The 144,179-nt window shown below is 47.7% G+C and overlaps 2 protein-coding genes across 2 annotated transcripts; one reads left to right on the forward strand and one right to left on the reverse strand.

The window, feature by feature from the left end:
- IL9 (interleukin 9) lies at window positions 15,214-18,104 on the forward strand. Its single transcript, XM_005682959.2, has 5 exons — window positions 15,214-15,382; window positions 15,498-15,533; window positions 15,618-15,650; window positions 16,633-16,764; window positions 17,994-18,104. The coding sequence occupies exons 1-5, from the start codon at window positions 15,269-15,271 to the stop codon at window positions 18,102-18,104; spliced, it is 426 nt and encodes a 141-aa protein (XP_005683016.1). The 5' UTR covers window positions 15,214-15,268.
- On the reverse strand, window positions 33,390-79,150 carry SLC25A48 (solute carrier family 25 member 48). Its single transcript, XM_018050349.1, has 8 exons — window positions 78,965-79,150; window positions 76,012-76,055; window positions 70,816-70,887; window positions 68,335-68,593; window positions 53,040-53,297; window positions 49,186-49,319; window positions 36,725-36,854; window positions 33,390-34,175 (listed from the first exon to the last, which is right to left on the reverse strand). The coding sequence occupies exons 1-7, from the start codon at window positions 79,056-79,058 to the stop codon at window positions 36,732-36,734; spliced, it is 984 nt and encodes a 327-aa protein (XP_017905838.1). The 5' UTR covers window positions 79,059-79,150; the 3' UTR covers window positions 33,390-34,175; window positions 36,725-36,731.

Consider the following 144,179-nt stretch of genomic DNA (forward strand, 5'->3'; position numbering starts at 1 on the left):
AAGAAAAAAAAAAGAATGATACCAAAAAACTGTCAAAGTCATCAAAAACAAGGAAAGTCTGAGAAACTGTCACAGCCAAAGAGAGCCTAAAGAGACATTAACGACCAAATGTAATGTGATGTCCTGGGTAGGATCAGAACAAGGACATAAAGGAAAAACTAAGAAAATGTGAATAAGGTGAGGACTTCAGTTAATAATAATGTATCAGTATTGGTTCCTCAATCATAACAAATGTACCATATCCATATGTAAGGTGTTAATAGCCAGGGAAACCTGTTACAGGGTATATGAAAACTTTCTGTACTGTATTCACAATTGTGTTGTAAATGTTACACTGTCTAAGATTAAAACCTTTACTAAAGATTAAAAAAGAAGATGGAAAGATGCTGAAGTAAGGTATGGGGGAGCCTGAACCAAAAATCTGGTTTAGGGTTTGGCAATGTGTGTCAGATTTTGGAGGAAGAGAAGTTGGGTGGCTGTATCCAGGGCAGAAGAACTTTAAAGGAAGTGAACATTTGGCTGGAATTTTTAATTAAGCATTTTTATAAAAATGGTGCCTAAGGAGCTTCATGAGCTTATTATATACTTTTTGAAATGCACACTGAAATTTTTAAATTAAGATACTCACTGGTAAGGAAAAAAGCCCTCAATAAAGGCAGCTAAACAACAGATTGGATTCTGCAGATAACTGAATTGAGAATTAAAGTACCAATCCAAAAGTTCCCCCCAGAAACCAGGAGTAAAAGCAATGATGAGAAAGTTAAGGGGAAAACAAAGGCATGAAAAGCAAGTTTAAGACATTTCAAAATATGTACAATAGGAATTATAGGAGGAGAAAAAGATTGGGGATCAAAAAAAATAGAAAAGATATTAAAAATAGAAAAGATATCCTTTCTTCTATGGAAGAAAGATTATGATCTAAGGGTCAAATGGAGTATGTACTGGTCAGGAATAAAAAATAGCCAGAACTAGACAAATTCTGGTGAAATTTATGAGTTCCAAGGATGAAGATCACATAGATAAGAAGAAACAAAAAGGTTTCATACAGAGGAAAAACCAGTAGAAACTTCATCAAGGAAGAAACCAAAACTGCAATTGTAAACTCTTAAGAAATTAATGAGAATGAGCAACCTATACCCCCAAGTCTACAAAGGCTGCTCAGACTGTGTTCAAAAGAGTGGCTTCTTATCTAGTGACAGTTATGGGATCCTGGCAAGTTAACTTCCTAAAGCTTCAATTCCTTATTATTTGAAGATAATAAGATCAGCTACTTCCACAATGAAAATGACGTGTCAGGCATTGTCCTAGGGGCTTTATGTGTACACATTTATTTCTCTCCCATAACAGGCCTATAATATAGACTATGTAATTTTCCCATTTCACAGATGAAGAAATAGGAGCATAGAGAAGTCACGTCACAAGTTACACACGGCAGCAACTGTAGCTCAAGTCCACACTCATAACCACTATGCTAAAGACTTAGGAGGCCTTGTGAAGACTTGGGAGGCCTTACAGGTGTTATGAGGATTCAGTGAGATAATGAAGTAAAACATGGGGCCTGTGTCTTCCATACGGGTGTGCTCAATAATCAGAGCTATTCATTGTTTAAGAAATGAAGCAAACGTGTGACTCAAGGAGCTTGAAGAGGAATGATAAAATAAATCTAAATCATGTGAGGAGAAGGAATTAGTAAAGGCAGTAATAACTTACAAAGAAGCAAAAAAGCGAAATTAGAACCATAAGAAAAATCATACACAGTATTGATAAATAAAAGCATAACTTGATTCTCTGAAAATAAGCAACTATACAAATTTCTTACACGTTTCCTCAGAGAGAAAATGTGGGCAACATGCACAGTATCACTACTTTGTTAGCGCAAACTTTGGATCATCTTCTAGGAAAATGCACAATTAAAAAAAAAATAAAGCTGTGAAAAGCCTAGTAGAGCACTAAGAAGCTAAAAAACAGAAAATGCCAAAGTGTAAACCTCCAAAAGTCATCAGAACCAGATTTTATGGACAAGTTCTTGGGACAATTTAATTCATTCAGCAATTTTTTAAAAAAGAAATGGTTTGTTTTCCATCAAACTTACTTGCATTTTCTGTTTGAGAATCTATGGAAGAAGAGCTTAAGATGTCCCTGCCAACTGGCTGCAGTGTGGTCCTGGGAGGTGGGCTGGCTCCTCCTCAGCAGGGAATCGCGAAATACAGCAGAGGACGCCTGAGGCTGCAGCGCAGCTTGCTGCTTCTGGTTCAGGGGCCATAAATTCAGGAGCTGAAACAGTCGGCTCACCCTGAAGTTTCTCCTTGGTCACAGCTTTTGCAACTGTAGCTTACTCCTCCTGTGCCATCTCTTCAAGGTCTCCGTAGAAGTAGAGCAGGTGTGACCTTTGGCGGGTGCTGACCAGAGATGAGGCCACGCAGGCGCAGACCTTCCTAAGCTGGCATCCACTATAGCAGAGCCATGGAGTGAATGCCCTTGCCCACGTGCTGCACGGCCACATCCACAGGGCACAGAGTCTGCTCTGTCCACAGCAACGTTGGGCAGGTTAAATCAGACGGCCCTGGGATCAGTAACCACCAGGATCTGCAATTTGCAGAAGGCTGTCTGGATCTGGTTAGTGAAGATCCAGGAGAGAAGCAGCCAGCAATAGGAGTGGTTCCCCGTGGCTGCAACAAACTTCAGCACAGCCTGCTGGCCAGTCATCCTGGAGGATATGGCACGACCTCAGCAGGACTTTCAAAGGCAGCAATTGGTGCCACCTAAGTGGGCTCCTCCTGCAAGAAATTTGAAGACATTCTCCTTCTTCATTTGTAGGACATGAAGGGCTCTGGACACTGTGAAAGTTTCCGATTAAGTTAGGACAGCAACCTAGAAAAATGCTGTGGACCCCTCTCTGAGTAGTATGGAAAGGACAGCAAATAGTCTAATTGCTGTGTCCTACGCAATGTTGTTGGGCTTCCCAGGTAGAGTTAGTGGTAAAGAACCTGCCTGCCAAGGCAGGAAATGCAGGAGAATCAGGTTTGATTCCTGGGTCTGGAGGATCCCCTGGAGAAGGACATAGCAACCCACTCCAGTATTCTTACCTGGAGAATTTCATGGACAGAGGAGCCTGGTAGGCTACAGTCCATAGGGTCTCAAAGAGTCAGACAGGGCTGAAGCGACTTAGCATGCATGCAGGCAGGCACTGTTGTCACTAGGTTTTTGGAAATGAACAAGAAAAATCCCTTGCTTTCCACGAGGCATGATGGAACACTCAAAATTCTTATACTAGTTAAACTCTTTGAAAGTATAGAGAAAGATGGAAAGCTTCCCAATGCACTTTATGAGGATAGTACGTGTGTGTTAGTCGCTTGGCCGTGACCGACTCTTTGCGACCCACATGGACTGTAGCCCACCAGGCTCCTCTGGCTGTGGAATTTCCCAGGCAAGAATACTGGAGTGGGTTGCCATTTCCTTCTCCCGGGGACCCTTCCAGCCCAGGGACTGAACCCGCACTTCTCGGACCTGCTGCACTGGCAGGTGGATTCTTTGCCACTGTGCCCCCCGGGAAGCTGAGGATAGCATGAAAGTGAAAGTGAAGTCACTCAGTCGTGTCCCACTCTTTGCGACCCCATGAACTGTAACCTGTCAGGCTCCTCTGTCCATGGGATTTTCCAGGCAATAGTACTGGAGTGGATTGCCATTTCCTTCTCCAGCGGATCTTCCCGACCCAGGGATCGATCCCAGGTCTCCTGCATTGTAGACAGATGCTTATCCTCTGAGCCACCAGAGGATAGCATAACCCTGACCAAAACCTGAAAAAGAAAGCACAAAAAAAGGAAACATTAAGAATTTGCTGATGGATGTGGTAATGTAGGTAATGTATTAACACCACCATTTTCCCCTATGGAAAGAGAATTTGGCCTTTCCATTCACTTTGTAGTTCTATTTCCCTGAACCCTAGATGAAGGTAAAATATCAACTGGGTGTATGGATGGGGAGGACTACCAACGAACTATAAATTCCTCCTGGGGACATCACAGCCTTGGGGTCCCCTGAATGCAGGGGGCTTGGAAACTCCCCCAGGGATCTCTCCCAAGAGATATTGGCTTCTATGGGGGTACAAAGCCTTTAAGCCACTCTTATCCTATCCCCTCCCCTTGGGAATCTTGCTTCTTCACATCTGAACTATCTCATATGGAAGGCCAAAGGAACAACTCCCGGATGACAGCTCCCACTGAGAGCAGTGACTAACGCTGCCCTCCTGCAAATTATGTCCACCTGCTACCCTTCAGAGAAGTTAGGTACTAAGTGTGAGCTAGGATAGGCTTGTGAGTCTGAATGTTTAGTTGAGCCTACATTTAGCTGGCTGTTTGAGCCTAGGAAAACCTCCCAGTGTGCATTACAAATTAAAAATTCAAAAAAAGGAATAGCCAATTGGCCAGCAATGTATTAAAAGGTAATGTAGTATGACCAAATAGAATTCACTCAAGGACTGTAAGAATGATTCAACATTTGGTAATCTATTAAGATAATTTAGCACATGAATAAAAGATAAGAAATAAAATTTGTGATCTAGATAGGAACTTAAAAAACACACTGGATAAAACTGAGTGACCATTTTTTTTCTTTTTCTATGATTTCATTTTTAAAAATTTATTTATTTTTAATTGAAAAAATAATTGCTTTACAATATTGTGTTGGTTTCTGCCAGATATCAACATGAATCAGCCACAGGTATACATATATCCCTTCCTTCTTGAACCTCCCTCCCACCTTCCACCTTATCCCGCCCCTCTAGGTTTTCACAGAGCCCTGGTCTGAGTTACCTGAGTCATACAGCAAATCCCGCTGGCTCTCTATTTTACATATGGTAGTGTATATGCTTCCATGCTCCTCTCTCCATTCGTCCCACCCTCTCCTTTCCACCCTATGTCCACAAGTTTTTTCTCTATGTTTGTATCTCCATTGCTACCTTACAAATAGGTTCATCAGTACCATCTATCTAGATTCCATATTTCTGTGTTAAAATATGATATTTGCTTTTCTCTTTCTGACTTAAAATGGGCTCTAGGTTCATCCGTCTCATTAGCACTGACTCTAATGCATTCCTGAGTGATCATTTCTAATAAAAACTTGTAAACTAGAAATTCAAATTCTTTATGAAGAAATCAATAGCTAACATGATATTTAAATAAGAAACACTGAAAGCATTACCAGTAAAGGGAACGCCCGCAAGACTTGCTATGATCACAATGGCATTTCCTTAATCCTAGCTATAAAATAACAACAAAAAGAAATCAGACATAGTATTCTAAAGAAATTGATTAGAGCAGCAGGGGTCAGCAAATGAGCTCATCACTTGTTTATTTTTAAATAAATTTTTATTAGGACAAAGCCGCAACTGTTGATATGAATATGTAATGTCTCTATTTTCCTGCTATAGGCAACAGAGTTGAAGAGCTGGGATAGAGACCAGATGGCTTGCAAAGTTTGAAATATTTACTAACTGGATATTTAAGAAAAATTTGCTATCCCTGGGCAGAAGGATTATTATTTTCAAATGAAAACATCGATTAAGGGAAAAAAAAAAAACAAGAGAATACATTGAAAATCATTCAAACTAACAAGAGGATTTGGTAGTTGGTGGGTGCAAGATAAACATACAAACGTTGATTGCTTTTCTCTTGTGTTGGATTGCATCATTTGGCCTAGGTCCTCCCTGCTCCCCATATCCACCCTCTTTGCCAGTAACTGCAACATGTCCTCTCACTATGGACAAGGTGTCCTGCTTTGCTCATTGATCAGCCATATGACTTGCTCTGGCACACTGGCATGTAGGCAGGAGTGATGCAAACAGAGGCTTAGAAGGAAGTAAGCATTGGGCTTATTCCTGCACATCTTCCACTGCTATGAGAAGACCATTCCCAGGGGGCTATCCCAATCGTCTCAGGTATGTGGAAGCTGGGCCCCATCTAGATTAGCCTACTACTGCAAACCTGCAGATGTATAAGTGAGCCCAAAGATCAGCAGAGCTGTTCAGGCAAGCTCTCATGAACCCCGTAAATGTAGATGAAATTAATGATTATTTTTGCATGCCACTAAGGTGGTATGCTGGGAGGGATTGGGGGCAGGAGGAGAAGGGGACGACAGAGGATGAGATGGCTGGATGGCATCACTGACTCGATGGATGTGAGCCTGAGCGAACTCCGGGAGTTGGTGATGGACAGGGAGGCCTGGCGTGCTGTGATTCACAGGGTCACAAAGAGTCAGCCACGACTGAGCGACTGAACTGCACTGAACTGAGTGACTTTTCTCCTTCTCTCTCATCATTTAGCCAGTGACCAGCACAATCTACTCCCTCTTTTTAAAAAATACATCCAAATTCTGATATATCTACCACTATTAATATCACTTTGGTCAATAGCAGCCTTGCAGACCTAACTCTAAAGGGCAATCAAGTCTTCACTCTTGGTCCCAGCTATTCTCCAGGCAGCAGTTATTCTTCACGGTCTAAAATATAGGTAAAATCACGTTATTCCTCTGCTCAAAGCTCTCCAATAGTGCCAACTTTATTTCTAGTAAACTCTTAAGTCCTCCTTGCTGCCAATCAAGCTGTTTGTGATTTGCCTTCTGGCCCTCTCTCTGACCCCATTTCCGTTTTTTCGTCAATCGTTCTGCTATAGAAACACTAGCCTCTATGCTGTTCCTCCTGCATGGCAGAGACACGCTATCCTCAGGACCTGCGAACTTTCTATTCTCACTCACCCACTTTCTTTGGGCCTCTACTCTAATCACTGTATCAGAGATTTGATACGAAATCATTCACCTTAAAGAACATAGCTCCCTACGCAGACATAGAGAATGGACTTGTGGGCACGGGGCAGGAAGGAGAGGATGGGGTGAATTGAGAGCGCAGCGCTGATGTATGTATGTACACTACCATGTGTAAAACTCATAGCCAGCGGGGTGCAGCTGCAGAGTACAGAGGGCTCAGCTCGCTGCCCCGGGATGACCGAGAGGGCTGCGATGGGAGGCGGCGGGAGCGAGGCTCAAGAGGGAGGTGATGTGTGCATACATACTGATTCGTGCTGTTGTATAGCAGAAACTAACACAACATAGTAAATCAATTATATTCCAATTTTAAATTTTAAAACGTAGCTCCCACTCCCTACCACTCATTGTTTCCTCACCTGCTTTTGATGTTCAAGGTAGTCAAGACCACCTGACTATTACCAAGCTATTCCTTTGTTTGTTGTCTTTCTCTGCTTTCTAGAATGTAGGCTTCCCAAAATCATGCACTTCGTTTTGCTCACTGCTTTATCCCTAAGGCCTACAACAATGTCCAGGATATAATATGTTTTCAATAAATGATCTTTACCACTAAGCCACGTGAGAAGCCCATAAATAGGTAAACCTAGGAATAAACTTCACAAAACTCTGCAAGAAAGACCTGTATGAAAAAAAGAACTTTAAAATTTAATTGAGGGAAATAAAAAAGGTTTGACCATATAGAGAGACATATCATCATCCTGGGTGGAGAAAGTCAATAGTTTAAAGATAGCAGTTTTTCCCAAATTCAATTTATATTGAACACAATCTCAAAATTAAAATTAAAATTCTAATACGATTTTTTGGAGGAAACTTACCAAAAGGATTATAAAACCTTCTAGAGCTATAAATGTCTGAATAAAGCCTTTGACTGTGTGGATCACAAAAACTGTAGAAAATTCTTAAAGAGATGGGGATACCAGACTAACTTACCTGCCTCCTGAGAAACCTGTACACAGGTCAAGAAGCAAAAGTTAGAACAGGACATGGAACAACAGACTGGTTCAAAATTGGGAAAAGAGTACATCAAGCCTGCATATTGTCACCCTGCTTATTTAACTTATAATAAGAGTCTATCATGCGAAATGCCAGGCTGGATGAATCACAAGCTGGAATCAGGACTGCCGGGAGAAATATCAAAAACTTCAGATATGCAGATGACACCACCCTTATGGCAGAAAGCGAAGAGGAACTAAAGAGCCTCTTGATGAGGATGAAAGAAGAGAGCGAAAAAGCTGGTTTAAAACTCAACATTCATAAAGCTAAGATCATGGCATCTGGTCCCATCACTTCATGGTAAATCAATGGGGAAAAAATGCAAACAGTGACAGACTTTATTTTCTCAGGTTCTAAAATTACTTTGGATGGTGACATCAGCCGTGAAATTAAAAGACGCTTGCTCCTTGGAAGAAAAGCTATGACAAACCTAGACAGTGTATTAAAAAGCAGAGATCACTTTTCTCTTAAAGGTCCATATAGTCAAAACTATGGTTTTTCCAGTAGTCATGTACCGATGTGAGAGTTGGACCATAAAGAAGACTGAGTACCGAAGAACTGATGCTCTCAAGTTGTGGTGCTGGAGAAGACTCTTGAGAGTACCATGGATAGCAAGGATATCAAACCAGCCAATCTTAAAGGAAATTAGTCCCGAATATTCACTGGAAGGACTGATGCTGAAGCTCCAATACTTTGGCTACCTGATGTGAATAGCTGACTCATGGGAAAAGACCCTGATGCTGGCGATGATTGAGGGCAGGAGAAGAAGGAGATGAGACAGTGGATGAGATGGCTGGATGGCATCATCAGCTCAATGGACATGAGTCTGAGCAAACTCTGGGAGACAGTGAAGGACGGGGAAGCCTGGGGTGCTGAAGTCCATGGGGTCGCAAAGAGTTGGACATGACTAAGCGACTGAACAACAACAAAGGCACTTTTGAAAATGGCAAGTAATAAGAAGCAGGCAGGTACACTCAACCATATATTTAGATATATAGAAGAGCCACAGAAACTAAAGATCATGGTACAACAGCACCAGTATAAGTGGACCAGTCACTAGGGCAAACCAGAGAGTGCAGAAATACAGCTAAGCAGATCAGTGCAGTTCAAGCTGACAGCTGCGTGACTAAAGTGACCCTCAGCCTCTCTGAACTTCACATTCCACATCTATAAACTGGGGCTAATAAGCATTGTCGCGAGGCCTGTCAGATAACATACATGAAGTGCTTAGCATGCCACTTGTACACAGTAAGCAAATTCAACAAATTCTAGTGCCTTCCGCAGTAGGATCCAGAACAGGAGCTCTTATCCTTTCTTAATTAGATGGACACTAATAAACTGCCAGAGCAAAGGGGTCCCACAGTCTCTAATTAATGTAGGGGCAGGTTTCAGGTAATGATGGGCTAGGTGGATGGGCGGATGTAAAAACTTCATTGATAAAGATAGCTTGGGAGATTTCCCTGATGGTTCAGTGGCTAAGACTCCATGCCCCTAATGCAGGGGGCCTGAATTCAACCCCTGCATGCCACAACTAAGAGACCCCACATACTGCAACCAAAGATCCTGCGTGCCGCAACTAAGACCTGGTGCAGCCAAATAAGTAAATAAATAAAAACAGAAGGCAGCCTGCACTGTTATTCACCATCAGTGAGGCGGAGGAGAAGCAGGGAGGGGAAGGAGGCGAGGATGCTGGTCTTGGAGCCCTGGAAGCCGCATGGGAGCCAGCCTGGGAGCAGCAGCTTCTATGCCCAGGGGACCCAGAATCTCCTTAGGAGGGATGGGTAGGAAGAAAGGAGTGCTGGGCACCCAGCCTGAAACCACCTCCTTGGGGGAGAAGCCTCTAGAGGGGTGACAGCACGTCCAGCGGGATTTGCCCCATCACACTCGACTGGGAAATACCAACCTAGAAATAACTATTTGATTAAGAAATTAGTGCTTGCGGAGTCTCATACCTAGTTATCTCTTGGTTGTTTAGAGAAAAAGGTAGAATGGGTTTTACTTAGAAACTGAGTGCCTTTTGGGAGGGGTGTATCAGTTTGCACTGTGGCTTCCTAGAACAAATAACCATTTTGTTTTATTCCCAGAGAAATAATCCATGACACATGGGTTTTTAATCACAGAATAAAAATGTCAAACTTTATCTTTAGAACAAAATAAATGTTTGAGTATAGTCTTTTGTCATTTATTGTAAAATATGTTATCTATGCTACATCTTGGTAAGCATCTTACTCTCCAACCTTCTTGATAAAATAGGTGAGTAATGAATTTCTGAGCTTGGTGCATTTCCTCTGTAAGAGATCATTTGCATATTTACATTTTCATACTGAAAGAAATCCTAGAAGCTAAACTACAAAAGTTGTAGACTGCGTAGATAAACATCTGCTGTTTAATGGTGTTTTGAATCGCAAAGCTACCACTTAAATATTATTAATTCTTTTCTTCTTTATAACTGAGTGGGTGGGGATATGGGAAAGAATTGTAAAGAACAGTCACCTCTCTCTCTCTCTGTCTGTTTCATCCTCTACAGAGCTGAAGTTTCCACACCTGACATGCCTTCCTTGTGTAGTTCAATGAGAATTGAAAGGGAGAAGATTTAAAAGTACTTCAAATTTCTCAAGAGACTACCTAACAGGAGGGTTTGTTTTGTTCATTGATGAAAACACTCTTCAAAGTCTTTCCTGGCTCAGGTTTTTAAAATGTTATATTCACTCTTTCTTGTTACTGATCCATGGAGAATATGCATTGGTCATTTCATAAATAATATAAATGTTAAGTTTTAACAAGATGGAATATATTCATCATTCATTCATTTAACCAGTAATTCCTGAGTACTTAACATAGACTGCACCCTGGAGATACAAAGATGAACAAAACTCAGTCATCATATCGGCTCTCATGGAACTTACAGTCCACCAGGAGGAACAGACCCTAAGACAGAATCGTACAGATTCTGCAGGGTTACTGCAGTCAGGGAGGGCTTCTGGGAGGAGGTGGCTTTTGAGCTGAAACCTGAAGAATGAGAATGGGCCATACATGGAAGAGCTTAAGAAGAATATTCTGGGCAGAGGTCAGCAAGAGCAACAGCCTGGAGACTGGATATGGAAAGAAGCCAGCGTGACTGGAGGGTGGTAGGTGGGAGTAGCAGAGCATGAGCAGAGTCTGTATCAGATCAGACCAAACCTCCAAATGTAAACACGGCTCGTTCCTGAAGAAGCATTCCAGATGGAACACTCCTATCCTTCCACAAGGTGGGCCTAGGTGACCTACCCAGACTCCTATGCAGGTGAGCGTGGGCGGTACTGATGCTTGGAAAGACTAGCTGACCTGCCCAAGAAGCACCAGTGTCCACGGATCCCCTTTCCCTGGCACCAGCTCTTAGAGGGCAGGGGGAGGGTGGGTGACCCAAGGCTCACTCGCTGGTCAGGCCAGGATTAGGCCCAGGGGGAGAAAAGAAGGTAAGTTCACCCACTTCTTTTGACTTCATTATGTAAAGCTCTTTCCAGTAAACCAGGCCCTACCTGAGACTCCTTGGTGGGTCACGGCTACACCAAGAGAAGACGCTTTGCTCGTGGGACCACCAAGCTCACGCCGTAGACAGCCGCAGGAAGTACTACACTTGGGCCTTCTGCATTTCAGAGAATGTGGCCGCCAAAGATTCCAAGGCCCCCAGTCCCTTTCCATCTGTGTGGAGGGCTGACCTGAATAAGCAAAGGACAATGGGAGAAGAGACGCAGGGCCACCAGCTTCTAGCTGCGCCCTTCTCGGGAGAGGGAGACAGCCGGCCGTATCTTCTGAAAATAAGGAATGCCGTATGTCAACTAGGCCAGGGGTAGGCAACTTTTTTCTGTAAAGGGTCAGAGGCTCAATATTTTAGACATCACAGGCTACATACGTTCTCTGCCATGAATTCTTCTTTTCTTTTATCTATTAACTATAATTTTTACTGGGGTATAGTTGCTTTACAATTTTGTGTTAGTTTCTGCTGTACCACGAAGTGAGTCAGCTATATGTATATATATAAATATATCCCTTCCCTTTGGCCCTCCCTCCCAGCCTCCCATCCTGCAACCACCACCCTACCCCTCTAGGTCATGACAGCTCTGAGTTGAGTTCCCTGCTCTACACAGCAGCTTCCCACAGCCATCTATTCTACACACGGCAGTGGACATACCTCATTCCCAATCTTCCAACTTATTCCCTGCCCAACCTGTGGCCACACGTCCATTCCCTACATCTGCATCTCTATTCCTGCCCTGCCAATAGTTTCATCTGTACATTTTAACAAACCTTTGAGAGGATTAAAAACTATTGTTAGCTTGCAGAGCTTACACTGAATCTGGCAAAAAAAGTTATAGCTTGTTGACTCCTAACCTAGACTGCGTTGTCCTGTCAAATTCAACCTAAGGCTACCTAATCTACATTACCTGCTGTATAAATATTTCTCTTAATTTTTATAAGAATCCTCTGAGATAGGCTTTATATATGACAACCCCATCCCCAGTTCATCCTGTTTTATGGTCAAGAGACGGTAGCTTGGAGAGGTCAAGACACCTACCCAAGGCCATGTGTTTAACAAATGGTAGCACTAAGATCTGAATCCAGGCAGCCTGTTCTCAGGGTTCCTGGTCTTAATCATGACACCGTACAATCCCCTCAGTAGCTGACTTTGGACGAGTCCATATTTCTTTCTGGGCACACCCCCATCTGCAGTGAGTGGAGACTTCCTCGCGTGAGAGGTATACCTGATGTCATGGCAAGTGGTTCCCGTGGTTCATACACACAGCATTAAATAATGTTGATTCAAACAGTGAGATGACTGGCCTTTCAAGTCTCTTAAAACTTCCAGTGATGTCAGGGAAAAAGGCTCAGTCTGACCCTCACATGTCTTTAACATCTCTCCAGCATGTGCTGGTTTCCGTTTATATTAAGAGCTTCCCATTTTTACTGAGTTTCAAGGTTCGGGGTCTTCAGTAGGCAGTGAAACCTAGCTAGAATTTAGGACCACTCTTCTGTTCTTATCATTACTTTCTCTTGTTGCTTCACAGTTTCATTGTTATTGTTTTTATGATTATTTTCTGTTTATGTAAAGTGTTAGTGTTGCTATTGTTGCAATTCTCTTCTTCTTTCCTTCATGGTTACAAGATTGCTGCTGAAGCTCCTGCCATCACATCCATGCCCAAACTGGTAAGGGCAGGTTTCAGCTACTCTTTTCTCCTTCTACCAAGAAAGCAAAAGAATTATACAGACATCACATTGAACAGAACATGTCACATGGTGGCCTGCAGCAGCAAGAGAGCCTTAACAAGTGAATGTTTGGCTGGGCACTTGCTACCCAGAACTAATCAGGGTCCTACCTTCAGGGAAAGGGAATAGACACCAGGCTTGGTAATAAGTGTTTACCATAGGCTAGGGGGCCTTTGAACCTTCTTCTTCATGCCTGCAGAGCATAGGCTTGGAAGTCAGAGGGGTGGGAGGATTTGAGGAATTAAGCAGAAAGCCAATTTCTTTTTATCTTGTTTGCCACCAAGATACTCCTTTTCTTGAGTGCAGCCACACACCAATGATCCATCGTCACTCCTAAGAAACAACAGGCACTGAGAAAAGCAAAAACGTCCCAGAGTCTTACAGAAGGAGGAGGAGTGGTGAGAAATCTTATGGACTTGCTCCTGTGGCCACTATGGCACAGCGCCCAGCAGAGCGCCTTTTCAGTCTCTGTTGCATAGAAGATGCACTTCCGCCATGTCCGGCTCTGTGCGGCCCCATAGACGGCAGCCCACCAGGCTCCCCCATCCCTGGGATTCTCCAGCAAGAACACTGGAGTGGGTCGCCATTGCCTTCTCCAATACATGAAAGTGAAAAGGGAAAGTGAAGTCGCTCAGTCGTGCCCGACTCTTAGTGACCCCATGGACTGCAGCCCACCAGGCTCCTCCGTCCATGGGATTTTCCAGGCAAGAGTACTGGAGTGGGGTGCCATTGCCTTCTCCTTCTTAAGTGCACACACCTCCAAATATGTACCCTAGATCTAAAAATCTTATAAAATCTCAGTTTATGTTCACCTTCCTTACTATTTCGAAAAATTTTCATATTAGTGATTTGACCCAGAAACATCTAGTAATGGCCCATTGTTCCCCAGGCACTTTCCCGAGTGCTGAGGATACAGGGGTGAGCTATATCCTTAAGCGGCACATATCCTGATGGAAAAGGCAGACAAATACACACATACACACACACACATACACACACACACACACACACACACATACAGACACACACACAGGGAAGCAGGAGAGTCAAAATATGAAGGTCTGGACCTGGAGGTCAGACGTCTGGGTTTGAAGACAAAATTTGTTGCTTTCTGGCTGTGTGCTTTTGGGCAAATTTGGTTTTGGGCAAATTGCCTCTCTGTGACTAGTTTCCCCATCTATAAAATAAAATAATGAGGATAATTATACTGCGTACTACTTAAGGACACAGTAAGACTGCTTTTTGGCTCATGGCGATAAGAACAGCTTCGCCAAAAAATCTAGAAGGTAAGCTGCAGTCAGTGTATTAAAAGATTTCAAAAGGAGATGACACGTTAGTACGAACCTCATTTGATGGCTGTATGCATTACATGGCTTAATTTCCATAAAGCGCTTAGAATTGTGGCTAGTATGTACTGAGTACTCGATAACTGTTAACTATTGTCTTATTTCGAGCACAGAGTTTCTAGCTGGATGTTGCACAGTGCTATGGACGTTCCTTAAAGACGCCAAGGGATCCTCCAGGCCGGTTTTAACAGGCGTTGTTGCCACATTCCTGTGCCTTAGTTGAAGACTTCCTCCTTCAGTCACTTGTTCAAAGATGCATTTCATCTGTGTGAGGCAGAGACTCTGGCCCCAGGCATGGAAGCCAAGGTTAAGATTGGGGAGCAGAATATAGTTAGACTGAAGTAGTAATGATGCAATGATGTGTCTGAGCTTGCAAAACCCTGATGACAGGACAACTCTCCTGCGCTATTTCTCATCTTCCCCGCCCCGCCCTCCTTCGTTAGAATACCAATGACTGGCTATTATATCAGCATTTCCAATAAAGTAAAAAGGGGGAAATACAGACAGGCTTCATGGAAAGTATTTTCACTCTCACAACCAGAACCTTAAAAAAATTATCGTTTTAAGATCTTTAGCTTTTCCTACAGCATTGTGGCACCTAACTTTTTGAAAAGCATCATTTCTGAGGAATGATACTTTCTGGGACAACGTAACATAGTCTTCGCCAAGTGACTCAGTTTGAGATATATGTATACATACACAATTTTTTTCCAATGTCAGGTGGCCCAAACTTACAGAGAAAAAGTGGGCATTGGTATCAGTTTGATGTCAGGGTTTTCCCATGTTAGTGGCTTTAAATACAACGTGATCTGAAGGCATCTGAAGGCATTTGAAATCATTTGAAGACTAAGCTCCAGCTCTGTGTCAAGATGCTCCTGGCTGTGGTCCTTGCCTCTGCCCTGTTCCTCTGCTCTTCAGCCAGCCAGGGGTGTTTCACCTATGTGGGAGTCAAGAACATTGTGTACCTCATCGACAACCTGCAGGTAAGATGCAAAGGCGGGGCGCCAGTGGGAAAGGCAGCTATTGAAAATTGAACTGAAATATAAGAGGATGAACGACATACCACTCTTCATGGGTTCTTGTTTCTCTACTTTTTAGAAAGACACATCTTCAAACTGCAGCTGCAGCACCGATGTAAGTAGATGCTCTTAAGAACTTTCGAAACTGATTTTAATATTCTCATCTGGGATCTTCACATCTGAAATTCCTCTTTTGCAGGCGGCTGATTGTTTGTGTCTGCCCATTTCCTCTGTAAGTACAGTAAAAGTGAATTATCTTGATCTTGTTTTATCTTAAGCTTTTAAGTCAAAATTGTTCGATTTGATGTATTTTAAGTAAGAAAGTGTGACTTCATTACAATCATTACAGATTAGTAACAATTTTGAAAACCTTTCAAAATCTTGAAATTCTATACTGTACACATTTCTTTGCATTTAGTCTCCTTGAGAAGTCTGAACACCTTTCAATAAAAAGAATCTTGAATGTGTTTCGAGATTAGTGGCCATGTGCACAATTAAATCAGTCTGGGACTGAGAATAGAATAAGTGATGTCATTCGTAGCTCATTGTTTTCTAATCCACTTACTGGTAACTCCAGGGTTGCAAAACAATGTAGATAAAATGACAGCCCTTTGTCCTTCCTCTGGCCTCAACTGTTCATATGCTCTGTCTTCTCCCTCTGTCTGTCCCTCCCTGCTTCTCTCCTTCCCTCCCTGTACTTCTCTTCAGCTGATTTATAGTGGTTATTGCAAGGTTTGAAGGCTGACCTCCGGGAGGATAGGGTGTCTGAGATTGCGGGTGGAGGGGAAGTAAAAAGGGTTTCCGGGGAGGAAAGCTTCTGAGGAGGAACCACACATTTATGGCCTAGCCCATCCCCTGGGTTTATAATCCACATTTTCAGCTGCTGCTGAAACAATGGTGGTGGTGGTTTAGTTGCTATGTCACGTCCAACACTTGCGATCCCGTGGATGCAAGGCTCCTCTGTCCATGGGATTCTCCAGGCAAGAATACTAGAGTGGGTTGCCATTGCCCTCTCCAGGGGATCTTCCCAACCCAGGGATCGAACTCGCATCTCTTGGATGGGCAGGCGGATTCTTTACCACTGAGCCACCTGGGAAGCCCAAGTTTAGATTACACTGGTTAAATTAAAATCGCCTCTAAAAGCATTCTCTTTGTGATTCCTACTCAAAACTGCCTCTAGGTGTTTCTTTTCCTAACTCCCTGTTATTCACCAGGGCAACTGCTCCACAGCATGCTTCCAAGAGGGCCTGTCACAGCTGAGCAACTCCACAGTGAGCACGAGATTCCCCCTGATTCTCAACCAGGTGAAGAGAATAGTCGTAGCCCTCAAGAGCAACAAGTGTGGAGTAAGTGTGTTTTTATCTGCGATGTGCTCTGGTTAGTTATTTCTGTGTGAATGTCGATGCCAACTCCACCTGAATGAGAAAGGGTGATAAGGTTGGCACTGGTAGTTCAGGGTTGATTAGAGACATCTAAGAAACCTATTCAGAACAAGAGAATTAATGTGAGCTCTGCCTGGAGGCCATGGGATCCCAGAATCAGACACAGCTGAGCAACTGAACTGAACTAAACTGCCCGGATGGCTCATCGTTCCATCTCATTTTAAAAAAACACTCACCTCCCTGTTGGCTTTTACTTCTCTCCACCTCTTGAATAATGAAAGAATCTAGCCACATTGTAATTAGAAGCTAAATCTTGAGAATCAGGGCTATAGCCCCATACCATTCTAAATTATCCTAGAGATTCATTTAGCTGTGTAGATGATGTGACCTGTAAGTTACAGGTTTTCTTTCCACTGAACAGGGAGGTGTTTAAAGGAAGACACATCCACATCCAGGTGGAAGCTTGTCACGTGCCCTAAATGCCTGTATGTATATATATATATATATATACATATATACACCCTAGACCCTGGAGGAAAGGGCAGGGGGTAAACTATTTCATCACTGTTGCTACAAGGGCCTCTCCTCACTCAGTTACTGGCTTGCAGAGGATTCTGCCATCAATAGCATGCCGTTCTAGATGCCTCATTTATACCATTTCCCTGAATACCTGCCTTAATGACAACTGTCAGACTTACACCCTGTGCTGTGAAGGAGGAAACTGACGCTCAGTGAGGTTAACTGATTTGCCCAAGGCCACATGTTCAACAAACGGCAGTGTTGAGATTTGAACTCTGGTCTATAAAACGACCAAATCCTGTTCTTAGTCATTGTGCTATAAAACAACCTTGGAAGGACAACCAAACAGGACAACAACAAAATTTTAAGCCTCAAAGTATCTCAAGAAGACATCCTCTAATAAGATTTAGGACCCCTTGATAAGGGTGTGCGTGTGTGGCAAGCAGGCACCTGAAATCCTACCACAAAGTCAAGCATCTGTGCCACCTACACTAATGTTAGCCCTGGAGCCTCACTCATTTGCTCCTTACCTCAAGCCCCTTACTGCCTGCACACCCTCCGTCCCAAAGACCACCCCTCTCCTGCTCACCAGGTTCTAGGCAGGGCAGTTTCTGGGGTTGCTGGGCTCCATACTGTCCTAGTCACTCTGCCTTTTTCAACTTTTATCCCCACAGTCTTTTGCCTGTGAACAGCCATGCAACCAAACCACAACAGGCAACACGCTGACATTTCTGAAGACTCTGCTGGAAAGTTTCCAGAATGAAAATATGAGAGGCAAAGTGTGAAGCTGAAATGTTATTTATTCTATTTATTGAATTTAGAAAGCCTCCTCTTTAAGTTGTTATAATTTAAAAAATCAAATAAGCCATGTTAAATCAAAATCAGCTATAATAATTTGTTTAAAATTTTATGTGTTTATTTTGGAATAAATAGATATGGGAAAAAAGCTCAACCTGGTCTGCAAGTGCTTATTTGTTCCCTGATGCTCAGAACAAAGAAAGCTACGAGCTCTGTCAATGAGCTGATGGGTCAAGTGAAAGTGAAAAGTGTTGATCGCTCAGTTGTGTCTGACTGTGACCCCATGGACTGTAGCCCATCAGGCTCCTCTGTCCATGGAACTCTTCTGGCAAGAACATTGGAGTGGGTAGCCATTCCCTTCTCCAAGGGATCTTCCTGACTCAGGGATCGAACCCAGGTCTCCTGCATTGCAGGCATATTGTTTACTGTTTGAGCCACCAGGGAAGCTCCTGATGGATCAAATACTCCTGTAATAACTGTAAGGCTTATTCCCTGGACAAAAACTTGAAGCCTCACGAACTGTGTCTGGGGTTGTTAGAAAGGGTACATGGGAGTGGGCAGACAGTATGAGGGTGTTGTAGGGGAGGCCAGAGGCAGAACTGAGGTACCCTATCTATGGGTTCTGTTGGAGGGATGTTCAGGGCACTGCCAAGGCATTTGGGGTCCTGAAAAGCCAACTATGTATCTGAAATGGGAGAAGGCAGCAGTTTGGTCAGGCCAGGAGATGAAGGACACCCAAGAACGTGGGCATGTGTGTTTGTAAGAGAGGAAAGCCCTTGACCAAGCTGAAGAAGCAGATGATCTGGGCCAGAGCAGAAAGCAGAGAAACCCTGGGGTCAACATAGTCACCCACTCCCCTGAAGGAGCCTCAGTTAGCACCCACCTTCTGCCAGATGCAGTGCCAAGCTGGGGTGCAGAGCTTCATGGGGGTGTACTGCAGCAATGGTTGAACTAGGTTGTCTGGCTGCCATGGTGTGACTGTAGCTATCTGTCAATTTTATGTGTCAACTTGACCAGGCCTGGCATGCCCCGATATTTGACTAAACGCTATTCTGAGTTTATGAGGGTGTTTCCGGAAGAGGTGAGCACCTGAATTGGTAGATCGGATTAAGCGGATGCTCTCCTAGTGTGGGTGGGCCCCATCCAATCCACTGAGGGCCTGAAGAGAACACAAAGGAAAGGTAAGGAGAACTCACACTCCGCCCGACAGCTTGAGCTGGGACACTGGTCTCCTAACACTCGGACCAGGACTCACACCACCAGCTGCCCGGCTTCTCAGGCCTTTGACTTGGATTAGAACTACACCACCAGCTTCCTGGTCCTCCAGCCTGGAGACGGCAGAGAGGGGAACTCCTCAGCCTCCATAATTGCATTAGCCAATCCCTTATAATAAAGCTATCTGTCTATCTGCCTGTCTATCCATCCATCCACCTATCCATCAATCTTACTGGTTCTGTTTCTCTAGAGAACTCTGACTATTAAACCATCCATCTCCTGCCTGCCAATGCAGGAGATGTTAAAAAAGTGAGGGTTCCATCCCTGGGTCAGGAAGATCCCTTGGAGTTGGGCCTGGCAACCCACTCCAGTATTCTTGCCTGGAGAATCCCATGGACAGAGGAGCCTGGTGGGCTATGGTCCATAGGGTTGCAAAGAGTCAGGCACGACTGAAGTGACTTAGCACGCACACACCTTAATACTCAACCTACCACCCCCCCAAATCAGTACTTCTGATTCTGTTTCTATGCCACAGTGCTCACCACCTTCTAGGATGCTCTCTCGTGTACTAATTCATCATGGTCACTGTTTACTGTCCTGAGGACAGAGAACTTGGTGTTGCTCACGTTTGTGTCCTGAATGCCTATCTTGGGCCTGTCCTGCTCGTGCCCTGGAGGAGGTGCTCTATAAATATTGACTGAATGGATGAAACGCCTTTAAGGTGAAAAGCAAAGGACAAAGTTGTATGTGGACAGGGAATGTGCCCACCTGTAGAAGAATGGTACCCAGAGCATACTATACAAGCTCAGAAAGGTGAATTCCATTCAAACACCCCCAGGAGGGCCCACAGCATGGGATTCACATGGCCTGGCCCCTTGCGGGTGGTGGTGGAGGGGGCAGCCTGCCAGCATCCCTCCTGCTTGGCCTCCCTGGCTCTGTGTGATAGGCAGGAAGGAGGCAGGGTGAAGGGTCTTGGGGTTGGGGTGGTGTGGCAATCAGAATGGCTTTTTCCGCACTGCCTGAAGGCTCAGAGGCTTGGGAAGATCTTAGAGGAATCTAATCAGGGCAGTATTTTTCTAGGTACTGGCAAAATTAAAATGGTTTCTTTTTCCTACGAGTCTAGACCATCCTTCAGTACTTCTGATGTCAATAATACGTAAAGCTCAGAGCAGCAAGAGCCAGGATTCCTCAAAGGGATTTCCTCAAAGGAATTTCCATCAGTTACAATGTCAAGCAATATCCAACATGACCTGCACAACAAATAGGCCTTGGCCAGAGATGAGGTTCCCTAATGATGTGGGCAGCATGGTCCCTGTAGCCATCCAGCATGGTTAGCAACGGGGTTGGCATGAATTTCACCCTCCACCTGCATCCAAGCCCCTCCTGCACAGGGAAAGTGGAGGAGTTTTGGCAAGGGAGCTTTTTATTATTAGTGAGTCCATGGGAACATCCAATCACGACTATGTTAGTCTTGGTTTTGACACAGACAAGCTTCTCAGTGATGAATTCACAGTGCTGTGTTTGTCAAAGGGCAACAAGTTGTATCTTTAAGTCCAGAGGCTTTCAGTTCAGTGCTTTAAACCTGGTCCTCCCTCAGCACCAAATGCCATCAGGCGTGTTGCAGGGGACACGTACCTCCATACAGATGACAGTCACAATCTGTCGACCCTGAGAAAACGGAAAACTTCATGCGGCAGGGGTGGGGCACAGGCTTCCTCGGGATCTTCCACAACCTTAGAACTCGGGCTCCAGCTATGACTGTTTTTACGCGCGTCTCCCAGAAGCTCCTATATGATTTCCTCCGGGAGATTCAAAGGCTGACCCCTACATGTCCCCAGGGCTCTGCCTCTTGGCGCCCAGCTCCCAGAACTGGAGGCTGCCCTGCCGGCTGTGCTGAGGGCACAGTTCAGCTTTGGCTGCTGTGTGGGCTCCCCAGCTGGCCCGTGGAATCCCACAGAAAAGGCACCGTGAAAAAGGCCTATCAAATAATATACTTACTATTATGTTTTAATATTACTCATGTAATATTAAGCCCTTACTCTCTATGGTCCTTATTGCAAAATTCAGACTTAAATTGAAGAAAGTAGGGAAAACCATTAGACCACTCATGTATGACCTAAATCAAATCCCTTACAATTATACAGTGGAAGTGACAAATAGATTCAAGGGATTAGATCTGATAGAGTGCCTGAAGAACTATGGATGAAGATTCGTAACACTGTACAGAAGGCGGTGAACAAAACCATCCCCAAGAAGAAGAAATGCAAAAAGGCAAAATGGTTGTCTGAGGAGGCCTTATAAATAGCTGAGAAAAGAAGAGAAGCAAAAGGCAAAGGAGAAAAAGGAAGATATATCCATCTGAATGGGAGAAGGAAATGGCAACCCACTCCAGTATTCCTGCCTGGAAAATTCCATGAATGGAGGAGCCTGGTAGGCTATAGTTCATGGGGTCGCAAAGAGTTGGACACTCCTGAGCGACTTCACTTTCTTTCTTTCTATAGTTCCTTTTGAAGAAGGAGACGGCAACCCACTCCAGTGTTCTTGCCTGGAGAATCCCATGGGCAGAGGGGCCTGGTGGGCTACAGTCTATGGGGCTGCAAAGAGTCCAACACAACTAAGCAACTAACACACACACACACACCCATCTGGATGCAGAGCTCCAAAGAATTGCAAGGAGAGACAAGAAAGCCTTCCTGAGTGATCAATGCAAAGTAACAGAGGAAAACAGAATGGGAAAGACTAGAGATCTCTTCAGGAAAACTAGAGATACCAAGGGAACATTTCATGCAAAGATGGGCACAATAAAGGACAGAAATGGTATGGACCTAACAGAAGCAGAAGATATTAAGAAGAGGTGGCAAGAATACACAGAAGAACTGTACAAAAAAGATCTTCATGACCCAGATAACCACAATGGTGTAATCACTCACATAGAGCCAGACATCCTGGAATGTGAAGTCAAGTGGGCCTTAGGAAGCATCACTATGAACAAACCTAGTAGAGGCGATGGAATTCTAGTTGAGCTGTTTCAAATCCTGAAAGATGATGCTGTGAAAGTGCTGCACTCAATATGCCAGCAAATTTGGAAAACTCAGCAGTGGCCACAGGACTGGAAAAGGTCAGTTTTCATTCCAATCCTAAAAAAAGGCAATGTCACAGAATGTTCAAACTACCTCACAATTGCACTCATCTCATACGCTAGCAAAGCAATGCTCAAAATTCTCCAAGCCAGGCTTTAACAGTATGTGAACCAAGAACTTCCAGATGTTCAAGTTGGATTTAGAAAAGCAGAGGAACCAGAGATCAAATTTCCAACATCCGCTGGATCACAGAAAAAAGCAAGAGAGTTCCAGAAAAACATCTACTTTTGTTTTATTGACTATGTCAAAGCCTTTGACTGTGTGGATCACAACAAACTGTGGAAAATTCTTAGAGATGGGAATACCAGACCAGCTTACCTCCCTCCTGAGAAATCTGTACACAGGTCAAGAAGCAACAGTTAGAACTGGACATGGAACAATGGACTGGTTCAAAATTGGGAAAGGGAGTACTTCAAGGCTGTATGTTGTCATCCTGCTTATTTAATTTATATGCAGAGTGAAATGCCAGGCTGGATGAATCACAAGCTGGAATCAAGATTGCTAGGAGAGATATCAATAACTTTAGATATGCAGATGATACCACCCTTATGGCAGAAAGCAAAGAGAAACTCAAGAGCCTCATGATAAGGGTGAAAGAGGAGAGCGAAAAAGCTGGCTTAAAACTCAGTATTCAAAGAACTGAGATCATGGCATTTGATCCCATGACTTCATGGCAAATAGATGGGGGGGAAATGGAAACAGTGATGGACTTTGTTTTCTTATGCTCCAAAATCATTGTGGATGATGACTGAAGCCATGAAATTAAAAGATGCTTGCTTCTTTGAAGAAAATCTATGACAAACCTAGACAGCATATTAAAAAGCAAAGACATTACTTTGCTCTAAAAGGTCCATAGAGTCAAAGCTATGGTTTTTCCAGTAGTCGTGTATGGATGTAAGAGTTGGACCATAAAGAAAGCTGAGAATTGATGCTTTTGAATTGCGGTGTTGGAGGAGACTCTTGAGCGTCACTTGGACTGCAAGGAGATCCAACCAGTCCATCCTAAAGAAATCAGTCCTGAATATTCATTGGAAGGACTGATGCTGAAGCTGAAGCTTCAGTTCTTTGGCCACCTGATGTGAAGAACTGATTTATTGGAAAAGACCTTGATGCTGGGAGAGATTGAAGGCAGGAGGAGAAGGGAACAACAGATGATGAGATGGTTGGATGATATCATTAACTTGAGGGACGTGTGTTTGAGCAAGCTCCGGGACTTAGTGATGGACAGGGAAGTCTAGCATGCTGCAGTCCATGGACTTGCAACGAGTCTGACATGACTGAGCAACTGAACTGAACTGAACTGAACTGTATGGACTGGACTCCTCGTGGCTCAGATGAAAGAGAAGCCCAAGGAATATGGGAGACCTGGATTTGATCCCTGGGTTGATAAGATCCTCTGGAGAAGGGAATGGCAATCCACTCCAGTATTCTTGCCTTAGAGAATCCCCATGGACAGAGGCACCTGGAGGGTGACAGCCGAGTCGGACACGATGGAGCGACTAACACTTTCTTCCTTCTTTCTGTATGTACTAAGCATGCATTATCTCATTTGTGTTACTCGCTCCTTCACATCTGACTCTGTGGGACCTCATGGACTGTATAGATCGCCAGGTTTCTCTATCCATTAGGATTCTCTAGGCAAGAATAACGGAGTGGGTTGCCATTCCCTTCTCCAGGGGATGTTCCCAACCCAGGGATCGAATCTGGGTCTCCCACACTGCAGGCAGATTCTTTTCATCTGAGCATTTAACCTCCTAGTAAACAGCAGGAGACAGGTATTATTTCTGTTTTACAGATAAGGAAATCAAGGCTCAAAAAGGTTAAATGACCTTCCCAAGGTCCCTGGGTTCTGAGACTCAGCGTAGTGATCCAGCCCCAGTTGTCTCTGATTCCAAACGCTTTGCTCTCTGCATTCTGCTCATCTCTTACACTGTGTAGATCAAGTGTCTATGTTGTGCTTCCTCTGATGACAGCCCAACAGAAAACAGATTCGTGATAATATGGGTCCACATTCTATTATCCCAAAACCCGGGGGCCAGAGGGTTTTCAGAATTCAAACTGTTTAGCCTTTTAGAAAGAGAATATGCTGTTCACACGCCATATATTACACAACATCCAAAGAGAGCCTGGGGTAGGATGCTGTAATTAAACACATTAATATTCTGCAAAGCACACAGAGCCATCACCAAGGCAGTCGGGCTTGGCAGCCAAATGAGTCTCAACGAATCTTGGACTGTTTGGATTTCAGAAATGTGATAAGGGATTTGTGGGTGTTTCTTCAGCTCTGAGCCCACTTACAGAAACTGGGGGACACTCTCTCAGCTCCTCTCTGGGCTTTGCTGGGGCACCTCCAGGAGGGTCAGAGACCTCGGTAGCTCCCCGGACGGCCCACCACGAGGCATCCAGGTCACGGCAGCAGGGCCTCCCCCTCTGCTCGCCTCTCCATCCATCTGGGTTTTCTGAATGACTGGTCCCAAACACAGAGCTGTGTCGTGTTACACAATGAGGTTTACAGCCTGCAGCTTCGCAAGTGCCTCCTCAGCAACACTCACCTCACATGGGGATCACAGCAAGGACACATGCTGGCAGCTGGGGATGATTTCAAAACACAACCTAAGGACACGACCAGATGCCAGAGAAGATGGCAGAGAGATAAGCTGCAGCCCACTGTCACAGCTTAGTCACCAGCAGAGCTTTGTGGTTTCCCTCGGCTTTTCTGCAAAAGTGGTATTACCCACAGCTTGCACCCCTGCAGACAGCTCAGAGCAGGGTTCTCAGGGCTGTCTGCAGTGAGGTGCCCTGTTATAACTCTCCTTCCTGTGCCAGGGCAGTTGAGATTGATCTACAAGTCACCTTGCAGACAGGAGAAGAAGGACTAGTATTTACTGTTTACTATATTATCAGGCACTTGGTGAAGGATGTTTTGTTCACTCTCTAGTTGAAACTTCATGAAGCCCATGAGGTCGGTGTGAAAAGTGAAAGTGAAAGTCGCTCAGTCATGCCTGACTCTTTGTGACCCCATGGACTATATAGCCCATGGAATTCTCTAGGCCAGAACACTGGAGTAGGCAGCCTTTCCCTTCTCCACGGTAGGTGTAGGTAGGTTATTATGATCAGCTCACAAAAGAGGAAACCGAGGCCCAGAATGGTAATATAGCTTGCCTGGGCACACTGCTCACAAGTGGAGAAGCCAAGATTCCAACTCAGGTAACTGACTCTACAGCTACATTCTTAAATCTGACCCACAGGAGGGTGGGCCAGCTGCTTTGTTCATGTTGCCCGGTCCCTGGCGGGGTTGATTTTCAGGAGATTCCAGACCAGGGCACGCTGCAGAGGGCCAAAGCCAAGCTCAGACACTGCTGGCCTGAGAGTTACCAGCCTACATGCACCTGTCGGTCTGTCCCTCTCTGCCCATCCATCCGATGTGAGGCAGGAAGATACTGTACAGTCTCAGCCCTGCAATTCCTTTCCTACCTTGCTCCCCTCCTTATTCATCCCAGACCAACACCTTTCATCCTCTGGGAAGGGAGTGCTCGGCAGAACTGCAAAGACCATTCACCTATTGACAGTGTACTAACTCAGTGGTTTTGAGTATATTGACAGGGCTGGGCAGCCATCAGCACAGTCTAATTTCAGAACATTTTCATCACCCACAAAAGAAACACATTAGCAGCCGTTTCCTCTTCTCCCTTCCCCCAACCTAACCAACTAATAATCTTTCTGTCTCTATAAATTTGCCCCTTCTGAATTCCCCCATAAATGAAATATGACATGTGTTTTTCTGGGACTGGCTTCTTTGACTTATAATGATGCTTTCAAGGTTCATTATGTTGTAGTATGCATCAGTAGCTCATTTCTTTTTATCCCTTTATTATTATTTTTTTAATTTGGCCATGCTACACAGCATGTGGGATCTTAGTGCCTTGACCAGGGATTGAACCCGCGCTCCCTGCAATGGAAGCCTGGAGTCTTAACCACTGGACCACCAGGGAAGTCCCGTTTCATTTCTTTTCATAGCCAAATAATATTCCATTGCATGGATAGACTCTGTTTTGTTTATCCAATCAGTTGATAGACATTGCATTGATTCTGTTCTTTGGCTGTTATGAATAATGCTGCTGTGAATATTCATAGGGCTGCCCAGGTGGCTCAGTGGTTAAAACTCTGCCTGCCAAAGCAGGGGCCACAGGAGACATGGGTTTGATCCTTAGGCTGGGAAGATTCCCCTGGAGGAGGAAATGGAACCTGCCCTGGTATTCTTGTCTGGGAAATCCCATGGACAGAACAGCCTGGTGGGCAACAGTCCGTGGAGTCACAAAGAGTTGGACGTGACTGAACCGTTGAGCACGCATGCATGCAAACATTCACATAAAGGTTTTTTGTGTGGATACGTCTTCATTTCTCTCAGGTATATACCTACAAGTGGAACTGCTGAGTCATAAGGTAATGCTGTGTTTAACTTTTGAGGAAATGTCAACCTGTTTACCAAGGTGGTTGCACCATTTTCCATTTCCACCCAGCAATGTATGAGGGTTCCAATTTCTCCACTTAATTGTCACCACTTGTAACTATCTTTCTGACGGCAGCCATCCTGGTGGACAGAAGCGGTACCTCGTGGTAGCTTTGATTTGCATTTCCCTGATAACTAGTGATACACCTTTCCATGTGCTCACTGGCCACCTGTAGAGAAATACCTATTCAAATCTTTTGTTTGTTTATTTTTAAGCTGAGTTGTCTTTTTATAGTTGAGTTGTAAGAGTTCTTTGTATCTTCTGGATAAAAGTACCTTATCTGACACAGGTTTTTGCAAATATTTTCTCCCATTTTGTGAGTTGTCTCTTTTCTTCAAGGTACTGACAGTACAAAAGTTTGAAAGTTATCATCCAATGTGTCTGTTTTGTTACCTGTACTTTCATTGTTCTAAGAACTCTTTGCCTAACCCAAGGTCACAAAGATATAGTTCTGTGTCGTCTTCTACTAGCTTCACAGTTTTACCTCTTACATCTAGGTCTATGATCTGTCTTGGGTTCATGTTTGTGTATGGTATGAGATAAAGTTCCAGCTTCTGGTATGTGGATGGATACCCAGGTGTCCCAACACCATTTGTTGAAAAGACTATTCTTTCTCCATTGACTTGTCTTGACACCCACATCAAAAACCAATTGGCCATGAATGTAAGGGTTTATTTCTGGACTCTCAGTTTTATCCTGTTGCTTTACAAGTCTATCCTGTGCCAGCATCACACTGCATGGATCACTATAGCCTCAAAGTAGGGAAGTGTGAGTCCTCCAACTTTACTCTTCTTTATCAAAATCGTTTTGGTGGCTCTGGGTCCTTGGTGTTTCCATATGAATTTTAAGATTAGCTTTTCAGTTTTTGAAAGAAGAAAAAGTAGCTTGGAGTTTTAGAGAGACTGAATTAAATCTGTAAGTCAATTTGGGAAGTACTGCTATTGTAACAATATTTAGTTTTCTGATCCCTGACTTAGACTATCTTTCTGTTTACTGAGAGCTTTGAAATTTCTTCCAATAAGGTTTATAGTTTCCAGTGTAGAAGTTCTATACTTCTTTTTATTAAAGTGTGCCTAAGTCTTTCATTTTTCAAATGCTATTTTAAATAGAATTGTTTGCTGAATTTCTGGATTCATTTCTGGAATTTTCATTGCTAAGTTATAAAAATAGAGCTGATTTTTGTAGGTTGATCTTACATCTGAAAACTTTGCTGAATTTGCTTATTGGGTCTATTGAATAGCAGGTTTTAGTGAATTCTTTAGGATTTTCTATGGACAAGATCATATCATCTGCAAGTAGAAATAACTTAGTTTTCCTTTCCTGTGTGGATGCTTTATATTCCATTTTCTTACCTAATTACCCTGTCTATAACATCCAGGGCAATGTTGGATAGAAATGGCCAGAGTCTTGTTCCAGATCTTAGCAGGAAAGAATCTAGCCTTTCACCGTAAGTTTGATGTTGGCTGTGGACTATTTGAAGATGCACTTTATCAGGTTGAGGAAACCCTCTCTGTTTTCTTTCACTGAGCGTTTTTTATCATGAACAAGTATTGGAGTTTGTCCAACGTGTTTTTTGCATCAGTTGAGGTGACTGTTCTTTACTGATTAATATAGATGTTAATTCGTGGCTTTTGAATTTCCAAAGGTAGAGATTCTAGTTCTAGGGGAGGAAGTAACAACAATATGACCCGTGGAAGAGAAATTGGAGAAGAGAGGCTGATAGCAGACACTGGGGAGTGCCCGGCCCCCAGATGACCCTGCAGTGATGGTGGCAGAAATCCAGAGAGGCTTGAGGACCTGAGAAGGAAGGGCTCCTGAGCTGCCCGTCTTGTGCACCCTGGGAGATTACAATCCAAATTGCCTTCTGCTACCCACCAAGTGGTGTGGCATAGGGAGCCCAGGAAGGTGGAGCTGATGCCGGCCCTTGAGTAGCTTCACCGTTGACAGCAAGGCTTTTCCCACAGAACCACGAAGGGCGTAGATGTGACATGGAGCACAGTAACGCCAGAGGGGCCTCGGGGTATGCAGAGGCCATGAGGCCAGGACCAGACGGGAATGAAGATGTCTGCACAGAAGCCACCATGCGGGGGAGGCCATGCCCCAGGACTGGACAGAGAGAGTGCTAGCACAGGGTGGAGCATCTCCCAAGAGCCAGAAGCCTCTCCCTCATACCCCAAACCCCAAGAACTGAAAGTCACCCCGGGAGAGGGAGGAGGAGGAGGAGGAGGAGGAAGTACTGAACTGCCTGAATTTTACTTGGAATTTCTGCATTTTACATCTGAAATGGCAAAATCACTCTTTCTGCCACCAGGTAGAATGAAAACTAAACTTCACTAAATTTTTTTTTAAAAAAAAGCAAGTTTCTTTTTAAAAAATCTTTTGTACACCTGAGGACGCGGCTAAATCAGTCAGTGAACACCAGTAGAGCATGGAACGGGCACCAGTGCTGGGCTCAGCACAAAGGAGACAAAGACGCAGGGATATCTTCCCAAACTACAGGAAGCAGGAGCACAAGGCACTTAGGGGTGGGTCCTGGGATGGGTAAGGGTGACTGAGCCCTCAGCAAGCTGGCCCCTCCCCACGCCCAGCCAAGGGTGGGAAGCAGACAGCCTCTGCGTGGGTCTTCTGTTCCCAGGTGCTCACAGGCTGGACTCCGCTGCCTGGCCAAATGCTTGCTGGAAACTTCTTTGATTATCAGCCCATCAGAGAGAGCACTGGGAGTCAGAACACCAGAGGACGTGAATCAGTGACCCCACAGATATCCTGGGCATCAGAAAGGCCACACTGGCGCTGGCATCCACCCACTCGAGCACACACACCAGATGTCTCCCTGGGGGTCCCAAAGGCCTAGGAGCCAAGCACTGCAAAAGTCAGAGCTTTACAGGCAGAGACAAGGCCCAGGGATCACTGCTGCAGCCACTCCATATCACCCCCTGGAAAATGCTAACAACCCAGACTCAGAGAGAGGAAGGCAGGCTGAAACCAGCAACGAGAAATATCATAGAGTGCTCAACGTCCACCACCACCTCCCTATGTTTCGCACTTCACAAAACCACTTTGTCGCTAGAGTCTTACTGAAGCCCTGGAAGGTAAGTAAGGGAGAGCCACCCAGTGCGGCCATTTTACAGATGAGGAAACTGAGGTCCAAGAGGGCCAAATCTTGCCAAGATGTATGAAGAAGGTAGCTGATTACAGACCTGGAGCTAGAACCTAAGACAAGGTCTCCCTGGCCTGAAGTTAGTTCCACCACAGAGAAGTAAAAGAACAGTGACAATAATGGAGATGATGAGACCCCGAAAATAGGAAGAGAAGTGTCAGGGGGCCCAGTTGCTCTCACCAGTGACACCAATGCCACAAGGTACCAGAAGCGCCGACCTGTGGTGCATTTAGTTGATCTCTGCTGCCACCTAGTGGCGGTTTCACAATTTTCAGCCAAGAGCACTTTCAGGTGACGTATGGGGTGGGATGGGGGGGGGGGACGTGTGAGTGTGTGTATGCATATCAGGTGTTCTCAGACTCGTACTCAAAACCATTTTCATATGACACCAAGATGTCGTCTGCCTTTTTATTCTCATCGCAAGTGTACAGTGGAGTTTTCAGAAAACTTCACGCCAAGAGTTTATCACAACTGAGTGAAAGCAGAAGCAAATATGGAATCCAACTGTCTTCTGTTTAAGCCAGACATTAGAAGATTTGCAAAAGTGTAAAACAGTGCAACTCTTTTCATTATCTGTTTTTGTTTGGAAAAAGTAACTGTTTCATTTAAATATGTGATGCTAACATTCTCACGATACTTTAAGCAAATACTTAAAAAAATCTGTTTTTACTGATGGCCAAAAAGCACATGAAAAGATGCTCAAAATCACTCATTATTAAAGAGAGGCAAATCAAAACTACTGTGAGGTATCACCTCACACCAGTCAGGATGCTGATCACCAAAAAATCTACAAACAGTAAGTGCTGGAGAGGGTGTGGAGAAAAAGGAACCTTCCTACACTGCTGGTGGGCATATAAATTGGTACAATCACTATGAAGAACAGTACAGAGGTTCCTTTAAAAACTAAATATAGAACTACAAGATCCAGCAATTCCAATCCTGGGCACATATCTGGAGAAAAACATAATTCTAAAAGACACATGCACCCCGATGTTCCCTGCAGCACTATCAACACGAGCGAAGACACGGGAGCGACCTGAATGCCCATCAACCGCGGAGTAGGTAAGGAAGATGTTGTGTATATATATATATACGTGTATACATGCACAACAGACTGTTACTCAGCCATAAACACTAAACTAAGGACGCTTGCAGCAGCGTGAATGAATCTGGAGACTAGCGCACCAAACGCAGAAAGTCAGACAAACATCATACGCCAGCGCTTACATGTAGACTCTGATAAAAACGGCACAAATGAACTTATTTACATAACAGAAACAGACTCAGAGATCTTGAAATCAAACTTCTGATTACCAGGGGGAGAGGAGAGACGGATAAATTGGGAGACTGAAACTGACCTACACACAATACTCCATATAGCTACAAATAGAATAGACAACTAATAAGGACCTATTGCATCTCACAGGGACCTCTACTTAATACTCTGTAATGACCTATATGGGAAAATAATCTTAAAAAAAAAAGAGTGGATAACGTATACATAGAACTGATTCATTTTGCTATATACCTCTAACAACACTCTAAATCAACTATACTCCAATAGAAGTTTCTTTCTAAATTATCAGCTTTAGTTTCTGTAAATGTTATAATCTACCTAAATAAAAATCCCTTGCAGCCCTCTGTAGTTTTGCAGGGTGGAAGGACCATGGTGGAGAACCTCTGTTGTAGAGTAACAGTCCCTGGTATTATTTTCGCTGTCCCCAGGAAGGTAAAAGGGCAAGTTTGAAGTTCTTCAAGCCCAGGATGCAGACACCAGACCTGGTACTCGACATGAAATTCTGTCTTCAGCCTCCCTTAAAACTGGAATTTCATAGGTAAACATATTGCTGATGATGACACAGGATCAGCCTGTACTAAGTTTCCTGAGGGCAGGGTCCCTGCCTGGGTCACTCACCACATAGCACAAGCAATAAGAAGAGTCAGATTCAACACATGCTTTTGGGGGTTGAGTGAAAGAAAGGCTACTATGTGTGGACTAAGGAAAACCCCCAAACTGTTGGCCCCAATTATTCCCCAATATTATCTCCTCCAGGAGAATCTAAGAGGAAGCGAAGGCTATTGTCTGGTGACTCCTCCCAGGACTGGCTACATACCAGATTTTTCTGGGTTGGGGTCAAATGCCTTCATTAAGGTAGAGTTGCATCCTTTCCCAGCCCAGGGGTTCCTCTGTGTGTGTGTGTGTGTATGTGTATGTACACAGAAAGTGTGCTGCAGGCTGTCTACAACTGGCACGGGTGGACAGGACAAGGTGGGCAGAGGAAGAGCTGTTGCTCAGAGCCTGGGTGAGCTTGGCCAGTGCAGCCGAGCCAGCAGGAGCCTGAGAAGTAAGTGCCTAGTACAGAACATGACTCTGAAAATAAACGTACCTTTATATTTTTAAAGTACAAAATCAATATACATTCATAAAAAAATGTAAATACTATAATGGTGCACAGAGAAATCACCATTATCATCAAAGTAGAAATTGAAAGTCTTCCCCCAGTTCCATATTTCCAAAACAGCCACTATTAGGTTTGATGCATCTCCTTCTGGATTCTTTTCAATATCTATGTAATTATCCATATGTGAATATTATATAACATATTTCAAAAAATGAATAATATCACATATTTTATCCTGCTACTTTATTTTTGCACTTAATATACTGCCAACATCATATTTCCATTTTAACTTACCTCCTTCAATCATGGAGAAGAGCCAAGATGATCAAGAGACCCTGGGACAGGTTCTACCTGAAGAAGGGTATCATGGATCTCAGCTCATCAGGAGCACCCAAGAGAACACCCCAGCTGGCCCAGTGAATACAACACTACTTCCAAACAAACTGGCAACCAGCAGCAGCACTAGGCAATGATCCACCTGAGGAGGACTTAGTTAGCATGCTCTGGGCTGTGTGGCAGAAAGCACCTCAGGTTCCCCTGGTAATGGACCAGATGCCAGTCCTCTTTACCAGCATCCACAGTGCCTGCCCAGCCCAGGGATGCATGCAAACCCAGCTCTCGTGTAAACAGAACTGCCTCTCATGCTCCAGAGTGGAAGAACCACGGGGAACCTTCAAGGCTGCCCCCAACATCAAGGACAGTGTCAAAATAGAGTAAACGCTCAAAGATGTTTGATGACTGAAGGAATGAGCAACACCCTGGTGTTGGCAGGATGGAGAGTTTAGACCACAGCCCGTAGAGCTGCCTTGGGATGCTGCAAGGCCAGGGCTAGTAAAGGAGAAAAATCAAGGAGACCATACTAAGGGTTTTATTTCAAGCAGGGAACCCTTTGCTACAGTAGCAGGATAAACTGACTAGACTGAACGTTTCGACTTTGCACCAGAGCCATGCTTTGTCCTGGCACTGGGTCTGTTAGGAGAGGGGATTTTCAGAGACATGCTCTTAATCACTCAAGGGGGATGGGGGGCTGTGGAGAAATCAAGGAAGACCCTTTCAAGGGGGGGAAAAGGGTGGGGGGTTTGGAATCTAAAGATACCTTCCCCACTGGGCTTTAGCTGGGAACAGATGCATCAGGCTGGCTGATGGTAGCTCCCCAGGGCACCGTGTTGAGAAGGATTCAGAAAATGCATTCATCTCAGGAGGAAGGGGCTGCAGGATGGATGAGGGAAGTCTCTGGTGGGCACAGAAGCGGGAGTGACGTCATGGACACATAATAATAAAAGAGCAGCGGTCTCCCCACGTGGTTCCAGTGAGAAGTCAAATTTAGATTAATGTCATCATAATGGAAATCAGACTGTGGATCAGGAGCTCACTTTGTTCTGTTTTGCTCTCCATGTGTAAAGAAGGCCCAGAGAATGCCCACCCCACCTGCACTCAATGCTGGGCAAGAAGGGATTTCGAGGTGAGCCTGGCTGGCTTAGGGTCAGCACGGAGGCCTTTTCTCTCTTCGGTCAATTCACTGCCGCAGGCTCTGGAGACGCCGCAGGCTCTGGAGACGCCGCAGGCTCTGGAGACACCGCCACCATCAGCATCAGCTATCGCGGAATGAGGTCCTGGTCAGGTGATGCTGGACCTGGGGAAAAAGGAGGAAACGTTAAGACTGTCATCTCACTGGGGTTATCAGTCAGCAAGATCTAGGAGTCAAACTGCTTTTGTGAAGCAACACTGGGCAAAGTATTACCGTGAGAACAGACTGGGGAGGGGCTATGAGGTTGCCCAGGGTTGTTTTGTGAAAGTTCAATGAAAGATGTTGCTGGGGGGAAAAATGTATCTTTTTGCCTTGAAAATGAAATTTTCTTGAGATTGAGAGAGGGCCAGTGAAGTTTGAATGTCATGGAAGAGGGTGGGCCAGCACCATTCCAGAAATCGAGATATACAGCATCCCACCATTTGTTAGGAACTGCAGTGCTCCCTAATTCTCTGATTGCCTCACCCCACTCTGTCCTCAGTCTAGGCTACAAGGAGGGAATTGACCGCCTTGTCTTCAAAGCATGGCTGCTACCACTGCCAGAGATCTCAGCGCTACTTGGTAAATTCAGATCCAGGACTTGCTGAAGGGCCTTGGTGTTCTTGGGTTAGATCAGGAAGCTGAACTCTCTGGGTGAGGCCTGTTCAAGATGAGGCTCCAGAAGAGTTCCTGGGAACCCGTTCTCCACCTGAGAGGCACTAGCCCCACCCACCCCTGAGCAGGAAAGACACACAAACATTTGTGCCCTTTGTCCTATCAGAGCATTTTCAGAAGGAAAAACTTCCAGTCACTGCTTTGAAAGGCCAAATCCAAGACAATCAGAATTGGGCTTGCTGGAAACGTCTTCCTTCCTCCTGAAGTAGCCAAATCAGGGTGGCCGCAAGTGGCAGGGGGCCATGGCTCAGGCAAGTGTCCAGCAACTCTGGGATCTGTGAAGCCTTGGCATTAAAACCCTTTGCAGCTGAAGTTTAATGACATGGAAAAATGTCCTGAACTATTAAATGGGAGGAGTGAGCTATACAACATTGCATAACATTGGATCCCATTTGGGAGATAAAAAAAAAGTTGGAAGAATATTAACAAGGCCATGGGATTAAAGGTATTTTTATTTTATTCTTTTTATTTGCATTTTCTATGTTTTCCTACATTAAAATGCATTGATTTTATGATAGGATTTTTTTTTAAATCACTTTCATCTGTTAAAAGGAGGATGTGGCCAGTAGCTGAACACAGTTTTAAGAACCAGATTTATCCTCCTTGTCCTGAACATGACCCAAGTACAGTGACTCTTTACCCAGGGTATTTAATTATGCAAACTGTGTTGCTACCCTTTCCCTTTTGTAAGGGAGGGCAAAAAGCCAGGAAGGCTGTGGATGTAGGTGCTTTAATAAAAAGCTACAGCATGTGACTAAAGCAAGCGTCTGGGGCAGGGCCTTGGCTCACTCTCATCAGCCTCATCCATCCTGCCCTTCCGCTGGCTCTAGGATCTGGCCCCATCCATACATCCTAGCTGTGCTCTTGTACAGGACAGGCAGCAGTCAGGTTGGCTAGACCTTCCTAGTGAGAACCAACCACCCTTTCTAAGAGACTCTGCAGTCGCCATGACTGAAGCAAAATGGTCTCGTTTTCCAGAAAATTCAGTGACTCATCCCACTTTGTCTTCTGAGCTCTGAAACAAGAGAAAGGGAAACAAGGGAGAAGAAGAGGAGGAGGAATTGAGGGGATATTGGAAGCTGATCGTCCATCTACTCGATGATGTTTCTGTGCAACCACTTGTGTGCCAGATTTTGTGGGAAGCACTAGTGATACAAGGGTGAAAAAATAGTTATAGCTCCCCTGGAACTTTCAGCTGACTGGGGAGCAGAGCCTACAGTAGGTGCACCTCCTCCTGGCCGAGGCATCAGGGCAGGCTTCCTGCAGGAGGAGGCTTCTACACCAGGCCCTGGGTCACAAAGAGGAGTTGGTGAGCCCAAGGACAAGAGGAAGGTCTGAGGAGAGGATGTCAGGCTGGAAGAGCATGCACAAAGGCCCAGAGGCAAGAGTGAGGATGGTATGTTCAGGATGCTGCTGAGGACAAGGGCTTTAAGGACTGACACTTAACCTAGAGGGCAATCGGGAGCCATCGAGGGCAGTGGGGCGAGGGAGTCACTTACTCAGACTTCAGTTTTCAGATCCCTTTGGTTGCAGCGACTTTTCTACGATGAGAACAGGAAAAGGAGAGGGTGTGGGAGGCAGGGGTGGTGGCAAAGGCTGTTCTTTAGGAGCCTCTTCAGTAGTGAGGTGGAGGGACAGTGTACCATAGGGTGGGCACCCTGGTTCGAGACCTCTATCTTGGGTTACTGAATTTGTACGGTGAAGCTAATGGACTTCTCCCCAGGGGCTGAATGGGAAACAGACAGGTGAGCTCGCTATAGACAGGTAAGTTCTGGGCCAGCCTCAGTTACTGACCGCCTAGCTCACGATCAGCCACAGGTGGGCATTTCAGAAGAGCTTTTTGATGACAAGAAGGGTGGCAATTCTAGTCCTGAACGAACACAGATTCAACAGGAAACAAACAACAGAGGGAAATTTCCGAAGGCCACACCACTTTCACCGCAAAGAAGGGGTTTTAAGCTCCGGGAGGGCACGAGAGGCAGGGAAGGAGGTGCACTGACCTGGCGCTCAGGGGCTGGTCACCACGCGGTCCCCACGGATCGCCTGCAGCGAGAGCTCGTACCCAAGGAACATGGCTGCGCTCATGGGGAAGCCCCGCACGGCGTTGACCGTGATGCCTCTGAAAAACACCTTTGGAGGGAGGCGGGGTTATCACAGGACACGGACCGGCACCCTCCTCAGGCATCCACACCTCCTCCCTCACCCACATCACTTCTGAAGGCACATTTCTTCACAGGCCCAGTATGCACGCGCTAGATACTACCAGCTCACAGGTGAGTCCTGTGAACACCTCGAACGCTTGCTTAAAACTGCGCTCTCTCTCATGAGCACGCGAACACATGCTTGGTTCTGGGACTGCAAGTTACAGCTCCATACGCTCTGCAGTGGTAGACAGCGCCAGGCCCTGACCAAGTGACAGGTGCTTCACAGGGCGTCCCAGAAGGGGTAGGCTGGGGGGACAAACTCAGACCGTGCTCCAGATGGCAGATGCAGAGTCCAGGCACAGCGTGGCCAGTTAGCAGCTATGTTACCTGGGAAACTGGCCAAGGCTCTAGAACTTGATTTTCCCACCTGTCTAATGGGGGTAATAATACTGCTGACCTCCTACAGTTGTTGAGGGAATAAATGACATGTTGCTTTTAAAGGCATTTTCACAGTGTGTGTCCTGCATTAACACTCCTTAACTGTTGACAAATCACACCATCCTTATTAACAATAGTGTATGAAATCACTACTTCATACAGAGTGGCACTCCACTTCCATCATAAATACGAATGCTGAGGAGTGCCTGTACTGAGCTGCTAAACTCCGCCTTTAACACAAGAAGACTGGGCTCATCTGTCACCCCTAGGGAACATGGTACGGTGCTTCCCCTCCGCTGTGAATCTTCCCGCCTGGTGCTGGGTAGACACTGGTCTATGTGATGTGGTCCCAGCCCCTGGGAAGTGTATGACCTACTAGGGGACATAAGCCCCATTCAGGAATAACTGCAGTGTAACCTATAACACGATGAAACCAAATAAAGGCCTTGGTGAGGGGTGGGGTGGGGAGGTGTGCTGAGCTGCTTCAGCCATGAGCAACTCTTTGTGACCCCATAGGTTGTGGCCCTCCAGGCTCCTCTGTCCCTGGAATTTTCCAGGCAAGAATACTGGAATGGGTTGACATTCCCTCCGCCAGGGGATCTTCCCAACCCAGGGATTGAACCTGCATCTCCTGTATCTCCTGCATTGGCAGGAGGGTGCTTTACCACTAGCGCCACCTGGGAGGCCCCAGGGCGGGGAGGAGCTGTCATTAAATGTCTTCTTTGGGGAGAGACGAGCAAATCGCTGCCCACACATGAATGACCTGAGAACTGTCGGGTGTAAGAGGTAAGCCTGTATGATTTACTAGTCACAGACTATAATTCGGTCCTTGTAATTTCCAGAAGATAGAAGTCCAGCCCTTTGCATGCCCCCAGTTTCCTTAGTTGTTGAACTCTAGTGTCAGGGTGGGTGCAGACCATTGTCACGGGCCAGGACACCAGGTGGCATCCCTTCAGGAGAGGTGTCTGCAGCGTGACACTCGTGGAAACCTAGGACATGCAGCTTTGCCAGGAAGGAGAGAGAAGGGCCTCAGTACACCCGGGGTTGGGGGGAAGCCTTGGCCCCAGGGAAGGGAGCTGATGGGCCAAGAGCCACAGAGATGAGCAAGTGGCCAAGACAAACAGTGAAGCGTTCAGGCAGGGGGCAAGCAGGCTCCTTGTAACATTAGCACTCCTCTCTAATGCCTAACCTTTCTGGAATTCCACAGAGATGGAATTCACCCAGGGTGGCTGAATAACAACAAGGAATTGGGTCAGGCTCCAAGAGGAAAATTCCATGCTGGGTGTACACAGAGGCTCCCGTGTGCACCTCCACAAGGCAAGGCAGGCCAGGCAGGACCCAGCTTGGAGTGTGATCCTCCTCCCCCACAGCACTGGGCCATGTACGAGCTGTGGGCCACTTCAGACAGCCGGAGAGGACCTCCCCCAGCTCTGGCCTGCTCTGCTGTGAGGCCCAAAGATGGCAAGCAGAGTGCAGACCTGCTGGCTTTTACCCTGGCTTCTGGAACACAAAATCACTAGACAATCTTTCCTCACGAATCCTCTATGGCTCCCCACTTACCAAGATCAAGTCCATCCCCTTCCCTGACCTTCCAGGACCCACATGCCCCTTGCATTTCTCTGAGCTGCCTCTTACACTTGACACTGTGGGCAGTATATTGGCCTGCCATTCCTCCTACTGGGCCAGCTGTCTCCCACCACTGACCCTCTTTTGGTCCCTGGCGCTGGAATGCCCTCCAGACTCGGTTCTACCCTCTGGTAGCCCTGCCACGGCCACACCAAGTAGGATTATGACCCATTGCTTCTGTGCCCTTGGTATCTCTGCCATCACAGGCCTTCTCACACCATCCTCCAATCACCTATGACTTGTCTATCCACTCATTAATAGTCCTAATCGGAGTAGTGAGAGCTGAGCTATGCGTATGGCTCCCATTTGAATCCCCAGCACCTGCCCTGTGCTTGGTCTAGAAGATCCTCTATAAATCTGATTAAATGAATCAATGGCTAGTTGGATGCGCAGATGAGTGAAGGAATGAGTGAATAGACAAATGAACAAACTCCTCAGTGAGAAAAAACAACAATCTCTGCTGGTGGTTGTGGTAGTGGCGAAGGGGGATTCCTGGAGCAGAAGAAAGGTTCCAGATCTCCCAAGTGGCAGAACCAAAGAGCAACCAACCCTGACGCCTCAGGAAGCCTGTCTACTTACAAACAGTCCTCTCCATCTCTCCTTAGAGTCATCCAGTTTCACCTCACTGTCCTGACTCCACTCAAAGCAGTCACCTCTGTGGAGCCAGAGGACATCAAGTCGCTCCTCCAGCCTCCTTATTGCAGATGACAACTCTCCAAGTGTGAGCTATGGCCCGTGTGGTTCAGGATGGTCCTCAAAGCAGGCAGAGAATGGATCCCAAACTACCCCACCTTTCTACCATTCTGACTTGGGGCTGCCCCCCAAGTCCATGGACTTCCAGTTCCCCCATCATCAAGACTGCTTTCCTGGTAATCACTGAGTTATAAGGGGCAACTAAAACTGGGCATCATCATCTTTATTTCACTCCTTTCCAGTTCTTTACTACATCGAGTTCTTCTTCCATAGGGAAGTGAGAACAGGCTGCAGCCTCAGTGAGCTGCAGCAGAACTCTTTGGGAACGGGGACTCCATAAAGCCAGCACTAAGCCCACTGGGACTGGAGCCAGCTCCAGGCTTAGGAAAAGGTGCTCTTCCTGCTGCTGCTGGGGATCTGATGGTGAGACTACCCAACTTTCCAGGATGTATAGGATTTTTTTCATGGTACTAGGTATGTTTATATGTAAACACTTATACACATAAATGTATATACATGCATATATGCGTGCACAGTTTGTGAATATTTGAAAATATATCACGAGAAACTCATAACTGATTGCCTTTGAGAAAAGACTGGAGGTCACAAGAGGGTCACTCTTGTGTCCCTCTTATACCTTTTCAAGCTTTTTTATTTTTATATTATAAATACTATAACATTTTTAACCAACTAATAAAAATAATTAATCTCCATCAATAATGTAATCAACTTTAATATTGCTATTATGACTTAAAACCTGTCTGAATATACACTGTGGGTCAGATGCTTTCGAGATTAAGAAATCAATCATCCGACCTCAGTCGTTTTCTAGGACTTTGCATTTAACAACACAGTAACATTTCATAGGAAATGATATCAGCAACATATTTTGCTTCTGCAGACTTTTTGGAAATATGACACATTAATACTTGGGAAAACAGAATATCTCAAAAATTGAGCATCTCTTTTGAATCTCTCTTATGTTTCCCTCTGTACTTGTTGGTTGAATCACAAACTGTGCTTCTGCTAAAAAAAAAAAAATACAAAAGACAATTGATTCAGCATCCAATTGTGATAACAATTCTCAGTAAAGTGGGTATAGAGGGAATATACCTCAACATAATAAAGTCACATATAAAAGCCCACAGCTAACTTCATTTTCAACGGTGAAAGCTGAAAGCATTTCCTCTAAGACTAGGAACAAGACAAGGAAATCCACTCTTACCACTTTTATCCGGCATAGTATTGGGAGTCCTAGCCACAGCAGTCAGAGAAGAAAAGGAAATAAAAGGAATTTAAATTTGAAAAGCAGTAAAACTGTCACTGTTTGCAGATGACATAATACTACACACAAAGGGAATCCTAAAGATGCCACCAGTAGTGATGTATGAGATTTTCCAGTGGTCATGTATGGATGTGAGAGTTGGACTGTGAAGAAGGCTGAGTGCCAAAGAATTGATGCTTTTGAACTGTGGTGTTGGAGAAGACTCTTGAGAGTCCCTTGGACTGCAAGGAGATCCAACCAGTCCATTCTGAAGGAGATCAGCCCTGGGATTTCTTTGGAGGGAATGATGCTAAAGCTGAAACTCCAGTACTTTGGCCACCTCATGTGAAGAGTTGACTCGTTGGAAAAGACTGTGATGCTGGGAGGGATTGGGGGCAGGAGGAGAAGGGGACGACAGAGGATGAGATGGCTGGATGGCATCACTGACTCGATGGATGTGAATCTGAGTGAACTCCGGGAGTTGGTGATGGACAGGGAGGCCTGGCATGCTGCGATTCATGGGGTCACGAAGAGTTGGACACGACTGAGCGACTGAACTGAACTGAAAGATACCACCAAAAAACTATTAGAATTCTTCAATGAATTTAGTAAAGTTGTAGGATACAAATTAATATACAGAAATTTGTTGCTTACAATGAACTAACAGAAAGAGAAACTAATAAAACAGTCTTTTTTACAGTTGCATAAAAAATACACAGAAATAAGTTTAACTAAGGAGGTAAAGGACTTGTACTTGGAAAACTATAAGACTTCAGTGATGACACAAAGAGATAGAAAGATACACTATGCTCATGCTCGTTAAAATAATTAATATTATTTAAAAGACCATACTCCTTCAGATAATCTACAAATTAAGTATGATTCCTATCAAAATATCAATGACATTTTTTCACAGAACTAGAACAAATCATTCTAAAATTTGGATGGAAATACAAAAGACCCAGAATAGCCAAAACAATCTTCAGTTCAGTTCAGTTCAGTCGCTCAGTCGTGTCTGACTCTGCGACCCCATGAGTCGCAGCATGCCAGGCCTCCCTGTCCATCACCATCTCCCGGAGTTCACTCAGATTCACGTCCATAGAGTCCGTGATGCCATCCAGCCATCTCATCCTCTGTCGTCCCCTTCTCCTCCTGCCCCCAATCCCTCCCAGCATCAGTGTGTCTTTTCCAATGAGTCAACTCTTTGCATGAGTTGTCCAAAGTACTGGAGTTTCAGATTTAGCATCATTCCCTCCAAAGAAATCCCAGGGCTGATCTCCTTCAGAATGGACTGGTTGGATCTCCTTGCAGTCCAAGGGACTCTCAAGAGTCTTCTCCAACACCACATTTCAAAAGCATCAATTCTTCGGCGCTCAGCCTTCTTCACAGTCCAACTCTCACATCCATACATGACCACTGGAAAAACCATAGCCTTGACTATACGGACCTTAGTCAACAAAGTAATGTCTCTGCTTTTGAATATACTATCTAGGTTGGTCATAACTTTTCTTCCAAGGAGTAAGCGTCTTTTAATTTCATGGCTACGGTCACCATCTGCAGTGATTTTGGAGCCCCCAAAAATAAAGTCTGACACTGTTTCCACTGTTTCCCCACCTATTTCCCATGAAGTGATGGGACCAGATGCCATGATCTTCGTTTTCTGAACGCTGAGCTTTAAGCCAACTTTTTCTCTCTCCTCTTTCACCTTCATAAGAAAGAACAAAGCTGGAAGTATCATGTGCCCTGCTTTCAAACTATACTACAAATCTACAATAATCAAAATAGTATGGTACTGGTACAAAAACAAACAAATAGATTAATGGAACAGAATAGAGGGCCCAGAGATGACCCCACACTTACATGGGCAATTGATCTACAACAAAAGAGCTAAAAATGTAAAATAGGGAGAAGACAGCCTCTCCATTAATGGTTTTGGAAAAACTGGACTACTTTCTCACACTCTATATAAATGCAAAATACATTAAAGACTTAAATGTAAGACCTGAAACTATAAAACTTCTAGAAGAGATCAAAGGCAGTACATTCTTTGGCATCAGTCTTAGCAATATTTTATGAGCTGTCTCCTCAGGTAAGGAAAACAAAAACAAAAATTAACAAATGGAACTACATCAAACTAAAAAGCTTTTGCACAGTGAAGGAAACTACCAGCAAAAGGAAAAGTCTGCTTAATGAGTGAGAGAAGATATTTGCAAATGATAGATCCAATGAGGTTAATATTCAAAATATACAAAGAATGTATACAACTCAATATCATAAAACCAAACAACCTGATTTAAAAATGAATGGAGGACCTGCATAGACAGTTATCTAAAGAAGACATATAGATGGCCAACATACACATGGAAAGTACTCAACATCACTAATCATCAGGGAAATGCAAATTAAAACCATAATGGGATAGCACCTCACACCAGGCAGAATGACTATCATCAAAAAGACAAGAAATAACAAATGTTGTCAAGGATGTGGAAAAAAGTGTTCATAATGGTAAGCTGGTGCAGCCATTATGGAAAATGGTACGGAAGTTCCTCAGATAAATTAAAAAATAGAACAACCACACAATCTACTAATTCCACTCCTGGGTATTTACATAAAGAGAATGAAAACACTAATTAGAAAAGATATATGCACTCCTATGTTCATTGCAGCATTATTTACAGTAGCCAAGATATGGAAGAAATCTAAGTGTGTATCAACTGATGCATGGATAAAGAAGATACATATATATGCAATGGAATATTACCAAGCCATAAAAAGAATTAAATCTTGACACTTGTGAAAACATGGATGAACCTAGAAGGTATTATACTAAGTGAAATAAGACAAAGATAAAAACGTATGATTTCACTTATATGTGGAGTCTAAAAAACACAACAAATGAGCAAACACAACTGACCAGAAACACAGCCACAGACACAGAGAGAAAACAGGTGGTTGCCAGAGGGGAAGAGTGTTGAGGGGGAGAGAAATAGGTGAGGGAGATTGACAAGCACAAACTTTCAGTTACAAAATAAATGAGTCATGGGTATAAAATGTACTGCATGAGGAATATAGTCAATAACTATGTGATATCTTTGTATGGTGACAGATGGTAACTAGACTTTTCATGGTGATCATTTTGAAATGTGCAGGAAAATCAAATCACTATGCTGTGTACCAGGAACTAACAATGTGTTGTAGGTTAATTATACTTCTAAAACAAACAAACAGAAAAAAAACATTAGGTTTGCGGTTACCAGAAGTGAAGGGTGGTGGGAGGGGAAATTAGATGAAGGTGGTCAAAAGGCAGAAACTTTGAGTTATAAGATAAATATGTACTAGGGATGTAATATACAATAAGATAAATATAATTAACACTGCTTTACAGCATATGTGAAAGTGATTGAGAGGAAACCCTGAGTTCTTATTATAAGGAAAAAAAATGTTTTTCTATGTTTTAGTTTTATATCTGTATGAGATGATGGATGTTCACTAAACTTATTGTGTTAATCATTTCATGATATATGTAAGTCAAATCATTATGTTGTATACCTTAAACATCCACAATGCTGTACATCAATTATATCTCAGTAAAACTGGAGGGAAAAAACTGAAGTGAGAATTCTAAGAAGATGTCAGAGTAGAAGATGTCAGGACTCTGTCTCCTCACCTAGACAACTATTACACTGACAGAATTTGTCTGATGTAACTAGTGTAGAACTCTGGAGTTTACTGAAGGCTTCCAAGTTCCAGGGGAGCATTTGGGAAGTGGTTAATTTTGGTCAATGTTAGCTTTTAGCACAGTAGCAGCTACCTATCCCCACTTCAAGCCCTTTGGCAGGCAGCTGTGCACATGCTCCTGGAGCAACCTTCACACAGCTTGCAGGAACCAGGGTGGGCAACGAAAACCTCGTCCTCCGAATATATTGGACATCTGCTCCTGGCCACTGATTGCTGTTTCTGATCATGAGGTGCAAAGAGGAAGACAGTCATTCTTGTTTAACGTCCCCCTCCCTTTTGAAAGCCCCTCCTCCTCTGGCTGAAGTGATTTCCAGGGAATTTAAAGGAATGGTGACCCCTTTCCCTTCATTTTTCTCTTTTTCCTCTTTTGAGAGCCAGACATTAAAGGCTAGGAAATTCAAAAGCAACTGCATGTATGGGGAAAATTAAAAGTGACTGTTCATGCCCAGGGAAAGGCACAGGCTCAGAAAAAAACTGAGAAAACCTCAAGTTTACACCTCAGGTTGATCTTTGGCACAGAGATAGCCTACAACAATCAAAAACGAAACCTACCACACCCTGGGGAAGAGACAGAATCTGATTTCTAGAGTTACTACATTATTAGACTCAAATGTCTAGTTTTCAATTAAAAAAAAATACAAGGCATATAAGAAATAGGAAAGTATGGTCCACTCAAAGAAAAAAAAAATCAACAAAAAATGTCCCCCAGAGAGACCTGATAGTATATCTGCTTGACAAAGACTTTAAAACACCCTTCTTAAAGGTGCTTGAAAAACTAAAGATGTGGAGAGCGTCAAGAAAATCATATGTGAACAAAACAGAAATATCAATTAAAAAAATAGAAAACCCGGAAAGAAGCCAGACAAATTCTGGAGCTGAAATGTACTGAATGAATAACTGAAATGAAAAAAATTTACCAGAAGGATTCAAAGGTTTATTTGAGCAGGTAGAGGAAAGAATGAGCAAACTTAAAGACAGGACAAGAGAAATCATTTGAGTCTTAGACACAGAAAGAAAAAACAATGAAGGAAAATGAACAGCACCTAAGGGACTTGTGGGAAACTCTCAAGCAGAGCAGTATATTGTGGGAGTTCAAGAAGAATGGGGGCAGGCAGAGAGTATTTGAAGTAGTATGGCCCAAAACTTCCCAAACTTGATGAAAAACATGAATGTAAATATCGAAGAAGCTCAATGAACTCCAAGTAATATGGACTCAAAGAGATCCACACTAAGACCCGTTATAATAAATTTTTGAAAGACAAAGAGAGAATCTCGCAAGCAGCAAGAGAGAAGTGACTCATTATATACAAAGAATCCTCTATAAGACTTTCAGCAGATTAGTCAGCAGAGACTTCCACGATCAGACAGCAACGGGCCAATATAAGCCAAGATCTAAAATAAAATAAAACCCGTTGAAAAAGGATTCTGTATCCAGAAAAACTATCCTTCAAGAGTGAGAGATAAATAAAAGCTGAAGAAGTACATTACCACTAGACCTACCCTCTAAGAGCTTTGCTGTGGCTCAGACGGTAAAGAGTCTGCCTGCAGTGCGAGAGACCTGGGTTCAGTCCCTGGGTCGGGAAGATCCCCTAGAGAAGGGAATGGCAACCCACTCCAGTATTCTTGCCTGGAAAATCCCATGGATGGAGGAGTCTGGCAGGCTACTGTCCATGGGATCACAAAGAGTCAGACATGACTGAGTGACTAACACTACCCTGTAAATGAAGCTCAAGAGAGTCCTGCAGGCTGAAATAAAATATCACTAGACAGTGATTTGAAGGTGTATGAAGAAATAAAAATCTCACAGTAGGTAGACACACAGGGAGAGAAACACCAGCATCGTGGCAGCACAGGGCATCCTTCGTTTTGCCCTTACTTCAACAACAAAGATTAAACAACCATCCATGAACAAAGGTGCCTCTGTGGGAGCTGTGGGATCCAGCACCTTACACCAAGGGACCCAACAGGATGCTGCCCACCTGTGCATCAGCTAATAGGCAGATAGACCTCAGTCCTGGCAGGGAAGTCTGCAGTGGCCTGTGAAAAGGTTCCAGCCGCTCTTGGCTATAGGACCTGGAGAACACTGACTTGGGCAGTCTCACACAGAACCTTTGTGGAAGTCCAGGTTTCTGGAGGAGAAGTTCTGGCCCTTCACTGGAGCAAAAAAATAGAAGTTTGAACACACTTGGATGGCAGTTAGTAAAAAATGGAGGGTTTGGGATGAGGCAGCCATATGAGAGAAGGCCTAGAGGTCAGTAGTAAATTAGTACTAATACATACAAATACCAATGCTAATACTAATAAGTTAACTCTTTCTAAATGTTCTTTATGTATTATGCATTAAGCTGAGCACTTTTTACATGCCTCATTTAATGTAACCTTCAAATGTCTCTTCTGTTTATGGTAGGGATGGTTATCATAGGAGAAATTGAGGACTAGACAGATAAAGCTTACCTGGATTCCCCTAGCTTACAAGTAGCCAGACCTGGTTTGGAACTCAAGTCTGCTGATTAAAGTTTTGCTGTTGTTTAGTCAAGTTGTTGTTTAGTCGCTAAGTCATATCTGACTCTTCGCAACTCCATGGACTGTAGCCTGCCAGGCTTCTCTGTCTGTGGGATTTCCCAGGCAAGAGTACTGGAGTGGGTTGCCATTTCCTCCTCCAAGGGATCCAAGGATCGAATCCATGTCTCCTGCGTTGGCAGGCGGGGTTTTTTTCTTTCTTTCTTTTTTTTTTTTTAACCACAGAGCCACCAGAAGAGCCTCTAAGAAGCACTACAAGAAAGCCAGGGGCCCATTTGAGGAAGAGCAAGTATGAGGGGTCTAGGAGGTATCATGGGAGGGAAGATAGATAGGGATGAATTAGTTTATAACCTGAGACACTAGATGTGGAAACCTGATCTTCATTCTGAGATATTTTAGAGGCAAGAAGAGGCTAGGGTTTAGGACAAGCCCTCTGGGTTCAGGAGAAGGGAGACAAGGCCAGGCTGGAGGCTACTTCAATAGCCGAGACCAGAGGTGATGGAGTCTGGCTGGCGTTGGGTGGAAAGCAGCAGACAGATCAGGGAACTGGACCTTGTGAGATGTGATGACTGTGGCGGGTCTGGGAGTTCTTACTTGGCAAAGGGGTGAGGGCGAGGTGCTGAGCAGGGAGTAAGGAAGGAGTTCCCAGCCTATTTGGCTGAGGAGGCAGGGGATTAGCTCAAGTTGGTGGAGTAGAAGGATGCGTGCTTATCTTCTCCTGTGAGAACACCAGCATCACAGCTAGCTGTTGAACAACTATCAACAGGAGGACTCTGGAACCCACCAAAAAAAGATACCCCACATCTAAGGACAAGGGAGAAGCTGCGACCAGACGGCAGGAGGGGTGCAATCACAATAAAACCAAATCCCATACCCACCGGGTGCCACTGCTGCTGCTGCTGCTGCTAAGTCGCTTCAGACGTGTCCGACTCTGTGCAACCCCATAGATGGCAGCCCACCAGGCTCTCCTGTCCCTGGGATTCTCCAGGCAAGAACATTGGAGTGGGTTGCCATTGCCTTCTCCAATGCAAGAAAGCGAAAAGTGAAAGTGAAGTCGCTCAGTCGTGTCTGACTCTTAGCGACCCCATGGCCTGCTGCCCACCAGGCTACTCTGTCCATGCGATTTTCCAGGCAAGAGTACTGCGTGGGCGACCCACAAACCAGAGAACAGTAATACCAAAGATTTTCTCCCACGGTTGTGAAGGCTCTAGGCCCCACATCAGGCTTCCCAGCCTGGGGATCTGGCAAAAGAACTGAGAATCTCCAGGGAATCTGCCTTTGAAGGCCAGTGGGATTTGACTATAGAGCTTCCACAGGACTGGATAAGGAGGCAAGCTTGGCGCTTGGAGGTGGGTCCAGGCCCCGGCTCTATCACGTGCCAGCTGTGTGACCTCAGATTGGTTACCAGTCCTCTCTGAACCTCTCAGCCCAGTATTTTTTGAGCATGCCCAGGGGAGGGAGTCCAGGGTGAGGCCACTGCAGAAGGCTGGCAGCTCCCCAGAGGCACTGCTCGCAGTGCTCAGTAATGGCAACCTCCAGCACTTTGGTTTCCCTATTAAAGCCTGACATCCCTGCATTTGTCTGACCCTGCCTCGGACATGACTGAAGCGACTTAGCAGCAGCAGCAGCAGCAGCCCTTGAAGCAGTTTGATCAAATGTATAGTTCGATATATGATCAATGATTGTAATAGTGTAACTCTAGAAGGCAATGGCAACCCACTCCAGTACTCTTGCCTGGAAAATCCCATGGGTAGAAGAGCCTGGTAGGCTGCAGTCCATGGGGTTGCTAAGAGTCAGGCACGACTGAGTGACTTCACTTTCACTTTTCACTTTCATGCATTGGAGAAGGAAATGGCAACCCACTCCAGTATTCTTGCCTGGAGAATCCCAGGGATGGGGGAGCCTCGTGGGCTTCCATCTATGGGGTCGCACAGAGCTGGACACGACTGAAGCGACTTAGCAGTGGCAGCAGCAGCCCTCCGGGGATTGACACTGACCCCAGACGTCACTGACATGTGACTGCTGCAGGGCTTACTTTAAGACCTTCTTTCTGATAACTCTGGGAGATGCAGTCCAGGACACCTCTGTATTTGTTTACATAAACCCCATCAGCTTGCAGTCGGCTCTTCATGACGTCCATAGGAGTTGCCGTTCCCCAAGAAATTGCTCCTGTAAAGAGAGAGACAAATAGCTATGAGGGGCTAGCTGGTCAGGGTCTGGAGGGGCGCTGGCTCCCTGCAGATTTCTGGAAGGAGCTCAGGGTCAGGACCTAGGAAACGGGTCCCTGATCCTCCCTCACCACATGCTGTGGGACTCTGCAGAAATTTTCTGTCTCCTCTAGGCCTTGGGTTTGTCTTCTGTAAAATGTGCCAGCAGCACCTCTCTTCATGGGACTGCTGTGAGGACAAATGAACTAACGCGTATGAAGCATTTAGCACAGAGACAGGTGAGTAGTTAGTGCTTCCTAAGCAGAAGCCTGTATTGACAGCTTTTATTGCAAGAAAAGGCCCAGTACCTTCCAAGCACACACAGGGGAGGGAGTTCAGGGTGAGGCCTGAGGCTGAAGGCTGGTAGCTCCCCAGAGGTACAATTTATTCTGAACACAGTTCAGTTCAGTCACTCAGTTGTGTCCGACTCTTTGCGACCCCATGAATCGCAGCACACCAGGCCTCCCTGTCCATCACCAACTCCCGGAGTTCTCCTAGACTCACATCCATTGAGTCAGTGATGTCATCCAGCCATCTCATCCTCTGTCATCCCCTTCTCCTTCTGCCCCCAATCCTTCCCAGCATCAGAGTCTTTTCCAATGAGTCAGTTCTCCACAGGAGGTGGCCAAAGTACTGGAGTTTCAGATTTAGCATCATTCCTTCCAAAGAAATCCCATGGCTGATCCTCTTCAGAATGGACTGGTTGGATCTCCTTGCAGTCCAAGGGACTCTCAAGAGTCTTCTCCAACACCACAGTTCAAAAGCATCAATTCTTCAGCGCTCAGCCTTCTTCACAGTCCAACTCTCACATCCATACATAACCACTGGAAAAACCATAGCCTTGACTAGACGGACCTTAGTTGGCAAAGTAACGTCTCTGCTTTTGAATATACTATCTAGGTTGGTCATAACTTCTTCCAAGGAGTAAGCGTCTTTTAATTTCATGGCTGCAATCACCATTTGCAGTGATTTTGGAGCCCAAAAAAGAAAGTCTGACACTGTTTTCACTGTTTCCCCATCTATTTCCCATGAAGTAATGGGACCAGATGCCATGATCTTCGTTTTCTGAATGTTGAGCTTTAAGTCAACTTTTTCACTCTCCACTTTCACTTTCATCAAGAGGCTTTTTAGTTCCTCTTCACTTTCTGCCATAAGGGTGGTGTCATCTGCATATCTGAGGTTATTGATATTTCTCCCAGCAATCTTGATTCCAGCTTGTGTTTCTTCCAGTCCAGCATTTCTCATGATGTACTCTGCATATACATTAAATAAGCAGGGTGACAATATACAGCCTTGGTGTACTCCTTTTCCTATTTGGAACCAGTCTGTTGTTCCATGTCCAGTTCTAACTGTTGCTTCCTGACCTGCACACAGATTTCTCAGGAGGCAGGTCAGGTGGTCCACAGAGACACTAAACAAACACTTGCAGATGGGCTGCTGGCCAGCTGAGGGATTGTAGAGAAGAGGGGAGGGGCAGGTCTTTAAAGAGCGCTTATCTTTTGCAGTGATGTGGAATCGAAGAAGCCTTAGGACCATGTGCCACTGAGTCTTCTTCATCGGATAAAGCTCAGGTGTCCTGGTTTGAGCACTTTTGTGACTTTAAAGGACTCCAAGAAAACAGCCCCAGGTTATTGTGTAAACACAGACATTGGAACATTCTTTGATGGGGAGACAAAAACAAACTGATGCCAAAGTCCAAGGCAGCTGGTTTGCAAAGTTTTGTAACTGGTGCCCAGCAGCTCCCAAATGAGGCCTTAGCCTGTCCCCAGCTCCCTGTCCGTCCTGGCCTCCTAGCCTTGGTCCTCTGGGAACCCTCTGGGCATCTCCCACCTCCTGCCAGGAAAAATAGGGCTGGTTTCCCTGGAGTCAGTCCAGGTGCTGCCCTGGCATACCCCTCTGTTCTCAGCCCGTGGGCTTGGGTATTACAAAAACAGGTTTGCCTGCCAGGCTACATGCACCTGTTCTCACCAGAAATGAGAGCAGTAGGGGCCTGCCTGCCCTCTCAGCCAACAGGCACTTACTGAGCACTTACTGGGAGCTGGCACAGGCCAGGCCTCAGACATGCAGGGGGATGGGGAACACTGGGGTCTGATGGCTAAGATGTAGGCTCTTTTATGTATTTCCTGTTTCAAGCACAGCTGGTTATGATGAGGAGGAGAAAGAATGACAATTTTCTTTCTTTCTTTTTTTAAAAAAATATTTATTTCACTGCACTGGATCTTAGTTGCAGCACACAGGATCTTTAGTTGCAGCGTCTGGTTCCCTGACTAGGGCTTGAACCCTGGGTCCCCTGCACTGGGAGTTCAGAGTCTTAGCCACTGGACCACCAGGGACGTCATGACAACTTTCTTCTCTCCAGTGGATCTTTCCTGTCAACATCAAACATACCAGGCTATCAGCCTTCTTAAGAAGCAATCCTCTCTTGACTTCCATTCCCCTCTCTGACTATAGCTGTGCTTCTCTCTTCCCCAGTACAGTGCAGTCAAATCCCTCAGAAGTGTTGTGAGTACTTGGGTTCTCCAATTTCTTTCGTCCCATTCTCTCTTGATCCCACTTCAATCAGGTTCTTACACCCTTCTCTTCATCCAAGTCTTGTCAAAGTCACTGGTGGCCTATGTGTTGCTAAATCCAAGCCCTGGGAATAGCAAGTGCAAAGATTTTGTGGTGGAGAGGGAGCCAGGCACGGTCAAGTTGCAGGAAATGGACCAGTGTGACTGACACTGAACTAAGCAAGGGGACGTGAGCAGAAAAGGAGTGCAGAAAGGTAACAAGCAGATTGCTGATGGCCTTGAAACCACTGCAAGGTCACTGACTTCCAGCTGAAGTGACACGGAGATGCAGCATGGGTTCTGAGGAGGGAGGTTAAATAACCAGTCCATGGTCACAAAGTGACTAAGTGTGGATTTGAACTTGGCTCTTTCTGACGGCAGTGTCCCCGCTATACTGTCTGCATTAGCTGTGTGTCTTTGGGTTGGTCACTCTGAACTTGAGTTTTCTCATCTGAAAAATGGGGAGAGTGATTCCTACCTTCTGGGGAGAATGAAATCCTCATGTTAGAAAGACTTGCAGGGTGCCAATATTTTTAAAAGGTGGACCATGATAACAGAATTTCTTTCCAAAGCTCAGCGCTACCTGACACAGAGTGAGTGCTCAAAATACACCTTCCAACTGAAAGCAGAAAGAGCACAAGTAGGGACTCAGAGAGAAGGTGCGGGGAGAAAGAGAGGGGCCATTCCCCATCCCTAGCCCTTCCTCCACCTGGCTAGGTTTGACCATGTGTATGTGCATGTAAGTGTGTGAGTGTGTGTGTGTGTGTGTGTGTGTGTGTGAGTACATGTGTGTGTTAAGTCGCTGTGGTCATGTCCGACTCTTTGCAACCCCATGGACTGTAGCCTGCCAGGCTCCTCTGTCCATGAGGATTCTCCAGGCAAGAATAGTGGAGTGGGTTGCCATGCTCTGCTCCGGGGGATCTTCCCAAGCCAGGGACTGAACCCAAGTCCCCTACATCCCCTACACTGCAGGTAGGTTCTTTATCACTGCGCCACCAAGGAGGCCCCAGGTCTGACCATTGCAGGTGCTTAACGAAGACCTGTTGGAAGAGTGGCTGGATAGCCCCACCCTTGCCCCACAGTCCCGCCGTGGTGGTCAGCACAGGTTCAGGGGTCACCCATGCTGCCCTTACCCGCCACTCCGCCTGCCAGCCACACAGCACAGGGGCTGGGGCCTGTGCAGGCCTCGGGCGTGATCCAGTCACTCAGGAACACGTAGGGGATGAAGTAGAGGCAGTAGCCTGGAACGTCCCTCAGCAGCATGGCGCTGGCTCCCCGGTACAGCCCCGCCAGGCCTTCTGTCCGCACGATGGTTGCAAAGCAGTGCACAGGCCCCTGGTAGGCTGGCTGTTCCCCAAGAGCTGCCACTCTGGGCTTCAAACCGAGGTTGGCTGCAAAGACAGAGCAAAAAGGTGGCAAGTGGCCCAAGGCAGGAGACTGGCCATCTCTGGCACTGAGGCAGCCCAGCCCAGCCCATTGAGAGTTCCCACTCACGTCACCAATTGATTTTTACCAAACCTTCTGCCTGTCTTGGCAGCTCACGTGGGGCTTCTGAAGTCCCAGTGTGGAGCCCTTGCCAGCATGTGCAGCCAGACTGGAGGCAGTCCCACCAGGTGATAAAACACCTGTTGCCTTAGAATGCCCAGGGGCTCTCTGTCAACCGTCACTATGGCATTCTGAGCAGATGTGACTGCACGATGTCTCAGAACAAATGTGCTGAGCCAGACCAAGCTCTGTCTTGAAGCACAGGCTGTAAAATCCAACACACTGTGTGGGTATGTGTGTGTGTGTGTCTACTTGTGCACAGCATGCTAAAAATCATATGAGATTTAAAACTAAACTGTCCTGGCTCCAAATCCTGGCCCTGCTTACCAACTTTCTGACCTTGGTAGGCACCTTCCAAGTCTTTGTTTCTTTACCTTTGAAAAGAGGACAAGCTCATACTGAAAGTTGCTAAGACAGTAGATCGTAAACACTCTCGCCACATACCCACACAAAATGCTAACTATGTGAAGTGGTGGATGTGCAGACTGACCTTATCTTGATATCATTTCACGACGCATATGTGCATCAAATCATCACACTGTGAATCCTAAACTTGTACAAGGCTATATGTCAACCATATCTCAATAAAGTTGGGAACCTATATTTTTTTTTAATAAAAATGAGAATAGGCTGTTGAGAGTATAAACAAGGTAATACCTACAAAGAACTCAGCATGGTGCTAGGAACATTGTAGGGGTGCAGTGGTCTCACCAGAGCATTACTGAGACCAGAAGACAGGCTGGAAGCCTGGACATGGTCTCACTGACTGACTCCAGCCCTGGCCAGGCAGTGCCCTGAAACAACTGTGGGCAGAACTATGCCATTGGCCCCTCAGAGTCCAGGACACAGAGTGCTGTCTCCTTCTCTGACCACTGGGGTCTCGGCTGGCAGATCACTGGTCTTGGTCTGGTTGTTACGTCAGTAGCGTCTTCTTAGGACATATGTAGACAGCAAGTAGTGGCTCTAATCCTTCCACCTGGCTCCTTTCATCTCCCTGTCTGATGCTCATCTACTCTGCTACAGACCCTTTGGCATAGCTTTGACTCATGGCCGGAGAGACCTCCCAGTCCCAGGGCAGATAAAGCAGATCATGTTCTCAACTTTCCCTTCTTGGAGAACTAAGGTGACATGACCAGGACAGAAACAGAATGGAGCTTGCTTGTGACCACAGGCCCATTTTGTCACCTGAGTTCAATTCCCCAGAAGCACCAGCTCATTTGGGTTTTTACAGTATGCTGGCTAAGAGACAGATCATTTTCATTACACAGGTGAACTTCCAAGCCCCCTAAATAGCCCCATCTTTATCAGATGAAGGTCAGGAAAGAATATTCAGCTTCATGATGCCACAGTCCAAAGGGGAAATTTAGGAGTTAAGTACAACTTGTCCTTTTCACTTATCCTGGATGTAGACAAGGTCAAGGGGGAGGTTTCTATTTGCCTGGAAATTTTCCTTTAACAAACTAGTCCTGTATTTTCTTTCCGTATTGGGGGAAGAGAGGGATAATGGCCATGTGCGTTAGGCCAACTGCAGGAGGCTGAGTCCCATTCTCTTTTACAAGGGAGCCCTCAGGGAGTGAGCAGGTGTAGCGGCCACATTTAGGGGCACAGGGCACTCTGAGCTCAGGGCAAGGTCAGACACTGCAGTCTTTGAGAGCACTCTGAGAGATCACTGAACACTCCTTTCTTTCCCAAAGCCACTAGGATACCACCAGGGTCATCCTGGAAAAATTTGGCATTAAACCACATAGATGTAATTGTCCCAACATATAAACTTTGCCTGGGCCATGCTCACATGGAAGTACCAGTGATTTGTCCCTAAAGTCAAAGTTTCCATGAATCAACTATGAGTACGATGTAGAGCTCAAAAGCTACTTACTGAAGGAGAGCTCCTGTTAACATTCTGCTTGTTTGGAGGTATAGATGTTGGGGAAAAAAAAAAAAAAAAAACACCTGTCCAACCACCAACTGGCTTTGTCAACAAAAAATCTGCCCTTTTTCTCCTTTTCTTTTCAGGATAAGCAATAAGGAAATTCTCTCACATTCTTCTAGGATTATAACATAAGCAATCTAGCTTTAATTGCTTGAAAATGATCCATTTACAACTATTACATCAATATAATTATAATGCTGACCTGGAACATCAACACGAGTCTAAGCTGGTTGTCAGGGCCTTCTGGACACAAGGTGATACTGTGAAGCCCTCAACTCCTTGCAGCTCATCCCTGACATTTGTAAATAAATTTTTTACTTGGAAATAATTTCAAATTCGAAAAAAAAAGCACACACAAAAAAAGAGAAAATTTTACCCAGAACACATTTACCCCTGCACCTATTTTTAACATTTTGCCTTATTTGTTTTATGGTTTGTGTGTCCTCTCCTCCCCTCCCTGTCCATACCCCCCTCCACTCCTCACTCAAACATGGGTGTGCAATTAAACTGAACAGATGCCTTTGTCCCAATTCCTAAACCTTGCCTGGTTCAGCTCCAGGTAACAGTGACCCGACCTGGAGTCAAGGTTTTCATCAGTCAGTTGTGGGTACGATGTGACTTTCAGGAGTTACTGATAGAATGAGAGAGTCTGATAAAATTGGAAAAACATTTGGCCAAAGAGAGCCAACCTTGTCATCAAGACCCAACCCAGCACCAAATCTGCACTTTCTTTCTTTTTCTCCCAAAATAAGCAATAAGGAAATTTTTTGGCCCATACATACAATACACAATTTTATTCTCTGAGCCATTTCAGGGTGAGTTACATACAAAATAGCCCTTTACCCTTAAATTCTTCAGTCTGTGATTCCTAAGAATCAGGACGCCATCCTACACGCGGTAGGAAAGGAGCCAGGTTCATAATCCACACGGACAAGCCTTGTCTAACGTACTGCCCGTGCTCACGCTCTCGGAGGTCTCACGTTGGCCTTTAGCGTGTTTCTCCCCCACCCTCATGACAGAATCCAGTCCATCAGGTATTATATTTCGTTATCATGTCTGCGTAGCTTCCTTTCATCTGGAGCATCTCCACAGCCTTGCTTTGTTTTTTCTTTATGATGACAATGACATTTTTAAGAGTACACCACCCCCCCTTCTTGTTAACAGAACTTTCCTTATCTGAGGTTTGTTTGATGTGTCCTTGTTATTACACTGAGATGACGCATGCCTGGCTGGACTTCTTCCCCATTCTCCAGTCTCACCTCTTTTCCCATGGAGACCAATCAACCTCAAGATCCCCTCGTCTTCTCTGGCCTCCTCTACTTGTTTTCATTAGTCTGTTTTTTCAACCAAGGTGTAATTTACATCCCATAAAAGGTGCAGCTTGTAAGTGCACACAGTTGGTGAGTTTTGACCATGACGTGCACCAGATACCACATCCTACTGAGAAAATGACATGCCTGAAGGAAGCCATTCTGGTCACTCAGGCAGAGCAAAACTCTGAAGGCTCCCTAGCCTCTCCTGCTTTTCAAGGTAAAAGGATTCTGTGATGTCAACGTGTCACCTGATGAAAAGCACATCTCTTCCAGGCGATAGTTGTTACCGGCCCACCTACTTTAGTGGTAGTGGTATGGACAATTCACACAGGACCATGAGGCAGAAGACAGCAGGCATTCTGATCAGTTGCTCAAACCACAAGATGCTCCATGGCTCAGCTGGGGAAGGTGTTGCCAGGGAGTCCTGGCAGCCAGACTTAGAAAAGCTCTGAGTCGGAGCCTCTGGTAACTCTAACTCTGGACCAGTTTTAGTCTGGGTAAAACAAATTTTGGTGACCCTTAAAAACTGACTTGGGAGGTTGCTGGCAAGCAGCTCTCAGAAATATACACAACTGATACACGTGAATTTGTACGTCTTTGTGCAAGGAACCAAGGAAGGAGGTGGGTACTTTGCTCACACTAAACCTCCCCTCAGCCTGTTGTTCAGGAACCTCCATGGCCTGGGCTTGGGGGTGCACACATGCCCGTGAAGGGATTCACATTAGGTATATTTCCTTCTAGGGTGAAATGTATTTAGTTTCCCTCATGAGAACTTTTTGTTCTGAAGTAAGGATAAGATGATGAATCAAATTTTTATTATTTCCTACCCTGAATGCTTTGCTATTTGCTTTGCTATTGAGGCCATTTTTTACTGTCCTCTTTAAACTAAGAGCCTTTTACTAAAATAGGTGCAGTAAATAACACTCAAGATGTCTGTGGTTTTCTTTGTTTTCCTAAATTCATTTAGGATCAACTCAAGCCCACAAGACAGGCAGGATGTTCAAAGTCAGTAATATCAGCCCCAACTCTGCTCCTCACCTTCACCTAAGAGCACAGGAAGCCTCCACAGTTCTAAAAGGACCCCTCCTCCAGGCTCCCCTGCGTTGTTCGGCCCAGTCCCCTCCTCACTCCTTGGACCACACGCTGGGCCACGTGGCTCACTGCTCAGCAGCAGCATCGCTCCTTGGACCACACGCTGTGGCCATCTGGCCCCACTGCTCAGCAGCAGCATCTGGCACCTGGCTTGCTGGCTCCTGCCTGGGCCAGGAGGCCCCTCTGATGGCAGGCGCCTCTTCAGAGAGCTTTGCAGGAGATGGGGGTGTCCGGGTTTAGCCAGTCCTCACAGGTACCCACACAGTCACTCCTTGGGGGAATCCTCCTACCTCAGAGAGGCTACACTGGCCCAACTACAGGCTGAGGTCCCTGCAGATCTGCCTCTGGCGCCCCTCTTCTGAGAACCCAGGGACCTGCTGCAGCATCCCACGGTACCCTTACCAGACACAAACACAAACACTTTTAACTCTTTCCTTCCTCAGGCAATGCTGTTCAGGTGTCTTCAGTGGGTCATGGCCTTGCAGACAGGAAAGTCAGGTGAAGCACAGTAACTAATCACAGATCCACCTGAAGTAAGGAGAGCCCAGGCCTCAGGGACACAAAGGACTGACCACTCCCTGGAAGGGAGAGCACCGCCAGACCTCCTCTGTTTGTCGGTGGGGGTTGGAGGTGGACACAACATCATTTCTGAAAACATCAGTTTCTCCAGAAAATCCTTAGCAAGTCAGCCACCCACAGATGAGGCCCTGCTGGTCCCCAGTCAGCAATGTGCAGGCTCACCAAGTGTTCTGTGCTCAAATACCCCTGGGCCAGCAGGCTCTCAAGTGCAAGGGGGGAGCACGGGGTTACTTCAAGGGACCCACCAATCCACAAGCCTTGAAGGCTGATAGAATTCCTCAAATATCTCATATACATGTCTGACCATTTTTCTCATATAGGTGCTGACCATTCTTCTCATGTAGGTGCTATTGTGGGAACTCAATAAATATTACTTAAATACACTGATAATCCACAGTAGTTTCTTATCATATATGTTTTCTTAATCATGGACAAAAGGTAAAGCCACTGTTCTATGGATTGGACTCCATTTCGTATATTTAAAAAGTACTCGTAGGGACTTTCCTGGTGGTCCAGTGGTTAAGAATCCACCTTCCAGGACTTGGTTCAATCCCTGGTCTGGGAAAACAAGACACAACATGACTATGGGCAGCTAAGCCTGAGTTCCACACCAACCAAGCCAGAGGGCTGAAACTAAGGCCCAACATGGCCAAATAAGATAGAAAATTTTTTTAAAGGTACTCATAGAAAAACCAGGACCCCTAGAGCCTGCCAAGGCTGCACCCTATCATGGCCTGTTTTGGTGGCTTCTGTTCTTAGAGCACACGGTTTCCCCCTAACTGGCTCAGTGAGTTTTCTGGTATTGGAACCACACACTGTGATGTGTCCCAGGCCCTGTGACCCTGTGCCTGACACTGTGGGCTGTATGTGCCTCAGCACCATTCAGAGAACACTTGAGCATCTGATTAGCAGCTCTAGCAGCGGGGCCTCCCAGAGCCTCACCCCCCATGTTGGACGTTCCTCCAAGCCCAGCCCTGTCTGATCCTTGTGCCAGAAACTAAAAGACACTTCCAAATCATGGTATAAGCTTCCACACTGGTCTAAGATGCTGTGGAAGCAGCCAGTACTAGGGATGGACATCCTCCAATAGACAGACTGGGTATAACCTCTGTGGTTTGCATTTGAACAGGCTGGGGAACCCTGGGTTCACCTCCCCAGGATATTACTGATGGGAAGCTCTGGCCTGGTCCCTATTTGTAGAGGGTATGAAGGTCCAGGGAAATCGCAGAAATGGTTTCACCCCGTTTTGTCATCAGACAGCCTTCCAGACTCAAATGGGCTTTGTGTTCAGATGAGTGGCTGATGATCACCCCTCGGCTGGCACTCCCCACTGCTGTAGAGGAGCAGCTGGAGTTTGCTCTGGTGCTCAGTTGCTATTTTCTGTACAACCTAGTGCAAAAGACTCCCCCAACACTAGCCTTCAGTCTCCTTGTCATATACAAAAGGGGAAGAATAAGAGGCCTCTCCATATCCTCACTGGGCTTTTGTGAAAATTAACTGAGAATGCACTTTGGCAAGCACAGTTTACCAAAATGTGTGTTGTACAAATGTATTTTACTTGAGGCAAATAGTTATCACTCTTGTCTTTATTAACTTGTCCTCATGTAATTTCAGATTCCAGAAGAGCCAGACCTGCCAGTCTCAGGCAGCTGTGCCCTGCCGTGACCTGCCATGACCTGCCAAGCCTCCTGTGGAAGACTGTGGAAACCCACACACTACTGAGAGCTACCAACACCAGTGTCAAGTATAGAGACCAAGACAGTATTTGCCCTTGTCAATTGACTGAAAGAACAGATGGGTGTGTTCCCATTTACTGTATGCAACTTGTACAATGGTGTGTCATGTTGTGTACATCATCATTAATTGTGGAAAGCTATGTGAGACCACAGCTTGAAAAAGATTCAAACTGTCCAGAACTCAAGGGTGCCTCTTGAGCTGCATGGCTATATGCCTGGCCTCTTCACAAAACGCCTCCCTCCACTTTTGGGCTGCCATTGCTCCAGCCCTCACTTCCTGTTGGCATACAGCCTACTTGAGAAGAAGGCCCCAACTGTGGTTTCTGTGCCACTTGTCACATTCCAAGAATTCCTGCCTTCCCATAGGCTTCCTTCTTTAGAAACTGATGGAGCAACATATATCTCTTTACAGAGCTTAGCATCAATCATTCCTGCCCTGAACTGGGAAATTCTTAGAAAGTATCAGATGGCTAACCTGCCTAGAGACAAATATGCTTCTGAGCAGCCACACATCTTTATGAGAGCAATAAAACTATGTTGCCAAAGAGACAAACTGATGTAGTCAGGGCCTCTGAGGCACAGTTACTGCCCTTTTCCCAGTCAGACATTTCTGAAGGTCCAGGGAAATCGCAGAAATTGTTTCACCCCGTTTTGTCATCAGACAGCCTTCCAGACTCAAATGGGCTTTGTGTTCAGATGAGTGGCTGATGATCACCCCTCGGCTGGCACTCCCCACTGCTGCCATCCAACCCAGCCCTTGTCAGCGTGTCCTCTCCTCGAGGAGGACCCTCTCCTCCTCGAATCCTGGCTAAACTCTCTATCTACCCTTCATCCCATCAGATTATATTAAATATGGTAGGGTCAGGCTCCCTCAACTTCCTTCCTCTTGCCTCAAAACTCTCTCTCAATTATCTCTGTCCTTCTTCTCTCCCGATTTGGAAGAGAAAGTCTTTTTCTTTGGTCTCCATTCACTGTGACCCTGGCTTCAGCAGCTCCCCCCTCTTCCCTCTCCTCCCCATGATGGTGACAGTAGTCTCTCAGGACTGTGCTTCCAGGGTGTGGAACTGCACGGAAACGTCACTTAAACCCAGCGTCCGTTTCCCACCCACCAGATAGAGACTGACAGTGCCTATCTCACAGAGTTGCTGCGGTGACTGAATCTCAGGGTGTGTGTTAGCACAGAGCACACGGTCAGGCACGGCACTTGTCAGCTACAGCTGTGAGCGGCAGTACAGCTCCTTCTCAAGCCCCTTGACGAGTTTTTCTCATTGCCAGTCCCCTCTGTTTTAGCAGCTCGCCGTGGCATTCGCATCTAATGTCACGACTGCAGCTGTCACTGTGACGTCTGTCACATTCCTGTCTAGACCTCCTGCCCTAGCATTTCAGCTGGAGTTCCCCCCTCCCCAGCAACAGGAACCAAGGCAGGTCTCCACATTCTCACTTGAGACTGCCTCTGCAGCCGGGATGCAAACCATCAAGCACAAGGATGAGCGTGCGTGCTGACCCACTCCCACCAAGCTCTGTCTCGCAGGCTTCATCTGCTGTTTCATTCCCTGTGCAGGTGGTACCACCTCCCTCATCGCTACCCAGCTTTGAAATCCTGGGTCATTTTCGACACTCTCTTCTCTCCTTATTGGCCTGTTGGTTCTGCATTATCGATGCCTCTCTGAGTTACTGCTCCCCTATGTTCCCAAAGTCCATGGCCCTGAGACAGGTGTTCCCAGCCTCTCGCCTGGTCTGTGGCAGCAGCTTCCTTACCTCTACCATTCCCACCCCTTCCATTCCTCTGAAAGTCAGGTTCATCACTTCCTGCCACACAGCTTTGCTCAGGTCATGCTGGTGTCCAAGACACCCCATTGCCTGCAGAATAGCACAGAAACCCATACTCAGCTAATAATCCAAGCTCTTCATACCTGACCCTTCATCTTCCACCCCTCCCCACTCATCCCCACACAGACCTGCCCTTCCTGCCCCTGACTCCTTCCCTCCATCGGGTCCTCAGTCTGAAACACCTCCCCCTCCCCACCTCCAATTCCTAGCCAGTATTCAAGCACCCAATTGACAGCCACTTCCTCTCTGGAGCCTTCCTGGTATGCAGAGCCAGATTCTGAGGTTCCAGAGTCTTCCACTGGCCTTTCTCGCTCCAGTGCACATTTGATTCCCCACCAGACTGAGGGCTCCATGAACACAGGGGCTGTGTGCGTCTGATGCCTGATGTACCCACTCAGCTTGGCTCATTGCAGAGGCTGGGAAAATGCTAGTGAATGAATGAATGGAAGGGTGGATTAAGCAGGCATAACACTCAGCCCTTTGCCTCCAGCTGGGCCTGGTGAAATCACTGCAAAGGTCAGCACAGAGTTAATGCTGAGTCTTCCTCCAGTCCCCCAAACCCTGGCCTCCTGTGGTGTTAAGGGCTTTGTGATCTGCACATTAATTAGGTTCTTAATGAAAACACAGACCTGAAAGCTCCCAGATGGGGGAAGAGTGAGTGTCACTGGCCACTGGGCTCTAGGCTGTGACTTGGCCCAGGTAGAAGAACTGCTGGCCCTGGACCTCAGCCCCGAATTCCAGCACGGGCCCAGCAGGGCGCCTAGTGCAGCTCATGCCTGTGGGAATGGCAGCTTGAAAACAGCACCTTCACAGGCACCTTACTGTCAAGGCCAGATCTGAAAGAGTTCAGGCCAAGTGACAGAGACCCCGGGGAGAAAACCTCCGCGAAGCTGGGAGTTTTCATGAGGATAACTGCCATCCAGCATGTGCTGGTAGGCAGTGCCAATGGACATTCCCTTTAAACTTCAGCAAATGCTGACAGCATTTGGTAAAACCCCTCTACATAACAAATTTCACAACATGTACCAAGAATCCTAAAAATGACCATACTCTTTGACCTACTCATGAATCAAAGAGCCCACACATTTAGGGAAATGACTGTAAATGAAGGCAACTCTTTATGGACAAATTTGCTGATCACATCACTATTTTTAAAAGAGGAAAAACTGTAAACAACCTAAATTTACATTAGTAGGAAGACTTCTAAATAATAAGTTTAACTGTATTGCTAACATTTATCTCATGTTTTCAGTGTATCAGACATTGTGTTCAGATCTTCATGTGTTATGCATGATTCTATCCCATCCCAGTTATGAACGAGCTACTCTTGTTATTCCTGTATTGCAGATGAGTAAACTGAGGCTTGCGCTTCCCAGGTGGCACTAGTAGTAAAAAACAAACAAATAAAAAACCCACCTGCCAAAGCAGGAGACTTAAAGATGCTGGTTTGATCCCTGGATAGGGAAGATCTCCTGGAGTAGGAAATGGCAACCCACGCAACATTCATGCCTAGAGAATCCCATGGACAGAGGAGCCTGGCGGGCTACAGTCCATAGGATTGCAAAGAGTTTGACACTACTGAAGCGACTTAGCACAGCACTCAAACTGAGGCTTCTTGACGATCGGTGAAGGTAATAGAAGCAGGTATCTAACCCCAGAAACTGAATTCTTTCCATGCTATACCATCCCTCTCAAAATACGTGTGTGTATTTTATGGACTACTGTACATCTGTTTTGAATATTATCCATTTATTTTCATTTTATCATGTTATTTTAGTAACATGGAAAATGTTCGTTACACTGTTAACAACAGGATATGAAACTGTCTAGATAACATGAGTAAAACCTTTTAAAACATTTCATCTATGCACACTGAACAGGAAGAAGAAATACACCAATGTATTAATGGTGACTGTACTTGGTTGGATGGCTAATCTTTCAGACATTCAGACAATCAGGATGAACTCAATGGCTTTATATCTGCATGTCTCCAACCAGATGAGCGGGGTTCTCACCTCAGCATGGCCTGCATTCCGCCTGACATCTGCCCCCAAACAGGGAAGCCAGAGGCCTCTGGCCCCTGCCTTCAGTATGGAGCATGGTCTCTCACAGACCCCCATTGTCACCACCCAGGAAGTGGACTGGCAATTCTGGGGTAAAGCCGCAAGCCATGAGCAATACCACAAGCCCCGCACAAGGCAGCCTAAATGTATGCATCTCAGCACAGTTGTCAGGGAGAGTGGGCCTGACTCAGAGCAGAGACCACAAGCTGGAGGCTAACCACAGCCCACACTGTCTAGTCCACACAATGGTCTGGGATGCATGGCGTTATGTTGGTTTGCATTTGACTTTGGTTTTGATTGAACTATCTGACAATTTCCAATTAAAAGATCCTGGGAAAATCTAGCTCTCTGTTTTCTTTTAAAAAGCAAAAGATCCAGGCTGTGTGGCAATAGTCGGCTGGAGCAGAGTCGAAGCCACCCCCTTAGAGAGGATTTGGGCAACTTGCAACTATTCCCATCACTCCCCATTGCCTCCCAGGCACCAAGGCTGAATGACTGCATTTCTAATATGAGAGTGACATGGAAAGTAAGTATGTTTTGTTTTTCTATAAGAAGGGGGGAAATGAAGCACAGGCTCAGAGGGCTGCAGGTGTTCAAACGATGGAAAAGAGTGCACCCTCCAGGCACCAGTGCTCACGGATGCTTCCTGCCTGGGCCCAGCGAGTCTACCCCCTACCTTTGGCCTAGAGGGTTTCTGAGGAACAAGTGAAAGAAAAACCACATCCTTCCTCTACTTCTGGAGGGATTCTGGGCAGAAAGAACTGCCTGGTGACCCATCACCTGCCTCCCCATCTTTATCCCCAGTAGTTGATCCTGCCCGGCACCCATAGTCACCAAAGCCCCCTCTCTCGAGCATCTGAGGGGACGAGGGAGGTAAGGAAGAGAAGAGCAGCCCAAAGCCAGAGAATTCAGACCCATCCCTTGGAGCCCACGGGCTGTGCCCCCTACTTGAACAATGTCATTTTAGAGTCAAGTTCCCACTTCCCTTCCCTCCCTCAAAGTTTGCAACTGGTTTGTACATGATGATTCTGTGCAAAGGCCCAGATGTTACCAAAGTCGCTGCAGCCTCAGCTTCTACAAAACTCTGGGGGCAGAAGCAGAAACAGCATCAGTGGTCCTGAGTCAGCTGCCTGGGCCCTCATCTCAGCTTCACCCCCAACTAGGGCAGGGACCTCGGGCAGGCAGTGGAATCTCCCTGTGCCTCTGTCTCCCCTTTGTAAATGTCCAGGAACCAGGTTTTTGTGAATATTAAACACACTGAGCTCTTCACACAGTGCCTGCCACATAGTAAGCCCGAGTAAACACTGGCTCCTTGTCCCCACAACCAGGAGTGTTCTGGCTTAGTCCAGATTGGAGGTTCTAGGGCACAGCTGAGGGGAACCCTCCAGCCTTGGTTTCTACCTTCTCTCCACACACTCAGGTCAACTCCTTTGCGTTCGCACTGTCAGATAAGCCCGTGGGACCAGGTGCCGATGACTTCAAGCTTAGAAGGGCTGAGAAAAGTTTTTCTGTGTGCAGGGCCTCCCCTGGTCTAAGAGCCTTCCCTGAGTTCCCTAAAGGCTAGCTTCCTGGCACCCTGGGAAGGATAGAACAAGTGCATTTTCATTTTCTGTTGCTGCCTCAAGGGGTTTGCTTCAGAACCGGTTTCCTTCTGGTACCGCAGATAAACTTACAACCTGGGCCACGGTCCCATCCATGCAGGAGTAGGATGAGATGCTGGGGAGGAATAAGGAGAGCGCACGCCCCCACGTCCTCCCTGCTCAGAGGACTTATCCAGCTAACAAGGGCTCCACAAGAGTCCTGACGTCCCAGATGGCAGTTCTAGGGAGTTCTGCCCCAGGCCCCCAGGGCCCAGGTGAGCAGGCACAGGTGGCCCTCAGTGTGGCCTTGACCAGGTGCCCAGTCCTGACCTCCAGGCCCTCTTTCGACTCCTCCCACCACCTTCGCCAAAGCCCTTCCTGACCCCCAGCCTGACTGAGAGCCCCTCCCACTCTCCCCCACCCTATCTGGAGCGGCTCAATGCCTGTCTGCCCATTTGCTGGACGGAGAGCTGCAAGAGGAACAAGACAGAGTCTTCTGTCCACCACTATGGCCTCAGCACTTAGCCATAGGCCTGGCACACAGCAGGTGCATAACTATTGTGTATTGGGTAAATGAACCTCACACTGTCGGGTGGATGTTAAATGGGGCCATGCATAAACAGCACTTAACACAGTGTCAGGACACGATGAGCACTTAGCAGCTTTGGCAGCTGCTAACGGAGGCTGCTCCGCTCCCTAAAAGTCAGGCTCCTGCACACCCAGGGGTGGGGCCTTTCTTGGGTCTGGCTATTCTGGAGCTGCTCCCATCCTTCCTCTAGTTTCGAAGGCTTCTAGTCTGGCCTCAGGATACCTGTAGCTCAGGCCTTAGCCTGCTAAGTCAGCCCCAATTCTAGAACCCTCTTCAGGGAAAGTGTAGGTGGGCGAGGGAAGAACAAAGGATGAAACCCAACACTGTCAAGGAAGTTCACCGATGAACTTGTCTGCGAATGTCCCGGCATGCTGTGTCCCAGCACTCTCCCTGGGTGTCCAGGCTGGCTGGGGGCCCTCACAGATATGCATGCACACCTGCCCCGCTCTCCTCCCCTTCCCGGGATGAGGCACCTTGGTTGTGAAGCGGGCGGGGCTGCCCCCATGAACCGAGGAGCCCCAGCACTGACACTCATCCGACATGTGGGCCCCGAAGAGCTCCAAGGCTTATGGAGAGAGACCTACTCTGCACCCTAGACCAACACAACTTTGCGAGAGTAGACAGGAGAGCACAAAAAACCAGCCTGGGGGTCAGGACTCCTGTGCTCTAGGCCTGTTCACAATGCCCCTTCATTTCTCTACATCTTTGCTTCTGCCTCTGACAAGGACCAGATCAGTGAACTGCGAACTCTTCTCAGAGGTGCAACCCTTTGGTCAAACTGAACGGTACCAAGACATGACTCCGCGTAGGTAGGTGGGGGTGAGGTGCATCTCCTCAGTGGCCTCCAGCGGGCGTGCTCTGTGACTCTCTGGGGGAACCATCCCAGTGTTGCCCTGCATTTCCCTGCACGCTCACAGTGACCATGGGCCCTGGGGCACTGAGCAGCTGTGACTCCTATTCTTGGGGTGGGAGGGGCCCTTGTGAGGAGCATCAGCACCATGCTTGGAGTCTGTGAAGACCTGCCCTGGACACCTGCCCAGCTGAGCAGGGAGGGCAGGTGAATCAGGGAGCCTGGGTAACAGTCGGGGGAGGAGAGGCACTGTCCCAGGATGCTCCTGAGTGACCTTTTGGGGCTTCAGCCATGTGTCAGCACAGCTGACTCCCCACCCAGCCTCTGAGGGCAGAGGGCTCACATGGAGGCCACTTAGAAGGTGGCCAAGCAGAGGGGTCTTATCCACAACATCTGTCAGGTATATAGCTGAGGTCACAGGAAGGACCAAGATGCAATCCTTCCATCATACAGATAAGGAGACTGAGTCCCAGAAAGGGATGGTATCTTCCCTGAGGAGGCAGACTAAAATGAGAGCCAAGGACCAGACTCCAAGGTATTGGAATTTGTCTAAGAGCCCCCAGCTCGTCCTTTCTCTACAGCCGGCCCTCTCTGTCCACACAGCAAGTGCCTTCTCATTCTTTCCAACCTCCTTTATCAAAACTGGTCCCAGGAGAAGAGGCAGGCACCTCTTTACAGCAGGGAGGAGATGTCAGCTCCAGCTCACCAAGGGGCAGAGTAGCTAGCTACACAGCAGATAAGAAATGAAACTCTAATGGAACATTGATGGCAAGGTGAGGGGTACCCACTTCATGAACCAGCAGCCAATCCAGCTCAAGGCCTCCTGGCTGCACTCCTTGGTGTGAGGGGCAGGTGTGGTTCTGAGACCCGGACAGTCACACAGGGCCCCTCACTTGACTCAATGCTTTACTCTTGCCCTTTTAAAATTCTTACTAATTTGTAATTAAGAGATCATTTTCGTTTCACGCCAGGGGCTACAAACTATAAAGCTGGTGCTGACTGGCCAGTCATGAATTGTGTGTCCTTGAATAAGTATCTCAACCTCTGGGAGCCTCAGTTTTCCCATCTGCAAAATGGAAACAATCACAGCGCCTGCCTCAGGAAATTGTTCTGAAGATTAATTAAGAGAACACATGTGGGGCTCTTCACAAACGTCTGGTACATAGTAAACCCTTGACTAATGAGAGTTACTGCTATCAATAAAAATAATTTGACATAGCTGCCCTGCTCCATAAAAAGGATATTAACCAAATCCCAGAGCTAGGAAGCCACGAGAGGGTCACAGGTGCCCACACACCAGGCCGCCTCCCCGGCCTCTTACCTTCCTGAAATGGCTCTGTTTGCATCTGCAGCCGGATCTTGATGAGGTCCACGGGCGCACCCAGCCCGACAGAGACCACGCCGGCCACCATGCTGGCCAGAAGCAGGTCAGACAGCACGTGGGGTGGGCCAGCCTCAGGCTCTCGGCACCGGTGGTGGCTGAGGAACCTCTGTGTGTTGCTGAAGACCCCAAACACCACTGAGTTGTAGACGGCGATGCTGGCAAGGGGGAAGGACATGCCCTTGAAGAAGCCAAACACCTGTGAGGAGACCCAGGAGGAGGACGCATGAGGGCCTGTGCCACCCCTGGCACAGACTTTGCCTTCCTGGAGCCCACAGCCTGGTGGGGGAGACACCACAGGAAAAGCAAGCCAGTATGCCGGTGAAAAGAATAAGTGGGCGCTGATGTGAAAGGAGAAACAGGGGAGCAAGAGAGCATCCTTGCCCTGAGGAGGAACTGGCTTCTGCATGAAGCTGTTTCTTGAGCCATGGTGTGCTGGGCCTGGGACCTGCATTTGTCACCAGAGTGGCAGTGTTCCTGGGCTGTGGCCGAGGGCAGCCCATGGAGGCCCAGTGAGCTTGCCAAGCACCACATGCTCCCTGCTCATGCACCACTCCAACAAAAGCATTCTCTGGGCACGTGCCAGGCCCTGCAGGACAAGAAGAAAGAAGCACTTTCCGCGGGCACTGAGCTCACAATCTGGAGGCGGGGCAAGAAGGGACCCAGGCAGACAGACTGACAGGCAAGTAAAATATAGTGCGCTAAGTCTGTAGTGGTGGGGTGTGAAGGGTCCCACAGCACCCCCAGGGGCACCTGGGCCAGCAGGGAGCTGGGTGCCCCCAAGCATGTGCTTCTGTTGGGACAGAGCCAGAGGGAGAATCCCCAAATGAACAGCACGAAAGGCTTCTGTCTGCACATACTGCATTCTAAGCAGACACCACAGATGTGCCACTGAGCCTGGAAAATCCCAGAGGCCCTTGGAGGAGTCGGGGCACATCCAGGGCACCAAAGGTGAAAAAGCACTGGGAAGCCATTGTACAAACTCCAGGCTGTACTCAAGCTGGTTCAGCCTGACCTGCATGCCTGCACCCTGTTTACAAGAGCCTGGACACCACCTCACACAAGCGTCCACACACGCATGTGCATGCAAACACACATGCGTGCACTCACCATACTCCAGACTCCGCCTCTCCGATAACTTGGGACATCGCTTAGCTTTGAACCACCGTGTCTTAGAGGAACGCCAACAGTCCCCACAGAAACCCCAGGGCACATGTCCCAAAAAGGAGAATGAACAGCTGCCATTCAGAGGATGGAGGCGTAGGACAACATTACACCGGAACAGCTAGTGCTGGGTTTGCAGGGCTCACCCTGAGCAGACCATCCAGAGAATCAGAACAACACGCAGACACAAGACACACTTCAACCAAGAAGAAACTCCAGGCACGAGCAGGAGCCTCCTGAGCTCCAGGCCACTTCCCAGGAGGCAGCCTGGTGGGGACAGAGGCCAATAAGGGGGTCATGTTCCCAGTGACTCAAGGAAAAGCCCAGTGCTGCCACAGGCTTACACCTATTTCCTTTTTTAAAATTAATTTTTATTGGAGTGTAACTGGTTTACAATGTTGTGTTAGTTTCTGCTCTACATCGAAGTGAATCAACTATACGTACACATATAGCTACAATTTTTTGGATTTCCTTCCCATTTAGGTCACTACAGAGCACTAAGTAGAGTGCCCTGTTCTATGCTGGAGGTTCTCATTAGTTATCTGTTCTACACATGGTAATGTGTATGTATATATATATATATATATATATGTATATATATCAATCCCAATCTCCCAGTTCATCCCACCCCCACTTTATCTCCTAGTATCTGTATATTTGCTCTCTGTCTGCTTATGCCTATTTCTTTAATAGTTCATTTCATCCTACATTTTAAAATTTATTTAAAATTCTCCAAGGAGGAGTCTTGGAAAGTCTTCAAAAAGCACATACTCATTCTCAAGAATGGCACCTGATGCTTCTACAAAATCTGTTACTCAGATTTTCCCCTCTGCAGAGAAAACCCCTGGGTCCCCTGGTCTGGAGGCATGTGATACAAGCCTGCTCTGGGTGTCTGGGACCAGAAGAATCACCCCACTCCCACCCCTCGCCCCACTCTGGGATACAGGGAGCTTGTGGGTTAAAGTGGCTTACCTGCCACTCATCTGGTTTTGAAAACCTGACAGGTCACCCTGTTTTTGCAGGAATTTTCCACTCCATGTTCCTAAGTGCCTCAAAATTTCTCCAGAGAGATGACACAGTTCTTTTCCTCAATAATATTGCACCCGGGGACAGGGTTAAGTTTAGGTAATACATAATATTTGAGGAGTGGTGTGAGATGAAGAGGGAACACTGAGCCAAAGGTGATGAGCGTCATGAACAGGGGGTGAGGACGGTGACCTTGGTCGCCAGGAGAACCTTCCCGCCAGGAGCACTTACACTCTCCCTCCTGTACACCGTGCGAATGCAGCTGAGGGTGCTCCCATAGCCAGAGCCGGCCTGCAGGCGAGCCTGCGGAGAGAGGCAAAGGCAAGGGCCTGAGGGCCAGGCGGAGACAAGTCACGTCCCCACCACTCCCATGATCCTGGGCTCCCAGCACGGGGCCCCAGAGAGGGGAAGGCCCTGCCCCTGTGACCCCGTCCCAGCCTGGCTGGCCTTCCGTCTTCTATCCGCACCGCCTCCCTACGCATCCCATTCGCCCCTTGCTAAATGCAGCAGGAGGCCCCTCGAGCTTCGAGAAGAGGACAGGCCAGTTTGTTGCACAAGAACAACACTGGTTTGGATACATATGGTTTTGCTGCATCTTGAATACAAGCGCTAACCTGTGGCTCCGGCCTGTCTGCTGTCCAGCACCCTGCCCTCCCAAATACTCCTGGGAGTGGCCTGCTCACTTCACTTCCCGACAGATACAGAACCCCCGTATCTGTCCCCCCAGTGATGCACTGGGCTCCTCAATGGCCTCCTGCTCCCCTGCCCATTCCTTTTTCTGTATCGACACAACAGTCAGCCTAATCTTTTCCAAACAACGATGCATGCTTGTCACTGCTGTGTCAAGCTCTGCAGAGGCCTCCCTCCAAAATCAGAAAAATCCCACCCTTAACCAGCACCACAGAGGTCCTGGGTGGTGCCTCTGTGGTGCCTCTCACCACCTCCAGGCAATTTCCTCCACACCTGCTGCGCCTGCCACATTACACATTCCTGGACCCTGGACCATCAGTTTCTTCCTGCTTCCAGAACATTCCACCTACATTTCCCTCCTGGAAGGCTCTTTACTCAGCTTCTTCAGCTCATCTTTTGGGTCTGAACTTCAGTGCTCCAATGATGTGATCTGCTTATCTGTTTTGCTGTTGTTGCTATTCCGTCGCTAAGTCATGTCTTACTCTTTGTGTCCCCGTGGACTGCAGCACGCCAGGCTCCTCACCATCTCCCAGAGTTTGCTCAAATTCATGTCCATTGAGTCAGTGATATTATCTGACCATCTCATCCTCTGCCGCCCCCTTCTCATTTTGCCTTCAATCTTTCCCAGCATCAGGGTCTTTTCCAGTGAGTTGGCTCTTCATATCAGGTGGCCAAACTACTGGAGCTTTAGCTTCAGCATCAGTTTTTCCAATGAATATTCAGGGCTGATTTCCTTTAGGATTGACTGGTTTGATCTTGCAGTCCAAGGGACTCTCAACAGTCTTCTCCAACACCACAGTCCAAAAGCATCAGTTCTTCAGCACTCAGCCTTCTTTATGGTCCAACTCTCACATCCATACATGACTACTGGAAAAACCATAGCTTTGACTATATGGATCTTTTATGGTAAAGTAATGTCTCTGCTTTTTAATACACTGTCTAGATTTGTCATAGTTTTCCTTCCAAGGAGCAAACTTTTTTTTTTTTTTTCATTTCATGGCTGCAGTCATTGTCCACAGTGATTTTGGAACCCAAGAATATAAAATCAGTCGCTGTTTCCACTTTTTCCCCTTCTATTTGCCATGAAGTGACATGACCGGATGCCATGATCTTGGTTTTTTGAATGTTCAGTTTCAAGCCAGCTTTTCACTCTCCTCTTTCACCCTCATCAAGACGCTCTTTACTTCCTCTACAGTTTCTGCCATTAGAGTGGTATTATCTGCATTTCTGAGGTTGTTGATATTTCTCCCAGCAATCTTGATTCCAGCTTGTGCTTTATCCAGCCTGGCATTTTGCATGATGTACTCTGCATAGAAGTTAAATAAGCAGGGTGACAATACACAGCCTTGACATAGTCCTTTCCCAATCCTGAGCCAGTCAGTTGTTCCATGTCCTAACCATTGCTTCTTGACCCTAATATAAGTTTCTTAAGAGACAGGTAAGGTGGTCTGTTATTCCCATCTCTTTAAGAATTTTCCACAGTTTGTGGTGATCCACATAGTCAAAGGCTTTAGCATAGTCAATAAAGCAGAAGTATATGTTTTTTTTCTGGAGCTCCCTTGCTTCCTCCATGGTCCAATGAATGTTGGCAGTTTGATTTCTGGTTCTTCTGCCTCTCTTAGGCCCAGCTTACACAGTGGAAAGTTCTTGGTTCACATAACTACTGAAGCCTAGCTTGAAGGCTTTTGAGCATAACCTTGCTAGCAAGTGAAATGAATGCAATTGTACAGGAGTTTGAAAATTCTTTGGCATTGCTCTTCTTTGGAATTGGAACAAAACTGGTCTTTTCCAGTCTTGTGGCCAGTGCTGAATTTTTCAAATTTGCTGACATATTGAGTGCAGCACTTTAACAGCATCATCTGTTAGGATATTCTGTCACCTCCATTGGCTTCGTAGGGTATTTGGGTTTCCCATGTGGAACAGGGCCATCTTGTATTTTCCTCTCATCCCTGGAGCAGAGCATGGCCCTGGCACTTGGCCCTTTGCACAGACTGACCACGGGGCTGGAGGATGAATTGGTGGCATACTCTAATGGAGGCTGACTCTGCTGCCTGGGGTATCCGTAGACAGGCAGAGGGTCTGAGTCAGGCCACAGAGAAGCCCAGGGCATATTTCACTGTGGGCCTAGACCAGAGCAAAGGTCTGTCAGCCCTGGAGAAAGGTGACACCCAGGCCAGCAGCACAGCTCAAGCCTCTAGGGTCTCCAACTGCAACAGGAGCTAGCACATAATATGCACCTACTGCATACGTGGGGAAATACTGGGCATCTTATGGAACTTATCTCACAGAATCCTACAAATGCTATGAGGTGTGGATACTATCGCCACCTCACTGATGAAAAAAGCTGATTCCCTGTATAGGTTTCTGATTGCTGCTGTAACAACATATGATAAATTTAGTGGCTTAAAACAATGCAACTTTATTTTCTTACAGTGTTCTCAATGGTCTATAGAGAGCTGAGCCCTGATTAGAGAACCCTGGTCACACTGCATCAGACGTAAACTTTAAGCATACCAGGTGTGCCAGGAGCCCGCAGTGAATCCTGACCCCAGCTCTGCTGCCCCAAGCAGCCAGCCTGGCTCTCCCGCCTGTAGGGTGGGAGTCTCTGCCCCAGGTCAGCAGCCTGGATCCTTCCAGCTTGGCTCTTTCAGAGGGGAGCCTGGGGACCTGGGACAAGTCGCTTGTCTGCATCACCACACTCCAGCACATGTGCTCTTCGGGAGAGAAAGGCTCGCTCACTGCTCTACCCTTGCTGCCAACGTGACAGTCCCCGTGACAGCCCCACTGGTGGAAGGGGCTCACAGTCCACTCTATAGATGAGGAAACTGAGGCTCAGAGAGGTTAAGGGAGAGAATACAGGAAGCGGGAACTGGACTCCAGGCTCCTCTGACTCTAGGAGTCTGGCCCAGACCTTTCTCAGAGAATAGGAACTCTAGAGTAAATGCCAGCCAGAAGGAAGGAAAATGTTCTGGAGAGAAACAAGGGCCCCAGGCCAGCCCCGGGCTGGACCCAGAGGCCAGCCATGGAAGCTGGCATCATCAGGCTGGTACTCTCAACAGAGATGTCCTCAGGTGGAACAAAGACTAGATTTTGTGTGTTGGGAAAGCTTCCCTGTAGAGGTTCAGGGGGAGGAGTGGAGAAAAGGAGGAGTGTCTTATCCTCTACAGCTGACATGTGGCACAGGGTGGCCAGGCTTGCCACGCCAGGGGCAGGAGATGAGGATAGGGCTTCCAAACAGGCTCTACCAGCCCCTGACCAGGCTGTGGGTGAGGGATGGTTACTCTATCGGGGAAACACACTGGTTGCTTGGGTAAAAAACATGGCTGTTAGATCTGCAGGGGCAGGGACAGGACTTGCTTTGTCCACCACCTCTGCCCTGCCAGCCCCACAGCACCTGCATGGAGAAAGCATCCAGGATGTGTTTGATATATGAGCAAAAGGCTGGACTTGTGTGAGGCAGGAAATACCTTCAACTATCTAGACATGTAGGCTGACCTCCCCATCAGAAGAGAGCAGGCCTGGGCTCTGACGGAGGAGGGGCCCACAGTCACATGGGGAGGAAGATGGGGAGAAAAGGGGCCACAGCGGCCCCTGGAGGAGGGCCTGAGAGGTTCCTCTTTGTGCACAATCCTGGCGGAGCATTAGATACGAATGTGAAAGTCAGGGTGAGGAGGCACTGTTAGTGGCCGCCTTCTCAGGGTATAGCTGTGGGTGCTGCTCAGCACCGGGACGGGAGGCAGGGGTTGGGGTGGAATCAGACGTCCCTTTATACGAATGTGAAAGTCAGGGTGAGGAGGCACTGTTAGTGGCCACCTTCTCGGGTATAGCTGTGGGTGCTGCTCAGCACCGGGACGGGAGGCAGGGGTGGGGGTGCAGTCAGGCATCCCTTTATACGAATGTGAAAGTCAGGGTGAGGAGGCACTGTTAGTGGCCACCTTCTCGGGGTATAGCTGTGGGTGCTGCTCAGCACCGGGACGGGAGGCAGGGGTGGGGGTGCAGTCAGATGTCCCTTTGCAGCACCTCACTTCCCAGTGCTTCAGCTTATCATGACCTGGGCTAAGCCCTTCCCCTTTCTGGGCCAGTTTCCACACCTGTAGAACAAGGGGCATGGATGATTCCAATGCCAAGGGGCCTTGCTGGCTCCATCAAGTTACCGTGGCTTCCCGTTCCCAACCTAGGTCCAGAGTCCTAAGCTGATATTCAAGGCCTACAAGGATTGACTGCCCACCTACCCTTCCTGGATTCTGATCCGTAGCTGCTTTCAGAAACCTGAGGCATCAGCAAAACTGGCCATGTTGGCCTTTCCTAAGCATGACCCCCAGGCAGTGCCCCTACTTCAGTGCCTTTGCCCATTCTGTTCTCTGTGCCTGGGGTATCTTTTCCAATCACCTGACCTTAGATGCTGGTTCAGATGCCACCTCACACTGGAAGCCTTTTCTGGTTCCTTAGTTTCACAGAGGCTTGCAGGAGAACACTCCCAATGCCCTCGCCCCCTCCCCTGAAGCTCCTGAGAATCTAGAGGCAGAAACGGAGCATTTATGAAAACAAAATCACTGCCAAGCAATGAGGGTAGAGCATTCCAGGCCGGGCCTCCTAGCTCTCCACCCCCATGGACTGGCACAGAGAGCTGGCCCTGGGCTGGCGACCTTCTGGAGGTCAGAAACAGCAGGCACACTACTGGAGGCAGACTCGCTCCAGGCCTCTTTCCAGAAGGTAATGGTGACATGGCTACCGTACCTTGACTGTATCCAGAGGGTGGCCGACGATGACGCTCGCTGCACCTGGGGATCAGGAAGACTTGCTGGTCACTCAGCCCCTGGACTTTGAGCTTGCCCCAGCTGGCTCTCAGGACAGAACAGAGCACGCAGGCACTTACATTCACTTACTCGGTCCATGCCCGGTCACCAGAAGGGACCCTCAGGCATGGGTTCACACACAGAGCAAGGCAAAGAGAGTGGAGTAAATCCTGGGCCTTGCCTCCAGGATAAGTACGCTATAGAAAGGGAGGTAAAGGTGCTGGGATAACTGGGTACCAGTGCAAAAGAATAAAGTTAGACCCTCCCTCATACCATAGAGGGGCTTCCCTGAGAGCTTAGTTGGTAAAGAATCTGCCTGCAATGCAAGAGACCCTGGTTGGATTCCTGGGTCAGGAAGATCTGCTGGAGAAGGGATAGGCTACCCACTCCAGTATTCTTGGGCTTTCCCCTGTGGCTCAGCTGGTAAAGAATCCACTTGCAATGTGGGAGACCTGGGTTCGATCTCTGGGTTGGGAAGATCCCCTGGAGAAGGGGAATGGCTACCCACTCCAGTATTCTGGCCTGGAGACTTCCATGGACTCTACAGTCCAAGGGAGTCACAAAGAGCTGGACATGACTGAGTGACTTTCACTTTCATACCATATACAAAGTTAACTCAAAAGAAACCAAAGATCTATCCGGAAGTACTAAAATTACGGAAATCATATACTAAAACCCAGAGGGAAATCTCTATGACTATAGATTTATAACAGATTCTGAAAGTAGATTAGTGGTTGCCCAGAGGGAGAGGAATGGAATGGGATTTCTCAATAAATAGGTGTGAGGGATCTTACTGGGGGATGAAATGTTCTAAAGCTAACTTACAGTAATGGTTGCACCACTTAGTAAAATTACTAATAATCACTAAGTTGTATACTTGAAATGAGTGGATTTTATGATATGTAAAATAACCGCAATAAAGTTGCTTTAAACGTAACCATATAGCATTTAGGTTATAGCATCCCAAGTGTCACAGTGGTAAAGAATCCACCTGCCAAGGCAGGAGACACAGAGATGTGGGTGCAAGCCCTGTGTCGGGAACATCCTCTGGAGGAGGGAATGGCAACCCGCTCCAGTATTCTTGCCTGGAGAATGCCATGGACAGAGGAGCCTGGCGGGCTAGAGTCCATGGGGTCACAAAGAGTCAGACACAACTGAGCAACTGAGCACACAGATAGCATTTAAACAGCACCTGATACTTATTAAGTATTCCCTGCTGGTACACTCATCTTCATTTCATGGAAGCAAAACCCTGTTGATGTAAACAAAATAAGGCCAATCTCAGAATAAAGGGTGACCCAGTACTTGCCGTGTGAGGTGCAGAGAGTCTTTGTCATCAGAGATTTTGAGACACTCTGGTAGCCTCACCCTCCAGGACATTTCTCAAATCATGTCCCAGGCAGCCCTACTGAAGCTGGTCAGACTACTGAAGGAGCAGTCAAGGAAAGTTTCTCCCTCTCAACAGCTGAAAAGTTGTCTGAAGAGGGCCTGGATGTGCCCCCTGACTGGTAAATTTAGCCCTACCCAAGGGAGCCTGTGCAACAGAACTGTCCCCAGTGCAAGAGATCACCTCTGCTTGGGAGGGTGAGAGACAGGAGCCCTACAGCTTCTGTCTCCCCTACCTGTGGGGGACAGACATGGACTCCTGCTAGGTGGGAGGGGCCACCAGAAGAGGAACCACTGATTCCAGATGCTGTTTCTGTTTTTTCCTTTCCTACAAGTCTCCTGGTCTCCACATCTAGGACACTTGATGGGGCACAAACATGATGGCCACAGCCTCTACCCGAGCATGTCAGTATTTTACTTTGTCTTTGGGGAGCAGCTGCATCCATCAACATCTCTTTTCTGATGATCCTCTTGTGAACATGCATGCTAAGTCGCTTCAGGCCTGTCTGATTCTGCGACCCCATGAACTGTAGCCCGCCAGGCTCCTCTGTCCGTGGGATTCTCCAGGCAAGGATACTGGAGTGGGTTGCCATGCCCTCCTCTGGAGGATCTTCCCAACCTGTGACTCCTGCATTGCAGGTGGATTCTTTACTGCTGAGCCGCCAGGGAGGCCCAATGATCCTCTTAGATGGAGCCAAAAGAAAGACTGTATTTTACAATAAGCAAAGTCTCTCAAATCTCCAATAGCTGAACAAAGGAGGGACAGACCGACCCTCTGCTGGACAGAGAAGAATGAAGAAGGGAGGCAGTGGATGTGACTCTTGCCCAAGCAAACACACCCAGCAGACAGCGGCTCCAGGAGCGGTAGGTAGGGATCAGCCGGCCCAACAGTGCCAGAGGAGAGGTGTGACAGTTGGCAGCAGCTGAAAACCATAAGGGTTTCCCCTGGCTGGCGGGGGGCGTCTGCTGCCGACGTTGGGTCCCCAGCCCTGCGCTCCAGCTCCCCCAACAGCCGGACGCCGGAAGAGCCAGCCTGACTGTGGTGCCGGGCTCGCATCCTGCGCGCCCGGCGGGCGGTGGTCAAGCGCCACCCTCACCTACAAGTCCCCAGGAGTGCCCAAATCCAGGCGCGCACCGGGGCGCCGAAGGGCGTGTGCGCGCCAGCATGCTCCATTGGCTGTCCACTTTGATGGGCGGCTTAGTCATTAAGGATCAGGATCCAGTTTTGCAAACCCGAACTTTGAGGCAATCGCAGGCTCCGGAAGAATCTGAGTGGGGCTCGCGGCAGCAGTCGAGAAGCCGCAAGACCAGCCGGGCAGCGGGCGGCGTGCGCCTGGGTAGCGTGTGGGCAGGACGTGGCTGGCGCGGAGCTCCCAAATCAGGCACCGCGTGGAGACCCCGCCCGTGCAGCACCCGTCGCCTCGCTCTCTTCCTGTCGGGCAGGGCTGTCCCCGTCCACACTCACATCTGGGGGTCCCTCCATCCCTCCCGCCCTGGGGTGCGCTCACCTCCGATCCAGCCCGCGACAAAGTCTTCCAGTTGGAAGTTGCCCATGGCCCCGGCCGCGGCGCCTCGCTTTCCCGTAGCTGGGTCAGTGCCCATTCAGTGTCTTCTGGACAGGGCCTGCGGGCAAGCGCGCCAGACGGGTGAAGTCAGGGACACGGATTCCCTGCAGGCAGGTCCTCCTCCACACCGGGCTGCCCCACTCCCCGCTTGGGGTGCCCGCGGGCGGCTGACATCACGCCCCCAGTGGACCTTAAAGGCACAGAGCGCGGGCCGGCGAGGGAGTATCCACCTGCAGTTATTCACGTCTCTGAGACACTGGAAATGATTTCAGGGACATTTTTCAAATGACAAGAGGTAAAGAGGAAGGCTCTGTCTGAGGTCGGAAAGTATTTGATTACAAACACCAAGGTTCACTCTGTGACTGAATTATTTAGCTGGATGGACACATCTTCTTCTCAGCTAAAACAGAGCTGGAATAATTGCAATTGAATGCCCAACTATTTGTCAATAATCTGCCTGCAACGCAGGAGTTACAGGAGAGACAGGTTTGGTCCCTGGGTTGGGAAGATCCCCTGCAGAAGGGAATGGCAACCCACTCCAGTATTCTTGCATGGAGAATCCCATGGACAGAGGAGCCTGGTGGGCTACAGTCCATGGGGTCACAGAGTCGGACACGACTGAAGCGACTTAGCATGCACAAGCATCCAACTATCATCTAAATCAGAAGTTCTCAATTTTCTGAGCTGATTGAAAGCCATGGACAGCTTCGCAATAAAATACAAAGGACAGACAATTTTCCATAACAACTTTAGCAGTCAGGGGCTCTTCTCTGCCCCACCTTCCACATCTTTCGCAAGCCCCCAGGTTTCAAAATCCGGTCTATTCCTGAATCACTGAAATAATGTGTGGAAAATACCTAGCCCAGGTGGGCTCCAAATCGTCTCTAAATACTATCTTAATAATGTCCAACATGCCCTGAGCACTGGAATCAGGCATCTTCACTGTACCTGGGCTTACTCCTACAGCAGCCCTATGAAATAGGTGTTACCACTACCCCCATTCCTAGGAACATGATGGTATGTCACATAAGTTTTACATAGATTTTAATCTTTTAGAAAACTGGTCAAATTAGGAGATGAAAGTTGTCACATCTGAGCTGTAGGTTTAGTGGTACATGGACAGATTTGAGCTTATTCCCAAAGACCTGGCTACCACAGTGGACCACCCAGGGGAGACTCCACCAGATTTGAAGGTCCGGCAGCACCCCTGGCTGAGGGCACAGAGTCCCCTGCTGAGAGCACCCAGGCCAGGTAGGAATTTCTAAGGCCCTGGAAACTCTCAGCCTGTCCCTGGCCAGGCCTTCAGGAGGGGTGAGGCGAGCCTGGAAGTTTCCTCTGCTGCCTAGACATGATGTCTGGGTGGCTAGGTAGCAAGCACACAGTGCCTCTGGAAGTGTGAACCTTGCAGGTCCCAGAAGCTACTGATGCCTCACCCCCAAGGCTGTCTGGACCAGCCCCCATCCCCAGCAGGCAAGCAGGCCCAAACCTAGCTCAGCCACCTTGACTGAGACACTTCCTGCCACCCCCAAATGTATACCCCTCTGTCTCTGCCCACGTGCTGCAGACAAGCCCATGGAGCCCGTGCTGCCTTGCCCTGAAGACGTGCTCAAGCCAGAGTTTAGGCACAGTCTCACTTCCTCCTCACAGTAGCTGTGAGGAGGCACTGGTGTCAGCCCAGTGACGGCCACTCTTAGGTGTCAACTTGGCTGGTAACAGTGCCCAGTGACTTAATCAAACACGGATCTAGCTGTGGCTGTGAAGCGAATCTGTGGATGTGGCGGCCAACTGATTTTAAGCCAGGGAGTTTATCCTTGATAATGAGCAAACTTCATCGAACATGGAGGTTTCCCTGAGGAAGAAATTCCACATGGGATATGAGTGGTTCCAGCCTCCCAGACTGCCCTCCAGATTTCACGTTGCCCAGCCAGACCCTACTGTTAGGTCACAAAGAATCTCCTGCTGGTTTTACCGTGTACACCTGTGAAACAGGCAAGGTGGCTCATAGCGGGCGTAGGGAGGTTTAATGAGACCCCATCTGGTCAGGGGGTCTCATGACCCCAGAGCTGTGAGCTGGGGAGGCATTCTAGGAACAACCTAACAGATTTCCCTTGACCTTCCCCCACACATTTCTCATCCCTCCCACCTTCCTGCCCAGCTCCTTGCCTCAAAATGGCAGTGGGGTGCTCATGTCTCCCTGGGCCTGTGCTGAGACCCATCAGCCATGGATTCTCTCTTCCCTGTCCATCCCCAGGCAGGGATGCTTACTGTCATCCCAGCTGTGTCCCACTAGCTGCCCTGGGCCCAGAGACAGCAGGACATGGAGGTCCAAGGTCACGTCAAACTCTTCAGGGACCCAGCTCCCTCCAGGCTCAGGCTCAGCCTGCACTGTCCAGCCTAAAAGGCAGGGGGTGGGGCAGTCATCTCTCTCTCAATCCCACTCTGGAGGCAGGTCCTGCACCCAGCCAGGCCCCAGCTGGAGGTACATGCTTACTAGAAACATGATCTATCTATGTGGAGTGAGGGCTCCCTGGCACCCCCAGTGTCCTGCTAGTTCCCAGCAGGGCACCTGGCCTTAGCACCTGAGGTTGCAGGAAATGGCAGGGGGTAAGGTCTGGGGGAGGGGCCTCTGCTGGGCCCACCCTTCTCCCCCACCCCACACAGCGATGTCACATCCTCCAGGCCAGCGCGGCACAACCACTGCCCAAGCCTCCCTCCTCCAAGGCAAGACAGAGTCTGCCACTGAGGCTTGATCTTAAAAGGGCCGAGACAAGTGAGGGCTACCAGTAGCAACCAACCAAACTGTGCCCTGCCATGCTTGGGACACATGCCAGGGCAGTGATGAGAAATCAAAGGTCTCCAAAGAGTGGTCATTTTGTGAACTCACCTTGGAGCCCATCCACAGTGGCAAGCCTGCCAGTTCCCCCCGGTCCACTCTTTTGGGGGACCACCCAGCAGGTGCTGGGGGAGGGGGTGCTGTCATTCCCTCAGGCCCTCAGTTTGGCACCAAATGGGAAGGTCCCGAGTTGGCAGGCAGAGGCCCCGGAGCCCTGGGACAGCTTCCTGAGCCCAGAAAGCAGCTGCTTGAACTGCTAATGAGCTGCAGCAGTGCCAAGGGTGTGAGCTCCTCTCCAGAAGGAAGCTCTGTGCTCCATCCCCAAATGTGGGCCACAGATCTGCCCATGAGGCTCCCCACTGAGGGGGGTGGGGAGGACCGGTTCTCGTGGCAGCTGGGGGCGGGCTAGAGAACCCTAGACCCGGGAGGACGCTGAGTGTGGGGAGGGCTCTGGGCTGCTGCTTGGTCCTGGCATCCCCACGTTGGAGCAGTGTTTGTGGTGCTGCTGTGCACACTGTATGCCTTGGGAGAGAGCAGGTGAAGCAACTGAGGCAAAGAGATGTCAACTCCCTGGGGTGCTAGGGCCAGAAAGATCCCCCGGCTCCTTTCTTCCTCAGCTCCTTCCCCAAAGGTAACCCCCAGAGCAGCTTCCACCACAGTGGCAGTGAGGATGTGCAGATGGGCGGTGCTCTGACAATCAGTGGTGCACATCCCATTTCTCACTTGTCCTTTCTAGTCGGCATCAGTGTCTGCTCTCAGGAAGGTCTCTGTCAGAGCGGGGACTGTTTGCCCGAGATGCCACAGGGGGCGACTGTGAGAACACTGGGTGAGCTGTGTGCCAGGTAGAAGTCAGGGAAGGCCCCCAGGCTGGGAGCCTCCGGGTTGCACCCTGAGTCTCTCCGGCCTCGGGTCTCTACATCCTCAACACTCTAGGCCAAGCCCAGGTCCCCTGCCTGTGCCCACCTACTATACCTGGGCCAGCTGCTGCTCCTGCCTGACCCACCCCCACCCCCACCCCCACCCCCGTGGCAAAGACCCTGCTCTCTCTCTATCCTCAGAGTTCATCCCCTGCTCCTTTTTCCATTTGGGGACCCTCAGGGCCCTCACGTGGCCCCCTCCCAGCTGCATCCGTCATCTCTCAGCTCACGACCCCCACACCTTTTCTCCCGCCTGTCTTTCCTCAGCACCTCTGCTCAGATGGCCCTGCTCCCCTCTGTTGAGGGGCCGTTAGCAGCTCCCCATAGCCATGGGCATGGCTGTCTTTCTTCTTTGGGTGCTTGTACTTCCTGCCTCACTCTGTGCCAGCCTCGGATAATGGGAATTCTGGGGTCCCGTCCCTGAGTCTGGTTCTGATTTTCAAGGTGCTACTGGAGTTCTTCATTTGGGGCAGGATTCCTTACTTTACTTTTTCTCTGAGAAAGTCTATTCAGAGCCATGTTCTGACTGCATTTGGGTCTAGGTCCATTCAATTTGATGCTCCAAGTCAAAAAATAGAGGTGACTGGCTGTGAAGTGAGGGGGGCCAAGCAGCTGCCAGGATTCTGGGCTGCCTGGGCTCTGCTTCTGGTGCTGCTGTTCACTGGGGGCACCTTGGGCAGGTCCAGGCCTCAATTTCCCCTCTGCCTTTTGTAGCAAAGTAGAAGTCTGAAATTGTGGACCATGAAGATGACAGCGGTGGATGTCTTAAGACAAGCCACCAGAGGGCGCTGCTGCACAGCATTTGGGGCTCTCAAGAAGCGGGCTTACCTGTGGCAAGGGGGAGGGGTTGCTGGCCTACTTTCCCTGGCGCTAGGCTGGCAGGCAGAGCCAGTATACACGTGGGCACTGAAAGAGCTGCTGACACGGAGGCTCAGGAGGAGTCTGAGGGTGCCAGGGTGAACCTCTCAGGGGCCTGATGAGGACTTGCCTGGTAGTCAGGGACTAAGACTCCACTCTCCCAGTTCAGGGGGTCCAGGTTTGATCCCTGGTCAGGGAACTAGATCCCACAGCCTGCAACTAAAGGTCCTGCATGCCGCAACCAAGATCAAAGATCCTGTGTGTCGCAACTATGACCTGGCACAGCTAAGTAAATAAATAAATATTTAAAAGTAAAAAAAGAAATTTGAGACCAGACTTAAGACCCCACACCTTGAAGAAAGAGTCTGGGTAACAAACTCAGCTCTGAACCCACACAAACCCATGGCTCTCTGCTCCAGGGTGAACATGAACATGGCAAAGAGCAGTTTCCTGTTTTTAAGAGAGGGGAGATGTGAAGGACTCCCAGGACATCTCATTTTTGATGCGACTACAAAGAAAAAGACTTCAAAGAATAAAATCTCAAAACCATATGGATTCGATTTTCTCCAAAATAGAGACTTCCTAAGCGAAAAATGATTTGCCAAGGGAGAGGCTGAAGAGAACCAGCCTTAAATGAGGTTCAAGTTCATTTGCAGGGGAGTGGGCAGAAGGGAAGTTGCCTGCTGCCCCATGGTTATGTGGTTCTGCTGAAGCCAGGTCTCCTGGCAAAGCAGGCAAGCTCCAGCCCTCTCTCCACTGCAGGAACACTGCCTAAGGGGACCCCCACCTTCTCCCTCCACCCAGGCGCCTCATAACGACCACTCCTCCCCTAACTTTAGACACCTAAAACCATGTTGGGCCCCTTTTCTGCCTTATTGATGCTTTATCCAACAATTGACCTGAGTATCTACCAGGAACCCTGATGCTGGGAAAGACTGAAGGCAGGAGGAGAGGGGACAATGGAGCATGAGATGGTTGGATGGCATCACTGACTCAATGGACATGAGTTTGAGCAAGCTCCAGGAGTTGGTGATGGACAGGGAAGCCTGGCATGCTGCAGTCCATGGGGTTGCAAAGAGTCGGACATGACTGAGCGGCTGAACTGAACAGAACCTACCAGAAACTAAGTATAATCTGGGGACTGGGGATATAGTCATTGTCTTAGCACATTCCTCCCAAGTGTAGAGTTAAGACTACTTCCCTCTGACTCTCCTACCCTAACTCCAGAGCCTGATCCGGTGAATGAGCCCTTTCTCCCCATGAACCCCCAGAATTTGGCACTATATTTTATGGTAGCCGGTCTCCAAGATGATGGTCTTCTGACCACTCACACCCTTGTGAGGTCTCTTTGCACACTGAATTAGAACTCACCTGTGTGGCCAACAGAGTATGGTAGAGGTGACACTATGTGACTTTGAAGGCTCAGCCGTATTAGGCATCCCAGCTTCTGTCTCTGGGATTGAACACTCTGGGGAAGCCAGTCACCATGTTGTGAGGCTGCTCAGGTAGCCTTGTGGAAAAGCCTCCTCACAAGGTGAGGAGCGGAGGCCTCCTGCCAACAACCGGCACAGATTTGCCAACCATGTGAGGCAGGAAGCAGATCCTCCAGTCCACAGTCAAGCCTTCAAGCGATTGCAGCCCTGGTCAACATCTTACCTGCAGCTTCATGAGAGATCCCAAGCTATAACCACCCAGCCAAGCTGCTCCCAGACTCCTTAACCTTGAGGCTGGGAGAAAATTCATGTTTATTGATATGTTAAGCTACTGAAAGTGTTAGTTGCTCAGTGGTGTTTGACTCTTTGCTACCCCATGGAGCCAGCCGGGCTCCTCTGTCATGGAATTCTCCAGGCAAGAATACCGGAGTGGGTAGCCATTTCCTTCTCCAGGAGATCTTCCCAACCCAGGGATCAAACCTGGGTCTCTGGCATTGCAGGCAGATTCTTTACCATCTGATCCACCAGGGAAGCCCACTGAGTGACTAACAAACATAATATAAACATAACATAAACATAATTAAGCGTTGAGATAATATGTTATATGTGCTATGCTTAGTCACTCAGCCATGTCCGAGTCTTTGCAACCCCACGGACTGTAGCCTGCCAGGCTCCTCTCTCCATGGGGATCCTCCAGGCAAGATTACTGGAATGGGTTGCCATGCCTTCCTCCAGCGGATCTTCCCAACCCAGAGACTGAACCCAGGTCTCCCGCATTGCAAGTGGATTCTTTACCATCTGAGCCACTAGGGAGGCCCAATATATTACATGGAAATAGATGTTGATTTTGAATTCGATAGAACTTCAGTTAGGTACTGTTAGCAGCCCCATTTGACAGAGGCGACTGTCCAGGTACAGGGGGATTAAATGGCCAGCCAAAGAATGCAGAGCTGGAAAGCACTAGAGCCAGGATCGAAACACTACCCAGCTCTGGAGTCCATGCTCATAACTAGTGTGCTTGTATTGTCTGTGCCATGTGCTGTGCTCAGATGCCGGTCGTGTCTAATTATTTGCGACCCTGTGGACTGTAGCTTTCCATCTCTGTATTCTTTGGTTGGCCATTTAATCCCCCTGTGCCTGGACCTCCTTCTCGGTAAAATGGAGCTGCTAACAGTACCTAGCTGAAGTGGTACCGAACTCAAAATCAACATGTTATGTGACATACAGTGCTCAGCACTGTGGTTGGCGCACAATGAACACTCAACGGAAGTTACTTCTCAACCTTGTTCCAGCCTCTGTTCTCACGTTGTGTTCATGTCTGTGTCGACCCAGAGCAGCTTCCGGCTGGTGCTAGCTGGATGGATGAGAAGCAACCTGCTCTTGAAGATAAACCCTTCCACCCTCCCACCCAGGACCTCTCTGCCCCAGATCCTTCCTTCAAACCACTCCCTCAAGAGAGCTCCCAGTCTTGAAAAGCTCCAGGGTCTCTTCAGCCCCGTGAGCAAGTGAGGTCCCGCCCGCTTGCTCAGGAGATGATGATGCTTGGCGGCAGGGCTCCCAGCCTGACGTGCACTCTACGAGCCCCACACACAGGACCAGGGAGTCATCCCTGGGGCCCAGCTCAGAAAGCACAGGAGGGGGTGGCCCTGGTTTCTCACACACCCAGACACACCTCCTAACTGTCTGAAGGCAGTGAGGGCTCAAGGATGCCAGCCAGCACAGATCCACCCACACCCGGCTCTGAGGAACACACAAGGGGTCAGGCCAGTCCCCTCAGGCCAAGCCAAGGAGTCTTCCAGCAAGGCCACTAGATTTCATCCATCACACTCCTAACCCCAAGTCTCCCAGCCCAAAGGGAAATCACAGCAAACAACAGAAGAGAAACTTTAGAAGAAATTCTTGCATGTACCTGAAGTGTGAGTGACTGCTTTCTTTCCCGTCCTCCTCAACTTCCCCATCCTCAGGAAGAGTGGGGAGCAGGGGCAGGCATCCCCCTGGTCAGGAACAAATCAGCCACCGGGGTGTGTGGACAGGGAGCCAGCACGGTGGGACAGAGTGGCTGTGAGCATGGGGCATGGCGGGCGTGACCGGGCACTAGGGACGGTTTCAAACAGCGGCCAGTGAGCACGTGCACAGCCCCAGGTGCAGCACACGGCCTGCACCCACCTGCTTCAGCCTCATGGCCCTCTGCTGCGGTACACGGGGTGAACCTGGAGTTGGGGCGCCAGACATGTCCATGCGGTCCGAGTAGGCAGGGGCTCGGCAGACTACGTTGCTCCAAAGAGCAGAGAGCTGGAGGAGGAAAGGCAGAGGGGCAGTGAGGAGGAGGGAGGTGGGGGCAGGTCCAGGGCAGCCTGTCAGGGAGCAGCTGACTCTCCCCTGGCTGTGTCAAGACTCCCCGAGGAGGGGCATGAGGGCAAGTGCTCAAGCGCTCAGGGCCCCAGGTCAGATGGACCTGGGTGTGAATCCCAGCTCTGCTCTCCATGAGCTGTGTGAGCTCAGGCACGTTACTTGACCTCCCTGAGCTTGTTTCTTCAGCTGTAGAATGCAGATGACCCCAGTGTCTGTACCTCAGGACTATGGAGATGATCTCTGTGAGATGCCTAGCATACAGTACGTGCTCCATAAATGGAAGCCACAAGTATTACTCCAAAGCATCAAATTAGTGTACCAAGTCCAGCCCTGGGAGTGGAATGATTTATTCACAAACCAATCTCTGATCTCCGCACCTCTCAAGTGTTCAGGCAAACCCTGCTCCCTCCCCTTTGTGGAGGCACTCCTAGGACAGCTGCTCTCCATTGGGCAGGTTTTCCAGCCAGGAGAGAGGAGTGGGAGCAGCCAGGGTGGTGGGGTCACTTCCTGGGGGTGTGGCTGAGCATGGGATGCAGGCTGAGCTCTCCTCTGCTGACTCAGACCCCAGGGTCAAGCCACCCACTAGTAGGGTGCAGGGTCTTCTTTCGAGACCAACAGGAGAGCCTGGGCTTGGGTGCCTCCCTCCAGAGGGGAAAATGAAGGCCTGGGGGCTGCAGTCCCAGGCCAGCTCCAGTCCCACAAGCTGAGCCCTGGAGCCTTGCCCTCAGTCACTTCCCCTCTTGCGTGCTGATCATCAGGTACTGGGGGCTGTCCGCTGGTGGTTCCTGCCACCACCAGCTCCTGCTCCCTCAACAGTGTGGCTACCCTGGGCCTGGGCAGCTTTCCTGCGGACTCCTGGCCCCACAGTGGAGAGGCGGGGGGCCCAGGGCTTATGTGCAGCCCCTCCTCGGGGCTTCTGTAGTAAGGCACAAATCCTGAAGCATGAAGGGACTGGGACCCGAAGGCAACGTCGCTGGAGAGAGGGGTGTCCAGGCCGCTGTCATGGGAATGCCCGGCTGAGACCAGCAGGATAGGGCAGCAGGCAGCTGAGTGAGAGCGCCGAGAGGTGAGGTCTGCTGGGCCAGCCTGGGTCAGGGGGAGACAAGAAGGTCAGCCAGGCTTCCAGGTTCGGCCTGACACCCAGGGCTAGCCTGGGCCTCCACTCCTCAGTAGCACTAGGAGCAGAAGGGAGAGGCATGCCTGCCCTACAGAAGGGAAGCTCTCAGTGGTGCAGGGCACCCCCTCCATCCCCCGCCTAGGGCTCCCAGCTGGGATTAGAACCCACTCATCCCACTGCCTCCATCTTGCAGGCACAGGGATTGGTGCCAGCTTCATGATGCTGGAAGTGGCTGTTAGTGATTCTGTGGGGCTTGGGCTTTGGGTCAAATCCCAGGACTGCTCTTGATAGCAGCATCTCTGGCCAAGTTGCTGAACTTCTTTAAGTCTCATTCCACAAAATGGGAATACTAATACCTACCTCATCGGAGTCTTACTAGGAAAAATGAAATGGCACACATGAATCATTTGTCTGGGAGCCTACGAACTAAACAAATAGTAGCTACTACTATTATCTGTCTTTATAAGGAAACTGAGAATTATGAAGCTTAAAACACATTTCCCAGGCTACTTTCCGAGTAAGTGGCCAAGCTAGGATTAAGTGAGGCGGTCTGCCTCCAGCGTCTGTGCTCTTAACCAATGACACACTGCTCCAGCTGACCCTGGGGGGCCCTGGCCACGCCTACGGGAGGGACCTGGGAGAGGTCTGAAGGGCCCCAGGGCACCCGCTGCTCCGCACACCCTCCTAGTCTCCCTGACTCACAGAGCAGTCGCCGCTTACTGTCCTTGTGCAGCGGCAGCAGGCCTGCATCTCCCTCCTGGTAGGGGGGCCACGGGAGCCTGCACATGACCCGCCAGGGAGGGCCAGGCTGGGGAAACTCTCCTCCTTGGAGCAGTAGTAAGGGAAGAAGCTGCTGGGCAGCTCTGAGTCCTCCTCTCTGACACTCTGGTCTCCTCCTTGGTCCCTGAAGACCTCAGGCCGTGGGACCAACTCCTCCTCAGCCAGGAGCTGCCCGTAGGTGCGGAAGAAGGGCAGGCACTCCAGGGCCACCAGGGGCCCATGGGAGAGGTCAAGGTTGCTGAGGGACTCACTGCCCCCTGAACCGGTGGCCTGTAGTTGCTGGGATGGGGGCTCTGGGTTGTCCTCCTCCAGGAGCCTCAGAGAGGACAAGACTCTGGGCTCAGCCTTGCAGCTCTCCTGGAACATCTGGGAAGAGAAGGGTGTTCCATCTGTCATGGCACCCAACTCCCTCAGCCCCTCCAGCTTTCCCTCCCCTGCTCCTGCCAACACTGGAGGTTAGAGGGGTTTTCCAAATGCGGCTCTGCTTGGTTAAACCCAGGGTGGCTCCCCAGCCAGGGTCAGGTTGCCCATGAGCCCCAGGGCACCCAGCCTGCTGGCACCCGCAGTTTCACAGTGCCTTCCTTCTCCCTCCTGTAGATGCCAGTCAGCCTTCTGTCCTTCCTACAGTCATAGCAAGTAGGTCCTGCTTCAGAGCCTGTGCCCAAACCTGCTTTTAGCCTCTCAGCTAAGAGGAGCATTTCCAACCCCCACCTCCCTCAGCTGACTCTGGATCACCTTGCTCTTCACTTCTACACTGAAACAGTTTATTTGATCAGAAGTCTGCCTGCTCCATGTGTGAGCAGTCTTTTCTCACTCAACTGATACTTTTCCAGCAAGTGAGGGGTCTAACTTGCTGACTTTCAGTGCATCTAGAATGCCCTATGGGCTTCCCAGAGGCTCAGTGGTAAAAAAAAAAAAAAATCTGCCTGCAATGCAGGAGCCACAGGAGACATGAGTGGGGTTGATCCCTGAGTTGGGAAGATCCCCTGAAGGAGGGCATGGCAACCCACTCCAGTATTCTTGCCTGGAGAAGCTCCATGGACAGAGGAGCCTGGCAGGCTACTGTCCGTGGGGTCGCAAAGGGCTGGACTTGACTGAAGAGACTTAGCGCACATGCACACACCCTACACGCTGTCCACCCCAGCCACGCAGACCTCCTCTAGGTCCTTCTTTCTTGCCAGCCATCCTCTTGCCACAGGGCCTCTGCATGTGCTAACACTCCTGCCTGGACTCTCTCCCCTCTCCTTTCTCCTAGTTGACAACTTCTCCAGCTCCTGGCTTAGGGTCTCTTCCCTAACTCCTGGCTTGGTTGTTTCACTCTACCATTGACTCCCACCACCCTGGGACTTCTCATTCAGAGCATCCATTCCTCTGCGGTGAAACATTCATCTGCATGATTACTTGATTAATGCCTTTCATCTCACTGTTTATAAATTCCACCTAGGCAGAAGCAGCAGCAGGCAAGGCCCATCTGTCTTCTATATCCTTGGAGTCTACATCAGCCCTGACACCCTGCTGCTGCTAAGTCACTTCAGTCGTGTCCAACTCTGTGCGACCCCATAGACGGCAGCCCACCAGGCTCCCCCATCCCTGGGCTTCTCCAGGGAAGAACACTAGAGCAGGTTGCCATTTCCTTCTCCAATGCATGAAAGCGAAAAGTGAAAGGGAAGTCGCTCAGTCGTGTCCAACTCTTAGCGACCCCATGGACTGCAGCCTACCAGGCTCCTCCGTCCTTGGGATTTTCCAGGCAAGAGTACTGGAGTGGAGCCCTGACAGGCAGTAGATACCAAATAATGAAAGAACAAAAGGAAGGTTGAAGTGAAAGAAAGAGGAAGAAAAAGAATGCTGAACTGGGCTTGGCCAGGAAAAAAGTCCTTACCAGACTCAACGTCACCAGGAGGGAGAAGCCATGTCTTAGGGTAGGGTGGGGTGGAGAATGAGGAATTACGGCCCTGAGGGGACAGAGGTACCCAGAGCACCTGTCAGTGAAAAGCCAGCCCATGTTCCACCTTTGTTTGTCAGGACCATGGGTATATAGTGGGGTCTGTGGGTTGCACACATGGCTTCTGGGTCACACAGGAGGGGCCTACTGTTTTCTGACCCTTGCCTTCTTGATCCTTGATGGGGCCGCTGGGCCTGGAGTGCCACCTTCTGCCACAGGCCACATGGTCCATGCTTGCCCCAACTCCTGTGTAAAGTTTGAGCACAAGGTACCCATCCCAAGTCTTAACCCTTGGTCAGTGCCTGCTACCCTGCTGACCGTGAGCTCCTGGAGACAGGGGACCAGGCCCTCCTCTGAGTCCCACATGCTCCACTCAAGCCACTTTTGCTGAGTTTCTGCCACTCACCAGACACCCCATGGGCACTCCCAGAGTGTCCTCTTTCTCTGAGAGTCCTTAGAAGCACATGAGGACAAAGCCTTTCCAGCTTTGCTGGGTCAAGAAAACAGGACAGACCAGCAGTGGTGCCGGGGTTTGAGCCTGAGTCTGCCCTGCTCTGAAGCCTTTTCACTGTGATTTACATGGTATCGAGAGTTGAAACGTGTCCCCTGTAAGATAGGAGGCCCTAACCCCTGGAAGCTGTGAATGAGACCTTACTGAGAAACGGGCTCTTTGCAAATGGAATCCAGTTAAGATGCCATCCTAGATTAGAGTGGACTCCAGATCCAGTGATTGGTGTCCTTATAAGATGAAGAGCATCTGGACATAGACACAGGGAGAATGCCATGTGACAATGGAGGCAGATCAGAGCAGCGCTGAGAGGAGCCAAGAAATGCCAAGGACCGCCAGCAACCACCGGAAGCTCGGAGAGGCGCAGGGAGCAGATTCTCTCTGAGCCCTGAAGGAGGACCCAGCCCACACCTTGATTTTGGCTCCTGACCTTCAGAACTGGGACAGAGTCCATTTGCACTGTGTGAACCACCCAGTTTGCAGTGACTTATTTCAGTGACCCTAGGACACCACCTCACATGGGTAGTGTGGTTGGTTGGATGGCTGGTTGTGTGGATGAAGGGCTCTGACACAAGGATGAAGACTGGCAGGGCTCTTCTGGAGAGCAGCTTGTGGGGAGAGGCCCACTGTCATGACCACGGGCCCCTCTGTGGGCTGGGCTCACCTAGGCCTTACCCTTCCTGTCATGCGGTGGTGCTGGCCCAGTGTGGGCCTCCCAGTGGTGGGCCAACAGCTCTCCCAGACCTCAGTCTTTCCCACCTGGGTCCTGGCTCCACTCCACCAGCCAGCCTGGACTGAAGGAAGTCAGAGTTGCCTCCATTAACTCTCCAAGGGGCTCAGCCAAAGGTGGCCAGTGCACAATGCTGTTTACACTATCTCCCCTCGGATGCTACCTCCAGCGGCCGTTGGGGAGTCAGCAGCAGCCCTGAGTCATGACAAGATCAAGCTTCATCTTCAAACTCTGGGTGAAAAGACAAAGCCTCCTCAGCAGGTCCCTTCCTCCTGGCCTCCTCCTCCCCCTGGGAAACCTCTGCGCCTGGCAGAGAAGATTCCATCATGAAGTCACAAGGCCTGGTGCCAGGCAAAAAGCCAGATGGCTCAGTTACCATGGAGACTCCTGCCCAAGCACCCAACACCTGTGCTCATCACCTGCCTCTTAATTCAGCTGAATCCAGAACCTTCCCAGAGGCTCAGGGGGACAAAGGGCAGGCAGGCATCTTCCGGAAATCAGATCAGTTCTCCACGACGGGGCCAGTGAACTCATTAGGAGACTTGTGCCTGGAGACTGACAGAGTCCCCCAGGGCCTCCAGCAGAAGGTGAGGAGGGGTCTCAAGCATCTATTCTGCTGCCTGGGACCATCTGGACCTCTCCATACCTGGACGCCTCAGGCTCCTTGGGAATGCAGCCGAAGCCTGGATCTCTGGTCTCCATCTCTGCGGCCCCTCCTCTGTTGCTCTTCCCTGGTCACCAGTGAGCACGAAGTGAGACGGCCACGCAAGGACTGATTCTGCCAAACGTCTACCTTCTCCCAGGGAGCCAGCAGCCCCAGCTTCTCTCCCAGGCCTGGTGCTCCTGCTCAGAGTGAAGAGACGAGCATCTGTCACCACTTGCCTAGTGTCTTACCCCACTGAATGATTCCCACACAGTCCTCTCTACAGACTTCCAAGCTGCAAAGCGCATCACTATGAGGCCACTGTACAGATTGGAGACTTGAGCCAAAGTACTAGGAGAAGCAGACTTCAGAGTTAGTCTTTAGCCTAAGGGCTCAAGACAGGAGGTCCCCAGCCCACCATGGAGTGGAGGTGACGGGCACAAGGCCTGGGCGTCTCCAGGACCACAGGTTTACCCAGTGGGAGATTCCAAGCAAAGTGTGACTCAGTGGACCCCTAGGCCCAGGCAGGGCTCCCCCATCTCCCTGTCAGCTTTTCTCTTTTAATAGATTCAATTCCTGAATGCATATGGAATTTATTTTTTGTAAGTGGTAACAGATAAGGCTCTAATTTTTATATGTTGAATGGTTAGTCAGTTGACTCAACATCATTTATGGATACATCATTTCTCTCACAACCTGATTTAAAATACCAAAGCATAACCCACATTCTAAATTCTTAACTGTCTCAAACTCAAGTCAGTTTCTTGAAATTATTGTTTTGTCCCTCTCTTTGACTCGCTAGTACCAATGCCGTATTATTTTGATCTCTTTAGTTTGATAATAATTTTAATTCATGTTATATAATCATCTTTAAAAAAATCAGTGTTATCAAGGTCTAATTTATATACACTGTAAAGTACATGGTCCACCAAAAATCTAAGATCATGGCAGCTTGTCCCATCACTTCATGGCAGATAGGTGGGGAAACAATGGAAAGACTTTATTTGTGGGGGGCTCCAAAATCACTGCAGATGGTGACTGCAGCCATGAAATTAAAAGACACTTGCTCTTTGGGTCTGAGCCACCAGGGAAGTCCCTTTGGAAAAAAGGCTATGACAAACCTAAACAGCGTATTAAAAAGCAGAGACATTACTTTGCTGACAAAGGCCCACATAGTCAGAGTTATGGTTTTTTGAGTAGTCATGTATGGATGTGAGAGTTGGACCATAAAGAAGGCTGAGCGCTAAAGAATTGATGCTTTCAAATTCTGATGCTGGAGAAGATTCTTGAGAGTCCCTTGGACAGCAAGGAGATCAAACCCATCAATCCTAAAGAAAATCAACCCTGAATACTCATTGGAAGGACTGATGCTGAAGCTGCAGCTCCAACACTTTGGCCACTGATGCAAAAAGCCACCTCATTGGAAAAGACCCTGATGCTGGGAAAGATTGAGGACAGGAGAAGGGGGAGACAGAGGTTGAGATGGTGGGACGGCATCACCAATTCAATGGACATGAGTTTCAGCAAGCTCCGGGAGACTGTGAAGGACAGGGAAGCCTGGCATGCTGCAGTCCATGGGGTTGCAAAGAGTCAGACATGACTGAACAATAATAACAAATCTATACACCCATATGAGACCCCCAAATTAATATACAGAAATACCTCTTTTTAGGTAATCCTCTCTTTGCTTCCCAACTCCAAGCAACCACTGATTTGCTTTTTGATGGTAAAGATACATTCTAGAATAAATGGAAGCATACAATATATATTCTTCAATATGTGACTTTTTGTTTCACATTTTAAGACTCATTCCTACTGTGGCACAGTTTGCTCCTTTTTATCAGTGAGCAGTATAACATTGTATGGCATGACAACGTGTTTATCCATTCATCTGTGTAGAGGCATTTCCGTTGTTTCCTTTATAAATAAAAAGCTGCTCTGAATAGTTATATACAGGACTTAACATGTGAATACTTGGTAAATATTTTGAATTCAAATAGCTTGATCACAGGCTTCCCTGGTGGCTCAGTGCTAAAGAATCTGCCTGCTAATGCAGGAAACACAGGTTCAATCCCTGGTCTGGAAAGATTCCACATGCTGCAAAGCAACTAAGCTCAACAGTGACACAACTATTCAGCCTGTGCTCTAGACCCCAGGAACCACAACCACCTGAAGCCCTTGAGCCCTAGGGCCTGTGCTCCGCAACAAAAGAAGCCTGCGCACCACAGCTAAAGAGTAGCCCCTGCTTGCTACCAGAAAAAAAGCCTGCACAGCAGTGAAGACCCAGACAGCCAAAAATAAACAAATAAAAACAATGAAAAAAAAAATAGTAAGTGCATATTTAAATAAGAAACTGCCAAATTGTTTCCAAAGTGGTTATACCATTTTTACACTCCTGACAGCAATGTATGAAGGTTCTAGTAGCTTCACAGTCTTGTGTGTTGTGTGTGTGTTAGTCGTTCAGTCGTGTTCGACTCTGAGAACCCACGGACTATAACAGTAGCCTGCCAGGCTCCCCTGTCCATGGAATTCTCCAGGCAAGAGCACTGGAGTGGGTTGCCGTTCCTGTCTCAAGGGTATCTTCCCGACCCAGAGATCAAACCCAAGGCTCCTGAATTGCAGGCAGATTCTTCACCGCCTGAGCCATCAGGGAAGTCCATCACACGTTCTCACCATCATTTAAAAATTTTGCCATTCTAGTGGGTATATCACCCCACTCCAGTACTCTTGCCTGGAAACTCCCATGGATGGAGGAGCCTGGTGGGCTGCAGTCCATGGGGTTGCTAAGAGTTGGACACGACGGAGCGACTTCACTTTCACTTTTCACTTTCATGCACTGGAGAAGGAAATGGCAACCCACTCCAGTGTTCTTGCCTGGAGAATCCCAGGGATGGGGGAGCCTGGTGGGCTGCCGTCTATGGGGTCGCACAGAGTCGGACACGACTGAAGTGACTTAGCAGCAGTGAGTATGTAGTGGTGTATCTTTATGGCTTTAATTTGCATAAATTACTAATGATATTTAGCATCTTTTCACGTGCATGGTCTTTTCCTAATGTGGGAAAGATTGAAGGCAGGAGAAGAGGGTGAGAGAGGATGAAATGGTTGGATGGCATCACTGATTCAATGGACATGAACTTGGGCAAACTCCAGGTGATGGCAAGGGACAGGGAGGTCTGGTGTGCTGCAGTCCATAGGATTGCAGAGTCGGACATGACCTGGTGACTGAACAACAAACACGTGCATGTTGTCAATTTATGTTATCTTCATTTCTGTCCAAATCTTTTGCCAACTCTTAACAACTCTATCGTAATTGTTAAAGTCCTGGTGGGACTTCCCGGGCAGTTCAGTGGTTAGGACATGGGCTTTCAGTGCCAAGGACCTGGATTTGATCCCTGGTCAGGAAACTAAGATCCCACAAGTTCAGCATGGCAATAAAAAAAAAAAAAATGTAAACTGCATCTATTCAAAGTGTACACTTTGATACATTTTCACTTATATCCACACTTGAGGAACCATCACCACAATCAGGTTAACAGATACTTTTACCATCCCCCCAAATTTCCTCCTGCACTTCTGTTCTGTCCCTCCCTCAGGTCCGTCCCCAGGCAACTGACTTGCTCTCTGTCACGATAGATTATTTTTCATGTTTTATCCTTTTGGGAATTGGTAGAGCCTCTTGCATATGTCAATTTCTTTCTTTCACCAAATTTGGGAAGCTCTAGGCCAAATATTTGTCAAATATTTTCTTCCCAGCTTGCTTTTCCTCTCCTTCTGGGACTCCAATAACACACATGTTATTTTTTAAAAATACATTTTCCCACAGATCCCTGGAGCTCTGTTCATTTTTTCTGATTTTCTTTTTTTCTCTGTTCCTCAGATTGTTTAATTTCTATTGATTTCTTCAAGTTTACAGGTTTTTCCTCTGGTTATCACCAATCTGCTACTGAAATCATCCAGTGAACTTTTTAGCTTCAGATTTTGAATTTTTCAGTTTTAACATTTCCATCTGGTTCTTTTTTATAGTTTTATTTCTCTGTTGAGAACTTCTATCCTTTTAATCATTTCCAGTATTTTTTTAACCTGATGGAACACAGTTATCACATTTTCTTTTGAAGTCTTTGATAATTCCAGCACAAGGGTTACCTTGCTTCATAAGTTGCTTCAGTCATGTCCAACTCTGCGACCCTATCGACTGAAGCCCGCCAGGCTCCTCTGTCCATGGGATTCTTCAGGCAAGAATACTGGAGTGGGTTGGCATGCCCTTCTCCAGGGGATCTTCCTGACCCAGGGATTGAACCCAAGTCTCTCATGTCTGTGCAGTGGCGGGCGGGTTCTTTACCACTAGTGCCACCTGGGATACCTTGGAACTGGCATCTATTTTCCCTTGAGAACTGGCCACATTTTTCTGGTTCTTTATGTGCTAGGTAATTTTGAAATGTCCTGGACGTTATGAATATTATGTTGTAGATTTGGGTCCTGTATAGAATCCTCTGGAGATAGTTGATGCTTTTGTTTTAGAAGGCAATCCAGGTTCAAGCTGCAAGTTCTGTCTTGCCTTCTGTATGCAGTGGTTCAAATCTTAGTTCAGTTTTCTAAGCCTTTGTTGTGTTGCAGTGGCGGTTTGGGTCTGTCCTGTGCTTACATTATTTAGTGAATAGGTTAAAAAGATGGGTCCATGAGAGCATAAAACTCATTTTAAAAAGCTTTTATGTACATGGTTTAAACCTGAGTTTGGTCCCAAAGCTTGGCGGTGCTGATTTGGGTCTGTCCCACTCATGTGTAGCTCAGGGCTTAGGTCAAGACTTAACACTATATACACTACTACCAGACCTGGCACACCGCCCCCTGTGTCGCTCTCACATGGCGGCTCTACTCCCACCTGAGCAAGCCAGCAGCCTTCCTCCAAGAAACTTCCTAGGTGACCCCAGAGGCTGTATTAACCTGCTCGGTCTGCCATAATACAAGCCCACAGACTAGGTGATGTAAACACTCGAATTTATCTTCTCACAGTCCTGGAGGCTAGAAGTCTGAGGTCGAAGTACAGGCAGGGTTGATTTCTTGTGAGGCCTTGCTCCTTCCCTTATAGACGGGTCCCCCCTCTCGGTGTCTTCCCATGCACATGTCTATGTCCTAGTCTCTTCTTGTGAGGACACCGTCATAAGCCTCTATGGGCTTCCCCGTGGCAAAGAATCTGCCAGTTCAGGAGACACGGGTTTGACCCCTGGGTGGGGAAGATCCCCTGGAGAAGGAAATAGCTACCCACTCCAGTATTCTTGCCTGGAGAATTCCATGGACAGAGGAGCCTGGTGGGCTACAGTCCATGGGGTCACAAAGAGTCAGACATGACAGCATGCACACACATAAGGACATCAACTGTATCGGATTAGGGCCCCTCCTGATGACCTCGTTTTGCCTTCACTGTCTCTTTAAAGACTCTGACGGATTCATGTTGATATATGGCAAAAACCAATACAATATTGTAAAGCAATTATCTTCCAATTAAAAATAAATAAATTTAAATTAAAAAAAAAGAACTTATCTCCCAATTACATTTGAAGGTACTAGATGTTAGGCTGTAACATGGGAATTTGGGGGGATACAACTGGGCTCGTAACAGGTGCTCATTCTTCTTCTGTGCCCCCTTCTCAGACTGTGCAGATAGAACGGCCTCCTCCTGCCTCCCCAGATCCCCAGAGCCGCTCCTGTGCTCCCCTGTCCTCTGCAGGGACTTTGCCACTAGCCCTCTCTGAGTCTCAGAGTCCTCATCTGTGAAGTGGGGATAATAGCAGCCTAAGCTAGTGATAAGAATTAATGTAGAGAACGGTCGTAAATGATCAGAAGAGTGCCTGGAACATAGTGACCTCCCTACCAGGTGACAGTAATTATTACTGTTACCTCTCCCATGGGTCCCCAGGCTCCTTGTCCACAACTTCTCAGAGTACCCCAAACCTCTCAGCTCACAAGACCTAGATGGGGACATGAAGAGTGACCTCTCCCACAGGGCTGCCAGGGCTCCGAGGACACCGGTCAGGAATCTCTAAAGTGACAGATCTGTGCGACCCCATAGACCGCAGCCTCCAGGCTCCCCAGTCCCTGGGATTCTCCAGGCAAGAACACTGGAGTGGGTTGCCATTTCCTTCTCCAATGCATAAACTGAAAAGTGAAAGTGAAGTTGCTCAGTCGTGTCTGACTCTTTGTGACCCCAGGGACTGCAGTCCACCAGGCTCCTCCATCCATGGGATTTTCCAGGCAAGAGTACTGGAGTGGGGTGCCATTGCCTTCTCCAACATATAGATAGGAAGGAATATTGTATAAATTATACATATACTCACATTAACCTTTGTACTTATTTTGTGTATTTTAAAATACCAGTCATTAAGCCAATCAGCTATTATGGAGATATTCTATTATTTCAACACAAATTTTACTTAAATGTACTGACTATTACTTTTAAATGAGAAGGAAGAAAAATTGTATGCCACATAGTTCCCTCAGAACTCTTTCATGTAACTTTCAGTGGGGAAAATAGGTACTTTCCTTGTTATCCACAAGGGGGAAGACTGATTCCATTTCTTCTGGAAGGCACATTTTGGGTCATCATTAAAGATCATTTTAAACTATTATTTCTGATTTTTTGTGTGTGTGACTATTTCTTTCAAAGAAATGAACTTCTATTCATGCAAGACATCTTTTTTTTTAAGCTGACAACTTACAGATGGCCAGTGGTTTGAAAACATATTTCAAAATCATTTACACACACACACACTGCCCACAGTCAATCATTAAAGAGTCTAACAAATGCCACATCCAGAATGTAAGAACTCTGTGGTCTTTCCACTAGAAAGTCAAGCAAATTATTTAAATTCACAGGAAAGGAAAAAAAAAAGAAAGAAACTTCTCAACATCAAACAGAAAACATTCTCTCTTTGAAAATGTAAATCCCTTAAATATATTCAAGAATTTTAACAAGCATCCCAGAAAACTATCCTATTACTCTTTGAAGCCCATAAAGAATTTTCTGAAAATAGTCACAGGCTACTCTGGGCTGAGGGGAGAGGCTTATAAGTGACAATAGAGGTGGAAGGGGGGCCCATGAGTCCCTGGGCACCTTTTTCCAGAAAGGCAGAACCACCTTTAGAGACTCACTGGGCAAATGTAGGGGTGTGGGGGAAATCTAAGAGGAAGGCATAGGATCCATTTCCCATCTGGTTTACATCTGGGATTAGAAATAGGACACAGAGCTCTGAACTATAGCAAGAGCCTCAGAGAAGATATTAAGAGCAGAGAGTTGTGGAGAACTTGGATCTCTCATGTGTTCCCCCCTCCAATCCAAGCCTGAGGTTGGGGGGGGTGGCAGGGGGGTGGAGGGTGGGAGGGCATTCCAAGAGGATAAACGGGGATGGAAGGCAAGCCAGAGGTAAAAATGGTTGATGCTCAACCCTCTTTCAAGCAAATAAACAAACATTATCTTCAGTTCTGGGAACTGGATCTCCATCTAAGTTCAGGAAAACATGAGTCTAGAAGATAACAGCTATTTACTCAAAAAAGTTTTTCCTAAGAAAATAATTGGACAATATTTTCAGAGATATGGCTTTAAGGTACTTATCACAGTGTTGTTTATAACAGAATAAGTTCTATGAAAAATAAAATTAAAAAAGAAAGTCCCTAAAAATTTGACCAAATATTTGACCTAAACAATGGGAGATTGGTCAGATAAAGGATATTATATCCACACATGTAAATATTATGAATTAGTTTAAAATTATAACATAGAAATGTGTTCATTGCTATGGAAAAAGAGTCATAATATATTAACTGAAAGACAGCTTGGTTATGAAATAGATTATGCAGAATGCATATGTTTTGGTATACTTGTATATGTTATCATTTCTCTTTTTTGCTAATTTAAAAATTTTAGTCCTACTAAAAATAATATACAAAATATGTGCTAGCTACACAAAAGTTATTTATAAAAAGACAACTCAAAATGTCTATCAAAACTCCAGCAAGATTATTTAAAGATATAGGCAAGATTATTTAAAAATATATATGGAAAGACAAAGGAACTAGAATAGCTAAAATAATTTTTGAAAAAGAATAAAATGAGAAGAATCACTCTACCTGATTTTAAGATTTAGGACTTCCAGATGTTCAAGCTGGTTTTACAAAAGGCAGAGGAACCAGAGATCAAATTGCCAACATCTGTTGGATCATCGAAAAAGCAAGAGAGTTCCAGAAAAACATCGATTTCTGCTTTATTGACTATGCCAAAGCCTTTGACTGTGTGGATCACAATAAACTGTGGAAAATTCTGAAAGATATGGGAATATCAGACCACCTGACCTGCCTCTTGAGAAACCTATATGCAGGTCAGGAAGCAACAATTAGAACTGGACATGGAACAACAGACTGGTTCCAAATAGGAAAAGGAGTACGTCAAGGCTGTATATTGTCACCCTGCTTATTTAACTTTTATGCAGAGTACATCATGAGAAACGCTGGGCTGGAAGAAACACAAGCTGGAATCAAGATTGCCGGGAGAAATATCAATAACCTCAGATATGCAGATGACACCACCTTTATGGCAGAAAGTGAAGAGGAACTAAAAAGCCTCTTGATGAAAGTGAAAGAGGAGAGTGAAAAAGCTGACTTAAAGCTCAACATTCAGAAAACAAAGATCATGGCATCCGGTCCCATCACTTCATGGGAAATAGATGGGGGAAAACAGTGGAAGCAGTGTCAGACTTTATTTTCTGGGGCTCCAAAATCACTGCAGATGGTGATTGCAGCCATGAAATTAAAAGACGCTTACTCCTTGGAAGGAAAGTTATGACCAACCTAGATAGCATATTCAAAAGCAGAGACATTACTTTGCCAACAAAGGTCCATCTAGTCAAGGCTATGGTTTTCCCAGTAGTCACGTATGGATGTGAGAGTTGGACTGTGAAGAAAGCTGAGTGCCAAAGAATTGATGCGTTTGAACTGTGGTGTTGGAGAAGACTCTTGAGAGTCCCTTGGACTGCAAGGAGATCCAACCAGTCCATTCTGAAGGAGATCAGCCCTGGGTGTTCTTTGGAAGGAATGATGCTAAAGCTGAAACTCCAGGACTTTGGCCACCTCATGCAAAGAGTTGACTCATTGGAAAAGACTGTGATGCTGGGAGGGATTGGGGGCAGGAGGAGAAGGGGACGACAGAGGATGAGATGGCTGGATGGCATCATGGACTCGATGCACTTGAGTTTGAGTGAATTCCAGGAGTTGGTGATGGACAGGGAGGCCTGGCATGCTGCGATTCATGGGGTCACAAAGAGTCGGACACGACTGAGTGACTGAACTGAATACTACAGCAACCAAGATAGTGTGGTATTGGTGGAGACACACATAGATCAATGAAACAGAAAAGAACCCAGAAATAGGCCCACATGTATATGCCCATGGGGTTGCAAAGAGTCAGACATGACTGAGCGACTAAGCACAGCACATACATGCCCAGCTGATTTCTGACAAAAGTGCAAAAGCAAATCATTAGAGGGGACAGCCTTTTCAACAAATGGTGATGGAACAATTGGACATCTGCGGGTTACAAAAATGAACTAACTTCAACCTAAGTCTCACATTTTATTTTGAAAATTAACTCAAAGTGTATCACAAACATAAATTTAAAACTATAAAACTTTTAGAACAAAACAAGTCTTCAAGGCCAAGTAAGATTTCATAGATGTAATGATAAAAATTGTCCCATAAATTGATACATTGGACTTCATCAAAATGAAGAACTCTTGCTCTGAAAAACACCTTGCTAAGAGAAGGGAGAAAAAGCTATAGAGTGGGAGAAAATATTTGCAAACTGCCTATCTGACAAAGGACTATTATCCCTGCAGGTAAACAAATTACAAAATGGACCAGTAAAAAAATCCCAAACAATCCAATCAGAAAATGGACAAAAGACAAGGAAAGATATTTCACCATAAAGGATATGCAGATGGCCAAAACACACATGAAAGGTGTTTAACACCATTATTTGCAAGACATTACCGTTGGAGGAAGCTGAATAAACAGTACGCAGGATCTCTCTATACTATTGCTCACAACTGCATGTACCTCTACAATGATCCTGAAATTAAAGGTTTAATTAGAGTAAGAAGTAGATGAGGCTGTTCCCAGAAAATCGGCAGACATGGGCCCGTGTACTGTGGTCTTCATTAAAGGCCTTGCATCCTGCAGGGGACACAGATCGAGTGTGTTGTCTATACCCAGGAGTGCCTCATTGTCGAAGTAGCAGCCAGAGTCAGGGCCATGGGAAGGGGGAGGATCCCCTATCAACCCCCTGCCTTGTCTGCATTCTCAGGACGGGAGGAGACGGGCTGGCAGGGCCTCTCCTCAGTCAGTGCTGAGCCAGGCCCAGACCTCGGCAGCACAGCCTCAGTGCAGTGCACACCTGGATGGGCCCTGCCCACAGGCACTGAGATCTGGGAGTCAGTTGACATCCATCAGGAACCAACAAATGGGTAGGCAGGGCCTGGTCAGGGCTGTCTCAGAACTAATGGCTGTTGAGCTACAAGTCCTTAATAAGAGCAGCTTTCTGCAATTAAATAACCACAGGCGGTCTTTCTGCAAACCCTAGCACTCCATTTAGGAACCAAAAGGTAAACATAACATGACTTATTACTCTACAAAATCCAAGAAAAGCGGTTTCAATCTGTTAACGGCCTCCAATGAGGAGGCAGCTCCCTGAGATGCACACGAGCCATCAGATTGAGGGAATGGAGAATCTGAAGGGAGCACTGTATCTTGAAGGGCTGCTATCTGCAGGCACTAGCGTCTGGCACACGCTGCTCCCTGGAGTGTGCACACAGGTGACAACGGGAGTGATGCACAGAGGCCAAGGAGGAGTACAGCCACGGTGGGTGAGCAAAGAAGGTGAGGTGGGCCAGCAACTCCAGTGGCTCTCTCTCTTTGCTCAAAACAGCACTAACGCTGAACCTAAGATAGCATCTCATCCTGTCGTGTTGCTCTTCTTTCTGTTTCCCACCTTAAGGCCTGAGTGCTCTGCCCCCAGTTCTGAGCTGCTTCTGTTGGGTCTCAGCACACTCTTCCCCAGAAGGGCCGTCCATCCCAGACCGCTCCCTCCAAATTGGTTTCCTGCCCCACCTCCACCCACTGCCCCCATCACGCCTCCCTCCTCCCTCTAAGCACTGATCTTCAGGAAGTATCTTGTGTACTAGTTTGTTATCCCCACCAAAGAGGATGCTCCATAAGAACAGGAAGCTGGTCTTATTCCCCCATTATTCCATTACCTGGCACAGAAAGTCTTCATAAAGACTTGGTGAAAGAATCAGTGATTGAAGCTGTGTCTTCCTATAGCAGCTTTAATTCTACCCAGGAAAAGCTGTGGTCACAGTAAAGGCTCCTCTCAGGGGTTTGGCTGCCTATGGGAAACTCAAAAGAGCAAAGAGCCCCATCTTTTCGGCAATCCCTCTGGTAGGAAGTTTTGTAAGAGTCTGACAAGCCAAGTCAGGGTTGCTTTTCTGAAGTCTCTGAGTCGATGCTGTTTGCCGGCAGGCTGGGTTCGGTGACTGCCTTCTCTCCTGTTCCTGTCCTGCATGGACAGTGTCAGCATGCTCTAAGAACAGAGATGTTAGAGTATTCCAAGGCCTCTTCTTCAGGTTTAGATGGGGTGCGTTGAAATCACTTCCCAGTGAGAACAGGGTCAGGAGACCTAGCTCCTGTGGGGTGGCTGTTGTGCCAAAGACCCACCCCACAACTTTGGGCCAGGCACTTCCCACCTCTTGGCATCTCTGGGCCTCGATTTCTGTAAAGGAAACATGGCTGCTGGACTCCCATCTTCAATAGGCTCTCTGTTCTGCCCAGGGTTCCTGTGGGGTGGGAAAAGTTCTGCTTTTCCCTTAAGAGAAAAGGTTCATTGTAGTAAGTGCACTCCATGGATTGAATGTCTGTGGCCCTAAAATTCATATGTCAAAACCTAATGCCCAAAGCAACACTAGGAGGTGGGGAGGTGATGAGGTCATGAGGGTGGAGCTCTCAGCCTGAAGTTAGTGCCCTTATAATGGGACCCAGACAGTTCCCTTGCCTTCCTGCTATGTGAGGTTTACAGCAAAGTAGGCCCTCCCCAGACCCTGAATCTGCCAGTGCCATGATCATGGACCTCCCAGACTCCATAACTGTGAGAAATAAGTTTCTGTTGTTTAGAAGCTACAAGTCTGTGGTATTCTGTTACAGCAGCCAGAAGGACTAAGACAGTAGGCTCCCTGCACCCAGAAGCCCACCTTGGGAGCTCTTAACAAACTCTGCCCTGGACGAAAGGCCCTTGTGTGAGGAGCTAGATGGTGCAAAGGTTCGGTCACCTTAGAGGGATGCCTCCCAGGGTGGGGTTTTGGGAGCTGGACGAGGCCTCTCACTCTCGAGAGCTACTAGACTTCAGACAAGCCACTTCAGCGTCCTGAGCTTCATTGTGCTCATCTGTGACAAATACACTGCCTGGCACAGGGTAAATTCTCAACAAATGGCAGCTCTTAGTATGGTGGTGCTGCTGTTGATGATGGAGGAGGAGATGGTGAAGAAGGTAAATTCATACTCAAAAAAGTCACAACCTCTGGTTGTGCTCTTGACAGACAAAGGGGTCGGGCTGGAGCCTCCTTTGAAAATATAAAGTGTATTTATTTACACAGGAGGTATGGAGAACAGCTCCAGGCTTGGAACAGTGACGTGCCTTCCCAAAGAAGCATGTTAAGGCCAGATACTTCTAGAAGTCAGTAACACTGAGAAATTATAGAATAACCCAGATACTTGTTTCCCAGCTAATTTTAGCTCTTATAAGTAATGATGTGATAGCTAGTAAGTGAATTCCAGAGGCCACAATGAAGTGCACCATTAAAAATGATACCGAGGAAGATTGTAGCAACGTGAGGCCAGGCTTAGCAGAGAAGGGGGAGCACAGAATGCAAAACTGTGTTCCAATTACATCTGTTTAGAAAAACGTCTGCTTACAGACAAACTCTGGAAGCGAAAATTAAAAACAGTTGATTTGCTTGACTGATGGGATTAGGAGTGATTAAAGCAACAATTTTGTTATGGTTGTTATATTGTGGTTTGTGCCATTTTTTAAGTAAAAAAAAGCAGAGGGGAGGATCATAAAGGGAATGGGTGTTGCTCAAGGGCCCCTGGCGCCCGCTAGAGCTGTCCCCCTCATTCATTCTCTTCTTTCTCTGATACTACGTCTTTCCCTTTTGCTACCAGTCAAAATGGCTCCAGACCCAACAGGACCTATTGAAGAGGGATTTTTGCAAAGTTACAGTAGCTGAAAGCATAGCCAGTTGACTGGCCAGTGAAAAAGCATTGCTGGGCTTTGTCATCAAACCTTTTGGCACAACGGGTAAAGAAACACAGGGCAAAGGGAAAGTTTGTGGGGAGCAAGACCATGACAACAGATGTCTTCAAAGAGCCTGTGAATCAAGACTCTGAACCCTCAGGAAGAGCCCACAAGGGCTTGCTGCTTCATCAGCCAGAAGACACCCAGCCATGCAGGCTTCTTGGAAGAAAAGCAGATGTTGTGTAGTGAGCAAAGGGGGCACTTAAGACATCAGGCCCTGTCTGGGGTGTCCCCTGTGGAGTGGGCAGCCAGGGTGGAGAGACGCAGGACCTGTAATAATCACTCACACTTGGACAACAGCAGTGAGCCCCCATCATTGTCCTGACAGTCGGGGATCTTGCAAGGTGCCCTGGAATGCCAGTCTTGCCCTCAGCTGAGCCATGATGGGGCTCAGGCTCTGGGCTCCTGTGGCCTCTCCCAGGCAGAGTCCATAAACTGCAATGTATCTCTCCAGGGGACAGAACTGAGTCTCTGAAGAAACAAGTAACTCGCCCGAGGTCCAAGGCCACGTCCTTGTAAATAACACGGTGATGCAAATCCACGCCATGTTCCTGATTGCCTGCTGTAATGAATGATGTGGAGGAGCAACCCAGTGTCGGGAAAGAGGAAGGAAATAAAATTCCCTTGGGGCTCACACACCACTGATGGATCCCTCAGACAGCTGGTTTACAAGGTCAAACTGTCCAGAAGGTACCAACTGCTATTAACAGCGTGAGAAGCTTGGGGACAGGCAGCATGGAACTTCAGGTGGCTGGGCCAACAGACAGACCCAGACAGCCCGACACAGTGCTGTCTTCAAGTCGAGCAAACGTGAATGAAAAGTGTTAGAAATTTAAAAGAGAAATACAGACTTCTGACCCCTGCCTGCTCAATTAACATGCTCACACAGAGATTCAGAAGAGAGGAGAATTGATTTTCAACTTTTGCTCTGCTCTAGGTCTTCTGAAATTGTTCACAACCAAGGCAAAACCACACAGTACCACTTCCCTCCAGCATGGTACCTGGAACCTGTAGGATGAAGACTGAACTCTGCCCAGGCTGGGAGAAGCCCCACATACCTAGGCTGCAGGCCCTCCCTGCTGGTCCTTTCTGGTTTTCAGCAACATGCCATCACCAGAGCACATCTTATCATAATAATCGGAGAGGAATTCCAGGGCATCACAACTACATCTTCTTTGGGTTGAGTCCAAGTAATCATCCCAGAGCTTTGGCATCAGTCCAGTCAGTGAGCAAAGCTGTCAGCAGCCTCTGTGGACACACAGTTCTTTTCCACCTCCTCTCCCTTTCTCTGACCCACACTCCCTTGACGACTTTCCTCCTCCTGCAGGAATTGTCCCTACTTCTTATTTCTCCTGGCTCTTACACTTGATTTTGGAGAGCAGAGGTCTGCTCCTATTGTGCAGTGCTCAGACCATCTAGCCGGGAACTTTCAACCAGCTTTAGTTGTGGAATCCTCTGGAGAATAATCTTAGGTGGGCCCCCTTGTATAATCAGACAGAGGTGGATTGAATCAGACAGAGCTGGCTGAAATAGGAACTGGAGCTCAGAGCCCTCTGGCCAGGTCCCCCTCTGCTACCTGCTCCTAAGAGCACCCCTTCATCAGGGTGGCACTTGCACCCCAATATGCTCAAGAATGTGAAGAGGATGTGGGTCAGGGTCAGAGGTGGAGCCAGAACCCAGGCCTCCTGACTCCAGCTGGAGGTGTCCACTTCTCCCACCTCCAGGAGAACAAAGCAGCCTTTTCCATACCTACACCCCCTGCTCCACTCCCCATTTTAGAAAAAAAAAACTTTATTTATTAATTAATTTGTTTTTGGCTGTGCTGTCTTTGTTGCTTTTTTTGCAGGGTTTCTCTAGTTGCAGCAAGTGGAGGCCACTCTTCCTGGCGGTGTGCAGGCTCCACATTGTGGTGGCTTCTCTTGCTGCAGAGCACAGGCTCTGGGCACATGGGCTTCAGAAGCTGCAGCTCACCCGCTGAGTTGCTCTGAGGCGTGTGGAATCTTTCCAGACCAGGGATCAAACCCATGTCCCCCGCACTGGCATGCAGACTCCTAAGCGCTGGGCCACCAGGGAATTCCTCCCAGCCCCACTTTAGTTGGCATGAGTCTAGTGATTCCTAGGGCTGTTCTCCTCGTTTCCCTTCTTGCCCCACCCTGGCATCTCTGTGTAATGAATTGTGGGGCAATCAGGTGAGCTGGATCCACCAAGGTAGTGCCGAAGCTGGGCTGTGCAAGGGCAGATGGACACCTGTACCAAAGGTGTTATGAAACTTTCTCTGGGCATCAAACCATCTGAGGAACCTACTATCACTAAGTACCAGCAACAGGAAATACCGGAGTCACAGTACATTGATTCCCATTAGAGCCGCCTTCCTGTTTTGTAAATGTGTATAAGTGACAGGCACATAAGTCTCTCGGGTCACAGGAGGAGCCTCATGGTTTAGATGGAAGGACAGTGAAGTCGGCATCAGGGACAGTTCTGCAGCCAACTCTGGGGTTCTTAGCACATGCCGCCCCTCTGGGACCTGGGCTCCTCTCTACTAAGGGGATATAATCCCCACCTTCCTTGCCTCACTGGGGTACAGAGTGGGGCATGAAGAGGCCGTGGAGAGTGTGACCTGTAGACAGAAATTAGACAGCCAGGTGGTGTAGAGCTTGGCTCTGTAATTGGGCACACCTGGGTTTCAGGGTGAGCACGGCCAGTGCTGGGACCCCGGGCAAGCTCTTTCATCTCTGTGAGCCTCATCTGAAGGGGAGCAGAGGACCCACATCTGAGTGGGGCTGTGTGTGTGTGTCTGTCTGCCTGTGAGGTACTCAGCACAGGGCCTGGACCCCATCACCAAATCCATATCCTCCTTCCACAGAGGGCCTGGGCAGTGATTCCACATCAACCAAGGCTTTCAGATGCTTAAAAAACAACTCAGCTGTGTCCTGGCAACAGAAGGGCACGTGGGCAATGCTAACCCCTTCCGTGCATGGGTCCAGGCAGCTGTCCACTTCAGTCCATTCTGGACCTGAGAAATGAGTCTGAGTCACCTGGATCCACCTGGGGTGGGGATCCTGGGGAAAGACCCCACCTCATATCAAGGAGCTCAGCTGCTAAAATAAGCAGGGGCTGCAGTGACTTTGGGCTACTGCATTTTGCAAGCTCAGCCAGCTTTAAGAATGAAATGGATTACATGCAGTTTTCAAAACAAATGATTTGGGGAGGAGGGGACTGTTGATCCAACAGATCTATGAGCCCCTTTAGAATTTGGTTCCTTTCTGGATGGGCCGCAGCCCCCTCTGCTTTGGGCTAGACAGAGCCTCTTCACCCCTGAGCTCCAAGTTGCTGCAGAAATGGTGCCTGTCCTGGCTTTGTGAGGAGGGGAGGGGAAGGGTGGGTGCAAGCCACAGAAATAGCTCCAGGCTGCCCAACCCCCTCCCACATTCCTGAGCAGGTCCAGGCAGTTCCCCAGCTGAAAGTTCTGAGGGCTCCCAACTTCTGCCTGGCTCGTCCTACGTGTAGCAGCTTGAACGCCTTCCCCTCCTTCTCCTGTTGCTCCTTTGAAGGTCAGTTCCTGGGGGACATGGGAGCACCCTTTCCTGTCCCCCATCACCTCTCTGCATCTCTCCCCTTGGGGCTTCATGGGCAGGGAGGGAAGCCAGGTTTTCATTCTCCCTGCTTCTCCTACATGCCTGAACAGCTCCCGCAACCCACCAGCGAACACCCCCACCCCCAGAGCACTGGGACGCACACTCCTGCTGCCTCTGGGACGTGAGTGGCTCGCTTACATGTGGGCTCATTTACACGTCTTTTAAGTCCATCAGACTGATTTTGACAGTTGATGTGGGCTCTGAGAAAATTCCAAGGAGAAAAACAAATCCTAGATTTATAAAATGAAAACATAGGCTCTTTAATTTGTTTCATTTCTATTCTCAAAGTTAATTATTTTTTAAATTAAACATTGTATTTTGAAACGACTGTAAATTTACATGCAATTTTAAAGAAATACAGAGGGATTCTCTGTGCCTTCATCCTATTTCCCTCAATGCTAACATCTCATAAACTATAGCACAATATCAGAACCAGAAAAGAGGGGACATGTGTATATGTGTGGCTGATTCACTTTGCTAAGTAGCAGAAACTAACACAACATTGTGAAACAACTATATTCCAATAAAAATTTAAAAGAATCACAACTAGGATACCAACAATCATACAATCTACTGATTGTCATCAGATTTTCCCTAGTTTAACTTGTACTTTTGTGTGTGTGTGTTCAGTTCAATAGTTTTATTATATACGTAGGTGCTGTATGGTCCCAAAGCCACAGCATCCCTCCGTTTGCCCTTTTATAATCACACCTCACCCTTAGCAACTACTAGTCTGGTTTCCATTTTTAACATTTTCTCATTTCCAAAACATAATATAAATGATATCATACAGTATGTAACCTTTTGGGACTGTCTTTTTTCACCTGGCGTAATTCTCCAGAGAGTCATTCAACTTGTGTGTATCAAGAGTTCTCTCTTGCCAAGTAGTATTCCAAGGCTACCCTGAGCAGGAGGCAGGTAGTGAGCTGCCTGACGCTTGTGACATCCAAGCAGAAGTTGCGTGTTTACTGCTCAGGGACAGGATAGAGAACAAGCTTTCTCAGTGAGAGGGACACTCACCAACAGAACAAAATTGGTTCTTGGGGAACAAGAAGTCTTAGCTATTGTAATGGCTGTGGCCCTCCAAAAGGTCATAGTACACAAACAGATTTATGATGTATCTGTGATACTCAAATTTCATAGGAGGCAGCAGTTGGGGAGAATAGCTAAATAGGCTGGGCAACACTGCTACTGAGGGGCTGTCATGCTGGCAGGAGCTTGGGGTAAATGGTCACAAGGGCCACTCCCCCTAGTCTGGAGTTTCCCACAACCCAGATCCCACACTTGTAACTTAAGGTTTCAGACCCATGGGTCTATCCCTTCAGTTCAGTTCAGTTCAGTCACTCAGTTGTGTCCGACTCTTTGTGACCCCATGAATCGCAGCACGCCAGGTCTCCCTGTCCATCACCATCTCCCAGAGTTCACTCAGACTTACGTCCATCGAGTCCGTGATGCCATCCAGCCATCTCATCCTCGGTCGTCCCCTTCTCCTGCCCCCAATCCCTCCCAGCATCAGAGTCTTTTCCAATGAGTCAACTCTTCGCATAAGGTGGCCAAAGTACTGGAGCTTTAGCTTTAGCATCAATCCTTCCAAAGAAATCCTAGGATAGACCCTAAGGGATAGACTCAACCCTGGGTCTATCCCTTATTAACCTTTTATGTAGATAAATTCAGGGACTGCCTTTTTATCACAACATCAGGAAAGACAGCTAGACAAGGTTCCTCTCACAGATGCCTGAAACCTCTTGAAGAGAAAGCAAAGCCAACCATCTTCCAGGTGGCGCTAATGATAAAGAACCTGCCTGCCAATGCAGGAGACACAAGAGATATGGGCTCAATCCCTGGGTCAGGAAGATCCCCTGGAGGAGGGTATGGCAACCCACTCCAGTATTCTTGCCTGGAAAATCTGATGGATAGAGGAACCTGGAGGGTTACGGTCCATAGGGTCACAAAGAGTTGAACACGACTGAAGTGATATAGTACGTACCGTAAGAGAGGTTTACACTCTACTCCTCAGAAAGCAGCAGACTCATTCACACTAGGGTGTAAAGACATGATAACCAATGAGATCAGAGCGTGGTCCCTGTGGGGAATTTCATCTTAACCTGGTGGCTCAGATGGTAAAGACTCTGTGTGCGATGCGAGAGACCTGGGTTGAATCCCTGGATCGGGAAGATCCACTGGAGAAGTGAATGGCTATCCACTCCAGTATTCTTTCCTGGAGAAGCCCATGGACAGAGGAGCCTGGTGGGCTACAGTCCATTGAGTAGCAAAGGGTCAGACATGACTGAACAGTTTCCCTTTTCTGTGGCTGCTCAGGAGATTCTGGTAGGTGCTTAGGTCAGCAATAAGCTCACTTTCTTTGAAACCCAGACCACCACCTACTCGCAGGCCCATATAAAGGTGCTCGTCAAAACCTCAGCTGTCTATGTCAATGTACCAACCATGTGCATGGTGGGGGCTTGAGCAGCTCTCCCCGAGTTTTCTCAGTGAATGTGTTCAGTCCTGCTTCTCTCCCTAAGGAGGATCCTGAGGGATGTCCTGGAGTAGGGGGCTAGGGAAGGCTGAAGGTGACTCTTCCCTGGAGGAAACAGCCTCTATCTTGAGGAAAGGAGGATGGTTTGGTCAAAATGTCTTCTCAGCACTGAGAGTTGTGTTTCAAAGTAGAAACATGCCACCTGGTGACAAGGGGCCCAAGCTATGTCTACCACAAAGCCTTGAAGAACAGACTCTGGGAGACTGGCACAGTTAACAGTGCTAGGAATTAAAGAATAAATCTTGACAGGCATCTATGAGAACCAAGTAAATGCCAGGAGATACAAAGAAGGAGTCATGCAGCCCAGGGAAACGGGACTGCACAAGGAAAAGGGCGCAAAGCTACACCCTGGTCAAGTCAGCTCTGTAACCCAGGGCCACGGCTTCACTGGGGCACAGTTTCCTAATTACAGGTATGATTGATTCCAAGCAAGAAAAGGCAGTGTTATCCAAGTTGAGAGTTTTCTTTCAGAAGGTATTAGCACAGAACGGATGGATTAGTAATTCAAGAAATTTGCTTTTTCCTACAAGTGCATTTGTATGCCAACTCTCCCATATCCAAACCTTCCATCCTTCCCCTGGGGCTCTTGAGAGTCCTGAGAGGTGAAGTCACCTCCGCCAGCCACAGCCTCCTGACGCCCTCCCGGGCAGCAGCCCATTCAGCAGCTCCGGTGCATGTCTGTGTCAGTCCATGAAGGGGTGGTGGCTCAGCCACATGGTAGTGGGGAGGGGAGAGCTGGGAGGAGTGGGAAGGTGGGGGTGAAAAGGTCACCAAAGCCAATGGGAGCCATCAGTCACTCCCCACCGCGGTAGGCTTTTGGGAAGAGCTGTGCCACCCTGGCTGGGGTGGAGACCCCTGGGCACACTCCAGGAACCTAAACACAAACCCGACCTAATTCAGCCCTGTCATACTGACTCCCACGTTCACAGAGAGACGAGACAGACAGAGAACTGCCCATTCTGGGCTAAAAGCCCAGCCCAGAAGAGGAACCATTTCAAACACTGGACCAGCAGCCACGTCCTATTAAGTGCACCTCTGCTCTTTCTTTCAGATGTGGCCTGCCTGCTCAGCCCACTCTCTGCCGCAGTCCATCCCTCACCTCCTGTCTGCCCCGAGCCTTTGGCCTCCTATCTTCTGCTTCTTCAGTTGGGCCCCCACAATGCCACCCCTTTACCTTTCTGCAGCATGGGTCAGATTCTCACACTCCTTGAGGGGTTCCCTTTGCCTGTGGGGAAGCCTCAGACTCTTTGCCCTGCCCCTCAGCATCATTTCTCCAGTGTCATCCCCTGGCCCCAACACATGCACCCCACGCCTGAGCCCAGAGCACTAGGCAGAGTGTAGTCTGCAGGTCACCGTGATAGAGTCCAGGGCTGCAGGGACCCCCTCCTTCCCCAAGCCATGCTGTCTTCACCTAACTCACTAACCCCAGACGTGCTTACAGGGGTCTTCTACCCACCAGTGTGTGACCTTGGGCAATCACATCACCGTTTTGTGCTTCTTTTGCTTCATCTTAAAAATGGAGATAATCAGAGGGCCTTCCTATTTCTTTGGCCTGGGATGGGGATTTGATGACTTGATGCCAAGTGCCAGGGGTAGGAAGTGCTCACAGAGTGCCAACTCCTGGACCTCCCTGGTGGTACACTGGTTAAGAATCTCCCTATTAGTGCAGGGGATACAGGTTTGATCCCTGGTCCGGGAACATTCCACATGCTGTCGAGCAACTAAGCCTGAACACCACAACTACTGAGCCCGTGTGTTGCAACTACTGAAGCCCATGTGCCTAGAGCCTGTGCTTCGCAACAAGAGAAGACACTGCAACGAGAAGCCTGTGCACCGCAATGAAGAGTAGCCAGCCCCTGCTCACCGCAATTAGAAAAAGTCCACACACAAAGCAATAGCCAGCGCAGCCAAAAATAAATAAATAGAAACAGGCGCTTCCCTGGTGGCTCAGTGGTAAAGAATCTGCCTGCCAATGCAGGAGACACAGGTTCAAACCCTGGGCCAGGAAGATCCCACATGCAAAAGAGCAACTAAGCCTGTGCACCATAACTGTTAAGCCTGTGCTCTAGAGCCCAGGGTCTGCAACTACTGAGCTCATGCAGCTGTAACTACTGAAGTCAGCACGCCTTAGAGCTGTGCTCTGCAACAAGAGAAGCCACCACAATGAGTAGCCCATGCAGTGCAACTAGAAAGAAGCCCCCACTCACCACAACTAGAGAAAAGTCCATGCAGCAACAAAGACCCAGCACAGCCAAAAATAAAAATACATAAAATTATTTTTAAAAGAAAGAAATTGAGGGGGAAAAAAGGGTGTCAACTCTCACTAGTGTTTTTAACTTTCCTCGGTGCCTTGGGCAGCCAGGGCACCTAAGCTACACTGTGTGGGGGATGATGATACCCAGCCCCACAGGGGTTGGTCTGCATTTCAAGCCTGAGATCAAGGCAGGCTTCCAGCTGTGGATGAGCTGGAGTGACTACAGGAAGTACAAGGTGAGGGAAGTTATGAAGGTTGATATCCACCCTCCTGGCCGCTTCCTTGCCCATGTGCCCCTTTTGTAAGGTCAAGGACTGGGGCTGGAGGAATCAGTGGAACAGCAAAGCCCTCATCTGCTTCTACCCTTTACAGTAATTCCCCATGGGAAGCTCAGTGCATTCCTGTGGTCCTGGGTTTTCTGACTTCTGCCTGATTACTTACTCCGCTCTCTCTCCAAGGGCCCTGTAAGCAAGTGAATATATGCCTCTCTGCACCAGGTCACACCTGACCTGCTCCACAAGGATAGCCAGAGCCCAGTACCCTCGAAGGGAAGGGGGTGTTCCAGGGTAGATGATTCCAGCTTAACAGCTTCACAACTGAGAAAGCATTCTCAATAAGCCTTGTCTGTACTCCTCCCTGGAGGGGTGAGGGAGATGATTAGCCGGAGTTCCTATTCCCAGAACTGCTTCTGGCATGGTTTCCCACAGCTGGCCACCTGGGTGCCGAGGGGAGAACCCTGTGCCCACAGGTCTGCGGCAGCCTGCCAGGAGGGGGGCTCAGGTGGGCTATGCAGAGTGCCGCAGTATTCTCCACCCACCCAGCCCCAGAGCAAGAAGGTAGTTCCACAAAGACTACACAGCTATGACAAGGAAAGAGGTGTGGGGGCAGGGTGAGTGAGGACCACACAAACCTCCCTGAAACAGAGCATCAGAAAGTCTCCATCACTTGGAGATGGGAAGTTAGAAGTCAGTGATGGAATTTCAGTTCTCATGAACTAAACTAGAGCATGTCTCAACCTATTTAAGCCTTAGTTTCCTCATGTGCAAAATGGAAAGAATGTCTGCTGTCCACTCCCTCAGGGGTCTGTTAATTTATTCGTTTATTCACCTACTAATTAAACTGGGGTCACATGCCAGGCCTAAAGGCGGGTGCCAGGAGAAATCTCCCAGGTCCCTGGAGCCTCCAGAAACGCATAGTCCAGCTCCTCTGATAACCACAGAAGCTCACATTAGTGAAAAAGGCTTACTAAAACTGTGAAAATGCCAAACCACTGGCATCACTAACATGAAATGTCTCACACTGAATGTAATCTGGAAAGGGGCAAAATATCTGTTAAGTCTCACTGCTTCTCAGACTTTCATGTGTGTTAGGGTATCTCGTTAAACTGGAGAGTCTGATTCAGAAGGGCTGGGGTGAGCCTGAGCTTCTGCATTTCTAACAAGCTCTCCGGGCAGCTGCTTCTGGTCTGTGGCCACATTTTGAGTAATAAGGTATGAGGTTAATACTGAGTGATTACTGTTCACTAAACCCCAAATGTAAATTCGTTTATCCAACCAGCTAATTGTAGGATTTAGGGAGAGGAGAACACAGAATGGGTAAGTTTTGAGGGAGTTGCCTGACGATGGGCAGGTTCTAGAATATGGGGCTTCCCTGCATGGTGGCCAGTGAGGATGGTCCATCCATCTATAAGACACAGGGGTGAAGCACAGGGGCACTTGAGGGAAGTGAGGTCTGGGGCAGGGGACAGGTGCACACACTTCCTGGGTTGTGTCCAGGATGCTTCGTGGAAAGGCAGGCCACCCGAGAGGCTAGCATGGATTGATCACAGACCTTGGCGAGCTTCTTCTGGGTACCCTCTTCTCCCTGCAAGAGTGCATGGGGAGGAAGCTGGTCGGTCTTAGGTGGGTCTCATCTGAAACTGTTTAGATTCAGGGAACTGGCTTAGGCCAGATATTACCTTCAGGACAAAGTATCAACTCAGAGCCTGAGGCAGGAAGCTCTCAAATTTCAGGAGGAGTGGGCTAGGATGGGGAGGTGGCTAGCCTCTTTGCTGCTGCTGCTGCTGCTAAATCGCTTCAGTCGTGTCCAACTCTGTGTGAACCCATAGACAGCAGCCCACCAGCCTCCCCCGTCCCTGGGATTCTCCAGGCAAGAACACTGGAGTAGGTTGCCATTTCCTTCTCCAATGCATGAAAGTGAAAGTGAAGTTGCTCAGTGAAAGTGAAGTCAATCAGTCGTGTCTTACTCTTAGCGACCCCGTGGACTGCAGCCCACCACGCTCCTCCATCCATGGGATTTTCCAGGCAAGAACACTGGAGTGGGTTGCCATTTCCTTCTCCAATGCATAAAAGTGAAAGTGAAGTCGCTCAGTCATGTCTGACTCTTAGCAACCCCGTGGACTGCAGCCCACCAGGCTCCTCCACCCATGGGATTCTCCAGGCAAGAGCACTGGAGTGGGGTGCCCTTGCCTTCTCTGAGCCTCTTCTTTAGGCCCTCTCTAAGTCTTTGTTTCTGTGTGTTCTCCAAAGAGTCTACTGTTAAGGCTGCGGAAGGCGCCCAACGAGGGGGTGGCTATGTACTGGAGTCATAAATTTGTCCTTGAAAGAAGTAGCCCACTCAAACACACATGCTTTACAGTAAGAACGGAGCTGGGGCACCTGGAAAATTCTCTTCTTCACTTGATGAACTCCTTACCCCAAAAATAAAGCCATAAACTTGTTCAACAGCTGGAATTTTCCCTCTGAAGAGAGTACCTTGTCTGGCAGTTGACTTAAGCAGTTATTTGCAGCCTATAATTTTCACAAAAACAGTAGGGTGTGCCTGGTGGGAGATGTTTTCTACAATCCCATGGAATAAAAAAAAAAAAATGAGAAAACTTTGGAACAAAGGATACTCTGATTCCATCAGAAAATCGACAATTTAGGGTCACGGCCAAGAAAGACATGGAAAGTTTTCAAGTAGACTTGTGAGGAGCTGAGAGCACTGTGAAAAGTACAACCTGCAGGGTGCCTGGGCGGGAAGAGGGGGAGGGGATGCTGGGAGCAGGGGGCCAGTAAGGAGGTGGCTGCAACACCGCAGGTGAGAAAGCCTGGGGCCCACGGAGGGGGCAGGAGTGAAAATTAGGAAGAGGGATCCAGGAGGAAAACTCTGCAAAGGGGGAACCACCAGGACCTGGCCCTGAATGAACTGTAGAGAAGGAAGGTCCAGAGACAACCACAATCCTGAGGGACCAACTCCAGGTAACTGAAGAATACAGGCTAGGCAATAAGGAAAGGTCACAAAAGGATGGACAGATTTTAACATGCTGGGAAGAGTTTTACAGGGTTGATAACAATTTGGAAGTAGGCTCCGTTTGTTGTCTATACATCCCCGGGTCTATAGGGAGAGAGCCAGTTGAAGTGAATGAAGAGGATTGATGAGAGGAAGGAGATGCTGGCAACTTTACTTCTCTGGGACACTCTTTGTAGTGTCCTTTAGCACTGAAGATTTTCTCCTTTGCTCCAAACTGCATGAAAACAGCAGTTCATAGGGCATTCCTGAGAACTCACCTGCATGGTTAGTTTACACCCACACAGGAGGCCGCAGGAACCTGAGAGGCTGACCTGGAGTGGGTTGCACTTCTCCTGTGGGCTGGGGACACATATAATCTACCACAGCTGAATATCATCAGCTTCATGCAAGCCTCATGTCTGCCACCCTTAATTCCCCTTGGGCTGAAGAGCAGGAGAGGACTCAGGATGATGAAAAGGCCTTTTGTGTTTTCTTCTAAACTAACTGAGAAACCTATATGTAGGTCAGGAAGCAACAGTTAGAACTGGACATGGAACAGATTGGTTCCAAATAGGAAAAAGAGTATGTCAGGGTTATATAGTGTCACCCTGCTTATTTAACTTATATGCAGAGTACATCATGAGAAATGCTGGGCTGGAAGAAGCACAACCTGGAATCAAGATTGCCAGGAGAAATATCAATAACCTCAGATATGCAGATGACACCACCCTTATGGCAGAAAGTGAAGAGGAACTAAAAAGCCACTTGATGAAAGTGAAAGAAGAAAGTGAAAAAGTTGGCTTAAAGCTCAACATTCAGAAAACTAAGAGGCATTTGGTCCCATCACTTCATGGCAAATAGATGGGGAAACAGTTTCAGACTTTATTTTTTGGGGCTCCAAAATCACTGCAGATGGTGATTGCAGCCATGAAATTAAAAGACTGCTTACTCCTTGGAAGAAAAGTTATGACCAACCTAGACGGCATATTCAAAAGCAGAGACATTACTTTGCCGACAAAGGTCCATCTGGTCAAGGCTATGGTTTTTCCAGTGGTCATGTATGAATGTGAGAGTTGGACTGTGAAGAAAGCTGAGCGCTGAAGAATTGATGCTTTTGAACTGTGGTGTTGGAGAAGACTCTTGAGAGTCCCTTGGACTGCAAGGAGATCCAACCAGTCCATTCTGAAGGAGATCGGTCCTGGGTGTTCATTGGAAGGACTGATACTAAAGCTGAAACTCCAGTACTTTGGCCACCTCATGTGAAAAGTTGACTCACTGGAAAAGACTCTGATGCTGGGAGGGATTGGGGGCAGGAAGAGAAGGGGACGACAGAGGATGAGATGACTGGATGGCATTACTGACTCAACTGACATGAGTCTGAGTGAACTCCAGGAGTTGGTGATGGACAGGGAGGCCTGGCATGCTGCGATTCATGGGGTTGCAAACAGTAGGACACGACTGAGCTGAACTGAATTGACCTGCCTGGCGAGGGATAAAACATTCATTGGATTCCACCCTGCGCCTTTCACGTTGGGGTTCCTATTTGAATACACCAGTTATTTCCTCTTCCAGATCCTCTTACTGCTGCTACACGTCTAAGATGATGGAGTAACATAGAAGCTCGTCTCAGACCCCAGCTTAGCTGCCTGGACCCTCACTGACCACCTCTGCGAGTGTTTCTTAGGTTTCTGAGTCTGTTTTGCTTATACAACTGCTATCATTCAGAGCTGACCAATGCTAGTTGCTGTAACAGAATATATCAACTCTCAACAGCTTAACTCAGAAAAGGCCTATTTCTCACTCACAGAAAATCCACAGTGGATATTCCTAAACGGTGTGCTCTCCTGCATTGGGTCCTCAAGAGGAAAATCGGGCTCCTTCCACTGTGCGGCTCCACCATCTTTGAGTCTTTTAGACTTCATGGCCAGGCCTCTAAGTGGCATGTAACCATTTACCTTATATTTTATATAAGCATCCCAAAGACAGCTCCTAATTTGGCAAGTAAAAAAAGTCCAGTCAGCTTTATTCACGTGATGGGTTAAGAGGAAAGAAACTAATACTTCTTCATGTAGAAAAGCTCATTCTGGGGAGAGAATGAAACATTTGAAACTTGCTATTATGGAAACTGTCTATCCTTCTCATCCATACACATGAGGATGAGTTCTCAGCTAGCATCTAAACTCCTAGATAAAGAACAGCGCCAGCAAGGCCTTTGGACTGCACCTTCCTCCCAGGAATAGCCGTAACTTACCTCTCATTCATGGAGCTGCTCTTCTCTGCAGGTCCTACCCTAGGCACACAACATATGTCACAGCTAATTCCCAGGACAGTCTGCAATGTATTCATGAATATGCCCACTTTACAGAGGAACAGACTGAACACTTGAGAAGTTAAAACTGGAATTTGATCCCAGACTGTCTGGCTCCAAGACCCACACTAGTTTCACAACATAAGCCTGCTTTTCTCAGTGATCAAAACAAAACAAAACCAGAACCAGCAAAGGAGACAGCAGCGGCTTCAGAGGCCTCACACCCTTTCATGCGGTTCACGGCAAATGGTAAATATTAGCATGTGGGAGCCATCTCTGCCCTTTGAACATCAGGTCTGCTCTGGGTTCCCAGTGACAATAATTTGAGGCTACAATTCCCACTTCCTGCATTAGCTATGAGTATACACAGATTGCGAAACTGCAAAAAAAACAGCTGCCCCTTGCAGCAGAAGGTAGCAATTACAACAAACTCTGCTCATAGCCCTTTGCACTTACCAGCTCCAGCTGAGGCCGGGACAATGTACTTGAGATTTCACAGTAAAGACAGACTTAGCTCCAGTGCCAGGAGCCAGTTCATCCCAGCACACACCAGCCAATTATGCCCTCTTTCTCCCAACTCCGTGGTCAATGTCTTCACACTAGGAACTTAAGTTGGCCTTGGCAGGAGCATTTACACCACAGGAATTGGTAAATGCCTCAAATCAGGGCTTTTTGTTTAACCCAGAAATCCAGCTGATGGTATTCTTGGAAAAGACGTGTGTTGGGGGAGTGAGCAGCTGTGCATTGAGAATTGGTGGGAAATAACAGTATAAATAACAGCAGCCAACATGAACTAAGCACTTACAATGTTCCTGGCACTGTGCTGAGCTCTCAAGTATTATCATACATGACCCATAGGAACCAGAGGATGTAAGTATTATTTTTATCGCCATTGAAAAAGGAAAAAACTAAAGTTCAGCAAAGGCTAATATATAGTAAGCCAAGATTCAAGCTCAGGATTTATAACAAATAACCCTGCCTTTTAACCACCACACTTGATCTCTCAGCACAGAGCAGCAGTGTCTCTCAAATATGGTTTGAGGACTCCTGCTTCGAAAGCACTGAGGCTGGTTTACTAAAATGCAGATTCCGGGGCCTTACTCTTTGTATACTGACATGGGACCTCTGGGGTGGGGGGCCCAGGACTCTGGATTTTTATTGAGCTCTCTGGCAACTCTCCTGCTCACTAACATTTGCAAACAAGGACTGATGGATTAAGATTTGGCCTCCAGTTAGGATCTTCCCAGATTGCTAAATCATGTTCAACTCTTTGTGACCCCATGGACTACAGCACTCCAGACTCCCCTGTCCTTCACTATTTCCCAGAGTTTGCTCAGATTTGTGTCCATTGAGTTGGTGATGCTATCTAACCATAGCTTCCCACAACATTTAGTGGGAAACCTGGCCAGAGAGCTGGTCTTGGCTTGGGTGGGGCTGGAGCCCAGAGCCCAGAGCCCAGTGCCCAGAGCTGGGGGATCCAGACTGATGCCAGATCCTTCCCCAGAAGCAGGTGAGTCCTCGTGCTGGGCAGCCTCTGTGAGCAGTACGACAAGGGCAATGCTTGCACCTGGTGTGGAGCTGGGGACTGGGGCACCCAAGGAGCTGACTATCATTGCAAAGAGCATCAATGTACAAAAGTTTTCAGTATGTGGAGCAAAGCTGCTATGTGTTATTTTCTTCTCAAAATGACGTCTTGCACCTTTAGTAATAATAAAGTCACTTTGGCAGGATAGTCATGCAGCCTAAATGAAAACCCTATCCAGTGACATGGCATTTTACCAACTTTAGGCAGAGCAAGTGCCATCTTCACGGGTAGGATCATATCTTCCTCTCTACTTTTGCAGATGTTGCAAGCTTCTGTAATAAAAGATTAAAAAACAAAAAGGAAAATGCCTGGACATAATCTATATTCTTTTCCACAGTCCCTGCTGCCTGGGAGACTAGAAGGTCTGAGTCCCAATGATATGGAGCCAACAGGAAAAGGATGTCCCAGCTCAAGTCCTAGCTGCCCAGGACCCACCCTCCTTCCTCGAGTTCAGCCCCAGGTACCCAGGCCTCAAGCTCCTGTATCCATCCATCCATCACTCAACCCTTATTTACTGTCCTCCTGCTATGAAGCCTGCTCCATGCCAGGCGCTGCATCCAGCAATCAATAGGACAGGCCTGGTGCTCTGTCCCCGTGACCTCACAGGCAGGGAAACAGACAACATACACGTGAACAAGCACTTGAGAGCCTTTCAGACTGATAAGGGTTATGAGACAATAAAACAGGATGATAGGAAAGACAGGGATAGGGAGGCTGCTCTAGCTAAGGGGATCATGGGAGGCATCTCTGAAGAGGTGACATGGGAGTAGGGACCACGAGGGTACCTCACTATGGGGAAGCAGTGAACCATGAGGGTACCTTAGGGAAGTGTTCCAGGCAGAGGGAATGGCAAGTGCAAAGGCCCTGAGGCAGACATATGCTTGGGAGTAAATGAGAGATAACAAGGAAGCTGAAGTGGCTAAGGTGAAGCAAGCAGGAGAGGGGGTAGGAGCTGAGATCAGGAGACGGGCCAGGCAGCAAAGATCATGCGGGACCTCGCAGGCTGGGTGGGGGGCTTGGGTTTTACTCCAAGTGGAAGGCCCTGAACAATCTGGTTTGCAGTGAGGAGAAGAGACATTAGTGGATAAGAGTGGTGGCTGGTGGATCAACTCAGAGATCACTGCAGTTTCTGAAGCAGTAGGTGAGAACAGCTTGGACTAGTGTGGCAGCAGAGGAAAGGGAGAGAGGAGGTCAGACTTGGGCTGCTTTTGGCGGTAGAGGACTTGCTGATGGGTTGAGGGGAAGGGAAGGGGAAGAGCAGAGTCAAGGATAACTCCTGGGGTGGGGGTCTGAGCAACGGGGTGAAGACAGAGGCTGAGCACTGAGAAGAGAAAATGCGGGTGATGAACCAGCGAGCAAAAGCAAGGCCTCGTGATGAGGGAGAAAAAGGGGCCAGAAAGTGAGCAGTAGGAATGCAACACGATGCCAGAGAGACAGTAGCAGAAGCCAAGCCTTGTAGGGCCTCTTCTTTGGGCTGCAGAGCTGGCCAATCAGAGGCAGTCAGCGCCCCCTGCCACCAGGACCCTTCCTCAGTAGCGCCTGGGCTGTGGGTACAGAGTATCTGAAGACTGGGGTTGTGCCCAACAGGACATGAATAAAGGGAGTCACCATGGCCAGCCTCACACTCCACTGGAGGGACCCCACCCTAGAGTGTACTCACCATGCACTCACACCCACACCTCCTGCACACGCCATATTCTCTTCGTGCGTTCCTCTGTCTACTTGTTCAAACAGCACCTGTTGTTGAATCCATCACACATTTTCTTTCTCCTATGAAGCCTTTCCTGATCATTGAAGTCAAAAAGGAACTGCTCTGCTTGCCCATCCCTGCCCCCGTGGTGTCTCCTCGGCTCTTTCAGGACACTTGTCACGGCCTGCCTGTCGTGCCGGGGAAATGAGACAGCCACACATCAGCAGCTGCAGGGAGGGACTGAGCCCCTTATGCCTTCATCCTCCTGGGAGCTCCTCCTCCTCCAGGGCTTACCCCAGGTGGCCCCTTCTGGATGTCCATGTAGTTCTAGGGGCCCCTTCTCCAGGGCCCCCACTGCATCCAGCACTTGCTCCCCGAGAGCACTGGGCTAGCTGCCCTGGGATTGTCTGTGCTTGTCCATCTCTTCACAAACCAGGCGCCTCTCCATGCAGAAGAGCAATAATGGCTGATAGAAACTGTACTGATTATGTGCTAAGCTGTGCACTAAGTGCCTTTTATGCTCCCATCCATCCCTTGAAATGGGTAATACTGTTAATTCAGATTCCATACGGGGAGGCTGAGGCTGGAAGAATCTAAGAGTCTCATCTGTCTTCATACCCTGGGGCAGCAGCACCTGGGATTTGTTTTTTTTTTTTTTCCCCCGCATTTTTATTTATTTATTTATTTTTATTTTAATTTACAATACTGTATTGGTTTTGCCATACATTGACATGAATCCGCCATGGGTGTACATGAGTTCCCAATCCTGAACCCCCCTCCCACCTCTCTCCCTATATCATCTCTCTATGTCAACCCAGTGCACCAGCCCCAGGCATCCTGTATCCTGTACAGAACCTAGACTGGCGATTCGTTTCTTACATGATAGTATACATGTTTCAATGCCATTTTCCCAAATCATCCCACCCTCTCCCTCTCCCACAGAGTCCAAAAGTCTGTTTTTCTGTGAGATCCTGCTCTGGCTCTCTGGTACCTCCCACACCCAATCCCAGGGGAGAGAGGGTCCGAATCACCTTTAGAGCCTCAGCACTCGGCACAAATCACCAGGGGCCAGGAGCCCCAGGACATGTATCTCCCTCCAGGCTGCTCTGACCTGTCTTGAATTGGCCACTAGACAGGCCATATTTACTCAGGTGCCAGGTGCAACAGGTGGTGGTGGAGGTGGCAGGTGGGGGGAATCTGGTCTCAGAGGCTGGACAACTTCTCACAGACAGGAAGCTCTCTTTGAAAAGAAAGGGCTGGGTTGATGGCCAGATGGGCAGCCGGAATGAGACAGCTGAGTTCAAAGAGAGTATTGCAGGGTGACTGCCTCCTGAGAACAAAGCAGGCAGTGGCTGCACGATTCATCCGTGTTCCAGCCAGGCCAGTACACCCTCAAGAGCAGCCTCTGACAGGTTGCCAGGGGTTAGGATGTGAGACTTTGCCACGGGAATCAGTCACCCATCAGGGGTTATTGACATCCTGATGCTCTGGGAAGACCTAGCTCCATCTCCAGGGAGTGAAAGCCCAGGGATGGTCCTTTTCCTTATTTGTAAAATGTAAAGAATAATACCTGAAAGAGTTAATGGAAGAATTAAATGAGATAATTCTCAAAAGCTCTTTACATACTTCCTGGAACACAGTAAGTACAAAACAAAATACTAGCTAATTTTGATCCAACTTGACCTTTACATGTGTCTCTTAAAGTAACTGGCCAAACAGTAATGACCCTAAAGTCAGAAGTCTTCAGTTCGTGAATGCAACCAAATGATCATACATCTCTGGGCCTCAGTCTTCTCTTCTTTAAAATGGGGATGTTGCCACCATCCTGCTCAATATTTGACAAGAATCTGCATTGCTCATGCACAAGGAAGATCTTTGGAAAGCCCAGAGCCTGGGGAAAGAGTAGTTATAAATTGTCTTGTACCTTAGCTAGCTTATCCAGAATCTGCCTGCTCCAGTAAAGGACAGGCCTGAGGTTGGGGATTGGATGTAACTGAGAAGCTGAGCTGCTTAAGAAGACAACCTTGTTTTTTGCCGATTTGCCACTACAAGGCATATGCAGAGACTGTGCTCCACAGCACATCCTCACAGCAAGGAAACGTCTCCAGCCCTGAGCCTCCCTTACCCTGGAGCAGTACACAGACCCATCACTAAAACCTTCACCTTCTTCACGACTTCAAGCCAGGTCCCAAACAGATGTGACAGCTGGAACGCTAACTGAACAGTGCCAATTGACACAGTTATTTGCCACATCTCAGGATGGAAATGTTTGCAAGAGTGTGAGGCTGCTGTAGAAACCCAACACTCAACCTATCATTGGGCACAGATCACTGGGAAGGTGCTCACTCATGGGTGCTGGTGATTCTGCAACCACTTCCCTTCAGATCTGGGGGGCAGGGGGGCACTTACAGGGAGAGGATGCTCAAGGGTGTGGCGGTGGGGGGAGGCCACCAAAGAAGGAGGCCTCCAAAGAAGAGCAAAGATGTCCCCTCAGTCAGATGCTGCACTGGGTGCTCAGGACACAGAGGTGACTGTGACCATCCCCTCCTGATGGAGCCCACAGTCTGTCACGGAGCACATCACAGTGTGGTGTCAGCAGCCATCAGAGGACACCCAGGGTGCTTGAGGAGAGTACAGTAGGTAGATGCAATAACTGAAGAGTCAGGAAAGTTAACCAGGCAGGCAGGGAAGAGTGTGGGCAGTGATGGCAGGCATAGTTCTTGATCTTGTTCTAAAAACACCCCCCACGTTACAGCACAGTGGGGCTGGGGTAGAGACAGCTCCGTGCAGACTGAGCAAGTGTGTGGCTCATCCTTGGCCTTGGTATCTACAGCCAAAGAAGCTAAGAAACTGCCGTTCTCACCTTTTTCTGAACCAAAGGGAGTCCTGGCTGGGCTGCCTTGTGTGTTTATCACTAAGACATTCTTGGCTCAGAGATCGAGGTGCTCAAAAGCACCCCTAAATAGTGATTGAAGTTTCCAGGTTTGCCTTGGGGAAATTCCTCCAGATCTCAGACTTCTTGTCTTCTCACACTCTGGATGAAACAACACAAGCCTGCACATCTGCCTTTGCTATTTTTGCCTGTGGGTCCCTGTCTGATATAAAATATTACCATCTTGTTCATTGCTCACGGTGAATGGCATTTTCATAGCCATTTCTATAGTAATTAAATTTCTTGAGGGGTTTTTTTTTTTCAGTGCTGATGAGAGTGGTAAAGGGCTGTCAGGAGTGATGAAAAAGCACAGGCAGGTCCGATCAAGAAGGCTTTTTTCCCTGCATGTAGCCAGAAAGGAGACCTGTTTGACATTTAATAGTATTTCTCTAAGTATGCTCCTTGGAGCCCCAGCTTCACACCAGCTAAAAGGTGTTTTGTGAGAAAGGCATCCCAAGATCAAGTTTGTTTGGGAAATACTAGATTTAAAAATGTTGAACAGGTTTCCTGACTTTGAGACTTCTTGGAATCTTTCATACGCAGATGGGCACTGAAAATCTCCAGGAGAGAAGATAGCACCTGTAGGCATGACCCAGATTCTCCCCACTCTAAGAATAAGATCCTCTGTCGGTTTCCTAGAGCTGCAAACCAAAGTCACAAACTGGATGACCTAACACAACAAAAACTGATCTCTCACTAAGATCATGGCAACTGGTCCCATCACCTCATGGCAAATAGATGGGGAAACAATGGAAACAGTGACAGATTTTGTTTTCTTGGGCTCCAAAATCACTGCAGACAGTGACTGCAGCCATGAAATTAAAACATAATTGCTCCTTGGAAGAAAAGCTATGATGAACCCAGACAGCATATTAAAAAGCAAAGACATCACTTTGCTAACAAAAGTCTGTCTAGTCAAAGCTTTGGTTTGTCCAGTATGTATGGATGTGAGAGTTGGACCATAAAGAAGGCTGAGTGCTGAAGAATTGATGCTTTTGACTGTGGTGTTGGAGAAGACTCTTGACAGTCCCTTGGACAGCAAGGAGATTAAACAAGTAAATCCTAAAGGAAAACAACCCTGAAAGTTCATTGGAAGGACTGAGCCTAAAGCGCCAATACTTTGGCCACAGGATGAGAAGAGCTGACTTATTGGAAAAGACCCTGATGCTGTGAAGACTGAGGACAGGAGGAGAAGGGGGCAACAGAGGATGAGTGTTTGGATGGCATCATCAACTCAATGGACATGAATTTAAGCAAACTCTGGGAGATACTAAAGGACAGGGAAGCCTGCTGTGCTGCAGTCCATGGGATCGCAAAGAGCTGGATGTGACTTAGTGACCGAACAATAGCATGGTGCTGGAGGCAAGTTGGTTAAGGTAGTGTCTCCAGACTTATCTTTCTCACCTGCATGTCAAAGTCCTAACATCCATCTCATAGGACAATTGTGACAGTTAAAGAGATAAATAAGCAGGAGAGTGACATGGTCAGATTAGTTTTTTGGAAGGAAATAGTCACCCTGGTTTCTGTGTGGAAGATGAGTTGGCAGAGTCCAGGTCTTGACCATGCTGGGCCCCATTTTGGGTGCATTCCAGGAAACACCCCATACAGTGTTATCTGTCCATGATAACACATGTGTGTGAAGAATGCCCAGATCTTGAATCTGTGAGCTTCTGCTCAGAGAACAGGGAGTCAGGGCTGTCCTTCTGAACCACCATCAGTCAGCTCAGACACCACCATGGGACATGGACCAAACTACTAAAAGTTTGGGGTGCATTTTCTTCTCTAAATGTGGGAGTGATACACAAGTGTCCCTTATAACATGACATGAGGACTGAGTGACAAAATGCATAGCAAAGAGTTTTGATATGCACATAGGGCTCAAGACATGGTGGTGGTAGGGCTTATGCTCCTCAACATACTGCCTCCAGAAGGTTACCAAGTGGCCCCCTCAGCCTATTCAGCTTACTGTGGTCCCAGGGTGGGTATCAGAGGCAATTATCAGAAAAAAAATCTCATAAGATGAGAAAGTGCTAAACTCAGCCTGTAAGCCCCAGTAAAGTCGTCCTTAGCTGTGTGCTGAAGCTTCTGACTGCCAGTGATGGGTGCAGGGAGAACAAGGTGGCCACAGCCTGGGCCGAGTGGACCTGGGGAGGCAGCAGGGAATAGGTCATTAGAGCATCTTGAGGGGCTGATGGTCCAAATTCTGAGGCAGATGGGCATCACCACCACTGCTGCAGGGCTGGAGGCCAGGAACACACTGCGAATGGGGAAGGCTGAGGGTCTCCAGGGAGAGCTGCGGGTCTCCAGAGGACTCCATGCAGATGGCAGGGAAGGGGACTCATCACCAGACCTGTAGGCATGACAGGACCCAGCAGTGCTGCCTGTCGACTGCAAGGCAGGAGAGCGAGCCCCAGCTCCCTTGTGATTTATGGGGGGCAAAATGTCTCAACCTGCGCCCAACCTGGGTTTAGAAACTTAGAGCAAGGGGAGGCCTGGCCCCCACGTGCACAGTGGCATCCACTGCATTGCTGCTGGCAGAGCATCCTGCAGAGCCCCCAAGATGGGGAGCCCAGGTGTGCACGCAGAGCCCAAAGGGACTTAAGAATTCCCTTCTCTCTCTCTGACAGGGTGCCTGTGCTTTGACCTGCTTCTGCAGACAGTGCCTGTGAAGATAAAAGGGAACCTGCACATCAAGGGGAGAATTTCCAACCAGAGTCCCCTCTGTAACCAGGGCAGAGCCTTGGGAGGCAATAGGAAAGAAACCCTAAGGCTGGACCCGCCAGCCATCTGTGCAGAGGAGCTGGGCCAGCAGACACCCAGAAGGACCAGACGCCGGCCTGCAGGGACCTCTCCAGCCTGTGGCTCCTGAGCTGGCACCCCTCTGGTTCAGGGCTCCTCAGCCCCAGCACAGTGCCTGATGTTTAGCACACCTTCACTCAGTAATTGACAAGGCCTGAAATTCACATTTTTAATCCAACACCATTTTCTGTGAGTCATGTGAAAAACGTTGATGGAGGTCCAGAGATAACAAAAAAAGAGACAATCAGGGTGAATAAGTCCTCAGACCATGGCATTTAGGTCCTGTTTCCCTGGTTGCTTGGATGGTAAAGAATCTGCAGGCAGTGCAGATTCCTGGATTCCATCATTGGGTCAATGACATCCCCTGGAAAAGGGAATGGCTACCCACTCCAGTATTCTTGCCTGGAAAATTCCATGGACAGAGTAGGCGCCTGGTGGGCTACAGTCCATGGGGTTGCAAAGAGTCGGACATGACTGAGTGACTAGCACTTTAACTTTTCACTTTTCACTTTTTTCTCCCACTTGACGAGCTCTGCAACCTTACAGATAAGAAGGTTGCCCGTGATGGGTCCTACCTCTCTAGGTAGTTGTGATCACTGATGAGTCCATGAAGAGGTGGTCTTTCACAATCCTGCCTGCACAGAGTATATGTTCAATAAATGTGGGTTCTTGATATTTTTCATTGAGACATAAACCATATAAAATTTTGTATAAAATAAAATACATAGATCTTAAGTATCCCATTTGATGAGTTTTAGCAATATAAACCTGTATAGATATTGTATAAATCTGCCTAGCTATCATCTGAGTCAAGGTCTAGTCGTGAAGCATTTCCAATCACCCCTGAAAGTTCCCGCATAACCCTTTCCAGTTGATCTCTGCCTCCCTGCTCACAGAGGCAACTGTTTTCTGATTTCCATCATCATAGATGAGCTTTGTCCATTCGAACACTTCATATAAAGGGAAGCATACAGTATGTTCCCTGGACTCATTATTCTATATCTGTTTTTGTTGTTGTTGTTCAGGATAATGTTTTTGAAACTCATCCATGTTGTTGTAGGTGTTAGTATTTTGCTGTTTTTTTTTTTTTTATTGGTGCATCCTGAATATTCATTGGAAGGACTGATGCTGAAGCTGAAGCTCCAGTACTTTGGCCATCTGATGCAAAGAGCTGACTCACTGGAAAAGACCTTAATGCTAAGAAAGATTGAAGGCAAGAGGAGAAGGGGGAAAGAGAGGGTAAGAAGGCTGGCTGGTATCGCTGACTCAGCGGACATGAGTTTTAGCCAGCTCCAGGAGATAGTGAAGGATAAGGAAGCCTGGAGTGCTGCAGTCCACAGGGTCACAAAGAATCAGACACAACTTAGCAACTGAACAACAACAATAGCATTGGTACCTAGTATTCCACTGTATGCCCTGGAGGAGAAAATGGCTGTTCACTCCAGTATTCTTGCTGGGATAATCTCATAGACAGAGAAGCCTGGCACGCTACAGTCCATGGGGTTGTAAAGCGTTGGACACGACTGAAGCGACTGAGCATGCGTGCACGCATTCCATTGTATGAATGTATCACTTGTGAAAAAATCTATTCTTCTACTGATGAACATTTGGTTTGTTTCCAGTTTAGGGCTATTATAAATAAGTCTATCATAATTATCACATTATGATATCATAAAATATATTTCTTGTACAAATATGTTTTCATTTCTCTTGGGTAAACAGGAGTGAAATCACTGGTCATAGACTAGATATATTGTCGGAGGATGGAGGGAACGAAAATTGTCCACAGAACTGAGAAGGTATCTTGAGACCAAAAAACAAGGCAGACAGTTGCATTCAGTGTATAGATCAGGTTACTATAGGGTAGCGTGCCCACAGGGTAGAACCAGGGAGAAACAATCCAGAAGTATTTGCAACTGTACTCCACACCACCAAGGGGCCATTGGGACAACTTTATAATTAATCTAGGGTATACAGGTCCGTACTTGAAAACAGTAAGTACATTCTTACGTCAGGACTTATGAATGGGTAACTAGCCTCGTGGGCACTGGGAATACGTCAGGGAAGGTCTTCATCATTGTTTGGTGACTAACAGAGCAGAGAGGCCACCTAGACCCAATGATCGCTAAACAATATCTAAAACCACATAGTCTTCAATGACAGAGAAGAGATTTACTGCACAGTACAGTCCTGGGTAGGATCAGTGGAAGGACAGGAGGAAGCAAGCAGGCTCAAGATGGTGGCAGTTATGCTAACAGCCATACATTTATGTTTATAGGAAACTGCTAAGTCATTTACCAAAGTGACTGTCTCATTTTAGATTCTCACCAGTATGGCATGAGAGGTCCGTTTGCTCCATATCCTCACTAGCATTTGGAGTAATTGGCCCTTTTGAAATTTTAACCATTGTATTAGGTGAGATATAATATCTCAATGTGATTTTAATTTACATTTTCCTGATGACTAATGATGTTGACTATCTTTTCATGTGTTTGGTGGCCATTTGCATGTCTTACTTTGCAAGATTTCTGTTCCCATTTTTAAAATTGGCTTGTCTTTCCGTTTTGCTCTGTGGAAGTTCTTGACATATTCTTAATATAATTCCTTTATCAGCTATGTGTATTTCATATATTTTCCCTTCTGTGGCTTACCTATCTCCATTTCCTTAATGGTGTCTTTTGAAGATGAAAACCCAGAAACTTAGTTTTGACACCTAATTCATTACTCTTTCCCTGTATGGTTAGTGCTTTTTGTATCTTGTCTAAAAAATATTTGCTTACTCCAAGGCTGTGAAGATAATCTCTTTTTCTTTTCTAGAAGATTTTTTATTCTAGGTTTTATATTTAGGTTTATGATCCATCTCAAATTGTCATTTTTTAAAATTGTAGTATTGATTAGAGCCATAAACACTAAAGAAATGCTCAGATTCTTTAGAAGATCAGATGTAAGCCTCAGGTTGAAAAGATATTGGTAATATCAGTTCTAAGAAAAAGCCTTTATTAAAGTCATGGCTGACTGACCACAGGCCACAAATGGCTGGTTTATGAACCACCAGTGAGATAAACAGCTATGTTGACTTCTCCATGTTCACCCAGAGGGCACTGAGCTTCCAATTACTAGCTCAAACAACCACAGCATGACCTTACAGTGGCCCTGGGAACCAGAGCAGGTCCAAGCCCAGGCACCAGGAAAGGGCACTAATAACACCAGGTGAGCCCAGCCTCACTGAGGTGGTTCTCAGAAGCCTCCCTGCACTGACAACTTGGAACACGGCATGATTTAGAAAGTTCCTCAAGGCTGGATACAGATACTCCTGAAGATGGCAAGACCCACATGCAGCAGAGCCCTCCACACAGCCCAGCACAGCCTAGACAGTTAGGGCAGCAGGTACAAGGGCAGAGTGATGTGGGAGCCTGGTCAGCGGCAGTGGGAGGTCATGAAAGCATGGGTTCCTCATGCAGCAAGGAGGAGAGGCCCTCAAAGGTTGTGCTCTTAGGAACAAACACCTACAGCCCTGCCTTTGAGAGCCTGCTCCTGGAAGCTCTGCTGGCAGCTAGGGCCTAGGAGCTGGGTTCTGATCACTTCAAGGATACACCAGGGATGGCCTTCTCTTGGGCCATGGGAGAAAGCTACTGGGGTATTCTCACTTAGCAGTGCTGCCATAATCTCAGTGCCATGCTGGCTCTGCTGGCTCATACATCTGGTCTACCCTCCCATTGTGTCAGACCTGTCAGTCTTATCATGGTGCTGGCATATGGGATGAGGGGGTACAGCTAAGACTCAAGGAAAGGCCGGGTCCAGGCTCTGGCAAAGGAGGTTTTCCAGCTGCCCATACTCTACTGATGAAACTTCTCCAAAGAAAGGAAGGGATGTGCCAAGGTCACACAGCTGGTGAGTGATGGTACAGGGATTTGAGTCTGATCAGTCTGACTCCAGAATCATATCACATCCTGAGGAAACCAACGGATCAGGGGTTTCTGATTTCTCCTTGGTGTCCTGAGCAGCCTGGGGCAGGGCAGGTACTTCAGCAAAACACGCAGCCAGTTGGGTTCTAGATGACCACTGTTTGTGGGAATTCACCTAAAATCACGACCCACCAAGCCCAAGAAGCCTGGCCCTTAGAGGCCAAGCTGAGTCAGCACTGCAGAGAGGGCAGCCTGTGTGTCACCTCCTTCTCAAGGAGTGAAGCATTACCTGAGGCAACCTGTGACACTCAGGGTTAATCCAGAAATTCAAGTTCTAAAAAAAGCAAAGTTCTTTTCCTCTGGGTCTCCTTAGAACAGACTCATTTCAGCATCATTTCTAACTCAAATAATTTTGAATGTCAATTGTGTGTCTTTAATGAGCCCAGAAATTTTCATAATTATCCTTTTTTTTTTCCAAAGCCATAATTATAGGCTCGAGTATATGCTACAGACAAGAAATTTAAATAGTGCTTTTTACATGCTTAGGAATTCTGCTTCTTTTTCCTTTCAAAAAAAAAAAAAAATTAAAGATGGCTTCCAATCATCTCTCCATTATTTTTTCTTTCTTCTTGAGGTCACCACTGGGAGATGAGACTCTAACTGTTCAGTCCCTCATCCCCACATGTCCCAGTGCCATCTCCCTGCTCTTGCAGGACACAGCGGCTTCTCCCAGGCTGGCTCGGGGGGTGGAGGGAAGTCCACTATACCCTGGGACCAGCCCCACATCCCTCAGCACAATGACTGCCTGGAGGTAGGAAGGGTTGTCTACAGCTGTTCTCCAGTATGGAAGGCCCAGACTAGCTCTGAGTGAAGCTGCAGACCTCCTACAGGTGTGCAGGGAGCTGCCACTCCAATAGGTCAGAACAGGATGGTGTGGCAGACATTCCCCAGATGAGTTTCCCTCTGTGTGAAAACCTGCTGCTCCCAGAGATACTCCAAGGCCGGCCCTTGTTCCACAGCTTGGGTTTGAATTGGCATGCAGGTGGAGGGGCTGACAGGCAACAGCACAGGAGGCTGGGGAGATCATTCATTCATTCATTCATTCAGTATTCACTGAGCATCCCGTCCTGGAATTCACTGCCAACCACATCTCTCTCTTTGTTCACACCTACTCTATACCTAGCACAGAATCTGGAACAGGAAATCCAAGAAAAGTAAGAATCAGATCCTCCTCACTCAGAGCTCCTGTACGTCCTGACAGGATCACCACCAAATTTGGCGTGACTCACGGCCCTGCCTTGGTCTTCCCAGGTGGTGCTAGTGGTAAGGAACACGCCTGCCAAGGCAGAAGACATGAGACATGGGTTCGATCCCTGGGTCGAGATGATCCCCTGGAGGAGGGCGTGGCAACCCACTCCAGTACTCTTGCCTGGAGAATCCCATGGACAGAGGAGCCTAGTGGGCTACAGACCATGGGGTCGCAGAGAGTGGGACACGACTGAGCGACTCAGCACACACGCACCTATGGCCATACCTTGTCCTCAGTGGGAAAGGAAAGGAAGGCTCTGCCCCACTCATCTTTGACTCATCTCCTGTGAGCCAAATCAGTCTGCTCCTGACCTAGTGGCCTTGCTAGTCTGTATTGCCCTACTGTCCCATGGCATTCCCAGATATTTCCACATTGAGCTTACGCCAGGCACTTTCCACACACGCACTGCATTCTTTGCTCTTCAAAATTGCCCTTGGGCAGAGATATCACTGCTAGACCCACCCATTTTATGGTGTTGTAACTGAGGCTCAGCAAGGTCACCCTTGCAGGGGACACAGGGCTCTCATCTGTGCCTCTTCTCTAGATTTGCTTCAAGTCACAGCAGGTTAGAGAGCCAAGGCTTGTTTCCTCCTGGGTTAGGATCAGCCGTCTCCGTTAAGAAGGGAGAGAGTCTACTCTTGTTGAGTCTTCAGCATTTTCTCTCTTCCCAAAAGACTAAAGCCAACCTCCCTTGTGTCCCAGAGCTGCTGGAACTTGTTTACCTCTAAACCCAAGAGCCCATGTCCCAGGAAGAAGGTTGGGGCGGGAGCAAAAACATGTAGCTGGATTCAGAGCAAGGCTCCCAGGGCGTCTGTCCTGCAGCCGGGCTCCAAGAGTAAACATAGCTGCCTCCAGGACAGGCAGTGGGAGGAAGATGCCAGTGTAGCTATCCTGGGGTGTGGGGCTGGCCAGACAGAGGCCCCTGAGGTGGAGGGCAGCTCTCTGTGAGAATCCAGCAGGGCTTGAAGGGAAAGAAGTCACCCAGGCCTGTGCATGCACCCCTCCTGCACACCGGCTTCAGGATGGTCAGGCTGCTTCCACTCCAGCCCAGTACCCTGCAAAGCCAACTGGGAGAACCCAGGGAAAAAGTAACTGTCTGCTCCTAGGAGACTTAGCAAAGGTTCTTTCCCTGTTGAATTCTTATTGCGAACACACTCTGTGCTGGGTGAGGTCTTGCTCTCAGAGATCTTTTATTCTCATAGAGAGAAAATGACAATAAGCAAGAAAAAAGTTGTTAAACATGATAGGTTCAAAGAGTGATGAGTGCTGGGAAGAAGGAGAGCAGGAATGTGACTTCATGGGGAGGGAAGGTTTCCAACGTGGGCTGGGGGATCAGGGACGCCTCTCTGTGGAGGGGACCAGTGAGCTAGCCCATGAGTGATAAGAAGCAGCAGGCCCTGAGAGTATCAGGGAGGAGAGGTCCAGGCAGGGGGACCAGCTAGCTCTTGAGAAGCAAGAAGCTGCAAGTGTGGAGGCTGCAGGGTGAGTGGGAGGTGGGGGTCCACAGTTAGCCATTCTGGCTGCCAGTGAAAGCGTTATCCACTCAGTCATGTCCGACTCTTTGAGATGCTATGCACTGTAGCTCGCCAGGCTCCTCTGTCCATGGGATTCTCCAGGCAAGAATACTGGAATAGGTAGCAATTCCCTTCTCCAAGGGGATCTCGACCCAGAGATCGAACCCAGATCTCCTGTATTGCAGGCAGATTCTTTACCATCTGAGCCACCAGAGACGCTTCCAGGTGGATAATGAATTTTCAGAAAGCAAAAGTCAAAGCAGGGAGCTGATAGAATACTCATTTTAATATTATTATCTGCAGCCATTTCTAGGAGCCGTGTCACATGCCTAAATATCTACGTGGTGTCCTAACTGGGGAGCTGGTTTCATCTTCATACACCTCAAGGTGAATTCTGTTTGGCCCTCTGCAGCCCTCCCTCCGTGGAGCCCGAGGCTAGGACTGGGCCTCTGAATGTCTGTGTGGGCGGACACATCTGCGTAGCTGGTGGTTCGATAAGAAGGAGTGAACGCAGCACACCGGCCGCCCAGGGGACCGGTGCGTTTCATCCAGGAGCCAAGAGTCTCCTTCAAAGTCTCTGTCTGTCTCCGCTCTGGCCCGCCACGGTCCTGCCCGCTGTTGTGGCTGCCCGGCTTCCTGTGGGATGCTCTGCCCAAGAACAGACACTCTGCAGGGCTGCCAAGGTGAGCGGGTGGCCTGGAGCTCACCAGTCACACCCTCCTCATGGCCTTTCAAGCACGTCTCCTAAAGCATTTGGTGAGGAAATGCTCTTTCTCCAGGATGTTCCATCCCACTGGCCCCAGAAGCCTGTGGGACAAAGGGTCCAGGGGGCTTATCTGGGTGCTGAGGAGGATATCTCCTTATATGTACTCTACACCCCGAGAGTTGGAGCAAGGCACGGGGGAGGGGGACGCTGTGGCCTCCCTCAGGCTATGAATAGAGTTGCACCCCCAACAGCCCTGCTTCCTTTCCTCCCGGCCCTCTCCTGTCTCTCACAGCAGGCGCTCCGTGGGTGCCACACAGCCGGGGTGGTGGCAATGTCTCACTGGAGTCTCCATTCCATTCAACTGACAGTGGCTGCTTTGAGAATGGTACAAACAGGGCTTCAGACCATGATTTGGTTCAAGAGGAAATGGTGAAATAATAGATTACAGATGTCTGCCCTGAGCACAGCAGAAGGCTGTGAAGGTACATGTGCCTGTGCTGCCATGTCTGACTCTGTGACCCCATGGACTGTAGCCCTCCAGGCTCCTCTGTCCATAGGATTCTCCAGGCGAAAATACTGGAGTGGGTATTTCCTCCTCTAGGGGATCTTCCTGACCCACGGATTGAACCCACTGCTCTTGCATCTCCTGCATTGGCAGGCAGAGTTTTTACCACTGTGCCGCCTGGGAAGCCCCATGTGAGGGCTACATATGCCCTTTATATGCAGACACTGTCACAGGTCAGCAAGTTTGGAGATGTCAGAAAGAGAGCAAGCATACAACTGCATGCTTTGTAGCTGAGCATTTTGAAGCTGCTGTGTCACCTGGCACAACTAGTCCCAATGTTCCAATGAGCTCGTGTACACGTGGGGCTCACAGGAGAGTCCCTACCGAGGAGAAGTCTGCAGCACCACCTGGGCCTGATCTGTTTCTTTCCTTGACTTGACTCAAAATTCTCTAGTTATATGGTAAGTAAAACAGCCCAGAATCCTCATGGGCAGGGATTCTCCACAGTAGACTATGCAGCCTTCTGATCCTTGCTAATACACCCAGCTAAATGGTATGGGTTTTAATCAAATAGAAATTTAAAGAAACTTTAACATTAAACAAACTATGAACATTTCAAACTATTAAAGATCTACTCACAAATCAAATGAGGAAAAAATACATTAAATGAAGGAACCAATGAAAACATGCCAAAGATGTATACCTCTAAAATTTAAGGTGACTTATTTGGTTTGAGCTTCTAATTTGATCTTAGCTCGCATTAAGGTTTATTTTCAAAAGAAGACAATGTAAAGGTATATAGAGGAACTCTCTGCTTTGGGTCTTCCATTCTAATCCAAATCTTGAAGACAGGCCAGATCAGATCTAGCTCCATTGGAAAACAAATATGCATCTCTGAGTTGAGTGGCAGGTTTAATTAGCAGTCACATTCCATTTTAATTGCCAGATTATTAGCAGAGACAGCATCTCCATGAAGGACTGCATTGCATGCAAATTTGGACTAAGATACTCTGCTATGTCACTTTTTCCAAGGAAATTAAAACAGGCAGACAGGACTGGCTCCTCTCTGCTCTCAGAGGTGGCTGGTGGCAGTGGCTCTTTCCCCATAGCTTCTCCTCTGGGGCACTTTTTCATGCAAGTAACCCTCTGAAAGGACACAGTGGGATAGACACTAAAACACTGAAAAAACCTCCTTTATAAACCCATCTGAGATTGCCTATTTTTATACCTGCTGGGCAGACTATCCGAAACAGGTTTAATTAGAAAACCACAAAACCATTCTCAGGGCAGTGCATTTCACTCTTCATGGAGCATTGGCTCTCCTTGTTCGCTGCTCTTAAGTGGGACTCACTTCTGGACAAATAACTAATATGAGTTACTATCCGTCTCTTTTCAAAAGATGCATTAGCTTGAATAACACCACATGAGTAGATCTTGGGTAGAACGCAAGGATCTTCTGAGCCCTGTGGGTTGCTGAAACAGTCACATTGAGGAGGAAGGCAGGTAATACACAGGCTCTACAGCTGGATGCCAATCTTGTCCAGGCCCCTGCCCTCTGCCCAGAACTCATCTGCCTGCTCGCAACTAACCCTCACAGCACCCCTGGTGGTGGGAACTCAGTGACTCCCATCTGATTGCCCTGGAGGTAGAGGTATGAAATCTATATCCAGTATCTTTGGTTTTATCATTTTGCAAAATTGTTGGGCAAAAAATGCCAAGCTAGATGAATTACAAGCTCAAATCAAGATTTCTGGGAGAAATATCAACCTCATATATGCAGATGATACCACTCTAATGGCAGAAAATGAAAAAGAACTAAAAAATCTTTTGATGAGGGTGAATGAGGAGAGTGAAAAAAAGCTGGCTTAAAACAATATTCAAAAAACTAAGATCATGGCATCTGGTCCCATCACTTCATGGCAAATAGAAGAGGGAAAAGTGGAAGCAGTGATGGATTTTATTCTCTTGGGCTCCAAAACCACAGGGCATGGTGACTGCAGCCACAAAATTAAGACACTTGCTCCTTGCAAGAAAAGCTATGATAAACCTATACAGCACACTAAAAAACGGAGACATCACTTTGCTGACAAAAGTCTGTATAGTCAAAGCTATGGATTTTCTAGCAGTCATTTGTGGATATGAGAATTGGACCATGAAGAAAGCTGAGTGCCAAAGAATTGATGCTTTTGAACTGTGGTGCTGAAGATTCTTGACAGTCCCTTGGACAGCAAGGAGATCAAACCAGTCAATCCTAAAGGAAATCAACCCTGAATATTCATTGGAAGGACTAATGCTGAAGCTGAAGCTCTAATACTTTGGCCGCCTGATGCAAAGAGCTGACTCATTGGAAAAGACCCTGATGCTGGGAAAGATTGAAAGCAAAAGGAGAAGAGGGTGGTAGAGGATGAGATGGTTAGATAGCATCATCGACTAAATGGACACGAATTTGAGCAAACTCCAGGACATAGCAAAGGACACAGGAGCCTGGTGTGCTTCAGTCTGTGAGGTCACAGAGAGTCAGACATGGCTTATCCACAAAACAACATCAAGTACTCTTAAGAAAAGATTAGCATCATTTACAGGGTGAGCAATTTGGTCACCAAGTTTATCTGTTTTTTTCCAGTTTTACCACTGACCAAAGTTCTCTGTCCAGAGTGCCCCTCAGTCCGGGGTAAAGCAGGGTAGTTGGTCAGCCTGTTTCTAAATGTCCAAGAAGCGACTTAGCAGCAGCAGCAGCACACATAAGGCACCTGGAACAATGTTCTGCACCTCCAGGGAAGCTACTGGAACACCACTGAGCTTCCTAGAGACCTGACTTGCTCATACTCCCCTCTCCTGCTGCAGCTGGACAGAGGACCAGACCCAGCAGGCCGGCATCCCTGCCTTTTATCACCCTGCCCCCAGCAAGGAGCCCTCCTTCTCAGGCACTGCTGTTTAAGAGCTGGAGCCTCTGAGTAATAGGAATATCTGTGAGTAAAATTTATGATTTGTGTTTCCACTGGAGTCAACCTTTTAACCCCGGGAGCGCTTAATTGCCTTTTCCAGGTTTGGCTTTAATAACCAGCGTGACTCTTGCCAATTCTGGCTGAATTGAGAAGCACTGAGTGTGTGACTGGAGATGGAAAGCTCATTACTTGATACTCGATACAGCTTGTGCCAGATCCTTAATTCACTAGGTTCATGCATTGTGGCATCTTTTCCTAAATGACAGTCAGAAATTCCCTTCATAGGTAAAGACTTCCAAACTCAGGGAGTATCCTCAAAGCTGAATTTTTATGAGAATGTCTTCCCATAAGACACACTTAGAGGGAACTCCTGATCATAAATTACGGGCTGGCTTTGGAATTCTTGGTCTCTTGGTCTCTCCCAGAGGAGCTCAGTTTTTCTGTCAGGGCCTCCGAGGCCCCACACTCCACCTTCCAAAGTAAGCACAGAGCAAGGTGCCGACATCTGGTTCCTGTTTCCGAATTCAAAATTGATCTGCTGGGTGATTCTTGGCAAGTCACTTAACGTCTCTGAGCTTAAGTTTCCCTAATCCTGGCTCACCAGACACCTCTCATGGGGAGGGGGCTGGTGGCCAGTTAATGAGCAGGTGTTTGGGGGTGGCGGGGGGGGTGGCGCAGATTCGGCCTATGGCACACCAGAAGCAAATCCCCAGGAAAGAGTAGACAGGTAGGGGTCAGGAGACAGAAGGGGTGGAGAATCATAGCAGAGCAGTAGCTAAATCTCGAAACACACAAGTGGCTTAAAGTAAGGAAGAAGTTATTTCTAGAGTCATCCGTATTTTATTCCAGGACAATCAAATCTTGTACAATTTTAGACCAAGTCTCACTGATTCTTTAAGGCCCCTCTGGAGCACACTTGTCTCCATAGTCTTCTCCAGCTCACTTTGGCTCATGCTGGCTTTGTCCTTTCCTGAAGTTTCCACAGCTCTGTGGGACTCCTGTTCCTTCTTGTCTGCAAGTATTCATATACTGATACCCCCGTGTGTCACAAACTTGACAGACCTTATCACATACAATTCTCTCTTACATCACCTGAAATCTGGTGTTATCATCTCCATTTTGCAGATAAGGAAACTGAGGCACAAGGAGGTTTAGCAACTTTTAGAGTAACCAGTTTTTGCTGGTTTGTCCAGGTCTTTCCTGGCTTCAGCACTGAATATCTCTTTCCAGGGAAACCCCTCACTTCCAGGCAAACAGAGATAGGTGGTCACCCAGTTTCAATGCAAATGCCAGGCTGGTGCAAATGACTATTCCTTGCTCCTCTCCCAATCTACCCTCAGTCCAAGTCCCCAACAAAGACTCCCCAAGGACAGGAGCCAGGTGTTAAACCTTTGCTGTTTAAGAGTATCCAGAATAGAGTGGGACTGGGTTAATATTTACCAATTTGAATAAAAAATCATGCCTTCACTCTCATGCAAGAAGATCAGTTTTCCTTTAGTGACATAACTGGGCTCTACTTAGAAGCTATTTTAGGGAAATGCCTTTCACTATTCAGGATTACAGACAGCAGGTACTTTGGAGCTCATCTCTCCTCTCTTCTTATGTACAGGTAGATGAGTTAGCACTGTGGAGTCTAAGGATCTTTTTAAGAGCCACCTCCTGTCCTTAGTCTGTGTGGATTCAATGTGCTAATGCATACAACAGAACTTAAAAAAGGCACCTCTGTTAGCATAGGAATCTGTGATATAAGGTTTAAGCTCTCACATTTACCTCTCAAGGCCCTTTCTTTTAGATACTTGTTCAATAATGTAGGTACGTGGTCATCAGATGATAGCACTGCCCCACTTGGGAATATCCACATGAACATAAACCTCGGTTGACCAGTTCTCTAATTCCCTCCTATAACCATGTACTGCAGAGGAAGGGCCTATCATATGGGGAGGCACAATAGTTACCTTAGGTTTCAGGGATTATGATTATGAAGGTGCCTGTAGATTCTGTCCTAAGACTACAGTGGGGCAAGAAGGAACTGAGGACAGATCTAAGAGGCTCTCCAGTCCCATCACTTCATGGCAAATAGATGGAGAAACAGTGGAAACAGTGGCAGACTTTATTTTAGGGGGCTCCAAAATCACTGCAGATGGTGACTGCAGCCATCAAATTAAAGACACTTGCTCCTTGGAAAAAAAGCTATGATCAAGCTAACCTACATATTAAAAAGCAGACATTACTTTGCCAACAAAGGTCCATCTAGTCAAGGCTATGGTTTTTCCAGTAGTCTTGTATGAATGTGAGAGTTGGACTATAAAGAAAGTTGAGTGCCAAAGAATTGATGCTTTTGAACTATGGTGTTGGAGAAGACACTTGAGAGTCCCTTGGACTGCAAGGAGATCCAACCAGTCCATCCTAAAGGAAATCAGTCCTGAATATTCAATGGAAGGACTGAGGCTGAAGCTCTAATACTTTGGCCACCTGATGTGAAGAGCTGACTTATTTGAAAAGACCCTGATGCTGGGAAAGACTGAAGGCAGGAAGAGAAGGGGATGACAGAGGATGAGATGGTTGGATGGCATCACTGACTCAGTGTGCATGAGTTTGAACAGACTCTGGGAGTTCGTGATGGACAGGGAGGCCTGGCGTCCTGAAGTCCACGGGGTCGCAAAGAGTCAGACATGACTGAGTGACTGAACTGAACTGGAACACCCAACTCCTTGCTGCCAGGGGCCAGAGGATTAGCATTTGGTTCCTCCTCTTGACTTAATGCAGAGCACTTATCAGAGCCAGCAAAGCACCATGGGTTAGGGGAACAGACTCTGTAGTTGGACAAACTTACTAGCTATACAACTTTGATCTTATTTATTAATCCCTCTGAGTCTGTTTCCTCCTCTGTAAGGTAGAGGTAACAGATCTCATAAGATTGCTGTAAGGATCCACTGAGAAATGTGTACAAAGTGTTGAAACACAGTAAGCATTCAGAGAGTGATAGTTGTTGTTATAATCTGATCATATGGGTAGCCAAAGTCCCATCAACTCCACTGACACTGACCTCTCATGAGAATTGAGCCAGGCTCAGGAGGGGGCAGCTAGTGGGGGAAACATCCACCCACAGTCCCACCTACCCTCACCTCCCTGCACCAGTGACAGACACAACTGCTGCTCAATAAACGCATGCTCGCCCACTGACAAGGGCAGACTGCTTCCCCAACGAATCTTATTGCATGGATAAGTGTTTGCTTTGGCTGCAGAGTGCTGGCATTTTAGCCTTTGTTTTCAGCATGTTTACAATGAACCTGAATTTTAGAATCAATATTCACTGGATAACAATCTCCATGTTCCCTCGTGGAATCAGTTATTGAGCAATTTCTTTCCATTGTTATTATTTTCCAAAGCTGAAACAGACTGTTCCATGACACGCTGCTTCAGTGTTGCTGAGCCTCTTCACAGACATCCCCACAGCCCTAACTAAACACCATGAACACCATGGTTGCTAAGTCATAATCTCCTGCAGAACGTCTATAATATCTAGAGATAGAGACCAGACCCCTAGTAAGGTCAACCTTTCAACTCAGCGAAGAAGTTATCAGGAATCCCACATTCTACAAGACACACTCAGGGCAAAGAAAGACACAAGAAGGACAGACCATGAAATGGGAGAGGAGACATATCATTAATAAAAGCAGAACAGTTAGAGGCCAAGCAGCCCTGCATATCGTGATAGCCCCTAAAAACATTACTGAAGCCAAGAACCCAGGAAAACAATGT

The sequence above is a fragment of the Capra hircus genome, chromosome 7 (assembly GCF_001704415.2).
Source record: "Capra hircus breed San Clemente chromosome 7, ASM170441v1, whole genome shotgun sequence".
NCBI lineage: Eukaryota > Metazoa > Chordata > Mammalia > Artiodactyla > Bovidae > Capra > Capra hircus.

What these genes read in the sequence shown, in the direction of transcription:
- SLC25A48 (XM_018050349.1), bottom strand. Translation starts at nt 79,058, where the DNA reads ATGGGCACTGACCCAGCTACGGGAAAGCGAGGCGCCGCGGCCGGGGCC. An exon ending in TGTCGCGGGCTGGATCGGAG is followed by an intron (nt 76,056 to 78,964) that starts GTGAGCGCACCC and finishes CCTGATCCCCAG; the next exon opens with GTGCAGCGAGCGTCATCGTC. An exon ending in ACCCTCTGGATACAGTCAAG is followed by an intron (nt 70,888 to 76,011) that starts GTACGGTAGCCA and finishes CTCTCTCCGCAG; the next exon opens with GCTCGCCTGCAGGCCGGCTC.
- IL9 (XM_005682959.2), top strand. Translation starts at nt 15,269, where the DNA reads ATGCTCCTGGCTGTGGTCCTTGCCTCTGCCCTGTTCCTCTGCTCTTCA. An exon ending in ACTGCAGCTGCAGCACCGAT is followed by an intron (nt 15,534 to 15,617) that starts GTAAGTAGATGC and finishes CCTCTTTTGCAG; the next exon opens with GCGGCTGATTGTTTGTGTCT. An exon ending in TCAAGAGCAACAAGTGTGGA is followed by an intron (nt 16,765 to 17,993) that starts GTAAGTGTGTTT and finishes TTATCCCCACAG; the next exon opens with TCTTTTGCCTGTGAACAGCC.